At 60.3% G+C, this 103,233-nt stretch overlaps 1 protein-coding gene and 1 long non-coding RNA gene across 5 annotated transcripts; one reads left to right on the top strand and one right to left on the bottom strand.

Moving 5' to 3' along the window:
- Window positions 1-20,233: 20,233 nt before the first annotated feature.
- Window positions 20,234-22,807, bottom strand: LOC144306111 (uncharacterized). The gene is made up of 4 exons (XR_013373135.1): window positions 22,611-22,807; window positions 22,153-22,239; window positions 21,537-21,646; window positions 20,234-20,795 (listed from the first exon to the last, which is right to left on the bottom strand). It is a non-coding gene; the product is annotated as an uncharacterized LOC144306111 (long non-coding RNA).
- Window positions 22,808-40,777: 17,970 nt separating this feature from the next.
- Window positions 40,778-97,379, top strand: IGSF9B (immunoglobulin superfamily member 9B). 4 transcript variants are annotated; one of them, XR_013377167.1, is made up of 21 exons: window positions 40,778-41,003; window positions 51,247-51,444; window positions 54,233-54,379; window positions 59,941-60,092; window positions 60,297-60,414; window positions 61,486-61,627; window positions 61,852-61,997; window positions 64,376-64,518; window positions 64,767-64,907; window positions 64,984-65,100; window positions 65,416-65,566; window positions 66,592-66,715; window positions 68,964-69,139; window positions 70,031-70,257; window positions 71,480-71,564; window positions 73,488-73,649; window positions 73,952-73,997; window positions 74,557-76,209; window positions 76,801-76,894; window positions 77,678-77,723; window positions 83,593-83,683. XR_013377167.1 is itself a non-coding variant. In XM_077894228.1 (20 exons), exons 1-20 carry the CDS (start codon window positions 40,940-40,942, stop codon window positions 87,178-87,180), a joined length of 4,323 nt encoding a protein of 1,440 aa, XP_077750354.1. In that variant the 5' UTR covers window positions 40,781-40,939; the 3' UTR covers window positions 87,181-97,379. The 4 variants fall into 4 exon arrangements, 2 of the variants coding, with proteins under 2 accessions (XP_077750354.1, XP_077750355.1); XR_013377168.1 differs by lacking the exon at window positions 76,801-76,894 and adding an exon at window positions 86,972-86,986 and having other exon boundaries at window positions 40,779-41,003; window positions 83,593-83,714; XM_077894228.1 differs by lacking the exons at window positions 76,801-76,894; window positions 77,678-77,723 and adding an exon at window positions 86,972-97,379 and having other exon boundaries at window positions 40,781-41,003; window positions 83,593-83,714.
- Window positions 97,380-103,233: the final 5,854 nt, after the last annotated feature.

Below are 103,233 nucleotides of genomic sequence, written 5' to 3'. Positions count from 1 at the left end.
TGTCTACGCGGACCCCGCACTGCCTGCGGCCCGGGCGCCTGAGGGTCTGCGCGTCACAGATGCAGGAAGCTGAGGCGCAGAGGGGCCCGGGTCCCCGGCTTCCCTGTGAATGATGCCGCTCAGCGGCTGCGCACGGAAGCCCGTCTGCAGGTTGTCAGCAGGGGCGGCCCCTCTCTTTTGGAGTAAGAATTGTCCTGACGCAGTGACTCAAAGAGGCTTCCAAGAACGGACTGGAGAGGCCTGGTCCTCTGCCAGCCCTAATGTCAGTGTCCCGTTAGCTGATGTGTTGGAGGAAGAACTGTGGGAAACGTCTCATTTTCAGCTGTCGGCAACATCCATGTGTGTACAGACGTTCCGTCCCTCTCCCTTGGCAGGAAACCAACCAATGTTGCCGAAAGCTCCTTTAACTTGGAAAAACCATGGAAAACGCAGCTTTAAAAGAGCTGACAGCTCTGCTATATTTTGGGCTCGGAAAGAGTGCTGGTGGTTAGGGACCCGCTGCCTCTGGCCGACAGCTCTGCAGGTACCGTCTGTCCTGAAAGGTGTTTCCTCCAGCTTCAGGCCGGGCTGAGACAGCCAAGGTGGAACCCCTGGGGGGGCAACATCTGGGCCGTGTCTCGGGTCCTCGGTGCCTGCGGCGTGGCGCCTGTTAGGAGTGGCGGTGACACTTTCCTCGTCAGCCTGGGCCACCCCGAGCCTGGCAGGCCTTGTCTGACGGCGCTGTCGGCGAGCGAAGGCACGCAGGCTCCAGGGATGAGCAAGCCGCCAAGTAGGACCGCAGCACCGCTGCCCTGCGTGACCCTGAGCGCACCGCCCAGGCTCGAGGGCCCCCAGTGTTGTGCGAGACGCAGAGATGACGCCGATTTAAGGTACACAACGTGAGGATCTGATGTGCATGCTGTTACATGTCAATCACAGCTCTATAAAGCTGGAGAAAAGAGAAAACTTCTTTAAAAAAAGGTGTCTGGGGTAGCCCGGGTGGCTCAGAGGTTTAGCGCCGCCTTCAGCCCAGGGTGTGACCCCGGGGGTCCCGGGATCGATCCCAGATCCCTGCATGGAGCCTGCTTCTCCCTCTGCCTGTGTCTCTGCCTCTCTCTCTGTGTCTCTCATGAATAGATAAAATAAAATCTTAAAAAAAAAAAAGATGTCTGGACAGTAGCATTTTAGAAAGGCTTGAAATGCTCCCGAAGTCAGACATATCATGATTCCTCAAAAGTAAGGTCCCGACCCAGGCTACTGATCTCGGCCCTGAGCTCTCCCGGGGAAGGGACAAGGGGACTCTCTGGGGATGGGGCTCTGGGTCCTGCAGGACATAGGTCCAGGGACAGGGCACCTGCCCGGCTGCTGTGCCTCAATTAGATGTGTGTCCGCCCAGCGGTCAGCACGATGGCACTAGCTTGTCGAGCACAGCGAGGAAGTAGGAGCATGCCAGGGCCCCGTCTGGGCAAGCCGGCTGGTCGCCCCGGGAGGATTCGAGCGAGGCCTACGCAGGTCTCCAGCCAGGAGAGCAGCCCTGGGCCGGCGCCCTCCCTGACAGGCACGTTATTTCTAGAAAAGGGGAGGAATGAAGCTGAGCCTGGGAATCCGGGTGTCCCGGTGGCGGCGGCGGCGGCGGCCCCGGCGTCTTCCTCTCTGCGATGCGGTATCCAGGCCTGGACAGCCAGCCATGGACAGTCCCCGGCTCTCTCCTCCCCTGTGTGGCTGCTGCTCCGGGGACACGGCGCCCCAGGTCTGTGGCTCAAGGCCTGGCGCCCGCTGCTTCCCGGGTCAGATCGCAGGCTGGGGATGCTGAGCCAGCCGGGCGGTGGACGCCCATCCCTGTCCCGGCCGAGGGGGCAGGACCGTCCCCCCGGGCACACTGACCGCAGCTGCCAAGGGGAGGGCCGAGGGAGTGGGGCTGCAGGCGGGGCTTGGCTGGAGGGCCGCCGAGCCCAGGCCATGGTGGCCGTCCACGCGATCCCCTCGAGGCTGACGGACGTGTCATCAGCCTCGCAAACGGAGCTGCGGAGGGGCAAGCGGGTTGCTCAGGACGCGGGGCCCGAGGGGCAGCGCTGCTCGCCTGCAGGCCGGCTCGGGGTCCCCCAGCTCCGAGGCAATGCGGCGCCTTCTGTCGGGGAGGCCTGCAGGGGTGCCGGGGCGCTGCTGCCCTGTCGCCAGGTCCCCTCGGGGCTCCCTGGGCCCTGTGGCCAGCGCCGCGGTGGCTTCTCTGCCCCCAGTGTGTGAATGATCCGGGAAATCTGTGACTACCCTTCTGGGCACTCCGAGGGCAGCCACACGTCTCTCCTGCTTGCGGGGTCGCTGTTCAGGCCCGCGGGGACCGTGCTTGGGCGCCGGGCGGTGACCCTGACCCCCGCCTGGTTCCGGCCTCACTCCCACCGCAGCCGGCCCCGGGCCCTTGGCACCGTCTCAGTCCTGCTCTTTTAAAGCTTGTATGATGGGAACCCTGGGTGGTGTAGCGGTTTAGCGCCTGCCTTTGGCCCAGGGCGCGATCCCGGAGACCCGGGATCGAATCCCATGTCAGGCTCCCGGTGCATGGAGCCTGCTTCTCCCTCTGCCTGTGTCTCTGCCTCTCTCTCTCTCTCTCTCTCTGTGACTATCATAAATAAATTAAAAAAAAAAAAATAAAGCTTGTATGATAAGCTCCCACTATGTGTCAGGCACTTTGGGTTTGGGACTATTACTCCTGAAGCCCCTATCTTTTCATTAAAAAAAAAAATCATTTCAACTAGGAAACCACTTTCCCTTCAACGGGGAGACAGAGTAGAAGCCCCTTCCTGACCCGGCGCAGCAGAGCCTTGCACGCCTGCGGGTGACAGGAGGGCGATGGGGGACACGGCAGGTCCTTCCCTGAAGGCAGTCCCGGTGGGAACCAGGGACTGGGGCAGCGGCACCATGTCTACACTGCAGGGCAGCCCCTCCCAACCGTGTCCCCCGACATCGACATGGAGAGGTGTGGGCGGGAGCATCTCCTGCTTTGTTCCTGAACCTTCTCCCTACGCCCAGCATCTGTTCTGTGTTGGAGGTTCTGCACCCTGGGGGGAGTGGGGGAGGATGCGGGGGTGGGGGGGTGGGGATGGGGTTCAGCACCACTGGAGGGGGGGGCTCTGCACCAGTCCGCAGGCTCAAGCCCTGGAGGGGGCACCTGCATCGACCGTTCGTCCTGGGTGCGGGGAGGAGCGGAGGCAGAGGGGAGCAGCAGGTTGGAACCCCCTGCACCCTCCACCCTCCCCACCCTGTTCTCACTCACACTCGTTGGTTCATTGGTTCCTTCAGCAATGGCTTTGTGTCCCTACTATGTGCCCTGGGTGCTCTTGGGGCTGTAGGTAGAGCGGAAGACACTTCATGGAGCTTATGTGTTAGTGGGGAACCCAGAGGGGGCCAGTAAGGAAACTGCCAAGGAGGGATGTGGGAGAGAAGAGGGGAAAGGTGAGGGGGTGGAGAGGTGGGGTGGGGGGGTCTGGGAGAGAGAGGGAGGGGGAGGGGATGGGGAGGGGGGAGGAGGGGGGCAGGAGGGGAGGGAAGGGGAAGAGGTGGAGTGGGTGGGTCTGGGAGAGAGAGAGGGGGGAGGATGGAGTGGGGGAGAGGGAGAGGACAGAGTCCATCTGCAGTGATTGGGGGGGTTTCCTGAGATGTATGGGTTATTTCTCACAGCCCCCTGACAGGTGAGGAGGCAAAGCCCTGGAGCCCAGAAGAGAGAGCTGGGAGAGAAGGAAATGAGCCTGAGCGGAGGGGAATGGGGCTGGAGCAGGGCGGGGGGATCCCAGAAGGCCGCTGGGACAAAAGTAAGGGCCCTTCCTGCTGTGCGGGGGCAGCGAGGGCCTCAGGGAACACCCCCCCCTCCCCGCATCCCCCCCCACCCCGTGCTGTACGGCCTGGCCACCCCGCTCCTCATGTGGGCTCTTCCTGCGCAGTGGGCGCTGGCGGGAGGGCACCCACCCGGGAGAGGGGCTTCAAGGGCCCAGGCTCTGGGGGCCGGCACCACGCCCTGTCTGCAGGCGCCGTGGCTGGGACAAGGCAGGGCCTAGGGGCACCGGGGGCACCAGGAGGGGGAGCTCCCTGGGCAAGCTGCCCACCTGCGGGGCGGGCGGGGCCCTGGGCCTGACCATGTAGGGCAGCTTGTCGCGGTCACGCCTGAGCCCCTTACGGGTCACCAAGGGCCGGGGCTTGCTTTGTGCGCCCACCGTTCCCGGCCTGCTCTTTCCTGAGTGACCCCCATCCGGGCTCCGCCTGGGGCAGCAGGGGTGCATCCACGTGCTCCCGCCGGGACTCGGCCTCCTAACGACCGTGGGGCAGGGGCCCAGTGGGCCGGGGTGGGCCTCTGCTGAAGATCCCCAGGTCCAGCCCCCAGGGGTGTCCCACACCGACGATGCTGGGTGTCGATGCTGGGTGTCACCCGCCGGCCGCTCTGTGGGCGGAGGCGCGGCTCCCTTCCTCCACACCTAAGGATGCTTGTTGCAGGTGGATTCGGGAGGTGCAGACGGGGCGTCCCGCAGAGCAGGTGCAGGCTTGTCCCCAGGACAAAGGGCAGGCAGGCTTCCAGCTCGCCACGGAGGACCTGAGCTCTCTTGCTTTCTCTTCCTTTTCTTTAGTAGGTTCCACCCGCAGCACGAGGCTCGGAGACCTGACCTGAGATCAAGAGCTGGGGCTTTGACTGGCTGAGCCACGCCGGCGCCCCGAGTCTGCGTCCACGCTGAGAGCTCGCTCCTGGAACCAGCTGCCCGCCACGCGGCCGTCACTGCACCCCTTTGGGGTGTCCTGTGGGAACGGGCCCTGCAAGCACCGTAGGGACTGCCCTGTGGCGGCTGCTCTCACACCCGCAGTCCCCGTCTTGTCCCCGTCTCACGACGACACCTGAGAGGCCATGCCAGGCTTCCTTGTCCTCTTGCAAGTCTGGGGCTCCGCCCCCCACGGCGGCGGGAATCTTCCGACTTGGTGGGAAGCCCCTTGGACAGACGTCTGCCACCCCGGGCTCGCTCAGCCCGGTGGACCTGAAACCGCCGCCCCCCAGCAGTCCTGCCTCTGCCGGGGCCCTTAGTCATCTTTGGGGAAGCTATGCCCCGTCTCGCTGTCCGTGTCCCATTCCTTCTCAAGGTCAGGGGTCCCTTTCTAAAAAACGGCAGTGGCGCCCGCGGCTTCCACGACCCACCAGGCCACAGCCGCCGAGCACATGCGGGCCTGAGAGCCACTGCTGCCCGCCGTCCCCGCCTTGCCCGACCGGGCCCGTCCCCTGCTGCGGTAAGGTGACGGCGTCCTTGTACTGGCGTTTCACTCCTTCCAGTTGGCATAGTCGTGGTAACGTCATGTTTTTAACAAAAAGCTTCTGGAGATAGGCGGAGGCAGGGCGGGGGAGGGGGGTTACCGCGGGTCACAGGTCGCAGCAGGGCGTGTCCGTCCTCCGACAGGTGCTGCCCTGGGTGAGCCGCAGGACGGCAGGCAGCCGGGGCCTCAGCTCCAGGGGTGCCCCCAGGTCACGGACAAGTCGGCGGGCTCCCGAGGCTCCGCTCCCCAGGGTGCTGTGGGGCGGGGAGGGGCGGCTGGCACCCAGGGCGAGGGCACGCGTGCCTGTGCTCCCAGGATCAAAGCCCGGGCAGGGCGGCTCTGTGGGCCCGCGGGCAGGTGGCCTGGGCCCCGGAGGCCGGCGGATGCTGGCCCCGAGCTGGGAGCTGGGAGGATCGGGCAGGGTGAGGGGGGCTGCGGGGACTGCACTCCGTCCCTCGGGGGCTCCTGGGTCCGCAGGTGGCACCAGGCCACGGCGCGGGGGCAGGGCTGACGGATGTGAGGGGGGCTGCTCAGTGGGGAGAGCCAGGTGGGAGGCAGCGGGGGCGGGGGTGGGGGGCAGTCCTAGTGCACCCTGACCCTGACCCCTCCTCCGTGGGGTCCTCAGCGCACCCTGACCCCCCCTCCCTGGGTCCTCAGTGCACCCTGACCCCGACTCTCCCCCGGGGTCCTCAGCGTACCCTGACCCCAACTCCTCCCCTGGGGGTCCTCAGTGCACCCTGACCCTGACCTCACCCCCCCAGGTCCTCAGCGCACCCTGACCTGACTCCCCCCAGGGGTCCTCAGTGCACCCTGACCCCGACTCCCCCCGGGGGTCCTCAGCACACTGGAGATAGCAGGGTGTGCCGTGAGCTGTGCAGGGAGCGGTGAGAGCCGGGGTCGGGGTGAGTCAGCAGCCAGGCACCCGGGGGTGGGGGGCCCAGCCTGGTCTGCAGGGACCCCGTGAACATGTAGGGGGCTTCCGCCCAGGAACGCTGGGCCGTGGTTACTCTTGCGAGTTCTGGGGCAGCCTCGCCCCACATGGGACAGCCTGGGCCCGACTCGGTGCCCGGCGTGGGCCGGGCTGACTGCACCTGCCGGCTGGGCTTGGCGGATCCTTAGCCTTCGGCGTCCTGGGAACACGAGCGACGTGGAGTTCCTGTGTCTCGTGGCCCCGGGGGGACCGTGGTGCCGCAGCAGCCAGTGTGCGAGCCGGCTCCTCGGGGACCCCAGCGCTGTGCGGGGGGAGGACGGAGGGTCAGGGCTGAAGGAGGAGGGCCCTCCGAGGGTCCCGGTCGGGGGGCGATGTGCCACTGAAGGGCAAGAAGGAACCCACGACACAGCCATTTGGGGGCGAGGGTGGAGGCCGCCGGGCAGAGCGGCGGGGGCACAAGGGCTGTGCGTGCGGCCCGCCGGCTGGGAGGAGCAGGGAGCCAGGTGGGCAGTGCACACGGCTGTGGTGGCGGCGGGTGGCAGGAGCTGCACCCGCGGGGGATGAGTGCAGGGAGATGGGCATGCGTCCCCACACGCTGCCTGGAGGCGTCTGGTGGCCAGTGTGCCAGTCAGGGCCCTGCGGGGCATCAGAGCCTACAGGACAGGATGCTCGTACATGGGAGCACCCGAACTGTGAGGACGCGGCTTGTGGTTCTGGGGGCTGAGCCGGGGCACAGCCAGCAGCTGGAGGCCCAGCGGAGCCCATGGGTGAGTGCATGCTCAGGGCCCGGAGGTGCCAGGCCCCAAAGACCTGGTGTAGTAGGTGGACTCCAAAGGCAGGACCACACTGGTGACCCAGCTCCAGGCACCCCGGCAGGAGGAGGCCCCCTCACTCGCGGGAGACTCAGCCCCTGGGCTCCAGGCAGGACCTCAACTGATTAGATGAGGCCCACCCGCACCAGGGAGCCCGCTCTGCTTCACTGAGTCTATGGAGCCACACGTGGATCTCATTCACAGACGCCCTCACAGACACGCACAATACCTGGGCATGCGGTGGACACGTGGCACGAACCGTCATGACTGCGTCGGCACCCGGGACGGCTGAGCTTGCTGGGTAAGCCACGGGATGGGGAAGGTAGGACAGTCCCGAGGCATGAAAGCTGCCCCCATCCCACGTCATGAGGATCGGGTTTGGGGTGGGCTACAAGACGGGAAAAGGAATGCCGGTAACCAGCGCCTTACAGCTCTCGGCTGCCGCACAGCCCTGGCCCACCCCATGGACTGTTACCCCAGCCCACCCCGTGGCCTAGGAGCCCCGGCCCACCCCCAACCCACCCCGCAGCCTAGGAGCCCCAGCCCACCCCCGGCCCACCTCATGGCCTAGGAGCCCCAGCCCACCCCTGACCCACCCCGCAGCCTAGGAGCCCCAGCCCACCCCCACCCCACCCCATAGCCTAGGAGCCCTGCGACTGGGGAATGCTGCAGTGAGAGAAGGGGCTTAGGAAAGGTCAGAGGCCTGCCAAGGTCACGCATGTGGCCACGGTGTAGCTGGGCTAGGGGTGACTCTGCGCTCCCCGGCTGCTGGGGGTCCGGGCGGGAGCCGTCGGCCGCCGCAGAGGATGCAGGAGGTGGTAGAGGGCACGGGGACAGCACGGGGCTCTGGGGCTCTGCAGGCGGGTGAGGATCTTCAAGGGCGCAGCGGGCTGCGGCGCTCCATGATGTAGCAGACCTGTCACTCACCGGGAGAGCCGGCCGGGCCCCAGAGCCTGCTGGTAGTGGCAGCTGGGGTCAGGGTGACTCAGAGGGAGCAGAAACCCAGGCCCGGCGGGGAGACAGCCAGACGGTGGGGTGACGAGCAGCCAAACGTGTCACTAAATCCTCGGAGGAGGAGGCCAGGGTCACGCAGGACGGGGTGGGAGCAGCTGCGTGTGTGCAGCGCTTTCCCGGAGGCCCGGGGGCTGTGGCCTGGACCCGCTTTCCTACACGGTGGCTTGGACGAAGGGAACGTGGTTTTGGGGGTCCTGCCCCTGGGTCTTCAGTCTTGCTGCAGGGACAGGTGGCGCTAGCTGAGGTCCCCGTGGCCTCCCCCAGCATTCCCAGTGGCTGAGTGTCTTCACGCGGGGACCCCTGGGCCGGGTGCTGTGGCCGCCACCCGGGACCCCTGGTGCGTGCTCGCCCAAGGGGAGAAGCCTGCATGGGGTGTTGCTGCGGGGGGGGGAAGGGGACAGCAGCAGCGACCCCGTGCCCCAAAGGGACGAGCCAGTGGTGCTGCAGGCTGGGCTGCGGTGCCCAGGAAGCGGGTTCTCTGTGGGCGCCAGGAGAGCCTTGGGAGTGCAGCGGGCTCAGGGGTGTGGGGACAGGCAGGCTCGCAGGCCCTCACCCGGCTGCCCGCCCCCCAGCCACGAAGCAGGGTCCTGCGGAGAGGGAACACAAGAAAATGTGCAAATCTGGAACATAATGGCCCTTTTTTCCTCCCCGGGGATTCCCGTGAGGCAGCCCTGTGTCGGGGGGTGGGCTTGGGGGCCAGGCTGCCCGCAGTGGGGACAGGCTCCGGCCTGCCGCGTGCGCTCCGTGCACCCGAGCCCCCCGGGGCCTGGCTGCGCTGCAGGGCCGGCGTGGGCCGCCGTCTCGTCCCCACGTGCTGTGCCCCTCAGGGTCGCGGCCTCCGCCCCCCAGGGACCCTGTGCCTGCGTGCATGTGCCCTCACGCCCAGGCCCGAGTCCCTGCGCCCACGGCTTGAGCCCAGTCCCCACGGTGCCAGCCAGGCTCCACCTCCCACAGCACCGCCCAGCCTGGAACTGGGGTGTGACCGAGCTGGGCCCAACGGGAAGCTTTTGACGGAGAGTCACGCACGACGGTGTCCGGGCGCTTCTCCTCCCCAGAGCCGGGTCGCTACGAGACTCCTGCCCCCACAGACGGGGACACCATGGCCCGGACTCGGGGAAGGCCTGAGCCAGGCCGGCGGGTCCGGTGCAGCCCTTGGCCCTGAACACTGGGGCAGGGGGGTCATTGCCGGGTGGACGGCGGACGCCACTGGGCCAGGCCCTGGGCCTGCGACCTGCCGCGTGTCCTGCTGGAAGCCAGCCACTCCGCTGTGGTCCCTGCAGGGCGCGGGGACAAGGTCAGTATCTCCGGGTTTCTGTTGACCCAGGGCGTCTCCTTCCTCCCTCCCCTGCCCCGACAGCCACAGTGAGAGGCACAGTCCTCCCCAGGACAGGCTGGGGTGGGGACTGGTCGCGGGCGGGCCCCCGGGGCTTCCTGGGGAGCAGGGGTGCTCCCACGGGCCCAGGTCCTGTGGCTCCTGAGACACCCCATCCCCGCAGAGGTGCCAGCTGCCATCGCCTCCCGATGAAACCTCTCCGGTCCCCTCCCAGCCCTCACCCGGGGCGCAGAGACACGTCTGCCGGGGGCTCCTCCGAGGGAGAGGTAAGCCCCCCAGGAGAGGAGGAAGGGCGGGGGGGCCAGCCGGAGCGAGGACGTGCCCACCCGGCCTGGCCGGCGCCACCGCGGGCTCTCAAACGCGTATCTTTTCAAATCTACTGTTGGGTTTTTAAAAAATTTCCCTTCCAATAAAGACCCAGAAGCGGAACGGCTGGACCGCATGGTGGCTCTGGTTTTGAGTTTTTGAGGGACCTGCCCGCTGTGGAGGCAAAGAAACCAGGGGGGTGGGGGGGGTGGGGGGAGGAGTAACACCACCCGTTAACCCGGATTCTAGGATTCTACGGGAGGGACACGAGGGGCTTCCCCCAAATGGGCGGAGAAGATCCTCCTAATAGTGAACCAATGGGGGGGAAACACCTTAAATTTGTTGTTGGCTTTTAACCCGCGTAGAAATCGTTCTTCTCCCACCGGCTCCTTTCGACTAAAGGCAGCAAACGCTTCTTCCTTATCAATAGAGACGCGCGCCTGCTGTCCGCTGGGGGGAAGTGGACGGAGGAGGTATTTCCAGAACGTAGGCCTCTCTAGGGCCTTTGCCATGAGAAAGTCCCTCAAACGGCACCGCAGCGTTGAGAGGCCCCCAGGTGTGCCGTCCCCTCCTGGACGCAGCTCCGCCGCCTCGGCCGGGGGGTTCGGGCCTGCCCCGCGCGCCTGAGGACGGGGGACCGTCCCTGTGAGGACGCACCTGCGGCAGGGCCAGGTGAGCCTGCGGCCTGGGTGGGCTGTGGTGCCCCGTGTGCCTGGAGGGAACTCGGCACCCGCTCCCCGTCCAGAGGTCTCCGCCCGCCTGCCTCGGGCGCCTGCTGCGGGCCAGGCCACCCCGGCTCTGTGGGCAAGCAGGTGCATGACCCAGGCTCCCCCCGGGGTGTTTGTGGCCGTCGTCCGTGGTAGAGGTGGACCTGTGCCCTTGGGGGCGAGTGACTCCGCCGTGGATGACCGGCGTCCACGCGGAAGGCCCGACAGCACTCCCCGCCCGCCCGCCGTACCCTGCCCCTGGAGCCGGGACTTGTCCCCATTGGGTCAGGGTGGTGTCGGGTCAGCCGGCTTCCCCGGGATCTGGGCCGCCTGCTTGGCCTACATCCTTCCTCCTGGGGCGCGTGTCTCACCTCTGCAGGGCGGGGAGGTCGCAGCAGCCTGGAGCTCCCCTCACCTCCGAGCTGCTCCCGGCTGCAGACGACGACGGGAGCTGGGGCCACAGCCCCCAGTCGCTCCTCCCCGCACCACTGACCTGCGTGGACCCTGCTGAGGGTGAGGCATCCGGCAGCCTGCAGGGTCCTCCTTCCAGCCTCGGGGGAGCAAGTATGTTCCCCACGGGCGCCTCCCCGCCCCTCCCGTGTCGTGTCGGGAGTCCTGGTGCAGGGAGCACAGAGCAGGCCTCCCAGCCCCCCTTCAGCGACCCTGTGGGTCCCCATCGCGTCCCGCGGTCCCTTCCAGGCTGCCCACCCGCCCGTCGGGGCAGCTCCTGGGCCTCGCGCACCCATTGGCTCCCCTCCCGGCACAGTAGCAGCGGCGGGAGAGGAAAGACGCTCTGGAAAGAACCCAAAGTGCCCATTAGACGACTGTTATTATGTTGGTGGCTGTTGCAATGATAGAAGTCTGAGGTCTTAATAAAATCCACCATTTTCCAATTAGCTGTTGCTTAATTAGCGGCATGAATATTCAGAACCCTCGCGCCCTCCTGCGTCTCGCGGCCCCAGGCGTCTCCCACCTGGGCCTGCCCACCCGCTGCAGTCTCATGTCCATGGGAGGCGCTGGGAGGCCCACGGAGCTCAGGCCTCCTCCCCGGGTCCTCGGGGCCAGACAGCCGCCGCCATCGGAGCTCCCCAAGCGGAAAGATGCCCTCCTTGCCGCCCGCGAGCCTCCAGCCTCCGAGGCCAATGACTTCTGGAAAAGGCCCACCCTGAGCACTAGGGTACGTGGGCCCTTGCGCGCGGACTATTAGAGCACTTCTGGGGCTGGTCGCGTCGCCCCTGCCTCTCCCTCCCTCTGCCGCTCTTAATTCCTTCCTTTTCCCTTTCTTTCTTTCTTTTAAAAAATTTTAAATTATTTAAAAAAATATTTTATTTATTTATTCATGAGACACACAGAGAGAGAAGCAGAGACCCAGGCAGAGGGAGAAGCAGGCTCCATGCAGGGAGCCTGATGTGGGACTCGAACCCAGGACCCCGGGGTCACGACCTGTGCCAAAGGCAGATACTCAACCGCTGAGCCCCCGGGGCGTCCCGCTTTCTCTTTTTTAATTAGCAACAGAAACTCCCCCCCCCAAGGCGTCTTCCCTGGATGCGGATGCACAGCACACAGACCAGGTCCACGCAGCACCAGGCGGTGACAGCCCTTGAGGACGCACAGAGTCTGCTCCTGCACTTCCCCTGCATCGGATCACTTCCCGGACACTTCCTGGAGACCCAGGGAGCACCGGGTACACAACAGTGATTTTATTCCTTTTTTTTTTTTTTTTTACCCCCAGGAAAGGAAATGGAAGGCCAGGGAGAAAGGTGCGGCCCGGCTGCCGGTCTCCACCCCCAGCGCTTCGCAGGCCTGGGGTCCCACGCGGAGTGGACGCTCCAGGGCCCCCCCTTGCAGGGGCGGCGGGAAGGGTCTCCGGGGCTGCGCTGCAGTGCGTGTGCTTCCCCCCAGCCGCTTGGAGGGCAGAGGAAAAGGTCCACCCTGTGCCCTCAGGCTCCCCCCGGCTGCCCCCCAAGGATGGAGGACGTTCCCTGGCTTGGAGGTGCTTCCAGGGGGCTGCCCGGGGCGGTGGGGGGACGCAGGAGCGCTCCGGGGCGCTGGGCTGACCGTCCACACGCGTCTCATGGGGCGCCTTTGCCACAGCTTGTGCTGAAGAGCGGTTTCGCTGCGTGATCGTGGCCTTCCTCGGACGCCGGTTGCTGCACCTGCTCCCCCAGCCCTGGGATGACGTGGGGGCGACGTGGGGCGACATGGGGCGATTCCTCACAGATCACTGTCTCCCTGCCCCCAGGGGTGAGCTGGCCCCACGGCACCCGACAGGCGTTGGGGCAGCTGGCTGAGCTCTGCCCGCCACCCCCTGCACCCCTGCCCCTCTGCCCCCTGCACCCCTGCCCCTGCCCCCTTGCCCCCGCCCCCTGACCCCTGCCCTCTGCCCTCCTGCACCCTGCCCCTCTGCCCCCCTGCCCCCCGCCCCCTGCACCCCTGCCCCTCTGCACCATGCCCCCCTGCACCCCTGCCCCCTGCCCCTCTGCACCCCTGCCCCCTGCCCCCCTGCCCCCTTGCCCCGCCCCCTGACCCCTGCCCTCTGCCCTCCTGCACCCTGCCCCTCTGCCCCCCTGCCCCCCTGCCCCCTGCACCCCTGCCCCTCTGCACCATGCCCCCCTGCCCCCCTGCCCCCTGCACCCCTGCCCCTCTGCCACCCTGCACCCCTCCCCCCCTGCACCCTGCACCCCTGCACCCCTGCACCCCTGCCCCCTTGCCCCTCTGCCCCCCAGCTCCCTGCACCCCGCCCCCTGCCCCCTGCCCCCCTGCACCCATGCCCTTCTGCCCCCTGCACCCTTGCCCTCTGCCCCCTGCACCCCCACCCCCTGCCCCCTGCAGGCTGTGGCGGCAGCTTGGTGATTGTCAGGCCCTTAGGCCCAGGAGCCTGGCAGAGATGTGCCTGCTGGAAGCTGGGGGCAAGCTGGGGACCTCGGCGGCGCCCCAAGAGGCTGGGGCTGAGCCCTGTGTGGAGGGCGCCAGCCCAGGCTGCTGCAGTCAGTCCCTGCCCTGGGCTGGCACATCTCCTCTGGGGCCGGAGGCTGCCCTAAGCGCAGGTGCAGGTGGGATGAGCCGCAGCCACAGCCCTGCTCCCGTCCTCTGAGGGCCTTTCCTCGACTGCACACCTGGGAGGCAACACTGAGTCATGGGGCCACGCAGGGGGCTGTTGGGGGGGGGCTGCAGAAGGGCCCCCCATGGCCTCGGGCGGGGATCTGGGCCCTGCCTGCGGGCACGCGGGGAACACGGCTGGCTTCCTTGGTGCAGGGGGCCGTGACCCCCGGGGCGCCTGCAGCTCTGTGTGGGTGGGAGCCGGGAACTTCTTATTTAGTGTCTATTCCAAGAATTTCACATGTTCTCGTAGCAGCCTTGGCACCAGGTTCAGTAGGAGCTGTTTAGCCAAGATTTTTATTTTCTGTGATTGAAACCAACTGTCTGAATGGTGGGTTTCACGTCCCCAGAGAAGCAGGACGCGGATGAGCAGGTAAGTCCCTCTGGGCACTGTGCCCGGGTCACGTCCGCGAGCCGGGGTGCCGAGCGTCCCAGCCTCCTCCCAGCCCCGCGGCTGCAGGACCCCGGCCGCTCAGGAGGACACCGCCGACCTCAGCAGGACATCACAGGCCAGGCGCTGAGAAACGCAGCAGACGTACCAGGCTGGGGGTGCAGATTGTCCTCAGGCCAGGTGGGCTGAGGGGTCAAAGGCTGACCCCGCTCGTTGGCTGGCCTTGGGACCTCCCGCTTCATCTGCACCTCAGAATGTCACCCCCTTTCTCCACGCACTGGTTATTGGTGTTTATTTTTGACTTGCATGTGATGAAGATGAATCAGAGCTGTCTCTACCAGCTGCAGATGGTCTTAACTGGGGCATCAGGGTTTTGGGTCTCCATGTCCTCTTTGGGGGGACTCTTTTTCCCCCCACGACCAGCGGGACTGACTGGCCACATCCGCTCCTACCCTGTTCCCAGGACCCACCGTCTGGGCCACGGGAGATCCTTCCCTCCTGTCCCAAAGCTCGGTCCCCCTCTCCCCTGGTCCTCTGCACCTCTGAGAACATCTGTGCTGCTGAGAGCACTTTGTCTTCATAAAACAAGAGTTAAAAATAAAAATCAGTAACCACCAGGTCATCAAGGGAGGATTACTTCAGCTTTGGTAAATGCTAATGAGATCTGGGCACCCGTGGTTCAGGGGGGATGTGGTTCAGGCGGGATTAGCGCCCTAGAAGGCTTCCCGGGGGCTGGCCGGGGGGAGGGTGTCGCTGCGCCCTCGGTCTCAGGAGGCCTGTGCCCCCGGCATCCAGGCTGTCCTGACCCTGGGCACATCGCTGTGGGCTCCGTGGTGCTCGGCTCTGCTGGAGGAGTGCGAGCCCAGTACCGCTCTCCTGGGAGCAGAGCAGTCCCTTGGGTCAGGGCCTTGGAGTCTCTGGGCTTGGCAGTTGTTTGGGGGGCCGGCTGTCACCATGAGGGGCTCAGGGCAGCTCCCAAAGGCGCCCCCCATGAGAACGTGCTCCAGTCGGCTCCGGGAACCTCCTCGGAGCCTGGTTATCCGGGGATGAGTGAGACAGCTGGCTCCCCTGGGCGTGTCTCGGGGAACTGGAGGGGGGCGGTGCCTGGGCTCACCCCGAGTCCTACCCTGGAGCTCCCACGAGCCCTCCAGGCCCTTCCCCTAGGGGTGCCCTCCCGGGCCGGGCTGCTCCCCCATGGGAGCCAGCCAAGCCCACTCTCGCTCCTTCGAGGCTCCTTCTAGGCCCCGCCTTTTCCTCTGCCCTCCTGGGTTTCTCCTCGGAGCCTGTCACCTCTCACTGTGTCACGCGCTGGTGACCTTGATGAGCTGGAGGAGACACCATGGTGGAGTGAGGGTTCAAGCGGGTTTCTGGGGTGATGAGCCATCCCGTGTCCTGGCCGTGGTGGTCAGCTCGGGAAGCCACGTGTACGTGACCCGTCGCAGCATCCGGTACCAGGGGAAAAAGAGTCAGTCTTGCTCCCTAAGACTCTTAAGATAAGTAAAGGCATCTTTAGAAAGGGAAGGGATGGCACTTATCCGGCAGCCCAAGTTCCAGGATGATGCATTACGAGCATGAGCCCTGCACTAGGACAAGTGTCTCCACTGCAGAACCCGCTCCCCTGCCCCAGTCCGACCCCCCCGGCCCCGTGTGTAGCAGTGGGAGCTGGGGTGCGTCTCCCCCGTGCACACAGCAGACCCAGTGCCGGGGCGTCTGCGGGGACCTTGAAGGGATGGCAGGTTTCTAACACGGAGCGACACCGCCCTGGCAGGCCACTGGCTGCAATGACAAGGGAAGATGCCACGCACAGAATTGTCTTGTGCATCCGTCTCCTGGCCTCAGACCCAGTCATGGATTTCCTGCTGGTGATAGATCTGAGCTCTTTTGGGGCCTCCTCTCGGCTGTCCTGCCGCTGTCGCGTGCCCTCGGCCTCCTGCCGGCCTCACTTCTCCCTGGAGGCTGCTGGACACACCCACTGCGGGGCCCTCGCCCGAGGGCAGGACGGAGCAGCAGCCGTCGCAGGTGCCACCCACCGGAGATGGTTTCTGTGACGATGCCGGACGTCCCGCAGCAGGGCTCCCCCCCGGGTGTGAAGTGCCCTTTCGGGACACGCAGCTGTCCCCAGGGCGGAGCGCTTGGCACTCCCTAAGGTGCCGGGAGGGCTCCTCGCCTCCACTTAGCCTCTTCCTCTGCGCGATTGGTCCATGGCAGTGCCTGGGACCTGCCGGTGGAGGCCGCTGTGCTAGGCCAGGGACGGCGGCAACCGCGACAGCCCCAGCCCTGACCTCAGGGGCCTTGGCCTAGTCCGTTTTCCTCCAACCGGGTCAGAAGCCTGGGCGCGGTCCCAGGGGCTGATCGTGTATCCCCCACCTGGCTGTCCCCCTGGCCCGGGAATTGCTCTCGGTCCTGCTCAGGACGCCTCCTCCTCCCGGGGCCTCGGCCTCCTGCTCCGTCCCCGACAAGCTGTCCCTCTAGGTGCTGCTGACGCTGGGGGCTTCGCGGGAGCGCCTCCGGTTGGACTTGGATTCCTTGGGGATAAAGGTCCAGCTCTGTCCTGCCGGAGGCACCGGCCCTTCTGCACCCTGGGAACAGCCGTGCATCTTGCCCTCACAGAGCCGCTGGCTCCCACACTCCTCCTCAGTCCCCCAGGATCACGGTCACGTCGCGGGGAAATCTGCCCCCCTCCACAGCCCCCGAGGCCGAATTAACCTTTCTGCCCACCTACACTTCCCAGGCTCTATTCCCAACCGGGGCACACCGGTTCTCACGCCACAGCCTTGGGTCAGCTTGGTTGTCTCGGCGTCCCCTGTGCTGGCAGGACACCTGGCAACGGGAAGACAGCGTGACGAGTTTGTCCAACAGCACTGGTTATGATTTTCCACATACCGTCCTTTCCAGGGGCTGTGAGTGTGTGCGTGTGCATGTGGGTGGGTGTGCATGTGTGTGTGCTTGTATGTGCGTGTATACGTGCGTGTGCACGTGTGCATGCGTGTGTGCATGCATGGGTGTGTGTGTGCATATGTGGGTGTGTGAGTGCATGTGTATGTATGTGGGTGTTGTGTGTGCATGTGTGTGCATGCATATGCATGTGTGATGCATGCGTGTGCTTGTGCATGCATGTGTGTGGGTATGCATGCATGTGCTCATGTACATGTGTGTGCATGCATGCGTGTGTGTGCGTGTGTGCGTGGGGGTGGGTGTGCATGCCTGCGTGTGTGCATGCGTGCGTGCACGTGCATGTGTGCATGTGTGCGTGAGCGTGTGCATGGGGGTGGGTGCTGGAGCTGCAGTGTAGGAGGGAAGGAGGGAGAGGGCTCAGGGGGCACCGACCTGGTCACCACCCCTTCCCGGAGCCGCCGCCCCCCTCCCCGTGGCGGCCTCTGGCTGCAGGCTCGGCCTTCCCATGGGAGGCCCTGGCGTCAGTGTGCGTCTCCTCCCGCTTTTTCACCTCGCGTCACAGCTCGGGCGTGGGGAGGCCAGGGCCCCTTGCCGACTCCTGTTCCCCGAGGGGTGGTCACTGTGATCACGGAGGCTCCCCCTCAGGGCGCAGGCCGGCCGTGCAGCAGGCCCCTCGGGCTTCTGTCCAGGGCGCTGGGTGCGGCTGGCGGGCGGGGTGGCGGCCGGTTCCCCCCTCGCCTTTCCCTCCGCCCAGCCGCGGGCTTTCAGTCTCCGCTGGACTTCCTGCCCGAGGGGCCGAAGTCTAGCTTTGGCCCGGAAGTCTGTGAATTCTTCTGAATCCGAGAGTTCAAAAAACGAGAGGGCTCTTGCTTCTCCTTCCCTTGTGCCCCTTCCTCACCCCCAAATCTGCCCGAATTGCCCCATGGGAGTCGGGTGGGATGGGGAGCAGCTGTTCCTGTGGCTGTTTCATGTTTTGAGAAATTAATTTTTGATTTGTTGTATGTTCCCCGCCTCGCTCCTCTCGCTCCTCTCCAAGGAAGTATCCAAGTCTTGCTCGTATCGCCAACAGAGAAGTTGCTCACAGACCAATTTCCTTCTTAGCTTTTGTTTCCTGGAAGCCTGGGCTCCTGGGCGGGGGGGTGGGGGGGTCTGTCGGGGATGGGAAGGGGTGGACAGAGCGTATCGGAGGGGAGATTCTCTTGGAGGGAGAGGCTGGTGGTCCTTAGGTCTGTGAGCAGGGAACGCGCTCCCAACCTTCCTGGTAAACGGGGCCTTTGCACTTGCTGTTTGCGCTCAGCCTAGAATGTTCTTCAGCCCACATACTCACACGACTTGCTTCTTTACTTCATGTAGGTCTCTGCTCCAGCGTTGTCTTCCCAGGGTGACCCTCTCTGACCGACCTACCAGGAACGACAACCTTCAGCTGTTTCTTTCACTTCACCTGCTTTATGTCTCTTCGTAGCATTAGGATTAATCACCTGGCATATATGCGTGCACCGTGTGTTTCTTTTCCGGCCCTGGAATGTAAGAGCTCCAGTCTGTCTCCGTCACTCCTGTCGCCCAGGGCCGAGGTCAGTTCATGGCACCTACGGTGTTTGATTCCATGTGTCGGTTTGGCTGGGCCGTAGTACCCAGATATCTAGTTCAACACGAATCGGGATGTTGCTATAAAGATCTATTTTTTTTAGATACGATCAACAGTAGATTTTTAAGTAAAGCAGATTACTCTCCGTAAACTGTGTAGGCCTCATCCTGTCAGTCGAAGGCTTCCTCTTTTTAGGAAAAAAAGAATGAGGTCACCCCAAAAAGAGAGTCCTGCCAGCAGACTGCCTTTGGACTTGAGTTGTAACATCAGCTCTTCCCTAGGTCTGCAACTTGCTGGCCTGCCTTATGGATTTTGGGTTTTTGGTTCCAATCTATCTACCTATTGTCTATCTATCTATCTATCTATCTATCTATCTATCATCTATCTATCATCTATCAGTCTTTGTATCCATCTACCCATCTACATGTATTGCTGTGGTTGTGTATCTCTCTCTACATCCTATTGATATTTTAATCTGGAGAACCCTAATATGCTACCCAATAAGTATTGTTGAATGGATGACTAACTGAGGTATAGGACCTCAAAAGGGAATGGCTTTATTGTATTTCTAAGAGATTATATTCTAGACACTGAGATTCCGAGGAAGGTCCCTATAGTCGTAGAGCCACACAGCTTTAAGGAATCACCGTATGTGGGCTTTGAAGGCGTCAGAGGTGACTTAATAGACTTGGGGACTAAAGACACTTCCCCCATATGTGGTCCTTTCTTAGATTCTTTTTTTTTTTTTAAAGATTTTTATTTATCTATTCATGAGAGACAGAAAGAGAGAAAGAGGCAGAGACACAGGCAGAGGGAGAAGCAGGCTCCCTGCAGGGAACCTGATGTGGGACTCGATCCCGGGACCCCGGGGTCACGACCTGAGTGGAAGGCAGACGTTCAACTGCCGAGCCACCCGGGTGCCCCTCTTTCTTAGATTCTTGAATGAGGTTGAAGTAGAGATCAAGAAAGGGATTTGGGGTAATAATAGTGACATAGCCAATTTACTTTGATTTAAAGAAAATTACTAGGGCATTTCTTGAATATTCACATGTATGGGTTAAGGGCTCTTAATTATTTTAAAAAGATTTTATTTATTTATTTGAGAGAGAGAGAGAGAGAGCACACAAGCAGGGGCTAAAGGTGGAGGGAGAGGGAGAAGCAGACGTCCCAGGGAGCAGGGAGCCAATGTAGGGCTTCATCCCAGGACCCTGAGATCGTGACCTGAGCTGAAGGCAGATGCTTAACTGACTGAGCCACCCCAACATCCTGGGTTAAGTTTTATTATCTTTCCAAGTTTCAATATTTTGTTCTCCAGGTTATGATGCCTCCCCCTTTCCCACCAGCGGTCAGAACATTTGACAGGTGGCTCCTCTGCTAAGAAGCATTATTCCTCCACTGATTTAACTGTCAAATATTTCTTGAGTACCTACTGCGTCCTCGGAACTGTGTTAACGCTACGGGTATACGTGAATTCTCTCTGCGGCATGACATATCACCTCCAAACTTAGTGGTTTCAAACAACCGTACTCGCTTATTATCTCTCACAGTATCTGTGGATCAGGGATTCAGCGGTGGCAAGGCCAGGTGGTCCTGGCCTGGGCTCTCTCATGAGATGTAATCAGATGGCAGCCTGGGCTGTCGTCGGCTGAAGCCCTGCCTGGGGCTGGAAGACCTGCTTCCAAGGTGGCTTGCTCACATGGCGGCCAAGACGGCTCTCCATGGTGGGAGTGCTCAGCGTCTCCCCACGTGGGTGCTCCGTGGGCTGCTTAAGGGTTCTTGTGGCATGGCAAGGACTTCCCCCAAGTGAGCAATTCACGAGACAAGGGCAGAAGCCACAATACCTCTATTTATTTATCTAGAGTACCCGATTGGGGGGGGGAGAGAGGGAGACAGACTCTTAAGCAGACTCCTTGCTCAGCACAGAGCCCAATGTGGGGCTAATCTCACAACCCCGAGACCGTGGTGTGGACACCTAACTGACCGAGCCACCCAGCGCCCCACCACCATACTATCATGATCCAGCACTGCAAGGTGCATACCATCACGGCCACAGAGTTCTGTTGGAAACACTGGTCAGCTCTCAGGAAGGGGACTGTCTGAAAGGAGACCGGGGGCGTGGGGGCCATCTCATAGACTGTCTACGTAAGGATACAAAGATGAGTACGATGAGCAAACTCCCTGCAGTACACGTGTCTTGTTAATAAATTGGCGTGGGCTGAGCTTAGCATATGACTGTATTATCTCCAGGTTACAGTTCTGCTTAGGGAGCCCTCTTATCTCCAGTATCATCGTCACCATCAGCTTCTTGCTCTTCATGGTGCCAGCATTTATAAATATGAAGCACGGTAAGCGTAGGGACGTTATACCCTATGTCCGGACGTCGTCTGTGCCCTGGTGATACTGTGGGTGAGTATGTGCGATGGCCTTTATGCTGCATAGAGACTCCTGGAGAAGAGGATAGGCCTGCAGGAGCAAAGCAGAGATCGCAGGCATAGGGTGTGGCCCCTGAACAGGGCAGATACGTAAGTGACATCTTCCCTGATAGCTCCATCAGGCTCATCTCGGTGGCACATTCCTGTGGTTCTTTGTTGCCTCATCGGTTGTAATGTGTTCATTTGTACTCCTCGCCTACCTGACTCCGTATTCCTTTATGTTGGGGACTAAGTCTTTTCCCTCTGGGGTATCTCTCTCCCCTTCTCAGCCAGTGTCCCGGGGAGGACCTGCACTACACCCTTAAATGACGGATTTGACCATCTTCAGTAGGTGGTCATCGACCGGGGTCTTTCACTGTGGTATCCCCAAGGCCCGTCATGGAAACTCTTTCAGAAATAAAGTTCTGTGAAGGTAGGAACTCTGTCTGTCTTGTTCACTTTGCCTCAAACAGCACTTGCCAAGTAAAGGCTTAACAGACATTTATTAAATGAAGGAGTGAGTGCTGGCGCTAAGTGGTGCTAAATCAGTACCTGGATGAGTTAACAAGTCTCAAATTGCCGTAGCTCCAGCCTTTCTCCATACTTAGGCCTAGCAAATCATTAAAACCACCTTTCATTTCTTCTGGGCCTTATTTTTGCCTTCTAGACCTTTCCCCAAAGAGGGTAAGAAAGAGCGCTAATTGGTAGCCAAGACTCGTGGGCTCCAAACTCTGGCTTTGGACACTGTTAGCTTGGAACCTAGACACAAAAAATTATCCTCCTCTGACTTTACCTGTAAGAAGGGGTGCTGAGCCCAAGGCTGGTCCCTGAGGGCAGGATGGAGCTGCAGATCCAGGGAGAGCAGGTGTGGTGCCTCCGGCTCTAGTGGGATCTCACAGCCGACTGAGAGAGAAGGGTGAGTGCGCATCATTAGCCTATGATTAATATATAATAATATAGTAATCACCAGGCAGAGCTATGTTAATACAACACTAGGCTGGAAATAATACCCACAGGAAACACCGTTTGAAGCCTCCCACGGCATCAGTAATTTGGCTCCTCGTCATGTTAGCTCAGGTGAGAGCAAGAGGACCCTGAAGACACTGGGGAGTCCTTCCGGTTCCTAACAGACGTATGCAGCCAAGAGCTGACTGACCCAGAGGCCCGGCTTGCCTGGGGCATTGCTACCAGGGGAAGCCTCGGGATTTCTCTGCTCCCTCCTATCCTCCCTCATTTCATGCATGGAAATGAAAATGGGTCATTTCCATGTTTTCATGGAAAGGAGATGGGTCTCCATGGGCCAAGGGCAAGGATGGCTTGGGGTCAAGGTGCTACAGGTGTGGTCTCCTTTCCTCAGGATTGTGAAGCCCTAGGACCGTCTTTCTCTCCCACCCATGAACTGTCCTGACCTGTGGATTCCCGGCAGGAGCCTTAAGAAGAAATGCTCTGCTTTCATTTTGAGGTCCTCTCTCTTCCCTGGCCAAGAGGGTATAGACCTAGAGAGAAAAGAAGAACACCTGCCTTCAGTCTTGGCCAAAGGGGACCTCTATGTGTGTAGACTGATCTCCAGGGGCTGTTTTAGGGTTTGCAGCATAAACTTCCGGGAGCATGCCTCGGCTTAGGCTTAGCTTGCCCTCCACACGTACATCTCTCCCTGCGGGAGCACTATAGGGTTGGGATGCAGTTGACAGAGGCGTGACACTGTGGGTGGAGGCCAGCCAGCTCCGGCTCCCTGGCCAAGCATCACGTTCCGTCTTCACGTGCCTTATGCACAGTAATAGGACGATTCCTCACGTTCCAGGAGGTGTAAGTTTCTAGAGGTAGGAGGTAGAGTGGCTTGACCTCTCTGCATGACTCCCAAACTCACCGAGCCTTGCCTTTCCAGTTTTCAGCAGTTGCTTATGAAAATGACTCAAGTGAGAGGGAACAGTCTTTGGAGTGGGGCCAAGGCTGTGGTTGCCGCAGCAGAAGCAGCATGGCCGAGGTTGAAGGCGTGAGTGGGTGGTGCTGCCTGGAGGACACGGGATGCGAAAGGTTAACAAGGGTTTGGGTATGAGGGACCGCCCCGGCCCGACAGCTGATCCAGGCAGACCTGCCCGCCCATACCCCTCCTCCCCACCCTAGCCCCGTCACCTCCATCTCGCTTACTTCCTTGGAGCCAGAGTCCCACCTTCTTGGCTTAAACCTCCATCTCTAGAAGTTTCTCACCATGTGAGGAACAATCCTATTGCAAAAAGCGATCCTTTCTTCAATGCTCTGGCTCGACACTCTGCATATAACCGAGAGCCAACCTGACTGTGGCTCACTTGGTGCCAGCCTAGTGGGCAAGAAGCTACCCTTTGTCTTGTCTCCTTAGAGAAAGAGTGGGGGCACCCCGCCCGGGGGCCCGGGGTGGGCGGGGGGGCGGGGTGAGGCTCACTTTTCGGGCGTCCGTCTCGAGCCAGGCATATTCCCTGGGACTTGTTGCTGTCACTTTCTTTTCCTGGCCGGAGGAGATGCTCCCCGGGTCTGTTCTGCTCTGAGCCAATCACCACCTGTTCCTTTAGGGCAAGAAAAGGCAGGGCTGGGGCGGCGGGGCGTCCAGAGGAGCAGACTCAGGCCAGCTTGGGAAAGACGCCTGCAGAACTCCCCGGAGCAGCTCTGTCCCTCGGAGGTCTGCTGTGGGGGGTAGGACTCCAGATTCCTGGCTGAGAGGGGAGAAAATGTAGCAACAGGCTTAGAGGCTCAGCTTAAGGCAGGTGGCACATGGCGGCCCCCGGGGCCCAGAGTCCCAGGCATCAGGTCACCGGGGCATGTCCGTCGTGGCCAGAGGGGCAGGACCAGGCCACCTACGGGCTCTTCTGTGCGAGGAAGGCCCGCCCTGGCCAGCTCTGCCTTTCCCCTTTCTGGGCCAAGGGCTGGCTCAGGTGATACGTTCCCTGTCGGCCGCCGCTGCGTCCCTGACACGAACCTTTTCTCGTCCCTTCCTGGCTTCCGGCTGGAAGAGCTCTGACCCCGGCTGGGGAGGAGGTGGCCTCCTGGGAAGAGGCTGAGACCCTGCGGTGTGGGAAGCTCTCCGCCACAGCCCGCCCTCTATGCCCTCCACCTGCTGTGCCTTTGGTGACCCCCAGGTGCAGCCACACGGTTCGGAATTCACCGAGACTAAATCGACAGCTCTGCTTGGGGCCAACAATGAAAAACGCATCCTGCAGCTCTATGTCACTTAATAAGCTTGCTGTTAATCCCTGGGCACCTGCCAGCATGACCAAGTGTTTGCTATGACCACGTTACTGTCTGGGTGGGAAGCTGCTTCGCCCAAACTCTGGCTCAGCCGATGGGGGAGAAGTCAGCTTGATTCGGAGGCGCCTGCTGTCTTCCCCTGACTCACCCTCTAGGATCCCGTAGCGCACGTGCCATCTTATGGCTCCTGCAGCTCGCGCTTCTCCAAGGTCTCTATCGGGCTGCTGTCCCCGCTTCAGTTGCCCCATGAGTATTGGCCACTGTCGGTTTATAACCGTATCCTTGCCTGCAAGAAGGGGCCTGGGAAGTTGTGCTCCCCCAGCCCCGCCCCCAACCGCAGGATCTGATCAGACCAATGCCCATCACACAGGGCAACCCGCCTTCTTCAAGATGGGACAGCTCCGCAGTGCCGGGAGTTCATGCTTCAGAACCTCAGGGGAGGGCAGGCGGAAGCTCAGCTTTAGCTGAAACCCCATCCTTCCTTCCCTGGCTTCTTCTCCCGCCAATCCTGCTTGCCTTACTTCTCTTAAGTTTGTTCTGAGAGCTCTCCATCAATAAGTCCCTGGCACAAGAATCCCCCTCTCAGATTCTGCATCTAGGGAACCCGACGATAGGCATTTTCTCCAGCAGAGGGTGTGTGTATGGGGGAACAGTGAGAAGAGAGGAAGAAAAGGAGAGAGATGGGGAAGAGAGAAAGAAGGAGAAGGGGAAAAAGAGAGGGAGGGAGAGGAGGGAAGGAGAGACTGAATCAGATTAATTCAATCTAGTGTCCATGAACCACACGGGAAGGGCCAGGAGAGGGGTTAGCATAGAACAGAGGCATTGAGGGAGAGGTCCAGGAAGACCTCAGGGAGGGGACACCTGTCCTGTGTCTTGAAGGTTGAATGCAACAAATGCAAAGGAAAGGAGGAGCACTGGAAGTAAAGGACAGAAATGGAGCCTCACAGTGTAGGCAACTTGCCGAGTTCATTCAGTGGTGACACCGGAGCCAGGGTCCAACCCCATCTGTCTGCCTCCAGAGGCCACCTTCCTTCCACGGGCCTCTCTCCCTGTAGCTTGGCTGACTGGGTGGATCCAAATGCTTGTGCTCTCCATGCCCTTCCTGTCCCGCCACGTCAGGGCCTCGCTCACCTGGGCCTTGTGTGTCTCTGTGGGCATAAATGATTTGTGCTCGTTAAATATCTGTTGTACCGAACTGACAGCAAAACTGCTCTTAACCCGACCTCACCTTGTCTGTCAAGACTGAGTGAAGGGAAAAGTCTCCAATCTAGAGATTTCAAGCAGAAAGAGATTTAATACAGAAACTTAGGGTCTTATGCATTTGTCAGAAGGATGAAGCAGATTTGGTGTGGAGATGAGTAGAAGGACTCCACAGCGATGCAGAATTAGGAATGCTGCAGCTCGGAGGTGCCCGTGGGCCTGAGCGCATGGAGGTCGAAGCTGCCATTGGCCCCAGAGAAACCTCTGGAGATCTGGGAGATGGGAGATGGGGGAATGGACAGCAGAATCCAGGGATTAAGCAGTCAGGTGAAGAGGCTACTTGGAAAATGAAGACTGAACACCGAAAACCGCCACAAGACTATTATGACCTTGATAACCATCAACAGCCACACAAAGATCACTTCCATCTCCTGTCTTTCTTCCAAATTTTGTGCAAGCGCATGTAAAGGATGGGATCTAATTCACATGGTGGGGGACAGAGCCATCCACAGCCTTCTTTTCTGTATCAGATGACCCTCTGTTGGCCCATAAGTGACAGGTAAGTGGCAAGAAATGCTTCTCAGTCCAAGCAGTTCTAGGTAGTGGGGTGTGGAGGCACAGGGGGCGTAATCGTTGGTCCTCAGGCCCTTAAGGGAGGAGGGATTGGAAAAGCTCTGTGTGAGTGAGAAATGGCAATAGATTACGTGGAGAAGTTTCAAACCGTGCACTTGTAGAACACGAATTCAGAGACTTCCTCGTTACGTGGGAAGGTTCAGATTCTGGTGCTGGAGCCAAGGCTCGGGTGTTGGTGCACAGGCATGCACAGCACTGAAAATGTTCTCCTCAGACCTTAGACGCATCATCATCTGTCGCGATCCCATTAACTCACTTTATTTTGGGGAAGGCTGAGGCTGGGGGGGTCCCAAGAAAGAATTTTTCCACTGTCACGTAGGAAAATGAGTAGACAAAGTTGGAGACAAAACCAAAATTGGGCTTTCTCCATAGGCTAAAAGCTATCTTAGCCATTTTTTAAAGATTTATTTATGTATTTGAGAGAGAGAGAGAGCATGTGTGGGAGGGGCAGAGGGAGGAGAGTCTGAAGCAGACTCTGTGCTGAGTGTGGAGTCCAACGTGGGACTGGATCTCACAATTCTGAGATCACGACCTGAGCCGAAACCAAGGGTTGGGCACTTAACTGGCTGCGCCACCCACGCGCTCCTGTCTTAGCCACTTCCAAGGCCTTCTCCTTGAGTACAGGAGGTTAGGGTCGTCTGCACGTCCTTCCAAGGATCAGATTATGCCCAGGCTCTGGGGCTTCAACCTTCGTACGCAGTCCCACATGAGGAGCTGTGAGGACAAGGGTAAAACAGTGCTCCTTCCTATAAGTGGCTTCAGTAAGATGTCCAACCATTTCCACTTACGACGGCCTTTCTTCTTCTTCATGCCAATTGGTGGACATTATAGGAAGGGAGATTTTGACTCTATGTTGACTCTTAAAGCTGTTCAGCCAGAGAACTGGCTGCTTGATGAGGGTCCTCCACTCCCCCATGGTGTCCCGGTGAACAAGTTCAGTAGGATAGACAGCCACTTGTTGAGCAAGTCATTAAGGAGTTTTAGGCATTGAGAGAATCAAGAGGCAGCGGCCTCAAAATTTCCAAGGGCTTTTCTACTTCTGATGTTCTGTGTTTCTGTGGTTTGACCTAGATGTGGATGTGCCATGAGGCCAGTGGAGAGTAGGTAAGCTTGGCCTCAAGGGCAGGGGGCTGTATGCTCAGAGGCCTTGGGCATGTGCTCGGGCTGTTTTGAACCAGTGGTCCCATTCTGCCTCTGACATTCTCTTTGTGTCCCCATATCTGTGCCTGGTGGGATTAGGCTGGTGGCTGTCAGTCGGCGTTGGCTTCTGTAAGCCCTGGCACCTCATTTTCTATTGTTTGGGGCCTCAGGTGCAGATGTGTTCCAAGCTCCTCTGAGGATGGAGGTGTAGAGAAAGCCCAGCTGAGTTATAATGGGCCCTGTCTGGTGTCGAAGTGACTGGGCATTTCTCCAACGCCCCCAAACAGATTAGCAGGCAGGGCATGTCCCATAGGCGTGGGAGCCAGAGTCCTACACAACTGGCAGAAGGGCTTCTGCTGGAGGTGTGTGTCATAAGCGTGTTGGGCTCATCACACCATGACTCACAGGCAGTGCGTGCTCTTGAGTGTGCAGCTCAGAGGGCAGGTGGGAGGGAGGCTGGTGAGGAGCTAGAATTCTGTTCAAAACTTGGCCAAAACATGCTTTCTTTGGTTCCAAAAGGGCCCCCTTCTAGCCCATTTTGTGTGTACGTGCCGCCATGTATGAATGTGTGTGTGTGTGTGTGTGTGTATGTTTACACGTGTGTAGACATAGAGTATCTAGGTTTATGTCAAACTATTTATGTGTCTACGTATGAATATCTCTGCGTGGCCCAGGGCACTTCACGCACGTGCTCATCCATATGCCTTCCTGTGCACGCATGTGCATGTGTGTGGGTTGTGCTTGTGTGTTTGCTGCCAAAGTTTGGGTAAGCAGATTTCTCTGCTGGGCCTTGCCTTGGGCCACTGGTTTCCTAGAGGGTGAGTTTGGATTCATCCTCCCTGTTCTGGGTCGATGGCATTGATCCAGGAGGAGTGAAGAATCAATTGTTATTTGGTTGGAAGGCCTGGCGCCAGAGTGTGTGAAAAGTAATTAGAGGGAGAGGAGCTGATGCCAAGGGCTGGGCCCACTGCCCTTGACGGGGCTGCTGGCCTAGGAGCAGACTGAGGCCCTCGGTGTTGGAGCATGATGGAGAAGTGACTGGTTTAAGGGGATCCAGGGCACTTTTCCTTGCTCCCATGATGCCAACTCAGCCTCCCTTTTACCACCAGGCTCAGGACAAGCTCTGAGAAGATTGCTGCCCATGGAGTGGCGGGGACCAGAGGACAAACTTCTTGTTTTCCTGCCCTTATGATTTGCAGCAAAGGAACAGGATCTCTTGAGAAATACTCTATGGATCACTACCGTGCATCTCTTGCATGATGATAAAAACATATGTCATTTATTCAAGGCTTCTAGCTTTTCAACAGGCTTTTACTTTTCTTTTCTCATCTGAATGTTATAGCATAATTATGAGGTGAAAACACAAATATCACGCCCCATTTTTTGACAAGGAAATAGAGGCACATGTGCAAAGTGACTTGCCTAAGTTCCCATAGGGAGTGAAGTGCAGAGGAGGGATCACAGTCCAGGCCCAGCTCTGGGCTGTAATAGCGGTTCTCCTATAACAGTGATTCTCAAATAAGGCACAGGCCTGCATGTGCATGACCTTAACTCACCTGGGGTGAAGGCTGGTGAGAAAAGAAGAAACCCGGATTGCTTTGGAGGATGGTTCCTAACACACTAAGGCAATAGTTCCTCAAATGGTAGTATGACTGAGCCATAGGAAACATCATGGGGTGCAGATTCTCAGCCCCCACCCCCAGGGGTTCTGATTCAGTAGGTCTGACGGGGAGCTGAGATGAGACCCAGAATCTGAGATTTTTAAACAACATGCTCTGGGTGATCCTACCGCAGGTGGTCCAGGAGCCACGTTTGGAGAAGCAGAGCTGTAGAGAGTAGAAGGAGGGAGGATGTCGGGAAGCAGCTGGTTCTGGCTCAGGTCAAGGAACAGCTAAGAGGAAATATAAATAGTGGGGCAACTTGTCTGCCTGTGGCAGCTGAGAGAAGGAAGGGAGGCTGCTGGAGAGAGTGGGATCGCTAAGCCATGAATTAAGAGGGAAGGCTGCAATGAAAATTCTCTACAACTTAGGCTCCTCTGAGGTTCACAGTGTTTCCAGCTGGGCTTAGAGGAGAAGCCACGGTGGGGTGTGGTCCAGATTAAGTTGTATGGAGACGTGTTAGGAAACGCAAAAGGAGCGAGAACCCAATAGGGAGCCAGGAGAGCTCGTGTGCCCTCGCTGTGCCGCCAATGGCGTTAGGCTCATAGCCATCCCTGCTCCCACGTGGGCGCAAGGAAAGAACTCTATAATGGATTCGTCAGCCAGGAGAAGGGAGGAAGAACTAGGCTAGGAGAGATTCTGCAAAGAACGGGAGGATTGGGAAAAAGTAGGAGATGGGATCATGTGAGGGGTTTGAAGGACCCTCCCTCCCTGGCCAGTGACTATTCCATCTTATGTTGTAGCCAAGGATGCGGGACAGGGGACCTCCAGAAAGATGGGGCTTTCCTCATGTACACAGAATGAGTCTTTTCTGAGAACTAGAGGATCCTCTTCAGAAAGCAATAGGTCATACCAGGCTGGGTTAGGTAGGGAACCAAGGAGAGTGTCCAGAGGCCTCTTTTTCCTGAAGTAAGTTGCAAACAACGTCCCTGGTCTCCATTTCCTACGCTCTGAGTCAGCAGAGAGACCCGTTCTGACCCATACAGGCCACTTGGCTTGGCTTCACTTCCCCGGGATGCTCTGGGCTATAGCAGCAGTTCTTCCATAACCATGATCTTCAAATATATCAGGGAGTAGGTGACATGTTTTACACTAGGGGTTGTTGTGGAAGAGTGGTGGAGATGGTGATTGAAGGGGAAACGGAGCTGGTGAGACTATGGTTGGATGTAAGAGGAACATTTCGGGTGGATTGAAAATGATCTTACTGTTGGGCAGAGTAGTTTGACCTCCAAGCTAGTAATGGGTTAAGAGTGGAAAGCCGCACGGGGATGCTCATGGCTGCTTGTCCCTTTTGGCCTATCCTCTACCCATTTCTCTCTTGTTGGTGTAGCGTGCCAGTCCCAGATGGCACCCATCCCCATCCTGTTTCCTGTATTCATCTTGCTTCTCACTCCTTGTGCAATTACTCATAGCCTGAGCCAGCTGAGATGCATAACAATATACCTTCACATTTGTATAATGCTTTGCCATCTTCAAACTACTTTTATACTCATGATGTCATTTGATGCACATAACTCACCGCGAGGGAGGCAGTGCAGTGTCATGGTTGGGAACACGGATTCTGGAGGCAGGCTACCTGCGTTCCCATCCGGTCTCTGCCCCTACTGCGAGCACTATCACTTCTTCCTCTATAAAATGGGGAGAATGACCAATTTTTTTCGAATGACCAATTTTTAACGTCATGAGGATTCAGTGACTTAGTCTTTGTAAGGTATTTATGACAGAGCCCGGAGTGTGAAGCACAATTAGCGTTACTATCATTATTGGTATTCCAGGTGAATGAAGGAAGAAACAATGACTTGGACGGGGTAGGTGATCTGCTTACGTTTCAGAGCTAACATCTAATAGGGTCGGGGTTGAACCCAGATCAGCCTGCTCATGGTCCCACAACACAGCAATGCCATATTACCAAGCCCATCAATGATCTTTGTACAGACCGCTCACCTCCTGGGCTGGGGAAGCTCATGGAGACGGAAGATGGAACCCAGAACAGGTGTGTGCCAGGCACAATTCTGGGAGGATTATGGTATTGGAGCCTTACCACAGCCTGGAGAGGCGGGTATTTTATCCCCTGTTCCTAAGACTCCAACGTGGAAGGAAGTGGGACCCCACTGTAGCGACTCCCCTTGCTCCTCCCGAGGCAGGTGAGGGAGGCAGGTGAGGGAGGCAGGTGAGAGAGCTCTGGCCCAGAGCCTTTGAGAACGGCTGCGGGGCTCCGCCCCACCCTGGGCCCAGGTGCTGTCCGCGGTGCTGACGGAGCTCCAGACACAGGCACAGCGTGTGTAGACCGGAGGCTCAGTGTCCCCACAATCCCCACACAAGGGCGTGCCCAGATTCCCCGCGTCTCTAACTCCCAGAGGCTCAGACATTAGGGTGCTGCCCAGGCTGGGACAGTCATCCCCCATCTTTGACCCCCCCTCCCCTTTTCTCAGGTGCGGCACTGAGAATTTGGAGATCCCGCCCAGAACGTGCAAGTGTGCACACATGTGCAGGCGGTGCCCGCGCGCGCCTTGGCTGCATCTACACGCATCCCTGCGGTTCTGCTCAGGGCCCGTGTATATGTGTGAAAGTGCGTGGGTGGGCAGGTCTGTACGTGGCAGCAGAGCACCTGTCTGTGTGGGTGGTGTGACAGTGTGTGTGTGTCCCTGGAGTGTGTGTGCGTGTGTGTGTGTGTGGGAGGGGGCTAACAACTGTGGCGTGTGTGGTGTTGGTGGCACCGTGGTGGTGGGGAGTCTAGTCTGCTCAGCTCCATCGGTACCCCTCCCTGAGCCATGCCACACACAGCAGACCCACAGGTGCACACACACCTGTACTCTCAAGCCTATTCACACCTACTCCTTCCATGTTCGCTGACACACAAGTCAGCGTTATAACACAGCACTCGTGTGCATGAGGACACCAACACAGGCACACACAAAGCAGGAGCACACACACGTGCGGGTCTCTGGTCGACTCTGCAGAAACGCTCTGTTTCACCCCTTCTCCTTCCTAGGCCGGCCTTCAGCCTCCCCTCTCCCCTGTAGCTCTCCATCTTTTGTACGCTCCCTCCCTTTCCTTGGCCTGGTGCTATTAGTAGATCCATTTGCTGGGCTCAGACCTGGACATGCTCAAGAGGGTCACACACTGGCACGACCACTTTTTATCTCCCAGAAGTGTGGGTTTGTGCTCATTAATACAAGTCTTGGTTACATGAGGCTCCTGCTGGCGCCACCTGCTGGTAGCCGCTACCCCGCGTCTGCAGCAGGTTGGGAGCGGGGAGTGGAGTACCCTGGACACAGAAGCTAGGAGTGAGGCCTAGGGTGGCCTGACACAGGGCTCAGGATGAGTGTCAGAAGGTGGGTCTCATGGGGACCAGTCTCCTTGGGACCTCTGGCCAGGAGGAAGAGAAGTACGTTGGAGGGACATCCCTGCTGGGAGTCCTGGCGCCGGAAAGCAGGAGGTCCCGCAGGCTTACACACTAGGCATCCACGTGGCAGCCTCGTGATGCCTGGAGATGCGGCATGGCATCCGCTTGCCCGTAGGAACGGCCCAAAAGCATGTGGACTTCGTGAACATGTGCCGGTGTAGACATGACACATGTGTGGTTGTACCAAGAGGTTCTGCCCGGGTACGTGTGCACAAGAGCATCCTGCATTTACGTGCGTGTTTTTGCCTGTGCATGTGAGTCCCGGCAGTGGGGGTGAGTGCTATGTGTTGCATGTGTGTGTGTGTGTAGACGTGGGTTCTAGTTGTATTCACCTACTATAGGGTAAAAGCCGTGGCATTTTGTCTGGACACCGGGCCGAGCTGGGGACGTTCTTGCACGGTGAACTCGGCGCCCCCTTCCCTGCCTTCCCGTTGATACTCAGCTCCCCCTTCTCTCCATCGGCCTTCTCTGGCTCCCCGTAGTTCGTGAGGCACAGACCCCGGGATTGCATGCGTAGGAGCTCCTCAGCGCCCATCCTGCGGGGGCCAAGGGCAGCTGAGCTGGTCTCTGATCCCTGCTCGCCTGCCAGGGGCGCACCCTTGCCTGGACGAGGAGCGGCAAGGCACCCACTCGGCCCCCCACCCACGTGTTCGCGGGGCTCATGCCTCAGAGAAGCTCCACAAAGGAACAGCAGCCCAGGGCAGAGAAAGGCCCCTTCTCCCCACAGCAAATGCTCCTTTCAAACCGGCCTCCCTCCTGTCGGAATATCGCGGAGGCTTCTTGGTGCCCCTCCATTAACCTTGGGGGGCTGCCAGGAGAGCAGCCGTCATGGCAGCCTGCCCCCTCATCCCCCTTCTCCCCACATTCCTCCTTCTATCAGCTCATTGTCCCGGATTCCCTATGAGACTCTCTTTTCAGGGCCTCCACTGGCCTCCTCCCACGAAACCCTCCGGCCCTGGGCTTCCCTGGCAGCTGTGACCACCCCCAAGTCCACAAGCTTTTCCAAGCTGGTTTCCTAGAAAGGGAGTGGGGAGGGAGCTTAGCTCCTAAACCCTCAGAATCAGAATTCTGGATGAATTCTTCTCCTTTCCCCCATATCTATTTATATTATATAAATAAATCACCATTTATCTATTTCTCCCATCCTACCCCCAGGAATACACCCTCCTCAGGCGTCCCCTTCAGACTCTCCCACCTACCCAGGCCTCCCCAGGTTGGACAATCCTGCCTCCCGTGTAGATCAATCTTCACTCTCTCACGCTGTTCCCTAGTTTCTAACTACCTAGAAACCGATACTGGGCTGCAAGCAAGGTTAGAAGTTCAGCAGCATCTTCTAATTTTAAATCGGTGTTGTTGCAGCTGCGACTTGCATATAGCAGCTCATATCTGGGGGCTGTGAGGCCAGACGCCCTGCTCACTGGGCTTTGAGACACCTCCTGTGCAGAGCGCCTCTCCACACCCACTGGGGACTGGCCACTGTGTTAACCCTCTACCTCATCCTATTCTTCTGCTGAACAACCCTGTTGGCCATTCACTGTAAGTTCCCTGAAGGCAAGAGCCGCGCCTGCATTGCTCATCCTGCACCTAGTAGGTGCTGGGCTCCCAATGGGTGCTCAGGACGGACTCGTGAAGGCCAGCTGCGGCGTGCGTGGGCGGGCATTGGTGGCATTCCCAGCCAGGCTCAGGAAAGTCGCACAAGTTGCCTAAGGATGCACCGCTGGTGAGGTAAGGCAGGGGTGGAGCTCGGGTCTTCTGACTCCGAGTCCAGTAATTGCTCCTTCATAGCATATTTACCTTGTGTCCAAGCACCATGGAAACTTGTTGCTGTGGTACCCTCTGCCATGGGTGTTTTTTCCAAGAATAAATCCAGTTCTGTCTGTAGGCTCCCCACACCCCTCTGAAGCCCAATAAGGGGAGGGACAGGGAGGAAGGGGAGGGAGTGTGGAGAAGCCAGGTCTTGTTGATAGAGGGGGGCAGTGACGGAAAGGTGGGGACAGGGACAAAAGGGCAGGGGGTGAGACGCAGGCGTGGCTGATGGGGGAGTCCGGAGAGGAGGCCGCAGGGAGCAAAGGGGCCTGGAGACAGGGAGGGCAGGGCTGATGTTTCCATGTGACCTCTGGCTCACGTCTGGTCCCCAGCCCCTCTTCCTGTTTCCTGCACCTGGCAGGGCAATGCTTGAGCCAAGGCTCTGGGGAAGGGGTGGAGGGGGGACAAGGGAATAAAGATGCATTTGGCATCTCTTAGCGCTCCCACACAAGGCTCTTTTGTGAGGGGGTTGAGAATGAAGTGTGGAGGGGCCCAAGAATGAGAGGTCTGGGGGTCGAATGTGTGCCAGAAATAGACCCCCCGAAGCTCTCCAGCTGTGGCTGCAGAGCCCGGCTCCTCCCCCATCCCCAGCCCATCCATCTGTATGCCCAAAGCAGAAGCTCGGGCCTTCCCACACCATTGCCTGGGCTCCTGGTCATTCCCCAGCACCCACCCTTGCCCCTTGGTTTTGTCCGAACCAAGAGAGATGCTTTCTCCTCAGCTTTCTCTTGGGCCCAGACTTGCTTCTCGCTGCATCCTTCTCCCCTCTCTAACGAACCCCACACTCACCCGCCTTACTCCTGTTTGCCTCCTCCTCCTCTCGCCTTTCTCAGCTGACCTATTTCCTCATTCCCTCTAACACGGTCCCTGCTCTAAGGATGGAAGCTTCTTCCTTACGCCACCGACATGCCAGCCACACCTCTGTATTACCACGTCAGAACGTGAACACCTCCTACGGGGCAGGTACTAGGGACACTAGAGAGCAGCAAGCTAGGGAGAGCAGCTCTTTGTTCTCAGGGGGTTAGAGACCAGCACTTTCCCTTGACTGCAGGGCTCTGTTTCGTTCATTCGGTCTCTCCTTCACCTGAGATTTGGCTCACCCGTCGCTTCCTCCGCTCAGCTCCCACCTGTTTCTACCATCTCCACCTTCTTGGGGTTCTACGGCAATGCCAGCTTGCCACGTCTCTCCCCAGGTTCCGTGTTGACCGAGTTTCTTAACTGTTATCTATCTTTCCGACTAGGTACTAAGCTCCTGGGTGATCGGGATCCTGGTTTGTCACTGTTGCGTCCTCTTCCGTACCTAGCACGGTGCTGACTGTTCGTTGGTGTTCAGTGGCTACACGGTGATTGCAGGGTCCCTGCGCCTGGTGTTTCTTGAGCGTAGGCCCTCCATCTCTCCATTCGTTGCATCCTAGCATGGCCTGTTTCTTGGCTTATTCCTCATACTTTCCCGATCTTCTGCTTGTGTCGAGCTCTTGCCCATCTCAGCGATGCCAGCTGCTCTCATACATGACTCCATGTACCTCGGTGGATGCTCCTATACTGTACTAGAATCCCCAATCGCTGGAGAGTCCTGGGGGTAAAGTCACGTCCAATTTCCCTCCTATATGACGTCACAGGAGCCAGACTTGGGCTTGGCTTGAGGCTGCTGGGGACCGAGACAGAGCAACAACACAGAAGAACCTTCAGATCCCTCTCCTGCAGAGCTTCGTTCCTATCTCTGGTCTACTGTACTTCCTGTAGATGGAGAAATCGTATCTCAGACGAAAGAATGGCCCAGACCCCCCACATTGCTGGGGCCAGAGCTGGGATGGTTCAGCAGGGTCCTGATTCCTAGCTGTCTTTCAGACTCCCGAATGCCAGAGCGTGCAAGTGGGGGCCACCGATGCCCACGTGTTGCAGCACCTCACGGCTGGGTCTTCGGCCTTGTGTAAGCAAGAGCATACCCAGGCGGGCCGGAGTTGCCTAGGAATCCTGCAAATCATATTTTCTATGAATGACGCAGCCCTTGGCAAGGTGAGTGATTGGTGAAGACTGATGGTCTCATAACGTGTGGGGCCTTCATAAGGAGGGCTGTTATTAGGGTACCTGAGTTTTGTGGACAAATTTGATGCCAACAGAGAACCTCCTTTCTGCATTCTTAGATTAAGCCACAGAAACATGAAACACGCCCTCTTTGAGATTGTTCAGAGCTGTCCTGGAACAGCAAGAAGAAAGAGGGAAGGGTAAAAAAAAATAATAATAAAAAAATAAAAATAATAAAAATAAAAAATAAAAAAATAAAATAAAAAATAAAAAAATAAAAATAAATTAAGAAAAAAAGAAAGAGGGAAGGGGTTGGGATGGCTGAGGGGACTATCTATCTGGTTTTCAGACAGACTAATCTTAAACTGTGGACCCACTTTCTTCCCTGGGCAAGAACTTTTTCCCTTGTCAGCCAGACAAAAGATGAATATAGTGTGGCTAAAATTCCAGGAACTGGTACCTGTGCACACACATACGACCAGGGCAGATTGTGGGGGTGTCGTCTCCTACCCGCTCACTGGTGTGCTGTATCTACTATATGTACATGGTGGCGAGGGCACTGCCCTGTCATACTGGCCCTCGGTAATGGGCAGGGTTCTGATAGGCCCTCTTCCCTGTGCTTGGGGACTTAGCTGGATGAGATACCATAAGGTGACCCTACAGTGACCAGAACAAGGGCTAGATGTGTCTTTGGGCTGGTCACCACCGCCTAACCAAGATGTGGCCTTTAAGGGAAATTGCAATAGAATAGGGAAAGTCTGGATCCTCTGAAAAATTTGAATCAGAAGTCAGTTTGAGTTTTATTAAGACAAAGTCTTGAGGAATTTATTTTTGGAGAGGGCAAAGTAGACTGTTAGAATAGCTACTTGTGTCCAGAAAAACAATTCGTGACCAGAGGCCACCTGCCCAAGAGTCAAGCAGTGATCTGGGCGAGAAGTAAGCCAAGCAAGGGCGCCTGTAAAATTCTGTGAGCATTTTGAGCCTAGACGGAAAATTCTTAAGATAAGAAGGCTTGAGAATCCTGTAAAGCTTTTCTCCACTTTTCCCGTATCAGATCTTAAGATTAGATATTTATATTTTGGAAATCCAATTTCCTTTGTTTATTTTCTTCTCTCCTTCCAAGTTCTTTTAGAACATGCTGACTGGTCTCTGGTGTATTAAGAGAAAACAAGGTGAGAGGATTTGCTTCACACATGGGCTAGACTTTTATAAGGGTCAAGCTTATATTCCTCTGTGCCTGGGACTGGAGGCAGCAGTTTGAATTGAACTGAGAAAATTCTAAGATCTAGCGTTTGCAAATCCTTTCTTTTTTAGGGATTTTTCTCTAATGTTCATTTTTGTCTTAATTTTGGAAATTGTGTCATCTCCAAGTGGCTGCAACATGACCTGCCTCCCACCCCAATCCCATGAGCTCTTCTTACAATGGGATGTGGACACTGCTGCTGTAGGGATCTATACTCTCTGCCTTGAAACTGGGGCAGAGTTTTGACTCTTGCAGCAGGAGTGACGCTACTGCATCTTCTAAAGTTGGACATAAGGGTAATACATCTTCCCCTTGGATCTGTTGGGATGCCAGCTCTTGGAACCTGGCCTCCATGCTGTGAGGAAGCCCAAGCAGCCTGTGGAGAAGCCCATATGGAGAACTACGGCCGTGCCTACAGCATTGGCTACCGGCCAGCACCACCTTGCAAGCCGTGTAAGTGAGCCATCCTGAGATACAACCTCCATCCCCCAGTTGGTCAGATACAAGAACTGCCCCCACCAAGCTCTGTCCAAATGGCAGATTTGTTAGCAAATAAATGACTCTTGCTGTTTTAAGTCACTACCTTTTGGGGTGTGTGTGTGTGTGTGTGCGCCCGTGTGTGTTTTATTTTATTTTTTTTTAAATTTTTATTTATTTATGATAGTCACACAGGGAGAGAGAGAGAGAGAGAGAGAGAGAGAGAGAGGCAGAGACACAGGCAGAGGGAGAAGCAGGCTCCATGCACCGGGAGCCTGACGTGGGATTCGATTCCGGGTCTCCAGGATCGCGCCCTGGGCTAAAGGCAGGCGCCAAACCACTGCGCCACCCAGGGATCCCCCGTGTGTGTTTTATATGGCAAGATAACTGATACAGTTCCTTGATTATATAAACACTAAACATGCTTTCTGGTGCTTATTTTGGGTAAATTGCTTTGACTTAGAGCTGCCTCTCTTCCTCACAAGCAGCTGTCCCAACAACTGTTCTAACCTAGATTCTACAGAGACGTCTAGAACTGCTGAGGACACTAAGTGGCGACAGGTGAATGGAGTCACGTTTGATGATGATGATGATGATGATGATGCTAACTTTTCCCTTCGTATCTCAATTTTCTTCCTTTTTCTCTCTGCCTTTGCTCTCTTGTTCCACTTCATCTCCAACAGTCTTATTCAGAAGAAGTTTAGTCTTGGGGTATCTGAGTGGCTTGGTAAGTTGAGCGTCCGACTCTTGGTTTCAGCTCAGGTCATGATGTCGCCGTTGTAGGATTGTGCCCCACTCTCAGCTCTGTGCTCAGTGCAGAGTCTGCTTCAGATTCTTTCTCCTTCTCCCTCTGCCCCTCCCTGCTCATGCTCTCTCTTTGAAATGAATAAGGAAAATCTTTAAAAAAATAAAAAAAGAAGAAATTTAGTCTCTTTTTTATTTTTTATTTATTATTTTTTTTAGTCTCTTTTTTAGATAGTTCCTTTGTACACCTTCCTAACCCAACTCCTGCTTTTAAGCTCTTTATGTGTGTGTGTGTGTGTGTGTGTGTGTTTTCCTATTGCCAACCTGACAGTTCTAATTCCCTAGTGGACTTCGAGCTCCTAGCAGCTTCTGCCTAGCAGAAACCACCACACCGAGTAGGACAGACTAGATGACCAAGCAGATACAGTCAAGATGGTGGCTCCACCTTTTCCCTGAACTCTGAAGGCCATTGGAAGAATAGTTTCCTGAGCACAGATGCTCCCCACTCCTCTGCCTTCTAGGTGGAACTGGGGCCAGTGCTTGGGAATCTACCATGTCTCTCCACACCAGTTAGTTGCTTAGAGGTTTTGGGAGGGGAAGAATTCTGCTATCACTGCTTCTGCACATGGATCCCCGTAAGGCTTTACAGCCCTCGAACCCTGGGAAAGTATGTGTATGTGTGTTTATGGATATGTCGAGGGTGAAGTTGTCATTCTTGGGCATGCTGGCTGGAAATTAGCCCATCAGTGGGGACTCGGAGCTTCTAATCCATTTCATATTCCCAAGAAGGGCATCTGAGCAGAGAAAGAGCCTACAGCAAAGGCTCAAGGGGAGGGCTGTCCTCAGTGTTTTGCATCTTGGGTTTGCATGACTGGAGGGGATGGGCGGGGTCGGATGTTCGGGTTCTCCAGGTTACACCCACAAGCTAAAACTTTACCAAAGGGTTTGTTACGCTGCCGCGGGTCCCAATTTTCCGTCTCCTGGCGGACTGTGAGCTCAAAGGGCTCAGGTTTCAGGGAAGGCAGTTCCTTCAGCACTCAAGGCCAGTTCTGATGCATGTTGTGTGTGGACGTGTTTTCCCAGAAACAAGTCCCCTTCTCTTTCTTTTAGGAGCTTCAATGCCCTAAAGCCAGTACTTTGTGGCCAATGTGTGCTTTAAGAGGGTGAAATTCCTGAACTCTTCCTTTGCTACCCCTACGTCTCCTTTCCTTGGCCCATAGCCCATCCTAGGGAACGGTGCCACTCTCACATTGCTTTCGCTCCTTGAAAGAACAAACATCTTCACTGCAGCCTCAGAACACTGGTGTGAGGTGATTGTTTATAGTAGATGTTTCCATGACACTCATTTATTTCTTCTGCAGATACAACTGTGTTGGGGGAAGGGATGAGAAGTTAGAGTAGAGAGACCGAGAAAGATGGAGACCTTCCCGTTGCTTCTTCACCTATCATCTTCCTCTGTAGGGATAAGTCCACCTGCCTGCCCCTTTCCCTGGGTCCCTCCATCTCAAGGCCCTAAACTATTCCACAAATCCGTCTTGGCTTCCTGATGCTGAGATGCGGCTAGGTTCCCAGATGGGTGGGGAGGGGAGGAATTTTGTGCATAAAGAGGCAGGCTTTTTTAAGAGAAGGGAAAGAAAAAAAATAAAAGAACTTTTATTGCCCAAAGTAGGGATTTAGTAATGATGAGCAACGATGACCTCTGCCGGGGGTGGCAGTGTGAGTACGTGTGTTCCGGGGAGGGGGGTGGGGGGTGGGGTCTCTGACACTCCCTTAGCTGAGCCAATGACTCATTCTAAATCGGAGCGACTTTTGGAGGTCATTTTAGTCATCCCCCTGCCTTCGGGCCGGATGGAGTTGGACTCCACTGCAGCATGTGTGAGGGTGGGAGGGGGTCGACCGCGGGGGCGGGGGCGGGGGGAGAGGGGGAGAGTGTCCTTGCGTGGACAGGAGTGGGGCAGGGCGTCGTGTGACCTGGACGCGCCCCAGCCCTCCCGCGCCGGGGCTTCCCCATCCCTGAATCAGCATCCTTCTCCAGGGAAACAGCTTTTTGCAGGCGGAGAACCGGATGTTGGGTTTCCGGGGTGGGCGGGGGCGACGTCCCCTCGGGCCCGGCCGGGGAGACTGGGGCATTCCCGGGGTCCCGTCTGCAAGCCCGAGGGGCCCCCGGCCCCCCCGCCCGGGTCGCCCAGAAACTTGCCCTGCGGCGCGAGCCGAGCCGGGAGCCGCGCGGAGACGCCGCGACGCCCTCTCCCTGGCAATGCGCATGATTCTGCGGCTCTGGGCTCGCCGCACTTCAACGCACCTTGAAATGGGCTCGCCTCCTGCGCGCCGCGACGGACGGGCGGCCCAGCCAACGGGCTGGCGCGCTGGCGGGCGGCGGCCAATGGGCGCGCGGCGGGGGCGGGGCCGGGGTCCGGCCCGCTAGGCTTCACCGCGGCGAGGGCTGCGCTGCGCCCGGGCTGGGAGTGCAGGTGCCGCTGCGCCGGGGCCGGAGGCTGCGCGCCGAGCGAGCCGAGCCGAGCCGCGGAGGATGGGGAGCGGGCCGCCCGGGCTGCAGGGGCACCGGCGCGGGGCGTAGCGGGCGCGGGCCGGGGCGCGGGAGCGTTCGGCTAGGATGAGGCTCCTGGCTGGCGCGCGGTAGTACTATGATTTGGTATGTGGCCACTTTGATAGCAAGTGTGATCGGCACCCGAGGGCTCGCGGCTCAAGGTGAGTTGAAGTGCAGCGCCCGGCCCGGCCCCCGCGGCCCCGCCGAGGTGGGGTCCCGCGGGGCGCGCCCCGGCTGCACCCCGCGTGCCGACTCCCGGGCTCCGGCGGGGCGCGCGGGCGGCTCCCCAACTCCGGCCGCCGCGGACCGAGGGAGTTCGCGGGCGGGCCGGGGCCGCGCAGCAGCCTTCAGCGGGAGGGGGCGCCCCGGCCCCGCGACCCTCCCGCTCCCCGGCGCACGCCCCTCCGGGGCTCGTCCCGGCCGCCGTGTCGGCGCGCCCAGCCCTGCCCGGTGCCCGGTGCCCGCGCCCGCCTGCCCGCACCTGCGCCCCGGCCGCCGAAGTTCCCCGAGCGCGGGCCGCGCAGGGCCGACCCCCGCCGCCGACGCCCGCCCGGGCGCAGGACCCGCTCGGCTGCTGGCGAGGGCGGCGGGGCGCGCGGCGGGCTGGGGTCCCCCCTCCCTCTGCAGCATCTCGGAGCCCCGGGAGCGTTTTCTTTCTGTGATTTCCCCGGGGCTGAGCCCGGGATGCGGCGACGGGGAAGCCGGCGAGTTGGGTGCTGCGTGCGTGAGCGCGCGCGCGCTTTTGCTTTGGAGACGGGCCGAGCGACCCGCAAGGCTCCGGGCGGCACCGCAGGCTCCCGGCCCTCCGTGGGGGCGAGCGGAGCCCGGCGCCGGGACTCCGAGCTCACCGTCTGCAGCGCACGGACGCGACCCGGCTGCGGGCAAGTTCACCAGGCCCCGAGGAGGGGAGAGGGGCCGAGAACCGGCGGGGGTGGAGGTGGGCGCGGAGGGCAGGGGGCCTGGGCGCGAGAGGACCCGCGTCGGCCGCGCTGGGGCACAGCTCCCGCCCCCGCCCCCCCCCCCACCCCGGGGCCCCCGGCTCCTCTGGGCCGTGCAGGGGGAGAGGGGAGCGACCGGGAAAGTTTCTAGGATGGAATGTCTCCCGTGCTATTCGAGGAAGGGAGTGCGTCTGGAAACGGAACCAGAGGAGGGCCAAGAGGGTGATTTGGGGAGACGCTATGTCGACACGGGTGGTCTTCAAACTCCATTTGTCAGTTGGGAAAACTGAGGCCGGGGAGCCCCAGGAGCGCGTGGGATGGCGGTGGGTGTGACGTGGGTCGGGCCGTGTGTGAGAATCTGCCCTTAGCTTCAGCCTCCTCCTTTCCCCGTTTCCTTGTAGTCTTCCGATGCCCTCGTCCTCCTCCCCTCCAGGTTTTGGTACGTTCCTGCTAGTTCCTGCTATGGGACTGTCGCTGAAAGCACAAAAGGAGCTGCTGGGGATCTTTGAATAAAAAAAAAAAAAAAAAAAAACAGATACTGAAAGGAGGCTCTGAAATAGCCTCCACCCTGAGAAGTCAGGGTGAGGGGAATGGACTTTGGGCAAGTTTAAACACAGAGTGAAGGCAGGTGGGTTTATACCTGCAGCAACACACAGAATGGCCAGACAGAAGGAAGGACTTCCCACCGTGGAAGGTTGTTGGGCATGAAGGTTATGGGTGTGGAGAGGTCCCTCTGTCGGGGCTGGCTTGACATGCACCCCTGAGCCTGCCCCTCTTGTTGGTCTTGGGGTCCTTTTAGCTTAAAAAGGCTATTTGCATGTTAGTCAAGGACCTAGGTACAGAGGCAAATGATCTGGTTCCAAGTCCTGGCCCTGCCACTTGCTGGCCCCGTGACCTTGGACAAGCTGCCCAACCTTTGAAATGTCATTTGCCTCAATGGAAGTGTAGGGTTAACAGTATGAGCTTGTGGGGTTTTCTGGTGAACGTTAGCGCTGTAAAGAACTGAACGACTACCTGATGTATACTAGGTGCTCAATAAACGTTAACATGACTATTATTCTTATACTCGGTATCTCCGGGGTTCCCGGCTGCTGCTCAGTTTCTGTCCCTGTGGCCAGTCAGGGCATTGGGACCTGGGAGTATCTTGGGGGAAGTTCAGAAGGCTGCCTCTGTCAGGAACCAGGTAGCGGCTGCGGCTGACCTTGTCTGAGGAGAACCTCTTGTTCCCCTGAATCCCAGGGAGGTGTGCCGAGGGCGTGCTTGGAAATCCTTTGAAAGATCTGCAGAACTGCGAGTTGTATCTGCGGCCAGAGGCTTGTGGGAAGGATGCAGGAGCCCAGGAGGCACGCAGCCTCTGGAGTGGGGGGGAGGGGGGCCTGTGTGGCAGGCCTTTGCTCACACGGGAAATGCCAGCCACTGTTCCACGCTGGCTCTGGGTGAGAGCTCAGCTGCTCTCTGGCTGGCTTTAAAGGCGACTTCTGGGGAGATTCCTGAGAGCCAGGGGCTTGGAGATGCCCCCTTTAGGGCTTGGCTGAAGCAGAGGCTGCTCCAACAGAGGGGTAAAAGGGAATGTGGGTTGGGACAGTTAGGGATGGGCTCCCCTTTTGCCTTAGACCGTGTGTGTGTGTGTGTGTGTGTGTGTGTGTGTGTATGGTGAGTAGGGTCCCTGGAGAGGTCGGAGAGGGTACGGAGAACATAGGTATCTGGCGTCTGGGAGATGGTGCCTGGCTCTCAGCATCCCAGGCTGAGCAAGCTGGGGGGCGGGGGGGACGGGACCCTGGGCCATGCCTGGGTGACTGTGGACCTGCCTTCGAGGTCTTATTCCCAAGGCCGCCGCCTCCTGTCCATCCAGATGCTGCGGTTGTGTTACCCCTGCCCCTGCTACAGCGGCCCCACACCCACGGGGGTTCTGACTCCCATCCTCCGGGTAGGGTACCTCTACCTGCCTGGCCTTGACTCTCCCTTCTTCCCTTTGCTGATGAAGGTGGGAGGGAGGAGATGGCGACCAGGAGGCTCTAGCACGACCCCACGGGCAGTCCCTCCGCAAAGAAGGACTCTGCTCGGCAAGTGGCCAAGCCGTCCGGCCAAGCGGTCCGTGCGCGCTCACGCTTGCGTCCCCCGCACACGCGCCAGAGGCAGGGGTGTGTCTGGCAGCCTGCACCCCGGCAGAAGCTGAGGACGGGATGTGTTGGAAAGGGCACGGCCCAGGGGCAGTGGGAAGACTCCGCTTCCAGCTCCTGGCCTGAGGCCCAACGTGTGCCAGACTTGGAGTGGGCAGGTCCCAGAGCCCGAGGGTTTCGTGTTTATGGCTCGGAGGCGGAAAGCGGAGGTCTGGTTACCCGAGGAGCAGAGGCTGCGCAGCTGGGCGGCGCCGAAGCTCAGCATCTCCCTCCTCCCTCCCTCCTGGCTCCTGCTCTGCTCTCCTGAGGCCCGCCTCTCCTCCCGCGCCTCTCCTCCCGCGGCCCGCCCGGCCCGCCCGGCCAGGGTGCGGCTCTCTCCCTCTCTCCTCTCCCCGGCCCTGTCCGTCTTGGGCCTGCAGGCTGCTGGCTTCTCCCCCAGCCTTCCTGTGCTGGGGTGGGGGTGGGGAGCTAGGTCCCAAAGGGGGCTAGGCCTGAGATTTAACACACTTCTCCTCTCGGAAGCCTCCTCCCTCACACTTCCTGTGACCTTCTTCGGCTGGGGCCTGGGTCTCAGGGGGCAGTTTCCCTCTGTCTGCTGCCTACTTGACGAAGAGTGGATCTGAATTATGAGAAGAGCTGTAATTGGTGTGAGCCGTCTGCGGTTGTGTGCACATGCCTGTAGAGGCATGTGTGTTTGCACACGTGTGTATACATGCCTGTGCTTGCGTGTGCATGCACTGTGTCTGCATGCACATGTGTAGGGGGCAGCGGGACGGGGAGGGGAGGCTCCATGTGGGGAGGCCCTCCCCTCCCCTCCGGGTGCTGTGGGTGGCAGTGTGACTACACTTGGAGCAGACACCTCACTCTCCTCACCCCTGCTCTGCACCTGAGTCGAGGCAGCCCAGAAGTTTTCCAAGTTGCAGGCTCAGCCCAAGGGCTGGATTAAAAGATGCCTGAGGTCCCAGAGAGAAAGACTGAATGGGGGCCTAGCCGGCACTGGGGGGCCAGACCCCGAGCTCCAGGGGCCCAGGAGCTCCAGCGGGGGCCCCGGTAGAGCAGGGGCTGGGCCCTGGGGACAGGGCCACGGCTCCCGGGGCACACAGGCAGCTGTGGCCTGGCCGCCCAGGGGCCCTGCCCGTGGGGCCAGCGCGGGCTGCCCGAGGCAGCTGACCTATTTTTCCTAGGAATCTTCCTGCTTTTCTGTTCTCTCTTGCGTGAATAAGCAGGAGACTGGTGAGCAGAGAAGGGCCTCCATCAGGGCTCTGGACAGCAGTTCCATGCGGGCCAAAGCCAAAAGCGAGGAGGGAGGCGCCCACAGCCTAGGGGTCCTCCTGGGAGGAGGGGGGACTGGGCCAGGGAGGAGGGGGACTGAGCCAGTGCCCTCAGCCGACATGGCCTCCCCCGTGCCCTAACCTGTCCGGGTCACAGGCGGCCACGGGGAGCTCGGGCCGCACCTGCACGCGGGCTCTGGGATGTGAGCCTCTGTCCTCATTCTCTGGCTTCAGCCCCGGGGTGCTGGGCTTCTCGGGGAGTAAGCACGGGCTTCGGTGCCCACAGGCCCATCTTGTCTTCCCCAGGAGCCCCGGGGCCCTCACCTGCCTGCCTGCGGGCCCTGGGGTACACGCGTGCGCTTGGCCGCGGGGCTGGCCGGCGTGTGCGGGGCGCAGGCTTCCTGGGGCGCGTGCGGGGCGTGTGCGGGGCTTGCGGGGTGTATGCGGGGTGTGTGGGGGGCGCAGGCCTCCCAGGGCGTGTGCGGGGCTTGCGGGGTGTGTATGCGGGGTGCAGGCCTCCTGTGGTGCATGCAGGGCTTGCGGGGTGCTGCGGGGTGCGGGGCAGGGCGTGGCCGTGCCGTTCCTCGAGGAGCCCCTGCAGGAGCGAGGTTGAATTACCACTGCTTCCTGCCAGGGGCTCCTGGGGAAAAGGCTCTTGGAAATACAATCTAGCCGAGAGCAAATTAAGGTTGCTAATGGCGGGGCTGCGGCCTCGCGGGCTGCGGGGCCCGCGGGGGGGAGCGGGCCCAGCCCGGGGTGGGTGGGGGGCAGCCCCAGGGGAGGCGCCCTCGGTCCTGCCCTGCCCTCGGTCCCGGAGCCCTGTGGGGTGGGGGCTGGGAGCCAGCACCCTGAGAGGGAGCGGGGGCGGGGCAGGGGCAGAGGACAGGAGCCCGCCTGGCTGGGGCCTTGCTGGAGGCAGAAGGGTGGCCCCGACCTCCAGCCCACCTGCCTCCTGTCACCTCCGCTCTGCAGTGGTCCCTGCTCTGGGCCGTGGGGCGCCTGCCCCTGCTTCCTCAGGCCACCCCTCTGGGTGTGTGCTGGTGTGGGAGGCTCCCTGGAATCTCCTGGAGCCTCCTGGCTTGTTGGGGAGGAGTGATTGGGGGACTATTGGGGCTGTGCCTTTTTTGGACTCAGCAGGGATTATTTTTAGGCTGGCAGATGGAGGTGGCGGTGGCTGTCGCTGGTATTATTAGACAACAGGCCTGTGGTTTGGGAGTCTGGTGCCCAGAGGAGGGGGGGGGGGACGAGGAAGAAGAGGAGGAGGAGGAGGATCAGGAACAGGAGGCTTCGGGAGGACCTTGTACTGGAGGATGATGGGGCTGGTGGCCCCTCCGCTCGTGCTCCCCCCTCGCCAGGGCTGCTACCTGCAGAGTGACGCTGAGCCCAGGCCTGTCGAGGCCAGCAGCTGCCTTCTGCCAGGCCCACCCTGTCTTCTGTGTGGCCACGGGCCCTGAGCCACAGGGTGTGGGGAGGGACCACCCCTTGGCCGGGGAGGGTGTGGGGTGCCGCGGGGAGAAGCCTTGGGGCCTGGGCCTGGGCTCGGCAGGGGGGTGTCCCCCCGAGTGAGTCCCAGGTTGCTCCTTAGTGAAAACGAGCCCATTGCGTTTTGCTCAGGTGGGCATCTGGACATCGGGGGACGTTTGTGGCCTGGCCCAGGGCCTGCCCGTGCGCTGGGTACTCAGGACGCGAGGTGGCTGGCGCAGACGCTGCCCGGCCCTCCTAGAGCTCCTGGGGTGCGCGGGTGCTCCTCTTCCGCCAGCCACTGGGCAGGAGCCCACCCTGGGGCAGGACCTGCAGGGCCAGGCTCCATGCACCTGGATCCAAGCAGCCTGGGCCTGGCCGCCCACCGGGCACCACTTGTGTAGACAGGGGATTGGTCCCCTCGGGGCGCCCCAGAAGGTCAGCCAGACCACAGGGGCCACCTGGTCCCCTCTGCTCTCCTGCTGCTTCCCGGGCAGAGCCCCAAGGGGCAGGCTTGTTGCGCTTGGTCCGCAGTTTCCTGCCTCCTCCCAGACCGGCCCTGGCCTCTCCTGCTCCCTCAGCGCCACAGCCTCCTCTCCTGGCTGCCCAGGCTGTCTGCTGGGAAAGGGGCCTGGCCCCCCCCCTTGTAGCCCCTCCTCACCCAGTCGCTCTAGGTCCTTCCTCCCCCTTCCTCTTCCCATCCCCTCCCCCCTCTCCCCTCCCCTTTCCCATCCCCTCCCCCTTTCCTCTGCTGCTTCCCATCCCCTCTCCCCCTCTGCTCCTTCCCCCCTCTCCTCCTTCCCTCCTCCCCTCCTCCTCTCCCCCTTCCCATCCCCCTCTCCTCCTTCCCCTCTCCCCTCCCTTCCCCTCCCTTCCCCCTCCCCGTCCCATCCCCTCTCCTTCCCCTCTCCCTTCCCTTCCTTCCCCTCCCCTCCCTTCCCTTTCCCCCTCCCCCTTCCCATCCCCTCTCCTTCCCCTCTCCCTTCCCTTCCTTCCCCTCCCCCTTCCCATCCCCTCTCCTCCTCCCCCCCCTCCTTCCCCTTCCCTCCTTCTCCCTTCTCCCTTCCCATCCACTCCCCTCCCCCTTCCCATCCCCTCCCCCCTTCCCCTCCCTCCTTCCCATCCTCTCCCCTCCCCCTCTCCCCCCCCACCTTCCTGCTCTCAGTTGCTGCAGGCAGCCCTGCTGGGAAGAAGCCCACTTGCTTCCTGAGGAATTGCCTCCACTCTCTCCCCTCCTGGTTCCGGGTCCGTGAAGCCCGTGTCTCTGTGTCCCCTGTGCTCGGAGTCCTGTGTCCTGCCCTGGGCTGGGCTCTGCCTGCGTCCCTGCCTCTCTCTCCTGGTTTCTTGAGTCCCTTTCACTCTTGGGTTCGGGTTGGTGTCCTCCTGGGTTACAGCTCATCTCTCTCCTCCATCAAACCCCTCTTCCCTTTTTGCTGCCAGCTTGTTTACTTTTTTTTCCTTGTTGGAGCTTTTCTGGGGAAAGTGTTTATTAGACATGCTTTGGCTCGGAAAGGATCGGGCTCAGGAAGGAGTGCTTGTAGGTGTTGAGTGAGAGTGCTGTGTGTTGACGAGTTGAGGAAGCTGATAAATATTTTAGGGCTCAGCAAACCAGGAGCGTTGGACGGAGTGCAGAGGCTGGGACAGGGCTCCCACCCCTCCGCTTTCTTCTTGGGAAACTCTCTCTCCTTTTGCTTTCCTTAGAATCCTTGGGATGCTCCTCTTGGCCCTTCCCCTCTGCCCCTGCCCGTCCAGGCCGGAAGGGGTCCTTCTGCAGAGATGCCGGTGGGGCTGACTGGCTTGGGGGCAGGTCTAGGGTCGGCCTTGGGTGGGTGCTGCATCCTGAGCCTCCGGCCAGCTGGGGAGGGGATGGAAACCCGGAGCCTGGCGGTGCTGCGGGAGGTGTGAGAGGCCGCCTCATTGCTCTGCAGTGAGGATGAGGCAGGCATTGATTGTACTGTGGGAACCCACTTCCGCGCCCACCCACCTCCTGGCATTGCCCCCCGCTCCCCCCCCCCCCCCCCCCCCCCGGCCCTCAATCCCCTGTAGCTGGGGAGCTATACCGAGCTGCAGACCCCAGCTTCACCGCTAAAGGGGGCAACCGTCAGCCCCTCTGCCTCCTGTCTTCAGCTGTAGGGCCCGAGCCCTGGGCAGGGGCCCCCTTCCATGGTCAGCCTCTGTCCCCCATGCCCGGTACCCAGGCCCTGGATAACTCCTTCCTCTTCCTGAGGCTCCTGTCTTTCCTTTTTCACCTCCTGGAAAGTCCATGCAACACACAGTCCCGTATTCACAGGCACACTCACATCCCCCCAGGCACACACTCACCCGTGTGGTTTTGCCAAGAGCTCACATATGCATTATGCACACACATACACTCCCCCGTGCACACACACATGGCTCCCCCTGCTGGCTCCTGGTGCCTGCCGTCTGCCCTGTCCTTCTGGGTCCAGGATCAGCCTTTGTGCTCCTAGAGGCGGGGAGGCAGGCTCTGTCCCCTTCTGGGTGCCCCTGGGGTTGTGGGGGAGGGGCCTGCAGCAGCTGAGCCTTCTCCTTGCTTTCCCCGAGGGGCTGGAATTCAAACCTAGCCTGAAGCAAGGTTGGGGGTGGGGGAGTTGGGAAACCTGCTGGGCTTAGGCAGGTGAGTGCAACACTGTGCTCTGCTCCAAAAATACTCTGTGATCTTAGCTCTTTCTCTAGAAAACAGTGATGTCACCAGTAGCCAATCAGCTTCTAGAAGAGCTTGCCTCCTCCTCCTTCCGCAACTTCGGGAGGAGAGGGAGAGGGGATGGGAAGGGAGAGAAGGAGAGACACAGAGATGAACAGACAACATGTAGGCAGCCGCGGAGCGGGATGCAAACATAGCAACCCAAGCACACGGAGGTCCCTCCACAGAAAAGCAGGCAAATCCCTCCCCGGTGCAGAGGGACAGGAAATCCACATATTTCCCCCAACACAACACACACACACACACACCCCACACACTGATAGAGACATGAAAACGAGAAAGACAGACCAGTATAGAAGAATTCACACAGGGTGGGAGCTAAGAGGAAAAGACAGAGACCAGAGACCTGAAGAGAGACAGAGCAGCACAGAGAGACCCGGAGAAGGAGCAGGGAGAGAGGGACCTGGGAAGAGTCAGAGAGACAGACGCACAGCAGGACCAGAGACACAGAGACATGAAGGAAAGCCAGAGACGACTGGAGACAGGGACACACGGGGGTCAGAGATGCAGTAAGAGTCAGTGCAGAGGCCCCACAACAGATGGGCGGCCGGACGGAGGCACGGAGGCACAGAGGCACGGAGGGATGGAGGGACGGAGGGACGGAGGCACGGAGGGACGGAGCCCTTCCCCCGCTGGAGGCCCTGGGCTCTGGGCTTGGCGCCCCAGCGGCGCAGCTGCTGTCCGTGGTGCTGCCCGGAGCCGGGCTGGGGGGAGGCGAGCCGAGGGGTGAGCCGAGGCCTAGGCCCAGCAGCGGTGGGTAGTGTGGGGAGGGGGCCCGAGAGCCTCTCCAGGGCCGTCCCTTTCCCTGGGAAGCCAGCTGGACAAGGTGACTTTGTGAGCACGGAGTCCTCGTGTGGGAGGGAGCAGTTTTGGGCTGAAGTGGGGGTGGCACGCCTCCTGTGGGGGCTCAGGTGTGGTTGCCAGGGGCCGCCAGGCAGGAGGAGCCGCGCCTGAGCTGACCTGTCCTCTGTGTCCTCCAGCTCAGGCCGGGGCTGGGTCCTCCACTCTGCCTCCTGCTGCAGGGTGGGGGACGCACCCTTGCCAGCTGTGTGTTTGGTCATCTGCCAGAGGTGGGATGATCTCCCCTGAGCGGGCAGGCGCAGCAGTCCCAGCGTCCCCGCGCCGTCCCCAGCATCCTGCCTGCCTGCTGGGGATGCTGGGCTCAGCAGTTGGAGGGCTGGAGGCCGAGCCTGCGCCCCTCTCCGCAGCAGGTGCCAGTGGGGCAAGGGAGGAGGGGCCCGGAGAGGCTGGTCAGGCCTGCGGGCTTTTGGGCTTTTCCCTCGGGGTTGCCACAGCAGCCTGAGACGGCTGGCTCGGGATTCCCGCTCCTGGGTGGAGTACTCGTGTTTTGTGCTGCGAACCTCCTCGGGCTGAGCTGGGGGTGGGGCGTGGGAGGAGGCTGGCTCTGCGGCTCCTACCAGGCTCTGGTGGGAAGCCTCCTGCGCAGGGAGGCATCGAGTATCTACCCCTTGCGGCAGTATCTATCCCCTGCGGCCCAGCCTGCGGCCCCTCCACTTCCTCAGTAGCTAGAGTCCTGAGAACTGTCGGGGCCTGGGGGGTGGGGGGGGACATGGTCATGGCTGTGCTCCTCGGGACTGCGGAGGGAGGATTTGGCTTGCACGACTGGATGGAGCCGCTTCTTCCTCTTCCTCCCTCCTTCCACTCCATCTCAGGTTCATGGGTGCCCGGGGCTCCAGGGCCCCGGAGGTGTGAACAGAGGGGGGTGAGAGGGTTCGGGGGCACCGGGACCCTCTGGGGGGTGACGGAGCTCTTAAGGGGGCGGCCTGGGGCCGTGGGTAGGGGTGGGGGCTAGAGGGCCTGGGACATGGCGGGGGGCTGCTGGAGCGGGACTTCCGCCCACCTCCCTTGTGCACTCCCTGTGCCACCCGCAGCTGCCCACGGCCTGCGAGAGGAACCTGAGTTTGTGACCGCGAGAGCTGGCGAGGGTGTCGTCCTGCGATGCGACGTGATTCACCCCGTGACGGGCCAGCCCCCGCCCTATGTCGTGGAGTGGTTCAAGTTTGGGGTGCCCATCCCTATCTTCATCAAGTTTGGCTACTACCCACCCCACGTGGATCCTGAGTATGCAGGTAAGGGCTGGGCTGCTGTACGCCCGCTCCTGGCTCAGCCACGGCCTGCCTGCCCTTGTGGTCGTGGTCACAGTTGCGGTCATGGTCATGGTCGCGGTCACCGTCGCGCTGCGGTCGAGGCTCCTCCAGCCTTCCTCTCTGTGGCCGCTCATCATTTCCCGACTGGTGTGTTACCTGTTCCCCGTAGTCCCTGCCTCTTCCATGCCCTCCTTTGGGCTTCAGTAGGTTTTCATTAAGTGGGAGTTGAGGGAGGAGGGGCCGCAGACCGGGGGGGGGGGGGGGGGGGGGGGTTTGGCTGGAGGGGAGGCTTCACCAGGGCTGTGGTGGGAGCGCGCAGCATGCAGGTCAGTGGGACAGAGGGACAGCGGGAGAGCGGGACAGAGGGACAGCAGGAGCGCGGGACAGCGGGAGAGCAGAACAGAGGGACAGCGGGAGAGCAGGACAGAGGGACAGCTGGACAGCGGGACAGTGAGAAAGCGGGACAGTGGAGAGCGGGTCAGCGAGAGAATAGGACAGTGGGAGAGCGGGATAGGGACAGCGGAGAGCGGGACAGTGGAGAGCAGGACAGCGGGAGAATGGGACAGCAGGACAGTGGAGAACGGGAGAGCAGGACAGTGGGACAGCGGGAGAGTTGGGAGAGCAGACAGCGGGACAGCGGGAGCGCGGTATAGTAGGACAGCGGGAGAGCAGGACAGTGGGAGAGCAGGAGAGCGGGAGAGCGGAGAGCGGGAGTGCAGGACAGCGGGACAGTGGGAGAGGACAGCGGGAACACGTGCCAGGCTGCAGGGCAGCTGTGCGCAGGAGGGGCCGAGGCACAGCCCTGTGCCCTGGGCCAGGCGGCCCCGTGGCTGACACTTTGCTCTCCCTCCCTTGGCGTGAGCCCTCATGCCCTCAGGCCGGACGCCCCATCCCGCATCCCTGGCGGCGGCGCACCCGCCCTCTGGCCCCTCTGCACCCGCCTCCTGTCCTGCCCTGTCCTGTCCCGGGGTGTCTTGCTCGGGCTCTTCCTGCCAGCGGGGGCCTCTCCGGGAGTCACTGCCAGCGTCTGCGTGCCAGTCTGCTGGCGAGGAGAGCACAGGGCTTGAGCCTGAGCACGTGAACCTGACTGTATGTGGGTGTGAGCATGAGTGTGTGAGCGTGTGAATGTGTGAGCGTGTGTGTGAGTGAGAGTGAGTGGTGTGGGAGCATGTGTGTCGTGAGCGTGTGTGTGAGCATCAGCGTGTGAGCATGTGAGCATGAGTGTGAGTGGGAGCATGAGTGTGTGAGTGTGAATGTTGTGCACATGATTGAGCAGTGTGAGAGCACGTGTGTGTCCTGAGCATGTGTGTGACCATTAGTGTGTGAATGTGAGTGTGAGCATGACTGTGAGTGTGAGCATGAGTGTGAGCATGCGAATGTTGTGAGCATGAGTGTGTGTGAGTGCTGTGCACGTGAGTGAGCAGTGTGAGAGCATGTGTGTGTGAGCATCAGTGTGTGAGTGTGAGTGAGTGGGAGCATGTGTGTGAGCATGTGTGTGCATGAGTGCTAGGTTGTGAGCATATGTAAGTGTGAGCGTGTGAGAGCATGAGTGTTGAGTGTGTGTGCAAGTGCTGGATATGTGTGAGTGCGTGTGTGTGCACGTGAGCCTGAGTGTGACCATGAGGTGTGAGTGTGAGCGTGTGTCTGAGTGAGCATGAGGTGTGCAAGTGTGTATGTGTGAGCATGTGTGCCTGAGTGTGAGAGTGTTGTGAGCCTGTGAGAGCGTGTGAGTGTGAGCTGTGAGCGTGCGTAAGTGTGAGTGTGTGTGAGCAGGAGAGGTGTGTGTGTGTGTGTGCGCACGAGTGCTGGGAGTGCTGGGATGCTAAAGGAAGGCAGGGAGATGGCAGGGCCTTGCTTCTACATCTACTTCCCTTTACCCCGTCCTCCCTCGAGGCCCACCGCGCGCTCTCCGCTCTCTGTCTCTGTCTCGCTCTGGCCGTGGTTGGTTTTGACTCTGGTTTTTGAGTGGATTGTCAGTGTTGAGATGGGCGGGGTGAGGGCGGAGGCCGGGGAGGCCCGAATACAGGGTGAAGGACGAATACAGGGTGAAGGACGAGGACGAGTGGAGGGCGGGGGACAGGGTGGAGGGCAGAGGATGGGGTGAGGGCCCAGGACGGGGTGAGGGAGGAGGTTGAGGTGAAGGACCAGGACGGGGTGAGGGCCCAGGATGGGGTGAGGGAGGAAGACGCAGTGAGGGAGGAGGTTGGGGTGAAGGACCAGGACGGGGTGAGGGCCCAGGATGGGGTGAGGGAGGAAGACGGAGTGAGGGAGGAGGTTGGGGTGAAGGACCAGGATGGGGTGAGGACCCAGGACGGGGTGAGGGAAGAGGTTGGGGTGAAGGACCAGGACGGGGTGAGGGCCCAGGACGGGGTGAGGGAGGAAGACGGAGTGAGGGAGGAGGTTGGGGTGAGGGACCAGGACGGGGTGAGGGCCCAGGACGGGGTGAGGGAGGAAGACGCAGTGAGGGAGGAGGTTTGGGGTGAGAGACCAGGATGGGGTGAGGGACCAGGACAGGGTGAGGGAGGAGGAAGGGGGGGAGGGAGGACCAGGATGGGGTGAGGGACCAGGACAGGGTGAGGGAGGAGGATGGGGTGAGGAACCAGGCCGTCAGGGGGAGGCAAGGAGGCAGGACGCCGTCTCCTGTGCCCCCTGCCACCGGGGGGTGCCAGCCACTCCCTGGGGGTCTGCTGGCGGCACCGTGACGGCCCGTCCTGTCCCTGTCCCTGTCCCTGTCCCTGTCCCTGTCCCTGTCCCTGTCCCTGTCCTGCAGGCCGGGCCAGCCTTCACGATAAAGCCTCCCTGCGGCTGGAGCAGGTTCGCTCTGAGGACCAGGGCTGGTACGAGTGCAAAGTGCTCATGCTGGACCAGCAGTATGACACCTTCCACAACGGCAGCTGGGTCCACCTCACCATCAACGGTGCGTCCGGGCCGCTTCCTGGGGCCACGCGGGCCGGGGCCGGGGCAGGGGGCGCGGTCAGGGGAGGCCTTTTCCCGACTCTTCTGTCCCTGCTGCGGAGACGAGTCGGCGGGGCTGGGCCCTGGTCAGCAGCTCCCACTGCCTGCCCCCTCGGGGGTCTCCTGGGGCCTCTGGGGCCCGTGGGGTGCACAGGATGGGCAGCTCCCCGGGCACAGGATGGGCTTGCTGTGGGTGGGCGTCCTTGGAGCGAGCGGGGGATGCGGCTCGGGGAGACCGTGCCAGCCCAGGGGTGCCTTCCCACGCTAGTGGCATTCCTGGGGTCCCAACACGACAGGGTTCCTTCCCAGGTTACTATTTTGGTTCCTTGTTCAGTATGTTCACGTGAGCGACACGCGGTGAGCGTCTGCTGTGCGCTAGCGTGCACGAGGTGCTGGGGGAACGAGGGTGACGCAGCCCGGACGCGGTCCCTGCTCGTCCCGGGTTTGCCGTCTAGGAAACTAGGAATCCTGCGGAGCGTCCCCAGCTTGCCGGCGCCCGGCGTTGACGGCGCCCACGAAGCGGATCCGCTGTGTTGACGATGCTTTTTGAGTGTTTGGACAAAGGCAGCAAAGTGCTCTGCGGGGGCACTGGCGGCCTGGCCCCGAGCCTGGCCCTGCTGTGGGTGGGGGTGGGCGGGGGCCTGGGTCTGAGGCTGTGACCCCAGCAGGTGCTGGGCCCTTGCGTGTCTCCACGTGGGGAGTCTTGCGTGTCCCTGGGAGTCCTCCCTTGGGCGGAGATACTCCGGAGGAGCCAGGAGAAGCTGGAACCGTGCAGAGAAATCTGGAGAAGTGGCATGTGTGCTGTGGATGTGCCACACACAGCTTGGGTCCTTCTGGGTTTGGTGTCTGTGACTGTCGGCGCCGTGGGTGGGAGGGAGATTGCTGTCGCTCCTGGCCCGGAAGCTTCTCGCCGTGTCGGTCTGCCCCGAGGGGTGGCCCCGTGTGCCCTGGCGCGTGGGCTCGGGCCGTGTTCCCGGGCGGGGCAGCCTCTCGGGGGCCCGGGAGGACGGGACGTGGCCGGGCACCGGAGGCCCAGGGCTGATCTGGGCTGCCCGGTCCACGGGGTGCACTTGGCTCCTGTCCGGCGCCAGCGACTGATCGGAGGCTTATTTTAAGTCTTTGGTGCGCTGTCCCCACCACACAGCAAGCGTTTGAGTCACCTCCTTTTGATGCCAGCTGTTGTGTGTGCCGAGAATGAAAACTCATCTTAATATTAGCCCAAGCAAAACATAATTAGGAAGGTAAATCTGTTGCTAAAAGCTTCACTGACTGAACGCCGCGCCAAGAGGCCCCACGTCGAATCCCGAGGCTCTCGCGCCCCTCCCGCGCTGGGCTGGATCTCCACGCCCTTTCCCTTGCCTGTGTCCCGTCCCCGCAGCGTCCTCAGCCACCTGGTCAGCCACCGGGTCGCGGCCGTGGCGGGGAGGCACTCCCATGCCCGGGAAGTAGAATTTAGCTGGAAGTTGCGCGTCGTGTTCCCGGCCCGCCTGGGTTCCCCCCGCGCGGAAGTCGGTTCTTGGAGGATTCCTGATTGCTCCGGGGGGACGAGCGTGGGCCGGGACCCGAGAAGGTTGCGTCCAGGGCACGGAGTGAGAGCCGGGTGATGGCAGGCGGCCGTCTGCAGAGGCGGCGGGAGGACGGGACCGTCTTGCGCCGCGTCTGGGCCGCGAGTTGCCTGTGGGGCCGACGCTGGCCCTCCTCCTCCTGGGGACAGGGAAGCGAGGACCTCAGAGGAGCACATCGAGGCCAGGAGGCCGTCGCACAGGCAGGTCCTCAGCCTGGACCGTGCAGAGGCCTGCGGTAGCGTGAGGGTGCTCGTGCCGCCGGTACTTACGCCGTGGGGTGCAACCTGGATCCTGGCTTTTGGGGTTGGCGTGAGTGACCCGCACACCTGGGCCTGGACACGGGGCTGCAGTGATCTTTGTCTCATAATGAAATGAAGTAATGCACACACGCCCACGCACAGATGCACGCGCACACACATGCACGTGCGCACATACCCGTGCCACATATGCACACATGCGTGCACATGCGCACACACATGCCCATGCACAGATGCACATGCATGTGCACACACACCCACGTGCACATGCACACTTGCATGTACACACATATGCAGGCCCATGCACACACCCAAGCACAGATGGACACGTACACACATGTGCGTACACACACGTTCATGCAGACACATGCACACTCGCACGCACACACGTGCACACACACCCATGCACAGATGCACACATACACACATGCACATGTGCTCATACAGGAGTGCACACACCCATGTGCACACACAGATGCACACGTACACAATGCACATGTGCTCACACGTGCACGCACACCCACGCGCACACTCGGATGCACACATACACACGCACATGTGCTCACACATCTCACACATGTGTGCACACGCCCATGCATATATCCACACGTGTGCGCACCCACACACAGATGCACACGTGCACACACGCACATGCCCACGCGCTCACATGTGTGCCCACATGCCACACATATGCACACGTGCACACATACGCCCACGCACAGATGCACACGTACACACGGCCATGCAGATGCACATGCATTTGCACACACACACTCACATGCACATACACGCCCATGCATAGATGCACACACACGCACCCCTTGAGTGTTTCTCCTGTGGCAGGCTGTGGGGATACAGCAGTGGGGTGGGCGGAACCCAGACCCGGAAGGCCGCGCACAGTTGCCGCAGGGCCTTGGGGAAACGGGAGGGAGAGCTTCCGTGAGGGGGCCCTTGCGGAGACCGGACTGGGGAGCAGGACTTACCCAGCTCAGGGCTGGCAGGTGCAGGGGGGCGTTCCAGGCTAAGGGATCAGCGTGCCTGGAAGCCCAGAGGAAGGGAGTCGGTACTCCGGGAAGGCGGCCAGGCTGTTCCCAGGGAGGTGTGGGCTGAAAGGCTAAGGACGTGGCGCCCTCTGCCGCAGGCGCCAGGACCAGGGCCCGCTCACCCTGGGACGCCTTCCCTTACCAGGAGCCCAGCTCCCAAACGGGGAGAACACAACACGCACCCTTCGAGGTGAGAGCTCTCTCCCTTCATCCCCCTCCTCCACCCCGAGTTCTGAGGGCGAATATTTCCTTTATGGGCGGAGAGAGCCTGTACTGCCCACACGCTGTTGCTTCCAAACCAGAATGCTCAGTGTCAGGCATTTTCTGACGGAGATCACCTCTGGAAAATGAAAGGCCCATGAGAAATTAGAATTACAAATGGTCTCATTCTCCGTCTGTGTTTTCCCGAAGACCAGTTGGGTGGAAACAAACCCAATTATGCCTTTATCACATAGAAAATACCCCAAAAGCCCAAGCCAAGTCTTGCTTTAGGTTGGTGAATTACTTGGAGGAAAGGCCAGCCTATTTCTAACCTGCACTATTAATTATAGGGCACTTGCAAAAAAAGAATTAAGCCTGGAAATGCAGCTGGCACGCTAACACCTAATTCTGTAAATAATCGAGAGTCAAACCATTATTTTCCTGAAAACTCGAGATTGTTCAAAGTACTTTCCTGATTAGCACCTAAATAATAAAGTAATTATGTAATTAGTAATTAATTTGTCACTTCAGGACGTAATTTAATTTATTGTCTTTTCTTTTAAGCTTGACACCGGAGGTAATAGAGGCTGTGGCTGTATTACCCGTATTTCGAGGGGCAGGCTTGGCAAGAGGGGCTCTGTTGGAGATGCACACGTTCCAGGGCAGGAGGAGAGGCCTGGGAGCTGAATCTCAGGGAGCTGAGATTCCCGAATCCCTTTGTCAGGATCGGGAAGGCTGTTTGCCATCATTTTTATTAGATTAGACGTTGGATGAGGATTGATGCACTTGAAGGGCAACCGTTGTGTGAGTTTTGTGCGGGATGAAGGATGCTTGATTCACTCAGTATCCACGCCCGCCCCCGAGCCCCGGAGCCCCCGAGCCCTGGAGCCCCCGCCTGCCCCCGTGTGCCCCCGCGTGCCCACGCTGAGCCAGGGGCGCTGGAAGTGACTGAAGAAAGTGGTCTTGTCACGGTCTGGCCCCTGGGAGGTTTTATGGGTTTGAACGTGCGTGGTCTGTAGGTAGGTGTGTGTCTGCGTGTACGCTTCGTCCATCCGTCCCTTCAACACGCATTTGCCGCGTGCTCTCTTATGTGCCAGGAACTGTGCTGGAAGCTGGGCGTGCAGTGAGATGGACAGAAAAGCTCTTTGTTCTCAGGGACAGTCCGTGATCGTGGCTTTAAGGAGAATTAAGGAGTCCAAGGGGGTGGAGAATGCCGGAAGCTGGGTCACGCACGTAAGGCAGAGATGGCATTCTAGCAAAGATTTGCCTGAACCAGAGGAGCGAGGTCTGGGTACAGACAGGACAGCAGAGGCCAAGGCCCTGCGGTAGGAAGACCAGGATGGCCAGTGGGCTGGCGCGCAGGGAAGGGGGTACGCGGTAGCGGACGGGTGGGCGAGTGAGGGGCGGCGGGACCCAGTCTCAGGCACTCCGGCTGGTTCTCTGGAGAGGCCACAGTGCCTGAGCGTCCCGGAGGTCTCAGGTGTCCGGGGAGGTGGTGCTGTGAGAGTGATGGCGGGAGAGCCAACCTTCCACGCCTGCTGATGTGGGGAGATGCCTTTCACACACTTTGTCTCTTATTCCTCCCTCGATCCTGGAGGGCCCCATGTAGGTAGAGCCCTGGGGGGCCGGGAGTAACGTGCCGGCTACCCCACCAGTGGGGCGAGCACTTTAACTGGGGCTTGGCCTCAAGACGAGCTGCACTCGTGCCGCCCCCGCCTGGCCTGGGCCCCAGGGCTGGGGTCCCCGGTGGGGCCTCCTGCTGGTCCACAGGGGACGTGGACCCGGTTGACTCTCCAGGCAGCTCGCACCGACGAGCTGAGGCTGTGACGGCTGCGGGTGCGTATCCGAACCAGGTGGAAATTTGGTCTAAGCTCCAGTCCGCGCAGGTGGAGGTGGGGGGACCAGGTGCAAACTCCGGAGAGCGCTCAGAAAGGAGTCGCCTGCAGATGGGGCCCCTCTTTCTGCTGGATGTTGGGAGGATGCTGGGAAGGGAGGAGCGGGAAGGGAGGAGCGTGCAGGATGCTCGCGGGATCCCCCGCAGCAGCCAGGCCAGTGGTCGCTGTGGGCCCAGGGGGAGCTCAGATAGCAGGTGCCGTGGAAGTGGGGCCTGGCGGGGGGTGGGGGTGGGGGGGGCTGTGGGCATGTCAGGGGGGTGGGGGGAGGACCAGGAAGGACGGAGCTGGTGTGCGCAGGCTGCGCGAGAGCTCCTGTCCGTGCGGGGCACAGAGGCTCAGCAAACCCCTGGGGGCTGCGCATCAGCCCAGTAGGCCCGGTGAAGGTCAGCGATGTGCACCCCGCCAGGCGCACTTTAGACTTTGGGTCTTGCCTCCCCGTGTAAGACTCCCGGGCACGGGGCTAGCCTGTGTCCCCGTTCCTCCGCGTGCCCCAGCACCTCGTGAGGCTCACGTGGGCACACGGCGCGGTGCCGGGCTAGCGCCACCCTGCGTCTCTCTGCAGCCCCTCCCACCTTCACGGAAACACCCCCCCAGTACATCGAGGCCAAGGAGGGTGGCAGTGTGACCATGACCTGCACAGCTTTTGGGAACCCCAAGCCCATTGTCACCTGGCTCAAGGAGGGGACACTCCTAGGTGCTAGTGGGAAATACCAGGTAAGCGTGGTCCTCCTGGCTCACCCTTCCTTCGCCCCCGCCCTCCCTCCACGGCGGCCTCCCACTTCCCGTGACCTGTGTGCTTGGAGGGAGAGGGGCAGGAGGTGCCTGGCTCCGTGTGCCCCCAGTGCTCCATGCCCACCTGGGACTGGCGTCGCTAGGGCCCCATGGGGGGTACTGAGCTCCGTCTCCCCTTGGCCCCAGGTGAGTGATGGCAGCCTGACGGTGACGTCGGTCAGCAGAGAGGACAGAGGTGCCTACACCTGTCGTGCATATAGCATCCAGGGGGAGGCCGTCCACACCACCCACCTGCTTGTCCAAGGTGAGAGCGCTTTCTCTCCTCTCCGTGCCCCAGACCTTTTGCAGGGCCTCCCGGCCCATCTGAGGTGCACCGGGGTTTCCCCAGGGCGCAGCTGGGGTGGCTGGAGAGTGGGCAGCCCGTGGGGACCGGGGCGGGCTCCCCCTGACTGTCGTGCAGTTCGCGGCAGGTGGCACCGTGTCGGGTGGGTTTTGGGTTTCCCCATCTGTCCACATAGTGTCCTGCTGTGCCTCGCTCTTCCCGGGGGAGGGGGCGTCCCTCAGGCTCCCACCCATGGGTGATGGCGTCCGTAAATCTAGACAGACCCCAGGTGTTTGGACAGTACCAAGGGTGTGGGCAGAGCTGGGGTCTGCACGGTCAGCCCCGGGGCGTCGCCGTGTGCCCCCCAGGAGGTGGATTCGGGCGCTGGGGAGGCTGGCTGGGCCGCCAGGGCTGCCGGGGCCGGGTCCTCTCTGTCTCCCCCAACCGGCAGTGCCACCCAGGTCCCTCTGCTGCCAGGAGAGCCGCCCCCTCAGGACGCGGCCAGCGCCAGGAGGCCTGGGGTCTCCCCCCATCTTGACTCTGCTTGCCCCTGCCTCTCCCCCCATCTGCCCCCCTGACCTCCGGCTGCTAAGCGGCACCAGCGTCTTCACTGCTTCAGAGGCCAGATCCTTGCTCAGTACTGAGAGGAGTGGCCTTTGCCCTCCTGCGAGTCCCCCGCTCGGGTTCTGGAGGGCAGGCCGAGGCGTGGGGGGTCGGATGGCCGGTCTGGGAGCCCGGGTTTTATGGAGGCCACGTGCCTGGCAGGGGTGCAGGTGTTCCCAGGCAGGGGCCTGCAGCTGGCTGCGGAGAGGGGGTGGGGGGGCATGTCGTGACCCTGCCCCAGGACCTTTGCATCTGTCGGGTCTGTCAGGAGACTGAGAACCTAAGCCCTGGCGACCGCTAGGGGGGCATCTCCACGACAGCTCCCTCCCCGGGGTCCGGACACCCCGTCCTGAGGCCCCGCAGGCCCCGCTGGGAGGCCTCAGAGCTGTCGCTCTCCCCTCCTGCACCACGTAAGGTCCCGTTTGTTTCCTGTCCGTCCCCCCTCACCAGGGCCTCCGTTCATCGTTTCGCCTCCTGAGAACATCACGGTCAACATCTCCCAGGATGCGCTGCTCACCTGCCGGGCAGAGGCGTACCCCGGCAACCTCACCTACACCTGGTACTGGCAGGATGAGAACGTCTACTTCCAGAAGTGAGCGAGCTGCCCTGCCCTGTGGGGTCCCCAGCCACCCGGCCTCCCAGGGGCGGGGCCTCTGAGCAGGGCGGCCACAGCGGCCCTGGGGCACGGGGAGCCTGCAGTGGGGTGGCCGGCCCTCCCCCCCCCCCCCCCGCCCGCCGCCTGGCCCCGCTGGCTCAGGGGGGATCCTCTCCCCTCCGTGCCGACCCGCCCCTGCTTGTCTCCTTGTGTGTTCGCAGCGACCTGAAGTTGAGAGTGCGGATCTTGATCGACGGGACCCTGATCATCTTCCGGGTGAAGCCTGAGGATGCCGGGAAGTACACCTGCGTCCCCAGCAACAGCCTGGGGCGCTCCCCCTCTGCCTCGGCGTACCTAACCGTGCAGTGTGAGTAGGGACGGGCGGCGGCCACACGTGGTGGGGTTCCTGAAGAGGCCGGCCCTGTGGGCACCCTCGAGAGCGAGGGTCACTGGAGGGGTGGGGCGGAGGCCTGACGGGATGCAGGGGGAGACCGAGGCCTGGGCTGCTGGGCCAAGGGAGGGTAGCTCTGGCCGGACCAAGGATGCCCTGTGAGCTGGGCTCCGTGGGGGCTCCGGGATGGGCAGACCCGAGCGGTCGTGCCTGCGCCGGCGACTGGCCCACCCTCCCCCCGGACTGTGAGCGAGATGCTCTCTGGCGCTTCTCCCCTCAGGTGTGCGAGGGAGGGCAGGTGCACGTGGTGTTGGCTTAGGCTTCCCGCCAGCCCTGCGCGTCCCCTGCCGCGGACGGGCGTTTGGGGAGGAGGGGGCAGACCGTCTCCTGGGGCGACTGGGCCCGGGGGCCGCCGACACCCGGCTCGCCCTTGGCTCTCCACTCGCTCTTCTCCGGAGCTGCCAGGGATCCAAATGGATGGGCCGCCCCTCACGCCAGCACAGCCGAGGGCTTTTGTGCAAAAGCACAATAATTCAGTTGCTCATCTTGAATCCGTCAGCATCGTCCGTGCCTTCCCACCCCCTGGCAAGTGGTGGTGAGATGGAGAGAGGAGGACGAGCGACGAGGATTAATGACTTCCTTTGGTTTGCGGATGGCCCTGTCGCTGTGACTGGGGGCAACAGGCTCCCCATCGCGCGAGGGCCGGTGCGGGACGCGGGACAGCCGGGCCAGCACCGAGCTGTGAGCGAGTGCCACAGCGGAGACCCCGGGCCGCGGGGCGGGTCTCCCGAGGCCTCTGCACGGCTGGCCGGTGACTGTCCCGCGAGTGGGCGCCGCGGCGTCGGGGCCGGGCCGGCCTGCAAGCCCTGCTCCGCCGCTCACCGCACACGGTCGCCGTGTCGGTGTCCATGCAGCGATTCTGGCCGCGCGGGCCAAGGTGTCCCCGTGCCGCCCCTGCCGTTGCCGTCGTCAGCAGCGGGCAGGCTCTCGGCGCGCGATGTCCCGAGTCCCCGGGCATCGAGGACCCTGAGGCCGAAGAAGCAATGTGACGTGACTGGGACGTCGGGTTGGTCCCGCCCAGACCTGCAGTCAGGAACACGGTTTACATGCGACTTCGCCGGTGCCCTGCACTGGGCTGGGCCTTTGTGAAGGGGCCTGGGAAGGGACGGGCCCACCTGCAGGAGCAGAGACCCGAGGGGCGGCCTCCGGAGGAAGACGAGTCCAGGCGGGAGGAAGCCCCGTGGGGGAAGCCATGGGCTGCCGTGCCCTCCCCGTGCCTCCCCGTGTCCCCCCGGTGCCATCTCCTGCTCCCGCGTGTCCCTTTTTACCTCCTTCTTGCCTCCAAAGAGAATCCGGGATGGGGGGCGGGGTGAGGTTTTCAGGTGGGTGAGACAAGGATCTTCATTTCTGCTAAAAAGTGGTTGTTCAGAGGATTTCCCATTCATAAACCTTTTGAAGATCTTGGAGGAAAAAAAAACCCCTACATGCAAAAGTAGGAAGCTGTGTCTAAATATACACCTCGGCCTGGTATTTATGTAATGCTGTTCTCTGAAGAGCTCCGAGTGCTCATTCATCCTCGCCGCCTCACGGGAAGTTCTGGATCTTTCTCCCTGGTAGCCCTCGGGGGACGTTGGGGGAAGAGTCGAAAGGTGATGAGTCACCCACATCACAGGAAGCGCCGCACGCTCTTCTCCCGGGGACTTTTCATCCGTGGCCGCCGAGGTCGATTCTGCATCCCAACCGCACGGAGGGGAAACTGAGGCTGGGGGGGTTGGACAGCGAGCACCGTGGAGAGGAGAGAAAAGAAGCGCCACTGGTCCCGCCTCGCAGCACCTGTGCCTAGGGTGACGCTCCTCTTGGGCTTAGGGCGTGGACGGAGAGGTCAGAGAGGTCAGAGAGGTCAGAGGACCCCGAGCCCGGGTCGAGGAGCTGCTGCTGGGGGGTGCGGTCAAATGTCCACTTGGAGTTTGAGGTCCGGGGGAGGAGCCTCGGGAGCCCTTGCTGTGCCAGGAGCATCGGAGGAGCGTCTGGCTGGGGCAAGCTCCGGGGCCTCCCGACTGGAAACAGGACTCGTGGGGGACGCTGGCGGCGGGCAGCCTGCACGGCCCCTGGGGCGTCCGTCTTGTCCCTCGTGGTGGCCGGCACCTGGCCCCGTTGGGAGCACTGGGGACACACGTGGTGCTAACTGGACGGGGGAAGGGGTGGGGGTGGGGGTCGGGGGTGGCAGGCCCCGGGAGGCCCGCTGTCTGTGTGGCCCCTGGGCCGGGGTGCGCGGGGCCCCGGCCGCTGCCTGGGATCCTCGCTCCTGCACATCCTCGTGCCCTCGTATCTCACCCCACATTGTCGCCCTGCAGACCCAGCCCGCGTCCTCAACATGCCCCCTGTCATCTACGTGCCCGTGGGAATTCACGGCTACATCCGCTGCCCTGTGGACGCAGAGCCGCCGGCCACCGTGGTCAAGTGGAACAAGGATGGCCGCCCGCTGCAGGTCGAGAAGGTGCTAGAGGGATGCCCGTGGGGTCCCAGCGCCGCGCGCCTCCCGATGGCCGAGGCTGCCCCCGAGGGTCCGGTTCCCTGCCTGGGCTCCTGCACTCCCCACCCCACCTCTGGGGGTGCAAAGCTGCTTGGGGGGGGTGGTCTGCGGGGCCTGAGTCCCTGGCCCAGGCTGGCTGCTGCTCTGCCTCCCCGGCCGGCCGGAACCCCTGCCCTGACACTGGCTCCCCGCTGTGCTGTCTGCTTGGGCAGAACCTGGGCTGGACCCTGATGGAGGATGGCTCCATTCGGATTGAGGAGGCCACAGAGGAGGCCCTTGGCACTTACACCTGTGTGCCTTACAACACCCTGGGGACCATGGGCCAGTCTGCTCCCGCACGGCTTGTCCTGAAGGTGAGTCTGGGGCTGAGTGGCTGTGGAGCGGGCGCCCCGAGCGCTGGGCGTCACCAGGTGGCCGTGTCCTCCCTAGGACCCCCCGTATTTTACGGTGCTACCAGGCTGGGAATATCGGCAGGAGGCTGGCCGGGAGCTGCTCATTCCCTGTGCTGCTGCCGGGGACCCCTTCCCCGTCATCACGTGGAGAAAGGTACCCCCGGGTTCTGGAGCCTGGGAAGTGGGGCGGCGGTGGGGGGGGCAGTGAGGGGGAGAGGAGGGGACGGGGCTTGGTGGGGGGACGGGAGGAGCAGGTTGCGGGGCCTGGTAGCAGCTCTGCTGGGAGAAGGTGGGGTGCAGAGGAGTGGGGTGGGCCCCCTGCGGGAGGGGCAGCAGGGGCGGGCTGAGACTTGGGGTGCCCCTCGCTCCTCCGGCCTCTGATGTGTGGGTGGCTTCTCTTCCTCCCTGCTGACCTGGCTCCTCCCCTGGCGCCCTGCCCTGCCTTCCTCCTGCCCCCTTGTTGGCCAAGGTAGGGAAGCCCAGCAGAAGCAAGCACAACGCCCTGCCCAGCGGGAGCCTCCAGTTTCGAGCCCTGAGTAAGGAGGACCACGGGGAGTGGGAGTGCATCGCCACCAACGTGGTCACCAGCATCACTGCCAGTACCCACCTGACCGTCATCGGTACGGGGGCTGCGGGCAGGAGGGCTGCGGTCTGGGTGCTGCACACGGTTGCCCACTCTGGGTGCTGTGCACAGTTGCCTGCTCTGGGTGCTGCGCACAGTCTGCCCGCTCTGGGTGCTGCGCACAGTCACCTGCTCTGGGTGCTGCGCACGGTTGCCTGCTCTGGGCGTCTCTCCTGAATCGGCCCGCCTCGGAACTGGGAGCCTGCCACGTGCAGCCCTAGCCCTCTAGACGCTGCCCGAGGGAAGGGGCCAGGGGGCCTGTCCTGGGGGATCTTCCTCGGGCGAGATGCCCCCAGCAACACCCCCAGGCAGACCGAGGCATGTGCGTAGGCAGGAGCAGCTGCTGGGGGTCTGTGTCCAGAGCCCGGGAGGGGTCTCGGGAGGGCCCAGCGTGGAGGTTCCTGGTGCTGCCGCGTCCCCACGTAGCCGCCCGTGGGTGGAGAGGCGGTGGCGCCAACCGAGGCCAAGGTGGCAGGCGTTGCCGCAGTCTCAGGCCCTGTACCCGGTGGTGCCCGTCCCCTATAACCCGAGGCGAGAGCGGATAGCCCGGTGCACCCCGTTGGGCCCGGGCCTGGCGTGGGTCGCACACCTCGCGGGCATCGCACCGCCGGGCAGCGCGGGCTCAGGACGCACAGGCGGGAAGCTCTTAACAGTCGTGTTGCGCGGCCTGTCACGCCGGCGGTCGGGTGGCATGTGGCTCTCGTGGGGCCGGAGGACCTGGCGGGTCGGGGGCTTTCTGGCTTTGCCTGTGAGCTCCGGGGAGAGTGTGTGCTCGGGGGGAGCCCAGGACTTCGGCCCGGGGTGACGCAGGCTCCAGGTTCCCTTCGCTCAGGCCGAGTGCTCCGGGAGGCACGGGGCGGGTTTCCTGCCGCAGCCCTGCTGCGCGGGCGTCGGCTCCTCCGGGGTCCCCGAGGGCCCCGAGCGCCCCCTTGGGCACTGCCCTCGCCACCACGCGGTGCCGCTGCGGCCCGGCTCGCTGGGCCCAGCTCGTTTTGGTCTGAGAGGACTCCGCTTGGTCTCCAGGCACCAGCCCCCATGCCCCGGGCAGTGTCCGGGTCCAGGTCTCCATGACAACTGCCAACGTGTCCTGGGAGCCAGGCTATGATGGAGGATTCGAGCAGACATTCTCAGTTTGGTACGGACCTCTGTGAGTCACCCCCGCATGCTTTGCTCTCTGCTTCTCCCTCCCCGACCCCCGACTTCAGGCAGCCCCCGGGGGGTAGACGCTAGGAGGAGGAGACGGTTCTTGGCCTGCTAGGCCTCCCGGCCGCGAGGTGCGTGGACGCGGTGACTAGCTCTTGGGGACTCCGGGCCCTCTCTGCCTTCCGGCCTGGAAGGTTTGGGACGCCAGCTTAGCTTGTGGCCCGACGTGACCACCGGCCTCTGCTGCTCCTTCCCCAGCTTATCTCCCGGCCCCCTTTTGTGTCCTTGGATCATGCTCCTTTGAGGTTCCTCTGCCCTCTGGAGTCTGGAGGAGACTCCGGGGATCTTCAAGGGCGTTGTGCAACAGCCCGGCAGGAGGCGTGGACTCTAACTGTTATGCCGTGGCTTCCCCAGGGGTTCCAGGAACCCGTTGGAAGTGGTGCTTGCCTTCCGGCCTGGTCTTCAGCATCTCCTTTCCTCCAGGACCCTGTGTCTCTATCTGTGTTTATGTCTCTCCTGCTCAGTTGGCCAGATGTGGCGATGGGAGATCTTTGCCCGAACCTCGGGGGTAGGTTAGGGAATCTCAGAGATGCACACATCAGGCTGAGGTCGGGGGGCACCGCAGGGGTGGAGAGGGGGACCTGTAGCTGAGCTCCTTCCCGATCCCCACGGAATTCCCTCCCTGTCCTGAGCCGGGGACCGGCCCCCGCAGCGTGGGACACCGCCGAGCAGGAGGGTGGGTCCTCCTTTCAGACCTGCCTCATCTGGGGGTGCACGCGTAGTCAGGCTCACCCGGAGCCTGGGAGGGAGGAGACACCCCTGCAGAGGGCAACTCAGGGACGTTCAGGGAGGGCCCTCGATGCACTTCTCGACAGCCGGGGAGCTGCCCCGTCTCCCACCATCAAACATGGGGCCCGTGCCCCGAGCTTCCCAGGGGCCCGAGCTCTGGATGGGCGGGCTCCCTGGGCCTCCGGGGGGAGTGTGGGGGGCTCTGCGAGTTGCAGCCAGAACATCCTCCCACCTTTACCTCTGCTCCTCCTGAGGCAGGGGGCGGGGGCGGGGGGGCACACCCCCGCAGGTGGCCCTGCAAGCATCGCCGTGAGGCCAGGTGGCTGAGTGTCCAGGGCAGGGTGTTTGGCCGGGCCGAGCCGTGTCTGGGGACAGCCAAGTGGCAGGTGTGGGCGTAGACGGGGTTTCCCTCACTGCTTGTGGTCCTGCTCCACGCTGCTGCTCATCTGCACCGCTCTGTTACACTCCGCTCACTTGCTTTGGTGCCGGGGGCGGGCATGGGGGGGCCGGGCGGTTGTGAAGTGGGGGAGGTCGCCTCCCCCCCTCGCTGAGTGGCTCTGACTCCCGGGACTGACTCAGACGTTTGGCACTAGCTTCCTTTCTCGGCTGTGCTTTCTGCTGCCTCAGCGTCCAGGGTGGTGAGCCCTTCCTTGTGGGGGGAGCCTGCGGGGGGCGGGGGGCGTCCACCAGGCGGCGGCTCGGGGATGAGGCTGGCTGGGGCCGGGTCTCGCGGGGTGATGTCTCCTCCCCGTGGCGAGGCCGGGGCACTGCACCTGCACACAGGCCGCGGCTGAGCCGGGTGGGGCGGGCGGTCCACAGCAAGGCCTGCAGCAAGGCCTCACCCTCGCCCCAGGGCGTCTCCGTGCTGGGGACCCCCCCCCATGGTGAGTTCTAACCCTTAAAGCCTGAAGGATCCTCCTGCTCACCGTGGGGAAACCCCTGCTTATTTTCATCACACGCCCTCGGCTTCCTCAGATGACTCAAACCTGCTCGGGGGGCCGGGGAGCCGTCTGGCTTCCCTGACGCCCCAGCGTGGGCTGCCCCGGGGGACGGGGGGGTGGTTCTTCCCCTGGGTCGCTGCCGCTCGCTGTCCCACGATGGCCCCTGCCTTGCTCCCGGAGCCCGGACCCTCCCGAGGCAGAGCCACTCTCAGGGTGGTGCTCGGGGCGACGCTGTCCCCAGATGCACTTGCTACTTCGACCTGGGCCTTGAGCGCCACGTATACCTAAGGGTCCCGTTCGTAGCGGCGGTACCGGCCGTGGCTGGCGACCTGCGTTCTGGGACCGGCACGGCCACGTTGGGTAGGTCACCCCGCCTTGGTCGGCACCCGTCTCCGTGCCGACGCCCCGGGAGGCCAGGTGTGTCCGCCGCCGCCTCCTGGAGGACCTTGCACGCGCGCCTGTGTCTCCAGTGTGACCCACCCCACCCCCTCGTCCCCGATCCTCTCTCTTCCTTTCGGCCAGGATGAAGCGGGCGCAGTTTGGGCCGCACGACTGGCTGTCTTTGCCCGTGCCGCCGGGACCCAGCTGGCTGCTGGTGGACGCGCTGGAGCCCGAGACGGCCTACCAGTTCAGCGTCCTGGCCCAGAACAAGCTGGGAACGAGCGCCTTCAGTGAGGTGGTCACTGTGAACACTTTAGGTGAGGGCCGCAGGCTGCACGGCCGCGAGGGCTTCCCGAGGGGGCCGGGTGGGGCGCTGCCGACCGCGTGCTCTGTGCCGTTGTGCGGGGCTTGCCCCAGCCCGGATGCCTTGTCCCCCGTCGCAGCGCTCGGGGCCGGATTCCTGTCGGGAAGAGGCTTGGCATTTGTCCTTCCTCGCCAGGCCGGGGCTTTGCAGCGTCCCGTGGCTTCGCAGGGCAGGCTCGGAGGCGCTCCCCCGTCTGCCCTCCCCGATTCCTTCCTCTGGCCTTGGCCTCACTTGCTGGCGGGCGTGTGGCCGGTTCTTGCCGTCGACTCCTGGTTCTCCGTGGGCCTCGGGGCTCCGTCCATGCCGCGCGAACGGGGGCGCCCCTCCTGCCCGCCCCGGGGCCTCTGCTGCCTCCAGGGCCTGTGGCTCTGATGGGACGCTCGGCCCCGCTCTGCAGCCTTCCTCCCTGGCCCTTGGTTCCCTCCCGGGGCCGAGAGGGCGGCTGAGGGCGGGCGGCGAGCCCTGGGACGGGGGCCCCGGCCTCCTTAGAGGAGGTCGCGGGATGCGATGCTCGGTGTCCTCATAAAGATGCCGCGCTGTTTAGAGGATCACATTCAAACATTCAAGTTCTCCGCCTTCCCCCCCTTCCTGTTTGTTGGTGTGTTTTTTTATCCGCCCCCTCCCCCGTCCTTCCGAGGAGCTGCGTTCTCTCGTCTGTGTGCGTGGATCATGGGGCCGCTTCCATGGGTGTCGAGGGCTCTTGCTGTGCAAGCCTCGTCTCTGAAACAACCCCCGCGTGGGCGTGTGGCCCTCGCTGTGGGGCCGTGGCCCGGCGGCGTGCAGGGAGGTGGGGCGCCTGACCCTGCAGGCGCCGCCACGTACCCTCTGTCTCCCCCCGCTGCAGCATTCCCTGTCACAACTCCAGAACCCCTGGTGCTGGTTACCCCACCGAGGTGCCTCACAGCCAACCGGACCCAGCAGGGCGTGCTCCTGTCCTGGCTGCCCCCTGCCAACCACAGCTTCCCCATCGACCGCTACATCATGGAGTACCGCGTCGGGGAGCACTGGGAGACGCTGGACAGTGCCATCCCGGGCACCGAGGGAGACTTCTTTGCCAAGGATTTGTCGCAGGTGAGGGGCCCGGCTTTTCCCAAATTCCGAAAGTGACGTGAGCCTGGAGACACCAAAAGCTTCCAGTGACCAAGGCAGGTGTGCTGCCCCCCACGCTCTCTGATCTGCTGCCGAGGTCTGGGATCCTCAGGCCCCACAGGCTCAGGGCCATTGTGTGGCCACAGAGACTTCTATTGCCTTGAGGGCTTTTCCCACACACGGACGTGAGCTGGGGCCGCGCGGGGCAGGTGAGGAGCCCCACCTGTGACCCTGGACGTCGACCTCTGCTCCTTGCCGGACTCTGACGCGCGCTGGGCAAAGCGTTTCCCAGAAGGGCTGTCTCCTGCTTTGCCCCCTGCTTTAACAAGTTAGACTCCCCGGAGGAAGATGCATTATCTTTTTTTTAGCAGCTGGTCCCCTGAAAACTTTGCTGTGTCTCTCTCTCGCTAGAGGGAGGAAGCAGCTTATTTCATGGAAATAAGTCTGGACAGTCTGGACAGTCTTTTTTTTTTTCTTTTTTTTCAAGATTTTATTTATTTATTCATGAGAGACACACAGAGAGAGGCAGAGACACAGGCAGAGGGAGAAGCAGGCTCCATGCAGGGAGCCCGATGCGGGACTCGATCCCAGATCTGGGGATCTCGCCCTTAGCCGAAGGCAGAGGCTCAACCCCCGAGCCACCCAGGTGTCCCGAAACAGTCTCGTCTGTCTTTCTGTCTTCCTTCCCTGGGCACTTATTCCGCAGTACAACCGGCCCCCGGGGGCCCATGAGAGCCCATGTGTGCGTCCCTCTCCACCTCTGCTTTCCGCGACCTCACAGCCCTAGATTGAAATCCACCGCGGTGGGAGTACTTTTTTTTTTTTTTTTAATTTATTCATGAGAGACCCAGGCAGAGGGAGAAGCAGGCTACATGCAGGGAGCCCAACACGGGACTCGATCCCGGGTCTCCAGGATCAGGCCCTGGCTGAAGGCGGGCACTAAACCGCTGAGCCACCCAGGCTGCCCAGTGGGAGTATTTTTACCACGGAAATGGAAGTTGGTAAATGCTGCAAATGAGGACTTTGTTTTTTCTTTTTCTTTTTCTTTTTCTTTTTTTTTTTTTGGTAACCCGAGAGCTGGTTGTTCATCACTTCCAGTCCGCCACGGCTTCGGGTACCTGTTCCCCCTTGGGGGAGGGTCTGCGGTAGGTCAGCGTCCGCCTGGGGTCCCAGGCTGACGAGAGTCTTGTCCCCGGGGCTGCAGGACACCTGGTACGAATTCCGGGTTCTGGCCGTCATGCAGGATCTGATCAGCGAGCCCAGCAACATCGCCGGCGTCTCCAGCACAGGTACGTGGGCTCGGCTCTCGTATAAGCCGAGGGCTTAGGGCCGCACGGAGTCCCTTGTGAGGGAGCTAGTCCGGGAGGGAGGCTGAGTCGGAAACGAGCAAGGGCTCTGGTTGAGACCGGAGCGTTTCTTCAGGCCCTCCAGCCCGTCGGAGGACGGGACAGGCGCTCCCCTGCTGGAGCTGCGTGCACGGCCCTGCCTGCGGGGCACCCGTCGCTGGGACTGGCGCTAGCCCCCTCCTCGTAGTAGTCCAAAAGGACCTGGCTCACGTTCCTTTGCTGTGACATCCCTGTTTCCGCCAGTGCGTCCTCTGTAAGGGACTGGGGCGGTGAACTGGAGAGACCGCAGGTCAGCACATATTTGCTGAAGGCCTGGGATGAGACTGCTTTCTAATTATGGTGGTTTTATTTGGAAAATTGCTGTTTGGTGTTGTTTCCTCCACTCCTTCGTCTCCCTAGGTTTTTTTTTTCAGGCTAAATAAAGCCAACTCCCTAGCATTTTCCACATTTATCTTTCTTTCTCTTGGCCCTGGTCCCACTTCTACGCATCTTCCTCCAGCTACGGGTCCCGAAACCCAGCAGAGCCCCTCCCTCGCCCGGTCAAGTGGCTCCCTCGGTATGGGAAGAGGCTTTCACTTAGTGATTAAGCGGGGGCGCCATTTCTGGGGGCGCTGCTCCTCCAAGGACCCCTGGGGCCGGCGGCAGGGGCTCGGCCAGGGCGCTCATGCAGCAGGACAGCTCCAGAGGCACTGGGCAGGCCGATGTGGGGAAGCAGGGGAGACGGTGGCCAAGCCCTGGGGCGGAGGGGCATCACTCCTGCCTCACCTTAGGCACCGTGGCACCGAGGCTGTTTTCTTGTTTTTCCCCATACAGAGGTACCCTGTCTTGGCTTCCCTCTAGGGAGGGGACTCTAGAGCGAGGGAGGAACAGGGACCAGGGCTCACAGCCGAGGCCACAGTAAAAGACGCAAGGGTTTGCATCGGCGGGTTCTTCTGTGTTCAGTGGCTTTATGTCTGGCACCCGAATGGAAGATAGGTACCGGGGCGCAGTGGCCTCAGCCCCCGTCTCAGCCCCCCACTCCCAAGGGCTCATAGCTTTCCATTGGCCCACGCCACTCGTCAGGGTGATCCAGGCTGTTTCGGCTCTGGCCCAAGACATCCGCGTACACAGAATATAAAGAGTGGCGCTTTCCGGTGTCACCAACTGTGAAGTAGGGCCTGGCGGGTGGGGGTCCAGCCCTGGCTCCGTCACTAACGAGCTGGGCACAAAGCGAACCGCGGTTCTTTACCTGTAAGAGGAGGTTGGACTAGTGTGGAGCGTCCCTGCGGGCTCCGGAGTTGTGAGCCGAGGTGTCGGGGACATGCTAACTCTCCCTGCAGAAATTGCTCAGCCGTGATGCGGTGGCTCGGAATCTCTGGTCACAGCCCCTTCTCCCCTCCGTGGCATTTAACTCCCAAGGTGGCTTCACAGCCAGGGTCCCATTTTGTCGGGATGGCAGGAAGCAGCAATCCCCCCTCCCCCAGGAGGCCGAGTAGCAGGGGTGTAGACCGGATAGGCCGTGTCTGTTGGCCAGTCCGTGACGGTGTCTTTACGTCAGAGTGAGCGCGTGTGCCCCGTTTGCCCCCTGTGAGGGCGTCTGGTAGTGTGCACCGTGGCCAAGCGGATGTTACTGTCGGAGTCATGCCTGCCATGCGGTCACCGTGGCTGTGACTTTTTCGCAAGCCCTGTGGACGTCACTTGACTTCCATCCACCCATCTGCGGTCCCTCTCCTCGGCCGTCCCCCTCTCTCCAAACCTCAAGTGCTAGACTCGCGCGTCGTCTGTTCCACGGGGCTAGCAAAGACGCCTGGGGGCTCAGCGTCAGAGTTGGGGGGCTCTTGCGGGAGGGAGGGGAGGGAGTCACGCATGTTCCTCGCCCCCCCGCAGACATCTTCCCACAGCCGGACCTGACTGATGACGGGCTAGCCCGGCCCGTGTTGGCTGGAATCGTAGCTACCATCTGCTTCTTGGCAGCTGCCATCCTGTTCAGCACCCTGGCCGCCTGCTTTGTCAACAAGCAGCGCAAGCGTAAGCTCAAGCGCAAAAAAGGTGGGTGTCTGCCCCCACCGCCCTCCTCTGCCTGGCCCGGTTCCCAGTGCTCCCTGTTGGAAGAGGCGGCTCTCCTTGAGCGTGGGCCCCCTTGCCAATAGGGAAATGGGGTCTTATGGGTACAACTGCCAATGGGACCGGATGGGCAAGAGGGAGTAAGGAAGGTAGATGCTGGGGAGGGGGTGATGGGCCCAGGCCGTGAGAGGGCAGGTCTGCAGCTCTGCTCTGGGCGCCATGGACCTGAGGCGAATTTTGGGTCCCTGGCCTCAGCGGGCTCTCCTTCCCCTTCTTCTTTCTTGTAGATCCTCCACTGTCCATCACTCACTGCAGAAAGAGCCTAGAGTCTCCGTAAGTGCCCCCACGGTCATGCTGAGTGCACAGAGGGCGGAGGGCGGATGCGGGCAGGTGGTTTGCCTAGCTCGGCCCCCAGACGAGCGTGTCTAGACTGTTTGCTGTCCACTGCTCTGCACGTGCACAGAGGGAGCAGTGGCGTAGACCATCCCAATAGCGGATAATCCATTGCTCTTTAGCTTCGGAATGTGTTTCCGTGGGTTTCTTTCACCCTAATAGACGCGCCTTCTTGGCGTGTCTTGCGTAAGTCGACCTTAAGGTGGGCTTGCATTTCTTGAGCATGCTGGGAACGATGCTAGAGGTGTGACTGCACGGAATGGGGCAGGCAGGAAGGGCCAGAACGAGGGCAGACGTGCGCGTTCATTCAAAAGCCGGCCGGCACCCGCCTAGATGGTTTCACGCCAGAGTGTTTCACGCCAAAGTACACAGCCCATCGGCACCCCCTTCTGTTGAGCATCCTCTTAGGCGTTTGTGGTTGTTTGTTAAGAGGAGGAAAAGAAGTGCCTGAGCGGGCGTCTGCAGCCTCACGCTCCTGCCCCCTCGCTCACCCCCACAGCTTGTCGTCTGGCAAGGTGAGCCCCGAGAGCATCCGCACGCTCCGGGCCCCATCAGAGTCCTCTGATGACCAAGGCCAGCCGGCCGCCAAGAGGATGCTGAGTCCCACCCGGGAGAAGGAGCTGTCGTTGTACAAGAAGACCAAGAGGGCCATCAGCAGCAAGAAGTATAGCGTGGCCAAGGCCGAGGCCGAGGCCGAGGCCACCACGCCCATCGAGCTCATCAGCAGAGGCCCCGACGGCCGCTTCGTGATGGATCCCTCTGAGATGGAGCCCTCGATGAAGAGCAGGCGCATCGAGGGCTTTCCCTTTGCCGAGGAGACGGACATGTACCCTGAGTTCCGCCAGTCGGACGAGGAGAATGAGGACCCGCTGGTGCCCACGTCTGTGGCTGCCCTCAAGTCCCAGCTGACCCCTCTGTCGTCCAGCCAGGAGTCCTACCTGCCACCACCAGCATACAGCCCTCGGTTCCAGCCCCGTGGGCTGGAGGGCCCCGGCGGCCTGGAGGGGCGGCTGCAGGCCACGGGCCAGGCCAGGCCTCCCGCGCCCCGGCCCTTCCACCATGGCCAGTATTATGGGTACCTCAGCAGCAGCAGCCCCGGGGAGGTGGAGCCGCCGCCCTTCTACATGCCGGAGGTGGGCAGCCCCCTGAGCTCCGTCATGTCCTCCCCACCCCTGCACGCCGAGGGGCCCTTCGGCCACCCCACCATTCCCGAGGAGAACGGAGAGAACGCTTCCAACAGCACGCTGCCCTTGACTCAGACGCCCACAGGCGGCCGCTCCCCTGAGCCCTGGGGCCGGCCGGAGTTCCCCTTCGGGGGCCTGGAGACCCCGGCCATGATGTTCCCCCACCAGCTGCACCCCTGTGACGTCGCCGAGAGTCTGCAGCCCAAGGCCTGCCTCCCCCGAGGACTGCCCCCCACCTCCCTGCAGGTGCCCTCGGCCTACCCGGGCATCCTGTCCCTGGAGGCACCCAAGGGCTGGGCGGGCAAGTCGCCGGGCCGAGGCCCCGTCCCGGGGCCCCCCTCCGCCAAGTGGCAGGACAGACCTATGCAACCTCTGGTGAGCCAAGGGCAGCTAAGACATACCAGCCAAGGTATGGGCATACCCGTGTTGCCTTACCCCGAGCCGGCCGAGCCGGGGGGGCACAGCGGCCCCAGCACGTTTGGCCTGGACACCCGGTGGTACGAGCCCCAGCCCCGGCCCCGGCCCAGCCCCCGGCAGGCCAGGCGCGCCGAGCCCAGTTTACATCAAGTGGTGCTACAGCCGTCCCGGCTCTCGCCTCTCACCCAAAGCCCCCTGAGCTCGCGCACCGGCTCCCCCGAGCTGGCGGCCCGCGCCCGGCCCCGCCCGGGGCTCCTGCAGCAGGCCGAGATGGAGATCGCGCTGCAGCCGCCGGCCGCCGGCAGCTTCTCCCGCAAGTCCACGCCGTCCACGGGCTCCCCGTCCCAGAGCAGCCGCAGTGGCAGCCCCAGCTACCGGCCCGCCACGGGCTTCCCGGCCCTGGCCGCCGCCTACCCTGCGCCCCCGCCCGCGCCCGCGCCCGCGGGGCCTGCCGACAGCCTGGACGTGTTTGGACCCACGGCCTCCCCTCGCAGCGGGGGGGAGGAGCTGCTGCGGCCGGAGCCCCCCCCGCCGCCGTTACCTACTTCGGGGTGAGTGCCGGCCGGTTGCCCTGCCCGCGTCCGCGCCTGGTCATCCTCGCCCCCATTCCCCACCCGCCCCCACCCCTCCATCACCCCGAATGACAGGGCTTGTGTGGACATGCTGCAGCATCCCTTCCGGAGAGTTCTGGTCTTGGCATCGGCGGGCGAGCTCGTGGGGTCCAGTGCGGGGCGGACCTGGTCCCCCCCGCCCCTCCCCTCCCGAGACAGGACTGACATGCGTGGGCAGGGGCGGGGTGTGCCGTGCAGGCCGAGCGGCCCCCAGGTCCTCTTGCAGTGCAGAGCGCTCCCGTGCCGTGACCCTGGCTTGGGGTGGGGGGTCCAGGGCCCTCCAGACACTTCGGATCCAGCCTCTTTGCTGCCCCGGCCCATCCTCCCTGCCAGGCAGGACCCCAGAGCCCCCCTCCACCCAGGACGGGTCGCCAGGCGGGGTCTCCTCCCCACCCCCCTTCCCCGGCCTTAGCAGCCTAGAGAGCCGGAGGGGCCGTCCCCAGACCGCCCCCTGGGCGGGGAGCAAGGTCTCAGGCCTGTGAACCGTGTGCCTGGAGCCACACACCCTACCCCGACCTGTGTGCCTCGCAGGAAGCTGCAGACAGACAGACAGACAGACAGACAAGCTCCTGCGATCAGCCTGCCCGAGAGAGCACACTCTAAACTGTAGCAGCTGGTATTCCAGGTACCAGAGTCGGCCTGGACGCCCGTCTGTGCCTCCTTCTCTCGCTTCTCTTGCCCCGACCCCTTGTCCCTCCTCCCCCTCCCCCCTCCCCCCTCCTCAAGTCTGGCTTTCCTTCTGTCTGTCCTCCTTCCTCCTCCATCTTCTTCGGGTTGGCCCGACTTGCTCCGAAGGGCTGGCAGCGTCTCCGTAGTGCCCCTCACCCCTCCTGGCCTCCCCTCCCCGCCCCTCTCCACCCCTCCCTCCCTCCCTCTCTCTCTCTCTCTCTCTCTCTCTCTCTGGTTCCGTCCTTTGGTCTCTCTTGATGTGGCCGCCTGTGCAGGGGAGCAGAGTGTTCCAGAGGAGGCTGGCCTGCTGGTAGGCAGGATGGGAGGCGGTCGGAGAGGAGGGAGCCCAGCGCCCTTCCCCTGCCCCACGCACTCCCACCCTCTCTGGTACCTGGAAGCACAGCCTCCCCTCCCGCTGCCCCTGCTCCTGGCGGGCGGGGAAGGCGAGGCGAGCTCTAGCTAGGACGCCGGGCGCGGCGCCCACGGAGCCGGGCCTCTGTCTGTGCAGGAGATGCTGTGCGCCGCAGCCCTGTCGTCTGTGCTTTGTGCAGCGCTCATCTGCCTCGTCCATCGTGCCGTCTGGTTCTCTGTCTCTCTCCTCTCCTTCCCCTCACCCCATTCTCTGGCCTCGCTTGTGGTTCTCTGGCCCCCGTGCTCCTCCCCTCCTCCCCTCTGGGTGTGCGTGGGTGGTTGCCCCACGGCCCGTGTTGATAACTGCTTTGTTTCTGATTGATCTCAGCTATCTGGGCAGTGTTGTCGAGACAAGCCTCTCCTCAGCTCAATAGGTAAGGGAGCTCCGTGGCTGGGGCGGGGCGGGGGGTGGACAGGCGGACGGGGCTTCGGCAGGGCCATCGCTTCCTTTACAGGGGAATCCAGGCCATGTCCCCTCCCCCCGCGTGGGCGGCAGCTCCGCTGCTCCGGGCCCCACGGCTTCTGGGTTCCCCACATCATGCTGCTCCCACAGCCTCACCGGGCCGCGCTCGGGCACCGCCTAGCTGCAGCTTCTGACGCCCGCCCCACACGCCACGCCTGCCCCAGAGCCACCCTGCAGTTCCCCTCACTCGGACCCCTGCTGCCCACATACCCAGGGCCTCCCACAGACACCCCCGGGGACCCTGCATGCTCCCCGAGGGGCCTAGAATGCCTACGATCCGCTTTGCATCTCTGCACCTCTGGAAACACCAGGGTCACACTCAGATCCAGAAACACCGCCTCTCCCCTGTCCCCCCGCAGCCTCAGGCAGGGTGTCCCCCGCCCCATCCTGGCTCCCCAGAGACTCAGGTCTTCCTCAGGGGTTGCTGGTCCCTCCCAGTCTTCTCGGGCTCGCTCTGATATTGTCAGGGAGCCAGGGTTGGGGTGTGGCCCCGTTCCTTCCCTCAACGGCTGGGTCGTCCCCAGGACCAGGTCACCTGTAGTCCTGTGAGGTCAGGGGCGGGGAGACGCTGCCACTTGCCGTGCCCCTTGCCTGCCAGAGCCCGTTGGGGGCTGTTACAGGACTGACACGTGGACCTCGCCCTCGGGTCAGATTGCCCCCAGACCCCATAGCGGCCACTCCCGATCCCACTGGGTCACAGCTCCAGGGGCCTGGGAGGAGTTCCCGGGCGCAGAGGACAGGCTGGCCCTGGGGCAGCACTACGCTCCTTCCTCTGCTCTCTTCCGAGGGCGTCCCTGCCCCCAAGCCCTGTCCCCTGTCCCCAAGCCCTGTCCCTTCCGCGTCCTTGCAGGTGGAGGTGTCAGGAATCTGAGGGCTCCCAGAGGGGTGTGAGGTCTCCTGCAGAGGCTTGAGGTCACCCGAGACTCACTGTCTCCCACGGTGGCTGCGACACTCTGTTTGCCGTGGATGCCCCTGCCTGTGCTTCTGGGCACTAGCAGCGTGGGAGCTTCCCATGGGGAGAAGCACCTGCATCCCCTGCCTACCTAGAGATGCCAGAGGGCTCAGGACGCTATGCTCAGGCGTAGGACTGGCCGCCCGTGAGGAGGGCTGCGCTGTGTGGCCGTGTCCTTGTGCTCTGCAGCCGCAGGCTTGTTAGCAGCCGAGGCCCCGGGGGGCGTGTGAGGCTGGTTGGGTGTCACGCTGCGGCCGCGAGCAGTGGCGAGCGGGGCCGGCATCGGGCCGTAGGTGTGAGCCCACCCTCACCTGCCGACGGCCGCCCGTCCCCCACCGTCTGAGGTCGCCCTCCCTCCCTCCCTCCCTGAGTCCCAGTTCTGACCCCCGGCACCCCCAGAGAGGAGGGAGCTCCAGGCCCAGCCGTCCCTGCACTCCTGGACAGTGCCCGGACCCCCGCCCCGCGGTGACTGCCACGCCCTCACCCGGCTGTCGCCCTGCACCCCCAGCACGCCCCACCCGCCCCCGCCGAGGGCCTGGCCCCTGTACCCTCACTGCTGTGGCAAACCCAGAAACCAAGGGCAGTGGTGGGGGACCGCAGGATCCTCGGGGCCTGGCCGGGTCCCCAGCCAAGGAGAGTCAGGTGCCCCCCGCAGCCCGGAGCCGGGCCTTGGTGGTGCTGGGCAGCACGAGCCACCCTAGTCCTGCTTGCTGAGAGCTCCCCGGGCGCGGGAGCTGCTGGGGCCATCGGGAGGCGTTAGGCTCCTCTTCAGACGCTGTCTTCATGCTGCGCCTTTGCATGTGTCTCCACTCGGTCTTGCTTGGAGAGGATGTGACGCGTCTTGTCTACGTGCGTTCTCGCTCTGTTCCTGTTTCCTTCAGTCTGTCTCCCGCTCCTCCCCTGGGCCCGCAGTGGTCCTCCTCCTCTCCCCCTCTCTCTCTCTGCCTCCCCTCCCTCTCCTCTTCCCAACTCCCATCTCGGAGCGGGAGTTGTACTGTGTGGACCTGCCCTGTGTGGGGCCGGCGGGCTCCCGGGCTCGTCCCGTAGCAGGCCTCTTCTCCCCTCGCCCTCGAGCCCTGTCCCTCAGCGCTGACTTTGGCCTGTCGGATGGGGTGGGTCTGGGGGGCGGACCCCAGGAAGGAGCTCCCGAGTCCCGAGTCCCGAGTCCTGAGGCCAGACCCTGGGTTTGTCCCTACCCCACAGGGAATGCTGCCCCCGAGTCCCGAGTCCCGAGTCCTGAGGCCAGACCCTGGGTTTGTCCCCACCCCACAGGGAATGCTGCCGTCGGTCGTCACGGCTTGGGGGGGGGGCACGACCTCCGCGGTCCGGACTTTCTCTGTTGTAAGGGGGGGCGGTGGCGGGACTTGTTCCCAGCTCACCTCGGGCACTACTGGATTTTCTGCCCCCACCCCCCACCCCGGGTCTGGTCAGGTGGTTATGCAGAGGAGGAAAGCTCCCCTTCCCTCCCGGCCGCCGACTGCCGGGGTGCCCGGCCCCGGGGGGCAGGCGCTGGCCTGCGGTTCTCACCTCTGTCCTGCGGTCTGCCTACTTTTGGAACCTTTTTGTCTGTGTCTTTTCTCCACTGTTTTGGGTGAGCACAGAGCTAAGCAACCATTAGCCAACCCTGGGCTAAATGCTTGATTTGTATGGATTTTATGAAAACAGAAAGAGAGAAGATTCCAGGCAGTTCCTAGCAGTCGTGACCCTCAGTGAAGCATCAGTGGGCTGGAGTGCTGCGGTTCGGGGGAGCTCCACAGACATGGAAGATCTAGGGAGACCCTGGGCTTTTAGGGTTGTACCCCCGCCCCCCCCAACTTCTTGGGATCAGGAGAGCCTGGTCTTCTGGGCTCCGGTAGGTTTTCGGAGGACCGGGCCTGACGGGGAAGGGGGCCGCCCTCTGTCTGTCGGAGAGCCCGGTGGGTGCTGTTGTGGGGTGCACCCTGCTGGTGCACTGCAGACTCCCGGGCTGAGGCCGCGGCAGGGGTGAAGTCGCATAGCCCAGGTCTCCCACCGTCTCCCGGCAGCACGAACCTCCGTTGTCCATGGTCCCCCGTGGGCCTGGGACGTGGTCCCCTTCTAGAGCACAGAGGTGACTTGATTCCAAAGGGCGTCACGGGCTGCAAGTCAAGTGTGTTGGGCCGCATTTCACGTTTTTTTTTCTGTATAATTTGCTAAAAATAATTCAATTTTTGCCCTCCCCTCCCCGTCCGCCCCATCCGTCCACCCCGTCCGCCCCGTCCTTCCAGACACTTGCTGTTATTTCTCCCTCCTGCATCGGCAGAGTGTCTCAGGGCCTCCAGGAGCCTTCGGTCACGTTTCTGTGTTTGAGCGCTGAGCCCAGCGCGGAGGCGGGTGGACAGCAGGCGTCCCGTCCCAGAGGGGCTGCGGCTCGGCTGTTCCACAAAGGGAAGTTGGCCTGTCCTCCTCAGCGGGTCATCACGGTTTGGGAACTTTGGCCTGAAGACAGACCTTGAGCGCCCCTTCCCCACCCCTGGCGCGTCTTCCTGGGGGCGCACGGGGTTCCCAGGTGGAGCACGGGAGCGCGGCTCTCTGCTAGGTGGCTTCCGAACCTGTTTCCCTCAGGAAGAACTCGGAAGAGCCCTTTGATGTTCTCAGCCTCGGCTCTGTGTTGTGAGAGCTGGATCCTTAGGCGAGCTGCTTCAGTTTGCCCCTCTGAGAAACAGGGTCAGTCCAGTATTTACCCGGTAGGGTTCTCGTAAGGACGGGAGAGAACAGTCAGTGCGGCCTGGTAAGTGGTGACTAACCGCCGCGTGACAGAGGCGATGAAGGCCGCGACAGGTTGATTTTAGTGAGGATGTCCTTGGAGGTTTCACCCGGCTGGGAGGGTCCCCAGGAACGACCCCAGGCGCCTTGGCCAGTTTTTCTCGCGGCCTCTGGGTCGCTCACCCTGGATTATGTGGTTTAAGCCCTGCCCCCTGGGGCCTCGCATCCCTCACCTCGCATCCCTCACCTCGTGTGGTCCCTTTGAAGAGGCTGGCCCGGACCGGGGCACAGGTAAACCCAACGGCTGATTCACACCTTTGATTCTCCTTTTAGGACCTGGAGAAGCCCTAGTCAAGGATGAGAAGGGGGTGAGCACTGCCCGCCAGCATTGCAAACTCATGCTCCCCCATCCCCTAGCCATCTCCACCCGTTGCCCGCCTTCCAGATTCCCTTGCGGCCGCGCGGCCGCCCTGTAAGGTCCGTGTGGGTGGAGTCGAAGGAGGAGGGGACGGGGATTTGCAGGTCGGGTCTCTGGGGGCAGAAGACCTGACTCCTAACGGTGAGTCGGACTTCCCTCCGAGACCGTGTGCTGCCTGCCTGCGTGTGCGTGGACGTGGGGCCCCCGCGCTCTGTGCTGTCAGGGCCTATGGGAAACCCAGGAGCCGCCTCTGACCTGGACTTCGGAGGAGCTTCTGGGTACTTTATGTGCGGAGAGGCTACGGAGTGACGGCATCCGTCAGGGAAGGTGGAGGTGGCTTCATTGCCACTTACTGAGGAGGCCCCAGAGACCAGAGGCTTACCACCAGTCAGCCTGCGGGTGGCTTCTTGCTCCTTCCCCGCAAGTCCCACCGGTCCCGGGAGACGGGCTGCAGACCTCCCTCCCTCCTTCCCTGCGTCGTCGGTTCTGCCTCGGATTGTCGGCTCACCGCTGGCCGCTTCTCCCCCCCAGGGTTGGCCATCCTCCTGCTAATCAGGACTTACCCAAAATCCATGTGCTGCAGTCGGAAGAGGCTGGAGGAAGAGCGTGGTCGCCTCCGTGGGTGGCCCGGGGGGCACGCTGCACCCAGCGCTCTCCCTGCCTCTCCTCCTCGGGCTCCTCCTTCCCGGGAAGCAGTGACACTGATAACTCGCCTTCTAGGTTTTCCTTTATGACCCGCGGGCAGTTCTCTCCCGTCCAGTGTGCACCGGTTGCCTCGGCCCAGCCTTGCAGCGGCCTGGGGTCCCCCGGGTCGCAGAGGCCGCACGGCTCCAGCAGAATCATGGGCTTCGTTCTAACTGCAGGGTTGATCCATCAGGCGAATGACCACGTCCGCCCGCAGCGGGGGGACAGGGAGACCGTGGCGCGCGTGGCGTCTCTCCCATCCCCGCTTTTCCCACTGAGCCTGAAAGCGTAGACAGTCCTTGGACGTTTGCCACCGAAGGCAAGGGCTTCACGAGGCTGCCGGATTTGGACGCCCAGCGTCCGGGTCGACGTCCACCTTCTTTTGGACTCTGAGCCTAGGCCGCGGGAGGTCCAGGCGCCCGCCTGCCAAGGTGCTGCTGGATGACCATGCCGCCGCCCCTGGCCGCCGGGTGCCGCCTGGCTCCGGTTGGCGCCGGGAAGACGCCCGGTGAAGTGGGTTGTACGCGCCCCCTGCCTCACAGGGCGTGGGGCTCCTCGTGGGCCCTGGCCTTCTCCTCCCCAGAGGACAACGGTTCAGTGGCGGTCCTTACCTCCTCTAACCTGCCCTCTTACTTTCCACTTTAAGGTCTCGGTCGTGGTGATTTCTGGCAGCTTGGGGCACGGATGCCGCCTTCTTCCCGCGTTGAGTGACACGTGATGCGGCCCCCTACTAAAGCCTGTCTCCCCTTTTCTTAGGTCTTCTCATTGCTCCACATGGTGGTTTCCATCCGAGGTAGGCCTCCCGCGGCTCAAGCCTTCTACCGGCTTTTCTCCCTTCCAGGAACAACCGAGAGGCGGGTGCCCGGGGACCACCGTGCACACCTGGTACTGCCCAGCACTGTGCCTGTCCTCCCGTCGGCCGGTGCTGTGGTTTTCTTCCAGCCGCTCTTCAGACGCTCCCTCTCTGGGGGCTGACCTGTGCCTCTCTGATTGTCCTTCCAGAACACATCCACCTGCACCCGGGAACGCTGCTACACCTGAGAGGCTGGAGGCTCTGAAATACCAACGGATAAAGAAGCCCAAAAAGTCATCCAAGGGCTCCTCGAAGTCAAAGAAACGATCCGGTAAATGGCGGATCCTCTCTTTCCTCCTCTCTCCGCCGTCATTGTGGGGTTGTTCGGCTCGGGATCCCGTCCCTGGGTTGTCTCCAGAATTGAATCCAGCAGTTTATGTCACTGTGTCTTTTTAATATTAGTTACTAAGTAATATGTAAGTATGATTTCCATGTAAACGTTAGAAAGACAGGGTCTCGGATTGTCCTCTCAATCGTTTCCTCCCCACTGGGAACCATCCTTTTGTTCTTTTTTTTTTTTTTGAGATTTTATTTCTTTATTTGACAGACAGCAGGGGAGCACAAGCAGGGGGAGCAGGGAGGGGGGAAGGGGAAGCAGGCTCTTTGCTGAGCAGGGAGCTTGGTGCGGGGCTGGACCCAGGACCCCAGGATCATGACCTGACCCAAGGCAGCCGCTTCACCGACGGAGCCCCCCAGGCACCCCGGGAGCCACCTTCTTGGTTGTAGATGTGCTTTCAGAGGGTTCTGTGCATTTGCCTCCAGGAGATGCAGCGTGTTGCCTCTATGCGTTTCCAGACGACATAAGTAGCATCTTGATCCCTTTCCCTTCTGCCATAGGCCTTTTGGAACTCCCTTTATTTCCTTATATGTTTCTTTGTTATTTCAGACCGTCTAGTTGGACGTGGGATTTGTGGGGTCCTACTCAGTGCTTAGGGCACCTGGTGGCATGGACCCGCCCTCTGCGGGATGACCGAGATAGAATGAAATCCCCTTACGGTAGAGAGAACATTCCTGCTGACATATGTCTGATGTTTTCATCCCACACGGAGGGGTAGCTGCTAAGGTAGCGCAAAAATAATTCAGCCCTTTCCTACACTTAGAAAATGCTTTGATATTTATCACGTCGTCTTTATTATTTCACCAATGGTTTTACGAATCTTGTCCCAGGCTGTCAAAAGAGACAGCTGGACAGCTTCCTCGCTGATCTTTAGTAACCACGGACAGTGTTACTACTTTCTTTGGAGGCGGGGTTCACGGGCGAGCCTTCTACGAGGCCGCCGGGATCTTTGGAAGACAGGGAGCCTTTGGGTGGCGCTCATATCCTGTTGGTTTATAGATGGGCGAACTGAGGCAGAAGAGGAGAAGATGATGTTTTTAGGGCTTGAGTGAGGAATGGGAGCCCGAAGCTTGAGTGCTCAACCCACTTAAGCTCGTTGCAGTTGAGGACGCACGTACCCACCCACCTACCTATGTTTGTTTTTTTTTTAATTTAAAAAAAATTTTTTTAAAGATTTTATTTATTCTTAAGAGACAGAGAAAGAGACAGAGACACAGGCAGAGGGAGAAGCAGGCTCCATGCAGGGAGCCCAACGTGGGACTCGATCCCGGGTCTCCAGGATCATGCCCTGGGCCAAAGGCGGCGCTAAACCGCTGGGCCACCTGGGCTGCCCTGTTTTATTTTTTTATTTGCTTTTTTTTTTTTTTTTTTTTGCTTATTTATTTTTAACAAAAAGAGCCACACCAGATCCCTGTGTTCCCTCCTGCTCTGCCCCGGCGTCCTGTTCCTATAAGACGTTGATGGCTCCCAAACATCTCTTCCAAGCCCCAGTCTCTTCCAAGAGCTCACGTCTCATGTTTCCAGCTGCCTGCTGAACACGCACTTAGATGTTTTATAAGCCTCCAAAACGTCCAAAATAGAGTTATCGATCACCCTCTCCAAATGTGCGTCTCCTACCTCCTCCCCACCTTCTTGCATAGCACTGCTACGGGCCTCGCCACTCAGCCTTGCTCCTTGTCTGGCCTCACGGGTCCTGTCCAGCCACTTGGTAAGGTCTGCGGGACCAACTTTTATAGCACGTCCTCCGTCCGACTCTTTCCCACCTCAATTGCTAAAACTAAAGCTATTCCCACCCTGATTCTCGCAGTGGCCTCCTTGCTGGTTGTCTCGCTCCCTCCTTACTCCTCCTACAGTGCAGTCTACACTCAGCAACTGGAGCGATCTTCAGACAATGCAGTAGCGTCCTCTTGGCAATGTACACACACATGCACCTGGAGAAAACCTTCTAGAAGCTTCCTGCTGCAGCCAGAGCAGATTCCAAGCTCTTTAGGATTCCCACCTCCATCTTCCTTGCCTCACTGTCCTTTGCTCGCTCTGCTTCAGCTACGATGGCCTCCTTCCTACCTTCCTTCCTTCCTTCCTTCCTTCCTTCCTTCCTTCCTTCCGTCCGTCCGTCTCTGAAATGTGGCAGTTGGCTCATCAGCCATGGGTCTCACTTTCGCCCATCCTCCTTCTTTTGGGAAACTCCTCCCTTGGGGCTTCAGAAAGCTCATCGGCCTTTCAAGAGTAGAACCATACTTTATTTTTTGGTTTATTTTTTAAGATTTTAGTCCTTTACTTGAGAGAGAGAGAGAACGAGTGAGAGGGAGAAGCAGGCTGCCTGCCAAGCAGGGAGCCTGAGGTGGGGCTTGATCCCGGGACCCCTGAGATCACGCCCTGAGCTGAAGGCAGACGCTAACTCACCGAGCCACCCAGGCACCCCAGGACCGTGCTTAGTCATTTGCTCTCACGTGGCCTTCTTTTCATCTTTCTTTGTAGGACTTTCAGGATCTGGAAATTTTATTTCTGTATTTTTTAAGTCCACACTAAAGTATAATTTTCTAGAAACCCAGCCCTTTACTGCCGTATCTGCAGAAGAGCCACGAGGCAGCGTGGTGGCCCTGGCGTCTAGGAAGGGCCTCGCCTGGCTCTACGGCAAGGATTGAAGTCTTGGGTAGAGTCCATCACTGCTGTGGGGCGGGGGGTGACAGCACGTGTTGAGGTCCACCCATCCTTGGAAGCCCCAATCCCCAGCTCCTACAATGATGCTTGGTACCTGGGAGGCATGGAAGGAGAAATATCGATATTACTCTGATAAAAGTTAAAATACTAGATAACAGGTTTTAAATCAAAACATTTAATATTACATAAAAGATAAGTGCGGGTGGACTGGGCGCATCCTGCTTCCCTCCGCTCTCCGTGCACCCAGGGGAGTGGATGCGGGTCATTGGTGCCCAGCAAGGACCCCCTCGGCCACAGGGCCCCCAGCCCTGGCTGCACCACAAGGGGCTGAGGGGTCACTGGTGGTGACGACGGGGTTGTCTGCTGCGGTCACCCCCGGCCCGGCTACGCTGATGAGTCTCGTCCTGCTAGAAAGCCCGGGGTGTGAGTCTCCGCGGATGGAAGAGGTGAGTGCGTGGGGTTACTGTCTTCCCTTTCACCCACTTTATTTTCTTCCCGTTTGTTTGCTGCACCTGTTCCCTCCTCCCTAGACGGTCCTGCCTCCCAGGCTCAGCAGCTTCCAGACTCCCAGGTTCTGTGGCCCGATGAAGCCGTCTGCCTCCGAAAGAAGAAGAGACATTCTCGGCCTGACCCCTTTGCCCGCCTCTCAGACCTGTGCCACCGCCAGCTCCCAGAAGACCAGACGGCGATTCTCAACAGCGTGGATCACGACGACCCCGGCCACGCCACCTTGCTGTGACGCCACGAGCGCTGAGCGGTCCCGGTCCCGGAGCGGCGGCGCGGCGGCGCTGGGCTGAGGGGCCGGGGAGGGGGCCGGGGTGTGCCGGCAGGGGGGCAGCTGGGGGGCTGCTTCCCCCGCCGCCTGGCGGCGGGCGTCGCCGTGGGGACAGAGGGCCGGGGCTCGTGGGAGCGATTAGGAAGCCAACGGGGGTCAAGGGGGGACCCGCCTTGCCCCCCTTGGCTCTCTGGCGGCGGCGGGATGTTTCCGCCTCCGCAGATCCCTTGGGAGCGAGGAAGGGAAAGCGATGGCTCTTACTGCTCTCCGCTCTGTGGGGTGTTCGGGTCCTGGAGGAGGGCTGGGCTCCCCTCCCCTCTTCCGAATCTACATATACATAGATATAGATACAAATGCATCGTATGTAGTTTGTGGGCCTCTCTATGTATATATATGTACATTGAAGCAAAGTGCTGTTTATTTCTGTGGTCAGTGGAGGAAGGAGGAGGAGCGTGGCGAAGGCGTGGGGTCCGTGGGGGGGACCCGCAGGGCCAGCGGGCGTCCCCCCGCAGCCAGGAGCCGGGCCTCCTCCCCTGAACTCCCCGAGCACGGAGGGTCCGCGGCTGGGCTACCGCACAGCTAAACCCGAGCCTTGGGCCCGGCTCAGGCCACGCAGCGGGGGCTGCTCAGCAGCGAGGCGGCCCCCCCGCAGCCCCCCGTCCTGCGGCCCCGGTGCTGAGCCCTGAGCTGCCGCGGCTCTATTTATATCCTGCTCGGCTCAGCGCCCTCCCGAGTGGAGGATTGGATCCCTCCTTTCCTTTTGTGGGAGCTAATTCCCCAGATTGAGTAATTGCCACTTGCGGGCCCGCCTGCGGCTCCTCCCGCCTCCCCGCGTGCTGCCTGCGGGCTCCTCTCGGCCCCGGGGTTCAGCTGCTGGGTCGGGTCGGGTCGGGTCGGGTCGGGTCAGGCCAGGCAAAGGGAGCAGCCCGGATTCCCAGTCCTGGGGGCACGCTGGGCCCCCTGCTGTCCCCTGGATTCATTTACAGGAACCGGCTGAGGCAGGGGTGGAGCTGGAAGGGGAGGTGGGCCGGGGCCTGGGCTCCGACCTTTTCTGCCACAATCTCGTCCTAGTTCACAGCGTTAGCAGCAGAAGCGCCTGTGAGGCCGTGTTGCCCTGCCTGAGGGTGCGTCTGTGTCCCAGTGCGATGGTGGTGCTGCCGGGCAGTGCCCCGCTCCGTGGGGCCCGTGCTCTGGCCGCCTGGGGATAAAGGTGCTGCGGGTCCTCGACGGGTCTCCTTCTGGTGCTCTGGTCCTGGCGGCTCCGGGCACCTGCCTCTCCCCGCCACCTGTGTGGCTGCCGCCCGGTCAAAGCGCCAGAGGCTCCGCACAGTTGCTAGCAGGAGAGCGGCGCAGGGGGAGGCCCCGAGGGCTGGGGAGCGGCGCCTCGCTGGGAGCCCCATCTTAGGGTCGGTTCTTCTCTGCCGCACAAGCTCTGGTGCTTCCGTCCTGTCGCCCCGCCAGTGGGGCCCGACTCCGCCTTGGGGGTCTCCACGTCCCCAGCCACGGGTCGCCCGAGGGTGGGGAGGCGGAGGGGGAGGGCCTCACCCTGGGGACCCTCTGTGCTCCTGCCCTGGGCCTCGGGCGTCCGGGACCACCCGGCCAGGGTGAGGAGGGGCAGAGGCCGGGCCTCCGCCTGGCGCCCCAGGGCAGCTCTACCTCCGCCCGGGCGTGCAGGGAGCGGTCGCGGGTCTCCCGCTGGGTCACTTGCAGCCTGTCCTGGTGCGCGGGGTGCGTGCCGACCGGGCGGATCCCGGCTGAAATGTGGGGGTGCGATCCGTGGGACCTTAGGGTGGGGGGGGCCCTTCCTGGGCGCTGTGCTTGAATTCTAGGTCCCAAGCGTGGAGAGGAAGAAGAGGAGGTGGGGGGGCATAGGCTCTTCGGGGCACCCTCGGGGCCCCCCTGGCTATGGCTCCCGGCTCCCGGTCAGGGGCCCACCCCAGGCGGTCTCGGAGCTTCCACGGTGCTGACTCCTGTCTTCCCTGCCTCTGGCGGGGCCCTTACCTCGGCACATCAGACCAAATGCTCGGGCTCTGCTTGCGTCCCCAGGCTGGGGGAGGGACACCACACGGCTCTTCACGGCCGCAGCCTCCCGTCCTCCCGCTGCCGTGTCCTCGAAGGCCGGCGGCCCCCTGCACCTGGGGCTCTCCCGGCCCTTTGGGCGCCGTCCCCCCGTCCACGCGACGGAGGGTAAAGGGGCCATGGGCACATGCTTCCATGCGGGGTGTGTGCCCGCGTGTGCATGACGGGGCCGTCGTCATCGCTAGGGCCCACTGTCCTCTCCTCCCCACTGGCAATCGCAGTGCACCCTCTTGAGCTCCCACCACCTCGTGCCCCACCGGGGGGCCAGCAGACACCCCCCAGACCCCTCCCTTCCAGGCCTGGTGCCTTCGCGGGGAGGCAGCCCCACAAAAGCCCATGCCTTGCATCCCGGGTTCCCGCCTGCGCCTGACTGAGCCCCGGGACTGCCTCGGGGGCCGGGGGCTCGTGCAGCAGGACGGGGGCCATGGGTCCCGAGGGGCTCAGGCTGACAGCGCGGGGGCGGGGGGGGACTAGCAAGGAGGAGGAATCGGATCCTGGATCTCGGAAGCCCGCTGACCACATGGCGCGGCTCCGGCACGGCTCCGTGGCTCGTGTGGGGCCCTGCATGCGGGTAGGCGTCCGGGGCCCAGTGGGGCCCATGCGGGGAGCCCTGCCTGCCTCCTCCCTGACCCGGGGGCGGGCGCTCGAGGCCCCTGGAGGGTCCCCTTTCTCCAGAGGGAGGCTGCTGTGAAGGGCCTGTGCCCGGCGGCCGTGCGCCGGGGCCTCTCAGGCAGGGGTGGGTGACCACTGACACTTCTCAATGCTCTCTCGTCTTTATTTTGGTTTGGGATCTAAAATATTTATAGAGTCGTGTCGATTCCAGTTGTTTTCCTGTGGCCTTTTTATGCAGAGGAAACCGGGTAGGGTTCAGATGTGAAATTTCCTGACTAGCTTGGTTCTTGTTTTTTACCTCGTTTTCGTTTTGTTGTTTTTGCTGAGTTGACAAAACAGTAGCTTCAAGGGAGAAACAGACTTCACAAAAAAACGTCAGGGTGACTTTGCCCCTCCCCGGGATTAGAATCCAGGGCCGAGGTGTGCGTGGCTGCAGCTGTTTCTTCCAGTTTTGTTAGAAAGCCTTCTGGGGGGTTGGGGTGGGCTGGGGGGAGAATTGTACATAAAGTACGTTTTATTACTATGTAGAAACATAAGAAAAGAGAAGCTAATGGTTAATCTCGGGCTTGCTTTGCTTGCATGTAGAGGAGCTTTGGGGCACCCTCACGGGTCGCTGGGGAGCAGTCGGAAAGAGTCAAAGGGTAGAGAGGGCGGGAGCGGGGAAGAGCGCGCGTCTTCATCCGCCCTCCTGGCCCGCCCTGCCATCATGTCATGTCCTCTGTAGGACACAGGGAGGCAGGCTTGGGCAGGCCGGATGCTTGGAGCCCCAGGGGCCGCCCTTGTTGCTCTGGGGGGGATGGTCCGGATCTAAGGTGAATAAAGGACTTGGCGGGGTGGGGTGTTTCAGGAGCGGGAGTCAGAGAGGGGGAGCACAGAAAGGAGGTCAGAGCTTTTGTGCAGGGTCTGTAAGGCCGGAAGGGGGACGGAGGGTGAGGTCAATCCCATGGGAGGCGGTGGGGACCCTGAGATGTGATAGTGAGGCCAAGGCAGGATGGGGAACATCAAGCCTTACCTTTCTGTTTGCGGCATGTGGCAACTTACCCCTAAGGGTACCATGTACAAGTTGGGTAGGGATAGGGGTCATCCCAAGAAAGCAAAGACGCGCCATTGCCCGGGGCGGGGCAGGCTGGGGAGTGGTGGCGGCAAGGATGGTTTGGGGGACAGGGTGGGAGGGTGATGGAGCCGTTGAAGACGGACTGAGGAGCAGGGTCTCGGCCCAGCGGCCCAGCCTGGCTCTCGGGACTGGTCTCGCGTCCTTAGCTGGCCTCCCTCGCGTCTCCTAGAATTAGCCTATAACACGAAGTGCCCGAGCCAAACGCGGTCATATCCTCTGTGATGTCCTTCAACTTCATCCGTCTGCTTGCTCAGGCCCGGAGGGGTTGCTCAGGCCCGGAGCTAGGAGATTTGTCCTGAGAGCCCCGTCGGATCGCCAGCTCTGTGTCGGGGGAGAAGGAAGACTCGTTCTCATGAGCTTCATGTGCTCGTTTTCCTAAGCGGGAGCGTCGGGCGGCCTTTTCCCTCCCCTCTCTCCCGTGATCGGAAGACGCGGTTGCTGGTGGAGGAGGACGGGGGTGGGGGGGTGGTGGTGGCTGGTGCACCTGTCCCCTTTTCTTCTTGAGCACAGAGGCTGCCTTTGGACCGTGAAGCCACACAGTGGCTCCAGACCTGGAGGTCTCGTTCTCACTTTCTCCTCCTTCGACGGCGTGAGGCCAGAGTCTGGCATCGAAGGACAAACGAGACCGGCCCTTCCTCTGTCCTCTCCGAGTCCGCAGCCCGGCTTCCTCTCACATCGAGAGGCAGAATGAAAAATCTCTTCTTTAGAAGAAGTCCATAAAAATCAAGCCCAGGCGGGACGCCAGCCCTCCTGGCACCTTGACGTTCGGTTAGGGAGGTGGGGGGGTCCCCATTATCCCCCATCCTTCTGATTGGTGGTGAAATCATGCTGCTCTAGGGCTTTTTTTCTGCCCCCCCCCCCGCCCCCGTCCGTAGTTTTCAAATAAGTTGTGAACAAATAGAATGTCCTCACCACATGTTCTGTGTTTTGGAAGTGGTTTCACAACCTCATTTTGAGCTGATCAAATAATTCCTAATAGATCTGATCCAAAGACATGCCCCTCCCCACCCCCCGCCCCAGACCTTACCCCAAGGGTTTCTGGGTAGGATAAAGAAAACTGAAGTATCAGTGCAAATATCCTTAATGGCCTGCCATACCTTATGGAAGGGAGAGTTGGAGGATCTCTGTTAATAAATCCCTTGCTAGGATGGCAGCCAGCAGTCGAACTCACTTAGGTATTCTCTTCTGTCATGGGTCGGTAGTAGTAGTTGGGGTTGTTGAAGACGTAATGGGCAGCTCTGGACCCCTGGCTGGGGAGACTTAGGTTGGGGAGTGAGGGGGGTGCAGAGGCTCAGTTCCTGTCCCCGGTACCTTGGCTGTTTGCCTTTCCCATCCCGCTGGATGGGGACGTGGATGGCTGTCTTGGCCTGTTGTTCCTTTTGGTCTCGAAGGAATGTGCTTCACCGTCCCCACCTCTCCCTGGCACTGGATTTCCTGGATTTATTTTAGGAACTAGGGCAAGCTCTCCACCTCCACCCCATATACACACCAGCTAGGCCTTTCCTTCCTTACCCCACTTCTTTACGGCTCCAGGGATCTTAAATTTGTGCATGGTTTACAGATGGGGAGACGGTTGGGTGGGGAAGGGAATCTGGGAGGGGAGATGGGTTGGGCTGGGGGGGGCGGGATTTACATTTTCAGCCTTAGAAACACTGCAAGCATGTTTTTGGGGTTTTCACATATTAGGTGGAAGGGGCAAGTGCAGACCCTCCTCGTGGGCGATGAGGGCTTCGAGGCTTTGTGCTTCCTTTTGGCTTAGGGCATCCTTGAAACCTCATTTCTGATAGAGGGGAATAGACCTCCTCATGGGCATCTTGTAGTCCGTGGAAGGCAGTTGCCAGTCGCTTTGTCAGTGCGTATTCACTGCCCATGCGAGCAGAGAGGTCTGTCAGTGGACAGCGGCCTAGCTGGGCCAGGAACGGGGCCGTCTCCCCCGTCCCTCTAAGTTGCGGGGTCGTCTCCCTGGTTTTCCGGCCCCCGCCAGCTGTCTAGTCTGTGCTCCTTTCCTGGGCTCAGGAAGTGAGAACGTGTGTGCGCCATGTGGGTGCGAGACTGGGGTTTGCGTGTGAGAGTGTGTGGGCGTGGTGTGTATGTGGTGTTTGGGGAGTGTGTGCTGTTGTGTTGTGTGATGTAGGTGTTTGTGTTTGGCGTGTTTGTGGTGTGTGTATGTGAGTGTGGTGTGCGTGTATGGGGTACGTGGGTGTTTGTGTCTGGCGTCTTTGCCGTATGTGGGTGTGTGGTTTGTGGTGCGTGCGGTGTGGGGTGTGTTTGTGGTTTGAGGTGTGTGTGTGTGTGTGTGTGTGTGTGTCTAGAGGTTTATAAGGACACAACTAATTTGCCTGAGGAGCATCAGGCCCGGACGACCCCCTCTTTGGTTGACTCTTTGATAGGCAACTTCTGTGTAGGTAGGAGGGTGAAATTAGTGACACACCATCCTTAGTGTATTTTTTATGGAGATTGTATATAAAATTATATAAGTGCATATAATTTGTTCTATTTTAAGGAGAGAGGGAACTTATGTAATGGGTGGGTGGGTGCAAGGATCAGATGCAGTAGTCAGGAGTGGGAGGCTTCAGGCAAGTGGGGCATCTGGGGAGTGGGAAGCGGGAGGACAGGAGACTCAAGCTGGGCAGGAGGAGTGGGGCTCACGCCCTGGGCGCACATATATAAATATACAGAAAGCCTATATAAAGTCTAGCTAGCTAGCTTATCTATATATCTATATATCTATATGAAGTCATAGTTTGCTTTATTTTTGTACCTGTGCTTAGAGACGTCTTGAGCCGGACCGCCTTGCCCAGGTGGCCTGGAATAGGAGCTCATGCCTTGATGCCCCCACCTCCCCCGTCTTCCCTCCATGCCGCTCTCCCCCTGAGACGCTCTCTGCCTAGAGTTGCTGGGGTCTTCCGGATGGGAATGTGCGTACAGGAAGATTAAAAAAAAAAAAATAGCAAAACAAATGATCGACTCGCGGAAAGGACAAGTGAGCCGAGGGTTGTGGGAAGCTGCCGGATCTGATGGCCCCAAGGAACCGGGATTCGGGGAAGGACACTGAGGCTCGAACACGTTGGCACGGTGCCTACTGCGGTGAGGACGGAGAGTGACGACTGTGAGTCTGCCCTCCTGTTGCCAGGGGTTGGTACCCGGCTCCTCTGAAGGAACCCGGCTCAGCGGCATTAGGAAGGAGGCTAGGGTTCCCTGCGGGCTGACAGCACCTAGGTTACAGCACCTTGACCCGCGCGCTCTCGGACGGTGTGGTAGCGGGAGGGAGGCGCCTCGAGACAGCTTGTCCAGGCCGCCTGCACGGGCTCAGGCCTGGAGACGAATACCCGGGTCATTCTTGCTGCAGATTCTTGGAACCAGTGTGAATGTGATATATCTAATATAAACATGTCTTATATGCGTTCTTAGAGTTATTATTTTGATCGGAAAAATACGGTGTCACTGGAAATAGGGTGGTCGAGTCCTGGGACACGGAGTGGAGGACGAGGTGCGGGAGAAGCACTCTGGGCGTGACGGGGAGGATGGGGCTGGGTGGAACCTACTGCTCCCTGGGAACTTAACAGAGCCAAACATCACCACGCTGGACGAACTTGGCCCAGAATTGGAGATTTTGGAGAGCGGGAGCTCACTTGCACTGGCGCAGGAAACTTTGTGCGGCCTGAAGAATACCTCCTTGAGAATTGAAGACCTCACATACGCTGCAAGGGCTGTGCACCTTGCAGCCTCAGCAATTGTCTCTTGGGTGCTAGCTTTTCCTTCTGACTTGCCAGAGCTCAGAGTGATGTGTTTGAAGCTGGGAAAGGGCCAGATGGTACAGGCAGCCAGGAGAGATGTGTGCCTGCAGCCTTTTCTGCTCTCATCCTTCTTGTCAACTAAAAAAAGGCAATACTAACCCTTCCTCCCCAACCAAAGTGTCGTGTTGTCCCAGAGTTTCTGTCTTAACGGAGTTTGATCATTAGAAGGACTCCGATGCTTTGGCCACCAGTAGGAGCTCTCTTTACCATTTGGGGATATTATGGGAAGAGTAGGTTGGGGTAGAGCTTGAGCCTGACTCCTGACCCTACTGCCCCAACAGTGTAAACCTTATGGGGCTTTGCCATCCACTCAGGCACTGTCCTAGAGGCCCCGGGAGTACTTGCTCAAAACACTTCTCATTTTCTAAGGACACCGAAGGAAAATGGGCTTTGTCCAGACAGTACTGGAAGGGCGCTAACACTGAGTCCAGTTGGCCGTTGTGTCCATCCTTGACCAACTTTTTCTGCAGTCTTCCAGGAGGCCAAAGGAGGATATAGCCAGATGTTTCTTAGTAAGGTTTTTCAGGGAGGCTGGGCAAGAGACAAAGCAGCACATTCTATGTCCCTTCCCAGCTCGCGACCTAACCCCTTTCAACCCATCCAAGCCTCCACACAATGAGGGCTTCCCATTATTGGTTTTGTTTTGTTTTGTTTTGGCTCTTAAAGTGGTCATCCCTTCTTTCTCCGTAGACTCTGTCCCATTTCTGGTACTCACGCGACCAGCAGAATAAATCACTTTAGCATCCCAGGCCTCTCAGAGAGATAGTAGTACCCTCCGTAGATCTACAGTCGCTCTAAAACTTACTTCTTCCCACATTATACTCAAAGCTTAGAATCCTCAGCAGCATCAGAGTTACAAGGTCAAAAGTCACTGGCCACATTCCCATTTCATTCTCTAACCTCCAGTTGGACTCTTTCATGTATGGAAGGAAAAATGAAGACAAGGGACGTGGGCCCCCCTTGAAATTGTGCTTGGAGGGGATCGGATACTCACTTCGGCCCTTTCCACGGTCCTGGCCGTCGGCCCTCAGAGAGAGGTGAAAGGCAGACAGCGGAGCGGGGAGGGAGAGCGCCCGGGGTAGGGTTCCAGGCTCTCTGAAGAGCCAGCCTTCTACAAAGTCCCACGGAGCAAAATGGGTTGAGATCTGGTTCTATATGGAGTAGGCAGAAGTTCCTGTCTGGGGCCTGTCGGTTAGTGGGGCCGGTTGGTGATGGGTGCTCGGAGGAGGCCCGTGGCCCGCGCTGGGAGCCACGCTCCTTGGCCCCCCCTCCTTGGCCCTCGGTAGGAGGGATACTGCAGTTTGGCTTTTCGGCTGGCGGCTGGCGGCGGACCCCGGGGAGTTGTTGGACTTGTGCTGCCTCTGGCTGCTGGACGGGGCAAGGGCTGGGAGCAGAAGGGTCCGGGACTGTGGGGGTCACAGGCTTCCCCCCTTTGTCATCAGCTGTGGGGGGGGGCTCCTCCGCTGGAGATGCCCCTGTTGGCGGCCTGCGATGTCCGATGTCCGGAGTGGGGGGAGCAGGACAGGCCTCCATACCGACTGCTGAGCGAACGGGCTGGGCGGGGGCGCTTCTGGAAGGGTCTCGGCTGCTGGAGCCCTGGGCGGAATGGTGCGGCAGGGAAGAAGAGCAGTGGGAAGCTCCGCTTACCGGTCTCCAAGGGTCTTGACCTGCCCCTCGGACGTCCCTTCCACGCCGCCGTCTGCGGGTCTGCGGGGCTGGCCGGGTGGTGTGGGCTTTCGGCCGCCGCCCCCTTTGCGCAGCCCCGACCTGCTTCTTGTGGGCGGGGGGGGGGGGGGGCGCCCTGCAGGTGCAGCGTCCTCTCTGCCGCCAGGACAGATGCTGCATCCTGGGCACGTCTTCCACCGCACACCTGGAGGCCACGGGGTGTGACTTCCTTCCCCGTCTCCCCGGGGTCCGCGGACCGGGTGGGGCTCCCGGGGCTCCCTCCCCGAGGCCCCCAGCCTCCAGACGCCCGGTAGCCTCCCAGTCCTTTCCTGGCAAGTCTGGATGCGACCATCAGTTCCGTCACGGGAGCTCTTGCTCTCACTTCACCCTCTTTCTTTCCCTTCTTCAGCTTTCTTTGGGAGCCACGCCCCACCCATGCCGGGTCTTCTCGGGACACCATTCAAACCTCGTTTCCATTCTTGAATGTCAAGTATTAACCACATAACCGCGCTAGGGTGCTCTATGGTGCTGTTCCTGAAGAGGCCAGCTGGACTGAACCTCCTTCGTCCCACTGGTTCCTTAAATCCTTGCTGTATTTTGTCTTCTCTCTAATTTCTTTTCTCCCTGGGGGTTGGGGGTGGGAGACATGGGGATGGCCTTTGTGTTCTCTCCCTCTCTTTTCTTTGTGTACGGGCTGGTGAAAGTCAGTTATCACGGGCAGCTGACTTCACGGCTTTGGTTGGCGGACTTTGGTTAATTATTAAAAACAAACCAACAAATTGTACAGCTGCACACAGAACACCTTTACGTGTGGATTTGAATGGCAACTAGAGGCTTACTTTTTGAACTTCAGGTATGTAACTCAAAAGTAAATAAAAACACTATTTTTTCAGTAAGCTTTTTTTTTTTTTTTCCTTCTAAGAGACGATTTAGAAGTCAAACTGTAAGAACATTAAATCGGTGCTGTACCAAAGCCTTATGTGGACATACTTACACTCTGTACGGCCGGTCTCTGGTAGCTTCCTGCTCTCTCACCCTCTTCTCAAAAGCCTGGGGGTGGATGCCAGCCTGTGCCAAGCCTGGGGCCGGGTCTCGAGGACCTGGGGGCCACGGGGACGCCTGGGAGCAGAGGATCCTGGTGAAGATGGGACACCGTGCTGCCTCCTGAGTAGACTGAAGGGAAACGAGGCATTTGTGTATGTGTGGGTGTGTACATGTGTGCGTGTGCGTGTGCTTACAGGTGCACAATGCCAAAGCAAATGCGTTCCCCGGGGGTCTGAAAGGGAGACCCAGGTTGGCTCGGGGAGGGGGCCGGCTGTAATGAAAGGGGGAGCATCTCCTCTCCCCTATTTCCTGTCCTTCCCTCTCCCCTCCGTCAGGGAAAGGGGGTGTATGGAAACAGCCACTCTTAACCAGGTGCTTTTCCCTCAAAATCTCCAAATGCTAAGCATCTATGAAGAGCCCATCCAAGAGGCAGGCGCTCCGGCCACCGGATCCCGGGCTGCCGAGGCAGGGAGGAAGCATTCCTCTCTCCAGCTCTGGCTTGTCCTCTTGGGGAAGGGGGCTCCTCGGGCAGGGTTCCTTGACCTCCATCCCAGGCCCCGGCCTGTTGGAGCTGCTGCCCCTCCAATGGGCTCTGATTGGCTGTCCTACCCCTTCCCCATCCGCAAAGAAGACCTGGCTTGAGACCACCCCTCAGCCACGCCCGCCCTCGGCCCTAAGCAATAAAGCCTGCCCTAGCTACCAAGGACTCCTTTGGCCTTAGACTCTCGCCAGTTAAAAAAACCGAGTGACGCCCTGAATTCAATTAGGGAGAGGATCTATCTGCAGCCTGCGTTGGCTCCAACTGCCATGCCAGGCTCCACTCGCTGGTACTTTCAGGCTTGCCGGATACTAACCAACTTATCTCCAGTAACACCGCATGTTCCTATAGTGAGTTAAAAATCAAAACAAGCAAACACGTGCATAAGCAAACAAACGAAAAACAGGAAAAAGGGCACATCCGACGACGAGATGCGTAGCCAGTGAAGGTATCCTGGGAGTGTTGCAAGTTAAACTGATGAAAAGAAGTTTAGTATTTAACTGCTCCTCATGTAACATTACTCTGCTTCAGAAATGTTTTGTATTTTGATATAAATAAACATTTGCTAAAAAAGTTTATTTCCTAATTTTTATTTATGCCTAGGAAGTATTTTCCGATATTTTCTAATCTCACCTCTGGCTTTGGGTCTCCCTAATTTAACCCTAAAATTTGAAACTCGTGACTCAGGCTGATTCTGGAAGGATTTGAGGTGTGGAGAGTAAGGAAGGACTCCTCTCTCACTGAGCAAACACGTCCTGAGGGTACGGGATGTGGGAGGCCCTGTTCTCTTCAGCTGGAATCTTTTTTTTAAATAAATATTTTATTTATTTATTCATGAGAGACACAGAGACACAGACAGAGGGAGAAGCAGGCTCCATGCAGGGAGCCCGACGCAGGACTCGATCCCGGGTCTCCAGGATCACGCCCTGGGCTGGAGGTAGATGCTAAACCGCTGAGCCACCCGGGCTGCCCCCTTCAGCTGGAATCTATCCGTGAGCAAAACAGACTAGGTTTCCCTTCTTCTAGGGCTTCTGTTCTGGTGGTGGGGAGACAGACCATAAGCAATTATCGCAATGAGGAAATTGCATAGAATATAATAAGGTGATAAGTGCTTTAGGGAAACAAAAAATAGAGCAGGATAAGGGACAGGTGGAGTATGGAGGGAGGGGGTCGCTGCAGTTTAAGCCCGAGCGGGCCTCTCTGGGAAGGTAACACTTGCACATAAACTGACCGGGACGGCTCGGCTCAGGGTCTAATAAAGTTCTTTAACTCCGTAGATGTCTTTACAGTGCCTGAGAGCAACCGGAAAGCACACTGACTTTTCAGTTACGGGATGAAGGTAATTTTTTGTTTGATTCCATCTTTGTCTAACTGAGCTCCCACCCTAAGGGGGGCTGGCCCTGGGCAAAGTGTTACTACGGGAGTCGGAGGTGCCGTGACTCCTCTCTGCTTGAATTACCCCTTTCCTTCCACTTGAGGGGATTAGCTGGCCTCCACATCTCATTCCGTCATCCCCGGGGTTGATTTGGTGGATTTGACGGCCCAAAGCAGCGAGCTTTCCCTCCTTTAACACGGCATCCTTCTTGTTTCTTCTTTTTTCTTTTCTTTTCTTTCTTTCTTTTCCTTTTTCCTTTCCTTTCCTTTCCTTTCCTTTCCTTTCCTTTCCTTTCCTTTCCTTTCCTTTCCTTTCCTTTCCTTTCCTTCTTTCCTTTCCTCTTTCCTTTCCTTTCTTTTCTTTTCTTTCTTCCCCTTTCTTTTTTAGAGACTGAGAGCACTCATGTGCGTGCGTGCACATGCCATGGGGTGGGGACAAAGAGAGAGAGAGAGTCTTAAGCAGACTCTTGAGCCTAAATCAACAGCCAGAGGCTTAATGGACTGAGCCCCCCAGGCGCCCCTGTCTTGTTTCTCGATGTCCTTCCTTGGGGTCTATCTCCGCAGCACTCCGATTATCGATCAACTCATAGGCTGCTTATTTTTAATTTCAGTTGGTCTTTGGGCGGCAGATACCGTGATGTCCCTGTTTATGCTCAAGGGTCCCAAGGGAAGCAAACAACCAACCCATCAGCCGAAAAAAAACAAAAATAGGTCCATCTACAAATTTACACACGTTTGCCACGGAGTAAAAAGCCTCCACATAAAATTCCCTGAAGGCCACGAGACGGGGCCGTGATGCAGGGGATGTCTAGTATCCATGTGCTGGCTTTGGCCTCACGCTCTGGTCTTGGTTCTCATCCCTACAGGTTCCATTTCGTGTCCTCTGCCCTCTGTCATAGCAGACCACGATGGAAATCTTTTTGGTACTTCTCACAGACTCTCCTGTTGGTTTTTAAAAACCGATACATGAAGGAGCGTTTTGCAGTCCCCTACTCACATACACAAGTGTGGCCACGTCATCAAGCCCACGCTTGCACGGGCCAGCTACCAGTGCCCGCTCATTGGGCGCCAGAGCCCGGTGGTCCATTGATCCTCTCCCAGCGTGTGTATGTGGCAGGAGGAGCTTGCGGACAGAACGTTTCTCTTACATTTGTAAGTAGTGAGGAAAAAATAAGTAGTTTGGGTCAAGAGGCCCTTCTCTGTGTTAAATGATGTAATTTTAGGGACTTCGATCTATTTTCAAAATTGGCCCTAACTTCACGTTGACCCAGGGCTCCATGCTTTAAGCAGTTCTCTTGCATGTGTATCACTTGGTGCTCATGGTAACCTTATGGCTTAAGTAAAGTAGGTGTTTCCGTTTTTTAGAGACAGGAATGAGATGGTGAGAACCAACAAATGAGTCAACCCATCAATGCCCCTCGTTTCCTCTTCCCCTCTTCCCTCCTCTGTGTCCCCACCCCCATCACTTTGTCCTCCGTTTTCCACCTTTCGTCCAGCCCTTCCATACCCCTCCTCATTCCACAGAGGCCTTAAAGGCAGCAAGAAGTTGCCTAGAAAATAAGAAGAGGCCTCAGACACTAGTCCTGGTCCCATACTTTTCCCCTTAGTCTTCCTTTCAGATGGATGTGACCCAGTACCTGGAAACCTGTATTTTCCCTGTGAGGTCAAATAGCCCCTTGAGTCTGGAAGATGAGACTCTGGAACCCTACTGAGCAAAGCCAATACATGTATAGTGGGGATTCAGCTAAATGACAGTGGCAAGAAAGGTGGGGAAGACCATGTGATAAGCAAACTTTATAAGCTTTATCCACCTCAAGACACTACTGATTTCTGGGGTCAAGACTATTTGCTTTTAGATTTTAGGAATAAACCAGGCTGGTCTTGGGCAGTAAAGGACCTTCTGTCCTCATGCAGACAGCATGGTGCATGGTGAGCCCAGGTCAGACTTGTAATCCTCAGCCTTCTCTTTTGGGATTCCTTTCCCAATAAAAATACCTATTGAATCCTTTCCCTCTGTGATCCTTTTGTCCACAAACATGATGTTAAGGAAGGATCTCGAGATGCTTTAGTTTCTTCATCAAGAGAGCTGGGCAGGATTTCCCCAGGACCCTGAAATCTCAGATTGTAGCTCACTCTGCTTTTGAGAAATTGCCTTTCTCCTTTATGTCCTCAGCCCCGGTCTATAAACTGGCCATATTTATGATGGTTTCCTGCCCACTCCCCTCAGGCTCCCTGATCCCCTTTGTAACTGATGGTAACTGATGAATTTGGGGACACAACTTAACCTTTCTAAGGGAGCTACGCGCTTGCCGGTTTCCCTCGTTCAAGAAACGCTGGGTGGGAGGCGTGCATTCTCTGCGCTGACACGTACTCTCAGACCTCGGGACGCTCTGGTCAGTTTGTCTCGGGGAGCTCCCTTAGCAGCACCAGATTGAGCCACAACGTTCTACGGTTCAGCCAGAAGCCATTCCAGGGAGAGGGGCAACATTCCCTCCTTGCCAGCAACCCTGATCTCTACGACAAGGTATTTTAGAGCTCTTATTTCATTTGGCTTTGAGTGAAGATATATTCTTTCTGCCCACATAGGGAGGCGAGAAATAAACCCCTTAGCATTTACAGATGCTCCCCATAAAGCAGTAACTCGGGACTGGAGTCTCTCCTTTCTCTTCCCTCCCCAGGCCTCTATCTTACCAGTGCAGAGGTGTGGGGTGGGGGTGCTGCCTCTTGGTAGGTTGCGATGGACTAACTGGCCCTCCTGACAGCTGTGGCTACCTTGGGAGGGAGAGGTACTTAGCTCCCCTTTATCCTCAGGTTGGGACCTTGGTTGCCCATTTGGCGGCAGCAGGAGTGTTACCTGTCAAGTGCCCCTTAACACTGTTAGACTAGCTCATTGTGTGTCTGCCTCACTCGTGTGTAAGCTCCGTGGGGATTGGGCCCTATCTGACCTGTTCACTGTTGGAGTCCGAATGCCTCTCACAAGAGAGAGAGATTTAATAAACACTTATTGAAAGGATGAGTGGCTGGTCAGAAAATGCCTATTCTGTTTGGCAGCATTGAATTTGCTGGTCATTGGTAGTCTTGGTGAGAGCAGCGTCAGTGCACCCGTGGGAGCGGAAGCTAGATCTAGTTCCCCATGCCCAGTTGAGGCTCATGGGAAATGAGCATGAGAGACAAGTCTAGAAGCAACACTTTTGTGTTCCAAAAAGTAGAAACTCTTGAGGTGTAGTAAGGCCAACAGATAAGCAGACAATTGTCATTGAAAACATGGTTTGTTATGGTTGCCAAGGGGAGGGGGCCACACAGGGCCACACCAGAGCTGTCCAGGAGGCAGAAACAGAGGGGGAACTCGGGGCAAGAGTATTGTAGTTTCTTTTTTTTTTTAATTTTTATTTTTTTATGATAGTCACAGATTGAGAGAGAGAGGCAGAGACACAGGCAGAGGGAGAAGCAGGCTCCATGCACCGGAAGCCCAACGTGGGATTCGATCCCGGGTCTCCAGGATCGCGCCCTGGGCCAAAGGCAGGCGCTAAACCGCTGCGCCACCCAGGGATCCCAGTATTGTAGTTTCCACAAGAAAGAAGGAGCAGGGCAGGGAAAACCGTTTTTGGATTGGCTAGTTTGGATAATTTCAGCAGGCCACATGGCACAGAGGCTGTTTCTAGTTGTCCAGTCCCTGGCCCTGGGGTGATTAGGGCAGGGAGATAATGGCCTGGAGTGTGAAAGCCCGATAAAGGGGTGGGATGGGGTACAGACACTGGGTAGGTTGGTTTGTATTTGAAAAATGCACTTGTGGG

The sequence above is a fragment of the Canis aureus genome, chromosome 3 (genome assembly GCF_053574225.1).
Source record: "Canis aureus isolate CA01 chromosome 3, VMU_Caureus_v.1.0, whole genome shotgun sequence".
NCBI lineage: Eukaryota > Metazoa > Chordata > Mammalia > Carnivora > Canidae > Canis > Canis aureus.
Note: the sequence above shows the minus strand (reverse complement) of the source record. Positions and strands in the feature narration are given on the sequence as shown.

What these genes read in the sequence shown, in the direction of transcription:
- IGSF9B (XM_077894228.1), top strand. Translation starts at nt 40,940, where the DNA reads ATGATTTGGTATGTGGCCACTTTGATAGCAAGTGTGATCGGCACCCGA. An exon ending in GGCGTACCTAACCGTGCAGT is followed by an intron (nt 61,998 to 64,375) that starts GTGAGTAGGGAC and finishes GTCGCCCTGCAG; the next exon opens with ACCCAGCCCGCGTCCTCAAC. An exon ending in GAAGTCAAAGAAACGATCCG is followed by an intron (nt 83,715 to 86,971) that starts GTAAATGGCGGA and finishes CCTCCTCCCTAG; the next exon opens with ACGGTCCTGCCTCCCAGGCT.